Genomic DNA, 144179 nt, shown 5'->3' with positions numbered 1-144179 from the left:
AACACCTTATTATAAAATAGGCTTTGTGTTTTGTGATAGATGATTTTGCTCAACTGCAGGCTAACGTCAGTGTTCTGAGCACGTTTAAGGTAGGCTAGGCTAAGCTATGGTGTTTGGGTAGGTTAGGTGTATTAGATGTGTTTTGGACTTACAAATTTTTTTTTTGGCTGCGCCATGTGGCATGCAGGATCTTAGTTCTTTGACCAGGGATCGAACCTACGCCCCCTGCAGTGGAAGCACGGAGTCCTAACCACTGGGCCAGCAGGGAAGTCCCTGGACTTACAGTATTTTTAACTTTAAATGAATTTTTCAAGATGTAACCCCATCATAAAATGAGAAAGATCTGTACATTTTCTGGTATGTGTAAGAAAGAAGTACTCTATTTGATTTGCTCCAATTTTATATTTTTTTAAGTATGAAAATCCTTATCCTAATATAGTAATAGCCAGTACAGTGCCTACTTCTTTGCCACCCACTTAGTTTCCAAGCACTGCACTTGACACTTCATATTTACTCTATTCAATCCCCCACAATGATGATGGTAATAACAAGGAGGGATTTATTCAATACCTATAAGTACTTTATGTGAATCTTTTATCAGTACTCTGAAGTGACCATTACTGTAATGCCCACTGTAACTACTATTATGAGGGAACTGAGTCTCAGAGAGGTTAAGTAACTTGTTCAGTGTCACACAGCTATTAAGTAGAGGAGTCAAGGTTAAAGCCCAGGTCTGTCTGAACTCAAAGCCTTGGCTTTTCCCACTATTTTATAATCATATAATACACTGGGGAAAAAAGTCCAATTTCATGTTTTATGTCCTAGCACCTCACATAAGACTTGTATAATCTTGTGTTTGTTAACTTCTTTGAGTGTCAGTTGTTTTCTTTTTTAAAATAGAGTAGAATATTGAATCAAATGAGATCATGTGTGTAAAGCACAGAACTCTAAAGTATTGTACAACTATAAAGGAAATGGACAATGCAGAAAATAGAGACTGTGCTTAACACAATGTATGACACATATTAGGTGCTTAATATGTGTTGGAAGGAAGGAAGAAAGGGCGTGAAGGAGAAAGAGTGGAAAGAGGCAAATATTAAGCAACTTGGGCGTTGATATAAGACAGAACTGAATCGTATGTGGTGGTCACTTGCTGGCTCAGTGACCTTAGCTAATCAGAATATTGTTTTCTCATGTGCAAGATCTTATTTTATGATGATTAGGGAGAATATATGTAAAGTATGTAGCATGGTATCTAGCATGCACTAAGAGCTCATTAAATAATGATAATAGACTAACTTGTTGGATATGGCCTACTGATATAAAAATTGTCCTGTTATTCCAGCCTGTTAGGTGGTGGTGGTTGGTTTATGAATATGATGTGATTTGTCATAGCCAGTATTATATTTTATTAGTAATAGTGGTATTAGTATTATTCATTCAAAATTCAAGTCCCTACTCTGTATGAGCACTGTATTAGGTATTGGTGATTCAAAGACAATAAAACAAGTCATTGAGGCTAAAATGCTTAGAGATGATTATTAGTATTCCTAGAAGAAGAAATAGAATCTGGAAAGAAGCATACCAGAACACCAAACTTACTTGCCAAATATATAAACTTAACTTCTGTAAAATTATACTAAGATCTTATTGGCTGAATCTCTTCTTTCTCTCTCCTTCTGATCCTATGATCCAAAGGTAAATCCACCACTCTTTACCATGGCCTCTGTCATTCACTTCTTGCTTTCAACCTCTCTGAGTGGATTAATTAAATAATATTCTTCCATATGCCATTGGTGATGTTTGATTACAAAAGGAAAAAACAGAAAGAAAAGTTTTGTGCCTGGGACAAATTTCCAAGTATGCCTTGGACTTTGGTGATCTTACAGGCCTACACCATTGCATTTCACTTGGCTGGGAACCAAAATTCTAGGGTTCTAAGGCTTAACTAAAACACAATTTTGAGCAGTGTGATTATATAGACAATTTACTCTTTGGCCTTGCTGAAGCCCAGTAATGCTATATTTTTCCTTTATTATATTACAGGAACTATGCTAAGTGCATTACTTTTGTTACTATATTTAATCTTCAAAATAACCCCATATGATAGGTATGGTTACTCTAGTAGGTCTGCATCTTTATTCCTGCCCTGCCCCTAGGTTCTTCATGACCATTTTTTTTCTTTTTCTAGATTCCATATATATGTGTTAGCATACGGTATTTATTTTTCTCTTTCTGACTTACTCCACTCTGTATGACAGACTCTAGATCCATCCACCTCACTACAAATAACTCAATTTCATTTCTTTTTATGGCTGAGTAATATTCCGTTGTATATATGTGCCACATCTTATTTATCTATTCATCTGTTGATGGACACTTAGGTTGCTTCCATGTCTTAAGCCAGGCCTAATCTTATAAGCCAAAACACTGAGGATTAAGAAAGTCAGTGGACCATACTAAGACAAAAGCCCATACAGAGAAGGAAGGGAGAGGATATATCATGGAGAAAGACAGAGATATCAGAGAATCAGATAGTCACTGGCTGTATTATATATGAGAACTATATTTGAACAGAAAGCTATACCAGAAGAGCTTACCTATGTAGTAATCTGTGTGCACTGCTTTCTCTAAATCAATTAATAAAAGGGATAAATTCAGGGAAATAGTTTCTTTTGTCTTTTAGCATCCAACTTGAGTATCTCATGAAGTTTAGTGCTTAGAACAATACATTACATGTAGTAGGAGCTCAGATAGTTCTTGATTTGCCCACTGATTCAATCAACCATAACTCTTCACTTTAACATACAGACTTCTTTTGAGTACACTATGTAGTGCTAGTCCTTTATAGTGCCTTTTTAAATTATTCTTTATTTTATATATTTTTTTATTCAGCAGGTTCTTATTAGTCATCGATTTTATACACATCACTGTATACATGTCAGTCCCAATCTCCCAGTTCATCACTACACCACCACTACCCCCCGCCACTCTCCCCGCTTGGTGTCCATACGTTTGTTCTGTACCTCTGTGTCTCTATTTCTGCCTTGAACATCAGTTCATCTGTACCATTTTTCTAGGTTCCACATATATGTGTTAATACACGATATTTGTTTTTCTCTTTCTGACTTACTTCACTCTGTATGACAGTCTCTAGATCCATCCACGTCTCTACAAATGCCCCAATTTCTTTCCATTTTATAGCTGAGTAATATTCCATGGTATATATGTACGACATCTTCTTTACCCATTCGTCTGTCATTGGGCATTTAGGTTGCTTCAATGACCTGGCTATTGTAAATAGTGCTGCAATGAACATTGTGGTGCATGTGTTTTTTGAATTATGGTTTTCTCTGGGTATATGCCCAGTAGCAGGATTGCTGGGACATATGGTAATTCTATTTTTAGTTTTTTAAGGAACCTCCATACTGTTCTCCATAGTGGCTGTATCAATTTACATTCCCACCAACAGTGCAAGAGGGTTCCCTTTTCTCTACACCCTCTCCAGCATTTGTTGTTTGTAGATTTTCTGATGATGCCCATTCTACCTGGTGTTAGGTGATACCTCATGGTAGTTTTGATTTGCATTCCTCTAATAATTAGTGATGTTGAGCAGCTTTTCATGTGCTTCTTGGCCATCAGTATGTCTTCTTTGGAAAAATGTCTATTTAGGTCTTCTACCCATTTTTGGATTGGGTTGTTTGTTTTTTGGATATTGAGCTGCATGAGCTGTTTATATATTTTGGAGATTAATCCTTTGTCCGTTGATTCATTTGCAAATATTTTCTCCCATTCTGAGGGTTGTCTTTTTGTCTTGTTTGTAATTTCTTTTGCTGTGCAAAAGCTTTTAAGTTTCATTAGGTCCCATTTGTTTATTTTTGTTTTTATTTCCATTACTCTAGGAGGTGGATACAAAAATATCTTGCTTTGATTTATGTCATAGAGTGTTCTGCCTATGTTTTCCTCTAAGACTTTTATACTGTCCGGTCTTACATTTAGGTTTCTAATCCATTTTGAGTTTATTTTTGTGTATGGTGTTAAGGAGTGCTCTAATTGCATTCTTTTACATGTAGCTGTCCAGTTTTCCCAGTACCACTTATTGAAGAGACAGTCTTTTCTCCATTGTATATTCTTGCCTCCTTTATCAAAGATAAGGTGACCATATGTGCGTGGGTTTATCTCTGGGCTTTCTATCCTGTTACATTGATCTATGTTTCTGTTTTTGTGCCAGTACCATATTGTCTGTAGCTTTGTAGTATAGTTTGATTGATTACTGTAGCTTTGTAGTATAGTCTGAAATCAGGGCTTCTGATTCCTCCAGATCCATGTTTTTCCTTCACGACTGCTTTGGCTATTTGGGGTCTTTTGTGTCTCTATACAAATTTTAAGATTTTTTGTTCTAGTTCTGTAAAAATGCCCATTGGTAATTTGATAGGGATTGCTTTGAATCTATAGATTGCTTTGGGTAGTATAGTCATTTTCACAATATTGATTCTTCCTATCCAAAAACATGGTATATCTCTCCATCTGTTTCTATCATCTTTGATTTCTTTTATCAGTATCTTATAATTTTCTGCATACAGATCTTATTTCTCGTTAGGTATGTTTATTCCTAGGTATTTTATTCTTTTTGTTGCCGTGGTAAATGGGAGTGTTTCCTTAATTTCTCTTTCAGATTTTTCATCATTAGTGTATAGGAATGCAAGAGATTTCTGTGCATTAATTTTGTATCCTGCAACTTTACCACATTCATTGATTAGCTCTAGTAGTTTTCTGGTGGCATCTTTAGGATTCTCTATGTGTAGCATCATGTCATCTGCAAACAGTGACAGTTTTACTTCTACTTCTCCAATTTGTATTCCTTTAATTTCTTTTTCTTCTCTGATTGCTGTGGTTAAAACTTCCAAAACTATGTTGAATAATAGTGGCGAGAGTGGACATCCTTGTCTTCTTCATGTCTTAGAGGAAATGCTGTCAGTTTTTCACCATTGAGAATGATGTTTGCTGTGGGTTTGTCGTATATGGCCTTTATTATGTTGAGGTAGATTCCCTCCATGCCCACTTTCTGGAGAGTTTTTATCATAAATGGGTGTTGGATTTTGTCAAAAGCTTTTTCTGCATTTACTGAGATGATCATATGGTTTTTATTCTTCAATTTGTTAACATGGTGTATCACACTGATTAACTTGTGTATATTGAAGAATCCTTGCATTCCTGGGATAAACCCCACTTGATCATGGTGTATGATCCTTTTAATATGTTGTTGGATTCTGTTTGCTAGTATTTTGTTGAGGATTTTTGCATCTATATTCATCAGTGATATTGGTCTGTAATTTTCTTTTTTTGTAGTATCTTTGTTTGGTTTTGGTATCAGGGTGATGGTGGCCTCATAGGATGAGTTTGGGAGTGTTCTTTCTTCTGCACTTTTTTGGAAGAGTTTGAGAAGGATGGGTGTTAGCTCTTCTCTAAAAGTTTGATACAATTCACCTGTGAAGCCATCTTTTCCTGGACTTTTGTTTGCTGGAAGATTTTTAATCACAGTTTCAATTTAATTACTTGTGATTGGTCTGTTCATATTTTCTATTTCTTCCTGGTTCAATCTTGGAAGGTTATACCTTTTTAAAGAATTTGTCCATTTCTTTCAGGTTGTCCATTTTATTGGCATAGAATTTCTTGTAGTAGTCTCTTACGATGCTTTCTGTTTCTGCAGTGTCCATTGTAATTTCTCCTTTTTCATTTCTAATTTTGTTGATTTGAGTCCTCTCCCTGCTTTCCTTGATGAGTCTGGCTAAAGGTTTATCAATATTGTTTATCTTCTCAAAGAACCAGCTTTTAATTTTATTGATCTTTGCTGTCGTTTTCTTCATTTCTTTTTCATTTATTTCTGACCTGATCTTTATGATTTCTTTCCTTCTACTAACTTTGGGGTTTTTTTTTTCTTCTTTCTCTAGTTCCTTTGGGTGTAAAGTTAGATTTTTTTTTTTGAGATTCGTCTTGTTTCTTGTGCTAAGCTTGTATAGTTATAAACTTCCCTCTTAGAACTGCTTTTGCTACATTCCATAGGTTTTGGATCATCGTGTTTTCATTGTCACTTGTCTCTAGGTATTTTTTGATTTCCTCTTTGATTTCTTCAGTGATCTCTTTGTTATGTAGTAGTGTATTGTTTAGCGTCCATGTGTTTGTGTTTTTTACATTTTTTTCCCTGTAATTGATTTCTAATCTCATAGCATTGTGGTTGGAAAAGATGCTTGATATGATTTCAGTTTTCTTAAATTTACTGAGGCTTGGTTTGTGACCCAAGATGTGATCTATCCTGGAGAACGTTCTGTGTGCACTTCAGAAGAAAGTGTAATCTGCTGTTTTTGGATGGAGTGTCCTCTAAATAGCAATTGAATCTATCTGGTCTATTTTATCATTTAAAGCTTGTGTTTCCTTCTTAATTTTCTGTTTTGATGATCTGTCCATTGGTGTAAGTGAGGTGTTGAAGTCCCTCACTATTATTGTGTTGCTGTCAATTTCCTCTTTTATAACTGCTAGCATTTGCCTTATGTATTGAGGTGCTCCTGTGCCGGGTGCATATATATTTATAATGGTTATATCTTCTTCTTGGATTGATCCCTGGGTCAATATATCGTGTCCTTCCTTGTCTCTTGTAACATTCTTTATTTTAAAGTCTATTTTATCTGATATGAGTATTGCTACTCCAGCTTTCTTTTGATTTCCATTTGCATGGAATATCTTTTTCCATCCCTTCACTTTCAGTCTGTAGGTGTCCCTAAGTCTGAAGTGGGTCTCTTGTAGACAGCATATATACAGGTCTTGTTTTTGTATCCATTCAGCAAGGCTGTGTCTTTTGGTTGGAGCATTTACTCCATTCACGTTTAAGGTAATTATCGATATGTATGTTCCTATGACCATTTTCTTAATTGTTATGGATTTGTTTTTGTAGGTCCTTTTCTTCTCTTGTGTTTCCCACTTAGAGAAGTTCCTTTAGCATTTGTTGTAGACCTGGTTTGGCGGTACTGAATTTTTCTTAGCTTTTCCTTGTCTGTAAATCTTTTGATTTCTCTGTCGAATCTGAATGAGATCCTTGCCGGGTAGAGTAATCTTGGTTTTAGGTTCTTCCCTTTCATCACTTTAAATATATCATGCCACTCCCTTCTAGCCTGTAGAGTTTCTGCTGATAAATCAGCTGTTAACCTTATGGGAATTCCCTTGTATGTTATTTGTCGTTTTTCCCTTGTTGCTTTCAATAGTTTTTCTTTGTCTTTAATTTTTGTCAGTTTGATTACTATGTGTTTCGGCGTGTTTCTCCTTAGGATTATCCTGTCTAGGACTCTCCGCACTTCCTGGGCTGGGGTGGCTATTTCCTTTCCCATGTTAGGGAAGTTTTCGACTATAATCTCTTCGAATATTTTCTTGGGTCCTTTCTTTCTTCTCGTTCTGGGACCCCTGTAATGCAAATGTTGTTGCATTTAATGTTGTCCCAGAGGTCTCTTAGGCTGTCGTAATTTCTTTTCTTCTTTTTTCTTTATTGTGCTCTACGGCATTGAATTCCACCATTCTGTCTTCCAGGTCACTTATCCATTCTTCTGCCTCAGTTATTCTGCTGTTGATTCCTTCTAGTGTATTTTCATTTCAGTTATTGTATTGTTCATCTCTATTTGTTTGTTCTTTAATTCTTCTAGGTGTTTCTTTTTTAGTTCTTCTATGTCTTTGTTAAACATTTCTTGCATCTTCTCAATCTTTGCCTCCATTCTTTTTCTGAGGTCCTGGATCACCTTCACTATCATTATTCTGAATTCTTTTTCTGGAAGGTTGCCTATCTCCACTTCATTTAGTTGTTTTTCTGGGGTTTTATCTTGTTCCTTCATCTGGTACATAGTCCTCTGCCTTTTTCATTTTGTCTATCTTTCTGTGAATGTCATGCCTTTTTTTTCTGAAACAGTTTTCCTCAATGTGTGTGTGTGTGTGTGTGTGTGTGTGTATTACATATGAATCCACTCATACGGGCACTGATCTAGGTCTTGGAGATACAGCTATGCACAACCTAATAAAAAACCTTGTTTTTTGTGGGAGAATCATACAATAAATAAATAATTAAAACATGTGGCATGTTAAATGGCAATAAATACTTTAAAGAAACATAAAGCAGGAAAGGAGTTGAGAGTGCTGATATTTTGTTTTTTATTTTTATAAGCAGTATGTATTTATTTATTTCAAATGGAAAGCATAATTACCACAACAGCACTTATGAATTTGTTATAATTTCCCTTTCACTAAAGGGTTTCATCTTAGGGCTAGAATATCAGACAATACATCATTTACAGTCACTGTTCTGTTTGTGTGTACTGAATTCTAATACTGGGCATTTGAATATGCATTGTCTGAGATGAAGTCTAGTTTGGTGGGTAGGGGTAGGATGGCATGCACAGGCAAGGCAGAGTTGTTGAAGGATCTCTCAATACAGAGGTATCAGACTTCAGTGAGAGTAGAGACAAAAGACAGATTAACCAGGACATTCATACTTGAGGAAACGGGACAGGGGTGCAGCATTTGGAAGAGAGTCTGATTGGGATGCAGAAGGAAGATATGAAATAATGATGTGAATGAATAAATTTCCTTCTCAATTCCCAGCTTATAAATTAGCAATAAAGGAACTTTGGGAGGTGCGAGGGGGGCTTGTACAGTGGCGTTCATCTTGTCTCTCTTGTTCTTTTGCCCCACGCTTTCTGAGTCACAAAAACCACATTCTTAGTTGCTCTCTGTCTTTGACTCAGTCCTGTAGTGGAAACAACTATTTACATCCCACCAATAACAATTCTCGGAAGAACACAGAGAAGCATTCTGATGGGATGGTCAGAAGGAGATTGAGAGGTTCATGTATAAGCCACTGCATTTTTATTGTTTTATGTTCATTGATCTTGTTAATGAAATACTGGGATATGAGGACATGATCTGCATTTTGACTATTCCCCAGAGGGCAGAGAAAGGACATTTGGCAGCCCAGTTTCCTTGGAGCTGACTAACTGGAGGATTTTCGGACGAAGAGAAATAACATCGGGCCTTCCAATGATTTGGGTAATAACACACTTGTTGACTACCTGAATATTTGGCCACAGGTATGGCCTCTACCACACCCAGGGAAGTTTGGCTAGGATCCAGTCTCCACCCCAGCACAATGGAAGCCACATCCAAGCTCACACTGATTGCATCAGGCTATACTGTTTATTTCCCATTGCAATAAGCACATGCAATTAGTCAACAACCTCTTTCCCAACTACAGTTCCTTTGGGTCCACAACTTTCCCTAGAAAGAGAATACTCCTGGTGTTTTCCTCCACAGTCAACAGCAATAAGGATCTATTGGGGCTTCCCTGGCAGTGCAACCGTCAAGAATCTGCCTGCCAGTGCAGGGGACACAGGCCTGATCCCCGGTCTGGAAAGACTCCACACGCTGCAGAGCAACCAAGCCCATGCTCCACAACTACCGAGCCTGCACTCCAGAGCCCACAGGCCACAACCACCGAGCCCTTGTGTCGCAACTACTGAAGCCTGCGTGCCCTAGAGCCCGTGCTCTGCAACAAGAGAAGCCACCACAATGAGAAGCCAGCGCACTACAATGAAGAGTAGCCCCCACTCGCCACAACCAGAGAAAGCCAGTACACAGCAACGAAGACCCCATGCAGCCAAAAATAAATAAATAAATAAAAAGTTTTAAAAAAAGGATCTTTCAAACTGAACGGTAAAGTGAAAGAGAGTTATATCAGATAGGCACAGAAAACTGACTACAAGAACAGCTACAGCTTTGGTTCTTTTTTCACCAGTGTGTATCACAGCATTGTTTTCAGGAACAGTACACCCACCTCTCTTTGTAGATATTTTTTTTTACAACTATATACATTCTTTTTATTTTTATTTTTATTTTTTTTATTTTTATTTTTATTTTTTTTTTTTGGCGGTACGCGGGCCTCTCACTGTTGTGGCCTCTCCCGTCGCGGAGCACAGGCTCCGGACGCGCAGGCTCAGCGGCCATGGCTCACGGGCCCAGCCGCTCCGCGGCACGCGGGATCTTCCCGGACTGGGGCACGAACCCGCGTCCTCTGCATCGGCAGGCGGACTCTCAACCACTGCCCCACCAGGGAAGCCCTCTTTTTATTTTTTTTTAACAATTTCTTTCTTTCTGTTTTTTGGCTGTGTTGGGTTTTGGTCGCTGCACACGGGCCTCAGTAGCTGTGGTGCGGGGGCTCAGTATCTGTGGCTCATGCGCTCCAGAGTGCAGGCCTGTCAGCCTCAGTGCACTGACCCAGCCGCTCTGCAGCATGTGGGATCCTCCTGGACAAGGGACCGAACCTGTACCTCCCTCAGTGGCAGGCAGACTCCCAATCACTGCGCTACCAGGGAAGTCCCACATTCTTTTTTTTAATTTTTACATTTTAATTTTTATTTTTTTAACACCTTTATTGGAATATAATTGCTTTACAATGGTGTGTTAGTTTCTGCTTTATAACAAAGTGAATCAGCTATACATATACATCTATCCCCATATCTCCTCCCTCTTGCGTCTCCCTCCTACCCTCCATATCCCACCCCTCTAGGTGGTCACAAAGCACTGAGCTGATCTCCCTGTGCTATATGGCTGTTTTCCACTAGCTATCTATTTTACATTTGGTAGTATATATAAATCCATGCCACTCTCTTACTTCGTCCCAGCTTACCCTTCCCCCTCCCTATGTTGTCAAGTCCATTCTCCACGTTGGCGTGTTTATTCCTGTCCTGCCCATAGGTTCTTCAGAACCATCCTTTTTTTTTTTTTTTTAGATTCCATATATAAGTGTTATCATACGGTATTTGCTTTACTCTTTCTAACTTATTTCACTCTGTATAACAGACTCTAGGTCCATGCACCTCACTACAAATAACTCAGTTTTGTTACTATTTATGGCTGTGTAACATTCCATTGTATATATTTGCCACATCTTCTTTATTCATTCATCTGTCGATGGGCACTTAGGCTGCTTCCATGTCCTGGCTATTGTAAATAGAGCTGCAATGAACATTGTGGTACATGTGTCTTTTTGAATTATGGTTTTCTCAGGGTATATGCCCAGTAGTGGGATTGCTGGGTCTTATGGTAGTTGTATTTTTAGTTTTCTAAGGAACCTCCATAGTGTTCTCCATAGTGGCTGTATCAATTTACAATCCTACCAACAGTGCAAAAGGGTTCCCTTTTCTCCACACCCACTCCAGCATTTATTGTTGGTAGATTTTTGGATGATGGACATTCTGACTGGTGTGAGGAGATACTTCACTGTAGTTTTGATTTGCATTTCTCTAATGATTAGTGATGTTGAACATTCTTAAATGAGTTTGTTGGCAATCTGTATGTCTTCTTTAGAGAAATGTCTATTTAGGTCTTCTGCCCATTTTTGGGTTGGATTGTTTGTTTTCTTAATATTGAGCTGCCTGAGCTGCTTGTAAATTTCAGAGATTAGTCCTTTGTCAGTTGCTTCATTTGCAAATGTTTCCTCCCATTCTGAGGGTTGTCTTTTCATTTTCTTTATGTTTTCCTTTGCTGTGCAAAAGCTTTTAAGTTTCATTAGGTCCCATTTGTTTATTTTTCTTTCCATTTCTCTAGGAGGTGGGTCAAAAAGGATCTTGCTGTGATTTATGTCATAGAGTTTTCTGCTTGTGTTTTCCTCTAAGAGTTTTATAGTGTCTGGCCTTACATTTAGGTCTTTAATCCATTTTGAGTTTATTTTTGTGTATGATGTTAGGGAGTGTTCTAATTTCATTCTTTTACATGTAGCTGTGCACTTTCCCAGCACCACTTATTGAAGAGGATGTCTTTTCGCCATTGTATATTTTTGCCTCCTTTATCAAAAATAAAGTGACCATATGTGCTTGGGTTTATCTCTGGGCTTTCTATCCTGTTCTGTGGATCTATATTTCTGTTTTTGTGCCAGTACCATACTGTCTTGATCACTGTAGCTTTGTAGTATAGTCTGAAGTCAGGGAGCCTGTTTCCTCCAGTTCCGTTTTTCTTTCTCAGGGTTGCTTTGGCTATTTGGGTCTTTTATGTTTCCATAAAAATTGTGAAATTTTTTGTTCTAGTTCTGTGGAAAATGCCGTTGGTAGTTGCATAGGGATTGTATTCAATCTGTAGATTGCTTTGGGTAATATAGTCATTTTCATAATGTTGATTCTTCCAGTCCAGCAACATGGTATATCTCTCCATCTGTTTGTATCATCTTTAATTTCTTTCAACAGTGTCTTATAATTTTCTGCATACAGGTCTTTTGTCTCCTTAGGTAGGTTTATTCCTAGGTATTTTATTCTTTTTGTTGCAATGGTAAATGGGAGTGTTTCCTTATTTTCTCTTTCATATTTTTCATCAGTAGTGTATAGGAATGCCAGAGATTTCTGTGCATTAATTTTGTATCCTGGTACTTTACTAAATGCATTGATTAGCTGTAGTAGTTTTTTGATAGAGTCTTTAGCATTCTCTATGTAAGGTATCATGTCATCTGCAAACAGTGACAGTTTTACTTCTTCTTTTCCAATTTGGATTCCTTTTATTTCTTTTTCTTCTCTGATTGCTGTGGCTAAACTTCCAAAAATATGTTGAATAATAGTGGTGAGAGTGGGCAGCCTTGTCTTGATCCTGACCGTAGTGGAAGTGATTTCAGTTTTTCACCATTGAGAACAATGTTCGCTCTGGGTTTGTTATATATGGCCTTTTTTATGTTGAGGTAAATTCCCTCTGTGCCTACTTTCTGCAGAGATTTTATCATAAATGTGTGTTGAAAGCTTTATCTGCATCTATTGAGATGGTCATATGCTTTTTATCCTTCAATTTTTTTAATATAGTTTATCACATTGATTGATTTGTGTATATTGAAGAAGCCTTGCATTCCTGGGATAAATCCCACTTGATCATGGTGTAGGATCCTTTTAATGTGCTGTTGGATTCTGTTTGGTAGTATTTTGTTGTGGATTTTTGCATCTATGTTCATCAGTGATATTGGCCTGTAGTTTTCTTTCTTTGGACATCTTTTTCTCGTTTTGGTATTAGGGTTATGGTGGCCTTGTAGAATAAGTTTGGAAGTGTTCCTCCTCCTGCTCTGTTTTGGAAGAGTTTGAGAAGAATAGGTGTTAGGTCTTCTCTAAATGTTTGATAGAATTCACCTGTGAAGCTGCCTGGTCCATGGTTTTTGTTTGTTGGAAGACTTTTATATCACAGTCTCAATTTCAGTGCTTGTGATTAGTCTGTTTATATTTTCTATTTCTTCCAGGTTCAGTCTCAGAATGTTGTGCTTTTCTAAGAATTTGTCCATTTCTTCCAGGTTGTCCATTTTATTGGTATAGAGTTGCTTGTAGTAATCTCTCACGATTCTTTGTATTTTTGCAGTGTCAGTTGTTACTTCTCCTTTTTCATTTCTAATTATATTGATTTGAGTCTTCTCCCTTTTTTTCTTGATGAGTCTAGCTAATGGTTTATCAATTTTGTTTATCTTCTCAAAGAACCAGCTTTTAGTTTAATCGATCTTTGCTATTGTTTCCTTCATTTCTTTTCATTTATTTCTGATCTGATCTTTATGATTTCTTTCCTTCTGCTAGCTTTGGTTTTTTTTCTTTCTTTCTCTAATTGCTTAAGTGTAAGGTTAGGTTATTTATTTGAGATGTTTCTTGTTTCTTGAGGTAGGATTGTATTGCTATAAACTTCCCTCTTAGAACTGCTTTTGCTGTATTCCATAGGTTTTGGGTTGCTGTGTTTCATTGTCATTTGTTTCTAGGTAGCTTCTGATTTCCTCTTTGATTTCTTCAGTGATCTCTTGATTATGTAGTTTATTGATTAACCTCCATGTGTTTGTATTTTTTACAGATTTTTTTCCTGTTATTGATATCTAGTCTCATAGCATTGTGGTCAAAAGGATACCTGATACGATTCAATTTTCTTGAATTTACCAAGGCTTGATTTGTGACCCAAGATATGATCTATCCTGGAGAATGTTCCATGAGCACTTGAGAAGAAAGTGTATTCTGTTTTCTTTAGATGGAATATCGTACAAGTATCAATTAAGTCCATCTTGTTTAATGTATCATTTAAAGCTTGTTTTTCCTTATTTATTTTCATTTTGGATGGTCTGTCCATTGGTGAAAGTGGGGTGTTAAAGTCCCCTACTATGATTGTGTTACTGTCGATTTCCCCTTTTATGGCTGTTAGCATTTGCCTTATGTATTCAGGTGCTCCTATGTTGGGTGCATAAATATTTACAATTATTATATCTTCTTCTTGGATTGATTCCTTGATCATTATGTAGTGTCCTTCTTTATCACTTGTAATAATCTTTATTTTAAAGTCTGTTTTGTCTGATATGAGAATTGTTACTGCAGCTTTCTTTTGATTTCCATTTGCATGGAATATCATTTTCCATCCCCTCACTTTCAGTTTGTATGTGTCCCTATGTCTGAAGTGGGTCTCTTGTAGACAGCATATATATGTGTTCTGCTTTTGTATCCATTCAGCCAGTCTATGTGTTGGTTGGAGCATTTAATCCATTTACATTTAAGGTAATTATCAATATGTACATTCCTATTCCCATTTTCTTAATTGTTTTGGGTTTGTTATTGTAGGTCTTTTTTTTGTCTTGTGTTTCTTGCCTAGAGAAGTTCCTTTAGCATTTGTTGTAAAGCTGGTTTGTGGGTGCTGAATTCTCTTAGCTTTTGCTTGTCTGTAAATGTTTTAATTTCTCTGTCAAATCTGAATGAGATCCTTGCTGGGTAAAGTAATCTTGGTTGTAGGTTTTTCTCTTTCATCTCTTTAAATATGTCCTACCACTCCCTTCTGGCTTGCAGATTTTCTGCTAAAAGATTAGCTGTTAACCTTATGGGGATTCCCTTGTATGTTATTTGTTGGTTTTACCTTGCTGCTTTTAAGATTTTTTCTTTGTGTTTAATTTTTGATAGTTTGATTAATATGTGTCTTGTCGTGTTTCTCCTTGGATTTGTCCTGTATGAGACTCTCTGTGCTTCCTGGGCTTGACTGAGTATTTCCTTTCCCATATTAGGGAAATTTTCAACTGTAATCACTTCAAATACTTCCCAGTCCCTTTCTTTTTCTCTTCTTCTTCTGAGCCCCCTACATTTCAAACGTTGGTACATTTAATGTTATCCCACAAGTCTCTGAGTCTGTCCTCAATTCTTTTCATTCTTTTTCTTTATTCTGCTCTGAGGTAGTTATTTCCACTATTTTATTTTCCAGGTCACTTATCCGTCCTTCTGCCTCAGTTATTCTGCTCTTGATTCTTTCTAGAGAATGTTTAATTTCATTTGTTTCATCATTGTTTGTTTGCTCTTTAGTTCTCCTAGGTCCTTGCTGAACATTTCTTGTATTTTCTCCATTCTATTTCCAAGATTTTGGATCATATTTACTATTATTACTGTGAATTCTTTTTCAGGTAGACTGCCTATTTCCTCTTCGTTTTTTTGGTCTGGTGGGTTTTTACTTTGCTCCTTCATCTGCTGTGTGTTTCTCTGTTCTCCATTTTGCTTCACTTACTGTGTTTGGGGTCACCTTTTCACAAGCTGCAGGTTTGTAGTTTCCGTTTTCTTTTGTGTCTGCCTCCAGTGACTAACATTGGTTCAGTGGGTTGTGTAGGCTTCCTATTAGAGGGGACTAGTCCCTGTGTTCTGGTGGATGAGGCTGGATCTTGTGTTTCTGCTGGGCAGGACTGTGTCCTGTGGTGCCCCACCCAACCTGTTTTGGGGTTTCTTTGACATTATTGTGATCTTAGACAGCGTCTCTGCTAATGGGTGGGGTTGTGTTCCTGTCTTGCTAGTTGTTTGGCATAGGGTGTCCAGCACTGTAGCTTGCTGTTCATTGAGTATAGCTGGGTCTTAGGGTTGAGATGGAGATCTCTGGGAGAGCTTTTGCCATTTGATATTATGTGGAGCCACGAGGTCTCTGGTGGACCAATGTCCTGAACTCGGCTCTCCCACCTCAGAGCCTCAGGCCTGACCCTGGTCCCGAGCAGCAAAACCCTGTTAGCCACACTGCTCAGAAGAAAAGGGAGAAAAAAACAAAGAAAGGAAGGAAGGAAGGAAGGAAGAAAAAAAATAAATTTATTAATATAAAAATAAAAAATAATTATTAAAAATAAAAAATTCAAAAGTAATTTTAAAAAAGAAAAAAGAGAAAAGCCAAACCAATAAACAAATCCCCCAATGATAACAAGGGCTAAAAACTGTATTAAAAAAAAAGAAAAACAAAAGGAAAGAAAAAACTAGACAGAATCCTAGGATAAATGGTAAAAGCAAAGCTATACAGACAAAATCACACAAAGAAGCATATGCACTCAGAAAAAGAGAAAAAGGAAAAAAAAATATATCTTTGCTACCAAAGTCCACCACCTCAATTTTGGGATGATTTGTTGTCTATTCAGGTATTCCAGAGATTCAGGATACATCAAGTTGATTGTGGAGATTTAATCTGCTTCTCTTGAGGCTGCTGGGAGAGATTTCCCTTTCTCTTGTTTGCACAGTTCCTGGGGTTCATCTTTGGATTTGGCCACCCCCCTCTGCGTGTAGGTCACCTGAGGGCATCTGTTCTTCGCTCAGACAGGACGGGGTTAAAGTAGCAGGTGATTAGGGGGCTCTGGGTCACCCAGGCCTGGGGGAGGGAGGGATACGGAATGCGTGGTGAGCCTGTGGCGGCAGAGGCTGCCGTGACATTGCAACAACCTGAGGTACTGTGTGTTCTCCCGGGAAAGTTATCCCTGGATCACGGGACCCTGACAGTGGCGGGCTGCACAGGCTCCTGGGAGGGAAGTGTGGAGAGTGACCTGTGCTTAGACACAGGCTTCTTGGTGGCTGCAGCAGCAGCCTTAGCGTCTCATGCCCGTCTCTGGCGTCTGCGCTGATAGCCGCGGCTTGCGCCCATCTCTGGATCTCGCTTAGGTGATGCTCTGTATCCCCTCTCGTCGTGCACCCTGTAACAATGATCTCTTGCCTCTTAGGCAGGTCCAGAGTTTTTTCCGGACTCCCTCCCGGCTAGCTGTGGCATACTAGCCCCTTCAGGCTGTGTTCACGCCACCAACCCCAGTCCTCTCCCTGCGATCCGACCTCCGAAGCCTGAGCCTCAGCTCCCAGCCCCCACCCACCCCGGCGGGTGAGCAGACAAGCCTCTCAGGCTGGTGAGTGCTGGTCGACACTGATCCTCTGTGGGGAAATCTCTCCGCTTTGCCCTCCGCACCCCTGTTGGTGCGCTCTCCTCCGTGGCTCCAAAGCTTCGGCCCACCACCCCCTGTCTCCTCCGGTGACGGGCCTTCCTAGTGTGTGGAAACTTTCCCTCCTTCACAGCTCCCTCCCACGGGTGCAGGTCCTGTCCCTATTCTTTTGTCTCTGTTTTTTCTTTTTTCTTTTGCCCTACCCATGTACGTGGGGAGTTTCTTGCCTTTTGGGAAGTCTGAGTTCTTCTGCCAGCGTTCAGTAGGTGTTCTGTAGGAGTTGTTCCACATGTAGATGTATTTCTGATGTATTTGTGGGGAGAAAGGTGATCTCCACATCTTACTCTTCTGCCATCTTGATGGTCTCTTGAGAGCATTGATATTTTAAATGCAGTAATCAAAATAAGCCTCAATAAGGTGAATGTTAAGAAAATATTTGAAATTTGAGAGCTAGATAAGCAACTATCTGGAGGAAGAATATAACAGTCTGAGGAAGCAGAAAGTTATTGGCAATGAGAGGAGATGAAATAGTATTTTAAAACCATGCAAAGTTTATGTGATGACCTAGGGATTGAGTGGAAAAAAGAGGCCCCAGGACTGAGGCTCAGGTCACACCAAATTTTAAAGCCCTAGATCTATTAGACGCATTCTCTGTCTCCTTCTCTCTGAGTACTCTCATACACATTCAAGAATGAGGACTAGTGTACCCAACTGTATTGCCTCCATTCTCCTGGTCTTTAAGGGTTAAACACAGCATATTGTAAGTACAGCTCTATCTCACTAACCTTAGTTGTGTGCTGTGCTGTGTGCATTGTTTACTGCAGCCTTTGTCCCCTTTGTTTGGGGTTCTTGACAAGAGTTCTGATGAAAAAGGTTTAAAGTAATAGTATCAGGAATGGCCCAAGGGAGAAATTACTAAGCTGGTTGTTAACATCCAATTTTTATGATGGCTAAAGATACCTTCAAACAAATGGTGGAGAAAAATAGGTAAAAATAAGAAAGAACACAAAGATTTGGGAAGCCCTTTGACATTGCAAAATGCATCACAAGCTACTGAAACTTAGAAAGACTAACTAAAATGATCTGAAGTGTAGCAACCATGGAGCAACTATGACCAGAGACATTTCATGACTTCAGGAGATATGAAGAGAATAAAAGAGTGGTCATTAATATAATATTCTTGGGCATTTCTCCATAAGGACTGTGCTGAAAAGGCTTTGGCTAATTGAGTTAGTGCTTCCATTTCCAGCAATGCAGAATGCAGGGCATGTGCACATGTGCACGTGCACATACACACACACGTACGTGTTCTTCTTTCTATTGGTTGGCTATAAATCAATGCTTTCAATAGAAATGTTCCTTGTCTTTGAAGGACATCTTATTTTCCGGTCCAAGACCATTATGTCTTTTGGGGTGGAATTTGCTTGAAATTCTTCTTGAAGAGAGAGTCTTAAAGTCTATCTATTCCAAAACCACTGTTTTACAGATGAGGAAACTGAGGTCTAAAGAGGAGCAATAACTTGTATAAGGTCACTACATCAAATGAGTGACAGATGTGTTAATTTAACTTGGGTATCCAGACTTCTGTATGTGGAAAATTAGATATAAGCAAATACACAGCAAATAAGCTTGTAAGACATTTTCTCCTTCACCCTTAAACTCATAACATGCTTTTATGTTGTAGAATATTCAAGTGTGTATTTTAGACAAAGAATCATGCAACATGCCTAGAATTTTTATTTAACTTCACCAGAGTAAACATTAGTATACACTTGGAGGAAAGAAACCATGTCTTACTCATCTTTCTATACTTCTGTGACACTTAAAATTTTTCATATATTGTGAGTAACCACTGAAAGTTGACTGAGTGAAAGGGATCACTTCTTGAAACATTATACTTCTTGAAACATTATACAAAAGTGAATCACAACATATGAATCTTATGGTTTGCTTTCCGTTAAGTAAAAACTGCTACCATTTATCCATTGCCAGGTTCTGTGCTAAAAGATTCACATGCATATTTCAATTTATCTTTACAACAACCCATGAGATAGGTATTATTATTCTTCTCATTTTATAGATAAGGAAACTGAAGTCCAAGTAGGATTATGCAATTTGCCAAGGTCATATGGCTAGCAAGGTTCAAGGAGCAGGGACTGGAACCTGGACTTGACTGATTCTACACTGTACTGCCTCATAATCAAAAAAAGAAAAGTAAAAATAAAAATAGTAATGAGAGTCACACTGAACAGAAAACACAAGATTGAAAAGTATTTTGTCTTGTACCAAATCTACATGGGACACAAGGAGAATGGGATTTTCTATATAGTTTACTGGGACTTGTTTTCCAACATTTTTCGATGCTTCTGGATTTTAGAAATGAGCACAATTATTTGGGCTGAAGATAAAAGGAAGCATAGAAGTCTAACACAAACAATGATTCCACCAGCAATTATAAAAATGAACAGAATAAATCTGTTGGCACACTAATGGCAGTAAACAAAATCCTGGGGAATGATTTCAATGAAACATATGACAGAAAGTATCTGAACAAAGCAAAGCATGCCTCCAAAGACTGTACTAAGTCAGTGTCTTGGTTTATATGCTGTGCTATATAGCAGTATATTTTTACTACTGAATTTCTCTTCATGAGATGTACTTCCATAGAGCTACTGTTATTAATGACCACTATAAGAACGTACAATGTGTTTAACATTTAGTCCTCATAGAAAGCATGGAAGAATGTATTAGAACCTCCATTTTGCAGAACAATAAGAGTCATAAAACTCTTATCAGTCCAAAAAGACATTGAACATGCAGACTGTACATTTGTGGCAGTTTCCAAGAATTTCAGAGAAAAGTGGGGAAAGAATGATTGTAAAATTAACACCAGAGACTTAGGCTAGGTTTATTTTTTCCACCTTGTTTGTAATCATGTCTTATCTGATCATTTTAGCAAATATTTCTATAATCAGTGTAATTCTAAAAATGGAGTTTGGGGTTCTAATCAGTTAAACTACTTTGGAAATTGCATCTCCACAGTTTAGTAGAAATTTAGCCACTCATCTTTCCAGAATTTTCTATCAGTAATTGTAGAAAACTGTACTTTTCTAAAATGTCCATTACTTTCATATGCTATTCCTATATTAAAAGTGAGGGATTAACATGACCTTAAAAAGTCTTCTAGGAGCAGAAGGTGGGTACAAAGACACATCTGTCTCTTTGGTCTATCAAAGGAGGCCGTGGCACCACATCTTGGGGAAACGGCTTCCTTGGGGAACACTACACAGGTGAATAATAATGCAGAGCTTTGTAACTGTCAGTGAAAGTAGCATTTGTATGAATAAAAGAAAATTTGATTTCTTTAGTGTGTCACCCACATGGAATTCAAAATGATCAAACACATACTTCTCACCCACTCAATACTGTATTACTTTTCTACCCTCCACACCCCCCAAGAAAACGAACACAGCAGGCAACACTACCTGGTATTAAACCCTGTCTAAAAGCTTATAAAATCTCAACTGCAAAATACAAGTACTTCCTGTAGTATTCTTACTGCCAATCTGAAAAAAATACTTGAAAAATACAGTATCACCTAAATCAAATAACACAGAGATGTTAGTGTACTGTTCTGCTCTGTCTAAACAATCTCATTCATAACTCAAGAAAAAAAATCTGCTAGAATGGTTTAAAATCTCTCTCTCCCTCTTGCTCCCATTCTCTTTCCTGTTTTTGAGGAGCTCAATTTTGTAATCATTGATTAGTGTCGCAAGTCAATTATCTTTGTTGGGAATTTAGTGACAAAAAAAGTCCTCATGAATTTTAAGTGGAGTTTTACCAGCACACACACTATTTTACACTCAGATTGTAACAGAAAAAAAGCTATGTTTTAGAAATATGAGGCCCTAGATTGTGATTCTGGCTCTGCAGATTGAAGTCCTATTGTCCTGTACCACTCTTCCTGATTCTCAATTTCCTCATCTGTAGAATCAAGAAAATGTTTTACTTGCCTATATTCCTAGAGTTTTGTGAATATCATTTGAAATTCAGGATGTAATAATGTATTTAAAGCTGTCAAGTAAAATACCAGGATAAGGAATTATCGTTTCATTGAAATAGAGGAAAACAATTATTAAATAGTGAAAGTTGTACATTCTAAATAATTTTAAAGTAATGCAATTTGATTACTTTCAAGTGTAGGAAGTAATTCATACATGGTTTGCACCTTACTGACTGATGTGATGACTAGTTAAGAATGATTTATAATTAACATTTCCTTTTAAAGGGAAATATTTAAGATCACTGAAACATTTCTTCTTTTGAATAGTCTAAAATTGAGCTATCCAGCGTTTGCTACATGTGGCTATTTATATTAAAATTAATAAAACTTAAAATTCAGTTCCTCATTTGCACTAAATGCCTCTCTAGTGCTCAACAGCCACATGTTGCTAGTGTCTACTACATTTTACAGTACAAACATAGAACATTTCCCTTGTCACAGAAAATTCTACTGGACAGGGCTACCATACACAGAGAAGGTTAACATTTGGGTTGGAACTTGAAAAATGCATAAGAGTTTACCGGTCAAAGAAACACATATACATGTGTGAGTGTAACGTGTGTGTGTGTATGTATTTAGAGAAGGGGATTCTACTGGATAGTGCTAGTCTAAATAGTCTTAGTACCCCCAAAACCTTGTTTATACTTTTATTTAGCAAAACCTTTATTTATGGATACCACAATGTTCAAATCTAACCCAGCTCTAGTCCAGTTATCATGCTTTAAAGAGAATGGTGTACTAAATATCAGTACTAAGCTTTAATGATGACACAGATGGTAAATTTTACATTTTTTACTCCTGCAAAATATGTAAGTTTAAACTGAAAGTAAATCACAGCTCGTCAGAGTTGTATAGAACATTAGTGACCACTAGTTCAAAAGCCCCATTTTGCATAAGAGGAAGCTAAGACTCAAAAAAGAAAAAGGTTTTGCCAACAAAGTTTGGATTTTAAATGACAAGCATTGTTTGATATTATTAATAAGAGTGGAAATGGAAATACTTGAGTTTCTTTCCTGATTTTGACATTAATTAGTAAAATCCTCTCTATTCTTATGATTCTCCCCATAGAAATCAAACATTTTATTATTAGCTACACCATAAGTATATTGTATATAGTTTGTGGATGATACAGCCTCTAGACTTTTTATTAAAGGGATAATTTTTACTACTCTCTGGTTATTCAAATAGGCTGAAAATTTTGACAGGAGGTAGTGAAATTGAATAGCAATTTACAAATTTACCCATTTCATCTTTATTGGAAAATTCAGAGTGATTGAGATAGAAAAACTTGAGAAATCTATCTATATCCTATTTATACAAGTAGATAAGTATTGATTCTTCAAGATTAAGATAAAAATCCAATCTTCAAAATTATTATACCTTTATTTGTTATTGGAGGTCTGTGATGTATTAGGCACAATGCTAGGCTCTAGCTACCCTTACCTAGAGTATAATTGGATTGTAGTCTAATGGGCAAACAGATATATAGAAAGATCAGTGAAATGGTTAGCAAGCAACGTATATTTGTTAGCCAAACACCATGTGTAAGGCACTGTAATATAATGTGATAACTGTGCTACTGGAGGAACTGACAAGTTTCAGTGGAAATGTAGAGGAAAGATCACCTAAATAAGTACTTTTCTGTGCTCCTGTAATGCTATTTATGACTTTATTATGTCAATTATATTTTTATATTCTTCACTTTCCAGTGGTTATTTGTTTATGCAGTTATCTCCTCTAATAACTCATAAGCAATTGAATAACAAGGACATTGTTTTGGACCAACAAACCTAGTATCTTGTAATGCACATAGCAGGTACTTCATAAAAAATATTATCTGAATACTGTTAAATATAGAGTAATAATAAAGTTCAATGCACCTTTGATGGTAAATGGACTTTTTCTTGGTTTGTGTTGATTTCTGAAACTAAAACATCTTGAAAATTTTAGAGTTCAACATTTTTGTTGCTATTATTTTTTCATATATGTAAAAAGTAACATTTTCAACAGTCCATTGGAATATTTGATTAAAGCTACCTTCGGTTTTAAGTACATTACTTCTCTCAGAAAGAATGATGACCCTGTAAATAGATTTTAGGCTTCTTGAAGTAAGACTGTTACCCAACCATATGTTTCTCTTTCTTTCTTGTCAATAGGGATCTGGTTGCCATGGCAACTGAGTTATGTAGAATGTTACAGAGCAAAATTTGTTGACAGTTTCCAGTCAGATTACTGCCCAGCCAGGCTCTTAGGAGAAAAGAGTGCATATTCTATTTTGATAGTTAAAAAAATGCACTCCTTGATCTAAGTTAAACATATCCCTACCCAAGATGTCCTTGACATAGCAATCTATTTATATTGTGGGGGGGGGGGCATTTAAAAAATAAATTTGCTTATCTCTGAAAAAGGTGATTTGTCTGCCTAACTGATACAGTATAACATGCAAAGCATTATTTATGGTGAAGAACCTCAAGAGAGTGTCTTTTGAACATTTTTCTCATTCAAACAAGTACCTCATGTAGGAGTAGTGTTGTGAATAAGAAGGAGAGCAGCAGGGGCAGTTGCTCATAATTATGATTCTCTCCTTACTTTTATACATGCAGTAGGCCCTCCATATTTGTGGATGTGGAAACTGTGGATATGGAGGGTCAACTGTGAAACTTGAGTATCCGTGGATTTTATCTGCAGTGGGTCCTGGAACCAATCCCCCATGGATACCCAAGGATCACTGTACTTTAAAAAATGATTAAAATGTAGGAAACGTCAGGTTATTTCCTTCATTTGATGTTTCCTATATTTTATTTCTGACTAAAATTAAATGTATTGCTCCATGGATGAAGAAAGAGAAAGAGAGAAAATTCTAGATTCATCTCAACTACCCTTTAAAGTTTCTTTCTGCAGACTAGGAATGGGCCAGAAGATCACCTGAGTTGTGTTTAGTGATACCTGCCTGTGTATTTCAAAAACTAACAGTCCAGCTAGGACTTATTTGCCCTCAAAGGCATAGAAGAATATAAGCTGAGAGGACAGCCCCAATCTAAGCTACTTTATCACATAAGCAACTTTGCAGTCCAGGTTATGAAACAGATAGGCCCAGATAAAGAAGATGAAATGCAGGGATAAGTCTGCAAAAGCTCTAAACAGAAATTCAGGCAGAGCCAACTGATAAAAGAAAACAGTGGCACTAGTAGTTCCTGATACCAATTAAGACTCTTCCTTCACTAGCTGGCTGGGCCCCAGAAACACCCAGTGAGAACACCACAAACAGGAAAATTATCAGTCATTTGAAACAATGTTGGATGCAGTCCCACACAACCCTTTCTAAATGAATATGTATTAACCTACCCAATCTCTCCACTAAATCCCATCAACTTCATCTAGCCCTACCTCTCTGTGATGATGTATTTGAAAGGTTTCAGGAAGAAACTCTTCAGCAAAATTTCTTAAAGTTGGGGTCAAGGAGTCCTTGAACTTGGATTAGAAAAATTGTATTTTATTTTCACTAACCTCTCATTGAAATTTATTGATAGCATTTCCTCAAGTTACGAATGTTGGCAACTATCCAAAGTGATATTACCAGAACCTCAACTTTGTCACCAATATAAATCAAAAATATTGTATAACATTGCAGTTTTTGTCTGTATCAGTATAATCATTATGTTCATCATTACTTTGAAGTTGTGGTAGTTATTGGACTCACTAGTAGGTATTTTATTTAATGCCTTAATAATGAAGTGAATATATTGTCATAAAACATGTTTGTTTTTAAATATTTTCATAACTACATTTTAAAATAGTTGGTTTTCTTTGTATTTTACTTTATTCATTTTAAAATATTATTCTGTGAAGGGATCTATTGGCTTCACCAAGCTGCAAAAGAAATGAATGGCATGACAAGAGGTTAAGGATCCCTCCTATAGAGGAAGAGGAAGAAACCATAAAACTGTTTTCATCGCAGGTTAAATATTCATCGCTAAAAATAGGAGAATTACTTTACTCTTAAAATAAGCTAAAATTTCCTTAGTGTTTTTAAAACTTGTCTGAGGAAAAGAAACACTTAAAGCCCTTCTTAAAAATACGAATTCCTGGGCCCTTCACTAGATTTACTGAATCAGAGGGAGGGACTTGGTAATTTGTACTGTAACAAGTGCAAATCTGTGCTTTTACTTAGGAAGAATTGGGGAAAAATTAAATTAGAGGAATCATTAATGACTGAGTGTGAGAATTCAGTGAGAGGTTAACAACTAGTAAAGTGGATTTGAAACCAGAATAACAAACATGGCTCTGCTAGGCAAGGAATTTCTGACAGACTTAGATAAGTGGATCTCAAAGTGTGGTTTCCAGACCAGCAGCAGTAGCATCACCTGGAAATTTGTTAGACATAAACATTATTGAGACCCACCTCAGGCTCCCTCTCTCACTACAGGATCACAGGAGATGAATAACCAAGATCCACCTAAGTGACATCTTCTGGTGGTGGGGCCTAGCAATTTGTGTTTTAAAAATCCCACCATGTCATCCTGACTCAAGCTCATATTTGAGAACCCGTGTATTAATGATGACTTTGTGCCATATTAAAGGGTTTGAACTTTCTGAGGAGAAGGACACCAGCAAATGGCAAAATAGGTGATTCCCAACTTTACTCTTCCTCACAGAAATAGTAACTAGCAACTATTCATAGACAGAACATCTTTTCGAAGATCCCAGAATATAGGAGTGAGGCTGAAGCACCACCCTGGACCACAAACACGGAGAAAAACCACATTAGAAGGATAAGAGGAATGGTTTCACTTTGACCATATCATCTCTCCCCTAAACCAGTGCAGTGCTGAACTGAGGGGTCTGCATTGGGCCTATAGTTTCTCCAGTGGGAAAAGGAGAATCTAAGGTGGACATCCAGCTTCCTCAAAGTTCTGGAATGCTTCTGGAGATACCCACTTAGGTATTGCCTCATAAAGATCACTGGGGGAATCACCTAGAGATGGAGAAGGGCAGTGGGACTCACAGTGATGAGAATGGATTATGGCAGAGAGAGTTCCTGCTGGTGACAGCACCCACATGGAGATCTCAACTAGCAGTTCTGCTCACCTACAGAACTGGGCTGATGGTCCCATCTAGCTAGGGATCTCATTCAGCAGTTCTGCCCAGTTTGGGTCCCTAGCTGGGGAACCATCTCAGCCTTGTAGCCCATTCTAAAACTCTGCCTGGACAGGGAAGCAAGTCACTGGCCCCCGCCAACCGCTGAGCATAGACTCCACCACCACCAAGCCATGAAGCCCAGAGGTGTGGTTCAGCTGCAGAGCACATCACATGGCCCACCTGGGTAGGGAAGCAAGTCATATGCTGACCCATTTGAGAAAGCCTAGATTTGGAGACTGATTCTTCAGAGTTTCAGATACCAATGCAAGTATACAAGTCACATGAAGAATCAGGTAAACATGATACCACCAAAGGAAACAGTAAAGCTTGAATGATGGACCCTAAAGAAATGGAGATTTATGAATTGACAAAGAATTCAGAATAATCCTCTTAAAGAAATTCAGTGACCTACAAGGAAATACAGACAGACAACTAGATAAAACAATGCATGAACAAAATGAGAAATTCAACAAAGATATAGAAACCATTAAAAAGGCAAACAAATTCTAGAGCTTAAGAATACCTTGACTGCACTGAAGAATTCAGTAGAGCGCTTCAACAACAATTGTGATCAAGCAGAAGAAAGAGTAAGTGAAATCAAAGACAGGTCATTTGAAATTACCCAGTTAGAGGGGCAAAAATAAAAAAGAATGAAAGAGAGTGAAGACAGCCTACATAAATTATTGGGATATCATTAAAAAAACAATTTACACATTATTGGAGTCTCAGAAGAAAAAGAGAGGAAGAAAGAGCCAGAAAGCTTACTTAAAGAAATAACAGCTGAGAACAGCTCCCAAATCTGGGGAGATATTTGGACATCCAAGTTCATGAAGTTCATAGGTCCACAAAAAGTTTCAACTCAAGAAGTTCTTCTCCAAGTCACATTATAATAAAACTGTCTAAAATCAATGAGAGAATGACACTTTTAAAAGCAGCAAGAGAAGAAAAATCCTCACAAAGGAATCCCCCAAAAGACTATCAGTGGATTTCTCAGCAGAAATTTTGTAGGCCAGAAGAGAGTAGGATGATATACTCAAAGTGCTGAAAGAAAAAAAAAGCTACCAACCAAAAATATTTTATATGGAAAAAATTTTCCTTTGTAAATAAAGGAGAAATATAGACTTTCCCAGGCAAATAAAAGATGAGGGAGTTCATCACCACTAGACCCACCTTACAAAAAATACTGAAAGATGTTCTTGAAGCTAAAATGAAAGACACTCTTTGGTAACATGGAAACATATGAAAATATAACACATGCTGGTAAAGGTAAGTATAGAGTAAAATTCAGAATACACCATTATTGTAATATGGTGGTGTGATGATCACTTACCTGGGGTATAAAGGCTAAAGGACAAATGTATTAAAATAGTATAACTAAATGAATTTGTTAATGGGTACACTATATAAAAAGTATGAATTAGGATATCAAAATCAAAATGTGGAAGGAGAAGTAAAAGTGTAGAGTATTTGTATGCAATTGAAGTTAAGCTGTTATCAGCTTAAAGTAGACTGTTATAACTATAAGATATATTATGTAGGCATCATGGTAATCACAAAGCAAAAGCCTACAGTAGATACACAAAAGATAAATAGAAGGAAATCAAAGCATACCACTATGGAAATCATTAGTTCACCAAAGAAGACAGCAAGGCAGCAAGGAAGAAACAAAAGACCTACAAAACAGCCTGAAAACAATAAGATGGCATCAGTAAGTCCTTACTTATCAATAATTACTTAACCTGTAAATGGTTTAACTATCTAGTCAAAAGACATAGAGTTGCTGAATGGATAAAAAATAATGAGACCCAACTCTACACTATTTACAAGAGACTCACTTTAGCTTTAAGAACACTCATATGATCAAAGTGAAGGGATGGAAGGAAATATTCCACACAAATGGAACCAAAAGAGAGCAAGGATTGCTATACTTATATTTGGCAAAATAGACTTTAAGTCAAAAGCTGTAACAAGAGGAAAGAAAGGTCATAGTATATTGACAAAGGGGTCAATTTATCAAAAGAATACAATTGTAAATATATACGCACCCAACATCAGAGTACCAAGATATGTTACACAGATACTTGCAGATCTGAAGTGAGAAATAGACAACAATACAATAATAGTAGTGCACTTCAATACCCAACTTTGAACAATGGATAGATCATGCAGACAGAAAATCAATAAAGAAACAGCAGACTTGAACTATATTTTAGACCAACTGGACATTATCAGAACATTCTATCCAACAGCAGCAGCATATACATTTTCAAGGGCACACAGAACATTCTTCAGTATAGAACCTATGTTAGGCCACAAAACAGCTCATAGCAAATTTAAGAAGATTTAAATAATAGTATCTTTTCTGACCACAATGGTGTGAAACTAGATATCAATAACAGGAGCAAAATGAGACAATTCATACATATGTGGAAATTAAATAACACACTACTGAACAACCAATGGGTCAAAGGAGAAATCAAAGGGGAATTTTTTAAAATCTTAAAACAAATGAAAACAGAAATACAACATACCAAAATGCATGTGATACAACAAAAGCTGTTCTAAGAGGGAAGATTATAGTGATAAATTCATACATAAAATTAAAAAGATTTCAAATAAAATATAATTTTATACCTCAAAGCACTAGACAAAGAACACACAAAACCCAAGTTACCAGAAGGAAGGAAATAACAAAGATAAGAGCAGTAATAAATGAAATAGAGACCAGAACAATAATAAAACACATCAATGAAACCGAGTTTCTTTTTAAAAAAAATAAATGAAATTGAGAAAAAGTTAATAAACACAAAAAAGAGGACTCAAACTAGTAAAAATATAAATTAAATTGGAGACATTATTAACTGATACCTCAGAAATACAGAGGCTCATAAGAGACTACTAAGATCAATTATTTGCTAACAAATTGGAAACCTAGAAGAAATGGACAAATTCCTAGAATCCTCTAACCTACCAAGGTTTAATCATAAAGAAATAGAAAATCTGAACAGACCAATAACGAATTAGGGGATTGAATCAATAATCAAAAACTTCCCAACAGAGAAAACCACGGGACCAAATGGCTTCACAGCTGAATTCCACCCAAGATATAAATAAGAATTAACATCAGTCCTTCTCAATCTTTTCTTTAAAAAGTTGAAGAGAAGGGAACACTCCCAAACTCATTTTATGAGGCTAGTATTACCCTGATACCAAAGCCAGATACAGATACTACAAAACAAAACAAAACAAAAAAACAACTACAAGCCAATATCTCTGATGAATATGGATTCAAAAATTCTTAGCAAAACAGTAGTACACCAAATTCAATAGCACATTAAAAGGATCATACAGCATGATCAATTTGGATTTATCCCTGAAAGGCAAGGATGGTTAAACACACTAATCAATAAATGTGATACATTAGGAAAATGAAGACTACCAATCTTATGGTCATCACAATAGATGCAGGCAAAGCATTTGACAAAATAAAGTATCCTTTCTGGATAAAATATGCTCAACAAATTGGGTATAGAAGGAATACACCCCTACACAATAGGCCGTGTATGACACGTCCAAAGCTAACATCGTACTCAATAATGAAAGATTAAAGGTTTTCCTTTAAGATTGGGAACAAGGATAGGGTGCCCTCTCTCACTATTCCTAGTCAACATAGTACTGGAGGTCCTAACCAGAGCAATTAGGCAAGAAAAAGAAATAAAGACATCTACATAGGAAAGTAAGAAGTAAAATTGTCTTTGTTTGCAGATGACATGATCTTATATATAGAAAATCCTAAAGACTCTTCCAAAAAGCTGTCAGAACTAATAAATGAATTCTGTAAAGTTGCAAGATACAAAATCAACATACAAATCAGTTGCATTTCTACACATTAACATTGAACTATCTGAAAACTAAAGAACTCAATCCCACTTAGCATCAAGATCAATAAAAATCTTAGAAACAAATTTAACCAAGGAGTTGAAAGATCCATACACTGAGAACTATGAAACATTGATTAAATAAAATGAAGAAGACACAAATAAATTGAAAGACCTCATGTTCATGGTTGGGAAGAATTAATATTTTTTAAATGTTAATACTACCCAAAGCCACCTATAGATTCAGTGCAATCCCTATCATGATTCCAATGTCATTTTCCACAGAAATGGGAAAACAATCCTAAAATCCATGTGTAATCACAAAAGTTCATGAATGGCCAAAACAATTCTGAGAAAGAAGAACAAAGGTGGAAGCATCACATTCCCTGATTTCAAACTACATTACAAAGTTATTATAATAAAAACAATATGTCACTGGCATAAAAGCAAACACATAGAGCAATGGAACAGAATCAAGAGTGCAGAAATAAACCCAAGCATATACTGTCAACTAATTGACAGGTGAGCCAAGAATACTTATGGGAAAAAGGATTATCTTTAATAAATTATATTGTGAAAACTGGATAGCCACATGCAAATGAATAAAATTAGATCCCTATCTTACACCACTCACAAAAATTAAACTGAAATGGATTAAAGACCTATTAGACCTGATCCTGTAAAACTCCTATAAGAAAACATAGGGGAAAAGCCTACATCAAACTAAAAAGTTTCTATACAGTAAAAGAAACAATCCAACAAAAAGGCAACCTAAAGAATGGAAGAAAATATTTGCATACTATATATCTGATAATGGGTTAATATGCAAAATATGTAAGGAACTCAGACAACTCAATAGCAAAAAAGCATTCATTAAAAAGTAGACAAATGGGAATATATGTATACATGTGGCTGATTCATTTTGCTGTATAGCAGAAACTAACACAACATTGTAAAGCAACTATACCCCAATAAAAAAATAAAGAACAAAAAAATTTTAAAAAGGGAACAAATGATCTGAATAGACATTTTTCCAAAGAAGACATACAAATGGCATTAAAAGAAGTTCCAATCACTACTCACAGTGGAAATGTAAATTTAAACTATAATAGGATATCACTTCACACCTGTTAGCATGGCTGTTATCAAAACAATAAAAGATAGCAAGTGTTGGTGAGAATGTGAAGAAAGGGGAACCTTGTGCACTGTTGGTGGGAATGTAAATTGGTGCAGCCACTATGGAAAACAGTATGGAGTTTCATCAAAAATTAAAAAATAGAATTACCATGCAATCCAGCAATCTCACTTCTGGGCATATACCCAAAAGACTTGAAATCAGAATCCTATCCACTCATTTCTGAAACTTAAGGCAGTAAGAACTTGACCATAGAATGTTTACTAGGGGTATTGTGATAATTATTCACAATACAGTATATATAAATCAAACCACCACGCTGTACACATTAAACTTATACAGTGATGTCAATTATTTCTCAATAAAACTGGAAAAAAGAATAATGTATCAAATGGCTGTAAAAATTTTTAAATATTAAGTAGTATGCAGAAATACTTTATTCAATATTTTTGGTTTAGCTCAGTCAAAATCACTAAATTTTATGTATATGCAGTAGGTCAGGCAAGATCCTACACAACCATCATTCCAACTTTGTTTTGATACACCTGGTCTAATAAAAGGACATTAGCATGTTGTTGGGTGTATTAAAAATTTCAGTGTTTTGTTTTAAGTTGTGCATCATAGGGTGTCTGTGAATTTTCATGTGCCTGACCACTGCTAATACTTTTCATTTATTGAAGGCATGAGATGCCTTACAAATGTAGGCTCTGCCCCATACATTAACAGAAAGGGAAGAATAATTTTTAAAACAATGGTTGGTATTAAAAATTGACAATTTTTATTTCAAGTATGAGAAACTTGAAATGGTTAAAATGGTTTTCCTCCTTTAGAAAATAAATATAAACCACAAAAATTGGTATAAACTGTAACCCTTATAGTTTTTTTCAAACAGTAGTTTGTGTCATTTATTTTACAGTGAATAATACAGTTGTTTTGACCCATTTTAATATTGAGACACTGATTCAGCTGTCAACACCTTAAATCAATCAGAAATTTGTTCTTATCACCAAGAGGAAATAAAAGTCCAAGTAAAAACACAAACAAGAACTTTAAAAAAAACCCTCTGGGGACTAAGACGTCCTTTTCCAAATACTGAGGATCCAGTCTTTCTAGTTCATATAAAATATAAATGAACTTTACATAGAATATACATTTCCAGGTCTGAATTACTTCTTGGTACACATCATTTATGTCTTTCAAAATGAAGCTAGTTATTTTGGAGATTAGGTATAATCCATTAAAAGTATATTTGTCATTATGCTTAAAAACAGGAATAAATATAAGTAAATAACTGATCCAATAAAGGAACATAATTAGTTCTAATCTAATAGCGCAAACAAGAAGTGATCATTAATTGTCTTCAGTATCTGCTATGTCAAATTTATACCAATATTTATCAGTTTTCAAATTACTAACAAACTGTATAAAGCCTGTCTAAAATACTTTTGAATCATTACTAGCAAGTGACCATTGCTTCTACATTTTCTTTTTCTTTTTTAAGTTTCAAACCTCAATATTTGCTTCTTCATTTTCTTATATAAGAAATTGGTGCTTTGTAAAGAACTCTACTGTATTGATTTCAGATTAGGGGATGTGAACTGCTTACATTGTGTTCTGCTGTCAGGTTTTAACAGACATATCATTTTGTACTATATCATGTGTCACAGATCACAGATGTACTTAAAATAAATCAAGCTGTTCTATGTCACTATAATATGCACACCCAAATCCAGCAAATGATCAATAAGGAAGACTGACTGCATTGATTGAAAGTAAAGCGTAACTAGACCTTGTAAATCATACAATATGACATTTAAAATTTAGATAGCATTTATTATTTTCCACTTCAAGACTATTTAGGTGATCTGTCTACCTGAAATCTGTGAGTACTACGTAGACATTAAATTCATTTGGAAGACTTAATTCTCTATTGACAGTTCCATATTTACAACTGTAGTGGTTTTCAGTTTATTAATATTTTAGTTAGTCACATTTTGACACTAGTCAATCTGAATTCTCCTGAGTATTCCATGTGATAATTACTTGCATTTATATAGCACTTTATGTTTCTCAAAACACTTTCAAGTACATTATCCCATTTGATCATCTCAACATCTTGTAATGTAGGGTAGTGTCATAATTATTTATATAAGAAGAAACTGAGACCCCTATTGTTCACACAACTGGGATCAGAATCCTGGACTCTTGACTCCTGGTTTAGTGCTCTCTTCTTCACTAGGCACTGCCTTCCTTTATTGGTTTCTAAAACACTTTATCTTCTTACATATGTAGCTCATTTTATGTAAAGTTATACAACTTTATTTATACTTACTAGAGTTATACAAGTCAATTATATATATCTTAAGTCTGTATCTTATATCAGCTGTATGTATATGCCTCCAACCATTTATACAGGGCCTGATGTTTTACTATCCCCTGCATACAGTAAGTACTGCAAAAACTTTTCATTGCCTTGGAAATCTCTATTTTCCTACTAATAATGACTAACATGGAATAAAGGTCCTAAATGTCCTAATATTAGGCTTAGCCTCAGTGCCAGATGTTTCAGCTTATCATTTGTCCTAATTCTAGATATTTAAACCACAGTGTTAACTATGTACCCTGATTTATCAGTAAGAATTAGTGGACTGCTATGTCTATAAAAAATAACATATTTTTAATACAAGTTTCAACAATAAGGGTATATTTACTACCTTCAAATCCCTAAGTATAATATTATTTAGTCATGTAGCATAGAACTAATAACACAAGGGGAATAGCTGGCATCTTATAATTGTAGATATGAAATGCATGTGCCTTTTGCAGCACAATGACAAGTAAAATATTGATTTATATTTATTATCCGAATGGTATAGATACCATAATAAAATATGGTATGGTATAGATAGCATGGTAAAATAGTTATGATTTGTCACCCCATAGCATTATTCTTCTTAGCATTGCTAAGTGCCTTGATGTAAAAGTGTGTTTCAAAAGTAGCAGTAGTGATGCAACTTAGAATATTCTTAAGTGCTGAATTCATTAATTTTTCTCTACTGAGAGCATTAAGACATCTCTGTAAGATTGAGTGACTATAACTGAGTACACACATCTGGTAGTGACGTTTTCTCTGCCCTTGAGGAAATAAGTAGTATGTATAGGGCAATGTGTAAATTTGTTAATTATTTTGAAGTAAGTATCTTTGTGGATGTGTATAAATAACAAGTATTGCACTAATGGAGACTACTGTCCACTAACAGTGGCATCAGGATGTAATATTGACCATAGGAGCCCCCCAGGCATTTCAGTATTCTTGAACTAACCAATGTGATTACCCATGGAGCTATTGAAACTCTCTGGAAACTTATTTCTAGGTTTCATTCCAAACTTTTCTGGAGGGGTAAGTGAGCTTAGACAGCTGAGTGAGAGCTTTGCACTGCAAGGAAGAGGGGTTATTTTCAAATGTTCTCCCAGGAGGCCAGTATTGAAGCTGAGATCTCAGAATATGATGTGTTTGCAATTATGCTGATAGAAACTCAAATGCCAGATGTGCCCCAATAATCTACAACACAGAGTTAATAATATTCCAGGGAAGCCACGAAGCACAAAGATGTCATATTATCCACTTGCAGTGTTAACAAGCTCCCAAGCAATGTTCAATACAATGTGATTCGGAGTGACATCTAACATTCTACAAATATTGAAACTTCTGAATTTGTGGAGTTGCCCTATTCTAGAGAACTGAGTTGCTAGCACCGATTAGACAACTAGGACTGATAGAAATAGCGATTCAAGTAACAATGCAAATAACGGGCTGAGCCCATGGGGGAAATGCAGACACACCTGCACCTCTGCAAAGTATTTGCTCTGTGAGAGCCGGAAATTGCCTTTTGTGACAGAAAACTCCATGGTGCTTGCTCAGCTTCATTGTTGAGGCTTCTGCCTTGGCAGAGGAGAAGTGGGATGCTGGGTCTGATGAGTTTTGGGATTTAGTACACACCAAAAGAACAAAACTGTTTCATTTGGTTCAGGCAGCTTTTACTATTCAGCATCTTGTAAACATTGAATCTGTAATAAGACCAAATGGAACGATTACTGCCATCCTAGAAATTCTCCTTTCTTCTTCCCCATCAACTCCCACCAGGGTCCACTTTGAGGGGAGGATTTCCTAAAATTATTAGACATGGCGTGTGGGATGCTGAGGGGAAGCATTTCTGTCCCAGTGACCTGTTTAAATCAAATATCTTGTAGCCACACTGCTAATAAATAATTCTGTTCCATTATTGTATACTCAACACTATTTTAGGTACTATAGGGGATATAAAGTGTGAGAGAAATGGATCTGTCCTTTAGTAAGAGGAAGCTCACTGGAAACCAACATAGATCCATATGGTAAGAATTCTAGAGGTCTATTTGAGATTATTTTCACGGTTAAGGTGGGTATCAGTTATACATGCTTTAATCATATGAGATAATTTCTTAAGATAAATCTCTTTCTATTTCTGTCTCTTTCTGTCTGTATATTTATATGTAGAGGTGCGTGTGTGTGTGTTATGGAGTATCTGGTATTGATTTTCTAATCTGATTAGATTTTAAGGCACTAGTGATTATTTTCACTGGTGAAGAGGACATTGGACACTGATAGTGCAAAATATCACCAATCTTAATCAAATACTTATAAAAAGTAGAGTTCTGGGTGACCATGTATTTGATACCTTAAAACATTTTTGTCAGACTAAAGAGTATGATGAGACTGGCTTGTTGCTGCTGACTGCATTGGAGGAAGTGAGGGGGAAAAAAGGGTGAGCTCAGGGCTTCTGTTCTCAGTTCAAGTTGTACATAAATTACCTGAAATTTTCTATGACTTCCTTTAAATAAATACTTATCTCCTATAGTGGCAAGTCTGTGATTGCTGAAAACCAAATCCAGACTCTCATCCTGTTAGTGGGTGAATGGCATGCTATGTATTCCCAAACGTATAAGGTCTCTTCTGTTAAAGTAGGGACATTAATTTGGAATGACTGGAATCATGAAAATTGGAATAGGAGCCTATGGGCAGATTCCAATGAAAGGAGGATATTGAACCTCCAAATTCTGATGAGTTGTCTTGGCCAGTTCTTCTACCCCTGTCTGAGAAGTTTAACCCTGGTTTGCCTAAGGAATTTGTAATGGCCTCCCCTGAGGTAGTTACCTTGTAAGATACTAAAGATTCTCTTCAGGACCTATCCCAAATGCCCTTCTTTGCTTCTAGATCTATAACTAGACACAAGTCCCAGCAGACCCTGAAGGGTGAGGTATGAGGTGTGACCCATGAGGAGGTACACTATACTCCAAAAGAAGGGCATTATTTTTCCAGTTAATCCAGACAGAAATCTGGAGAACATGTGTGGGAATGGATATTAAGGATATGGGATAATGGTGGTGTAACATAAAGTTGGATCAGGCTGAGTTTTTTAATATTGGCCCACTAAGAAGGATATATTCAATGTTGCAGCTCAAGGGGATAAAGGTCACTAACAATTCTATTGGTCGGATGGCTGCAAAATGCATCAAAAGGTGCCTACACTAAATGAAATTGAAATGTCAGAGCTTCCTTGATATACTGTAGAGGAAGATATCCAAAGGCTCAGCGACAATGGAATGTTAAAGTGGATTTATTATGTAAAATCTGCTTACCCACCCCAGGAGGGTCCAGCAGACACACCTTTTGCCACAAGCGCAAAATAAATTTGTGAGGGAACCTCAGAATTATTGAAGACCTCTGTGGTTGCTCTTTCTCTTCCACAGAAATTACAGTGGAAACATCTGCCACTAAACTGGGATCTTTCAATGCAATGGGGATAATTGGATTCTGGGGTGGCAGGGGGCCAAGTGGCATCACATAATTGTCAAAAGCAAAGTTGGCATGGTTACTGTAGTTGATAGTAGAGTCAAAGCAGTAATTGAATAGTCTGACCTGTGGTTGGCTAGTTGATCATGATGTTTATAGAAGAGAACTAGATAGGCAGTCTACTAAGTTCTTTCTTGATCTATATAAGCAGAAAATTTATACATCAAGTGAATAGGAGTCTAACATGAATCGTCAAAACAGAGATTCATAGTTCCTCAATCAATTCTGAGACTTGAGCCAGTGAACAGACATAGAACCCCTTGAATGAAGGGGATGCTGGGTCCTCTTGAAAGAAGACCCCAGTACACTACCAAAAAAGTTATATTTAATTTTTCTCCCAGCTTCCCCAAAAGGGACTTACAGCCATTTACCAGGGTGACTGTGCACTGAGAAAAAGAAAATAATCTGACTTTTAAGGGATTAATGTACACTGGCTCTGAACTGATACTAATTCCAGGAGACTCAAAATGTCTTTATGGTCCACCAGTCAAATTAAGAGTTTATACAGGTCAGGTACTCAGTGGAGCATCAACTCAAGTCCGTCACACATTGGGCCCAGTGGGTCGCAAAACTGATTGTTTGGTTCCCCAGTTCTAGAATGCATAAAGGAATAAAAATACTCAGCAACTAGCAGAGTATCCATTATTAGTTTCCTGACATGTAGAGTGAGGGTTATTATGGTAGGAGAGGCCAAATGGAAGACACTAGAGCTTTCTCTACCTAGGAAAATGGAAAACAAAAGCAGTACCACATTCCAGGAGGGATGGCAGAGATCTCTGCCACCATCAAAGACTTGAAGGATGCCGGGATGGAGATTCTCACCACATCCCATTCAACTCACCTATTTGGCCTGTGCAGAAAATGGGTGGATCTTGGAGAACGACAGTGGATTATCATACGTTTACTCAGGTGGTGACTCCAATTGCAGTTGCTGTACCAGATGTGATTTTATTGTTCGAGCAAATTAACACATACTTTGGCACCTGATATGTAGCTACTGAATTGATCTGGTAAATGCTTTTTCTTTCTACACCTGTTGTTCATAAAGGCCACCAGAAGCAATTGGCTTTCAACTGACAAGGCCAGTAATATACTTCCATTGTTCTGCTTCAGGAGTGTATCAACTCTCCAGCTCAGTGTCATCACAGAAATGAAGGAGACTTGATCTCCTTTCCCTTCCACAAGACATTACAACTAAAAAAGAGGCATAACTCCTAGTGGGTCTCTTTGGATATTTGAGGCAACCTATTCCTCATTGGGGTGGCTCATTTATCAAGTTCCATGAAATCTCATAGCTTTCAGTGGGGCCAAGAACAATAGCAGGCTTTCCAACAGGTCCAGGCTGTCTGGGATAAACTACTCTGCCACTTGGGCTGTATGATCCAGAAGATCCAGTGGTGCTTGAAGTGGCAGTGGAGAACATGCTCCGTTGTCAGTGAATCATTGAGTAGATTCTTAGGATTTGGGAGCAAAGTCCTGTCATCTTCTGTGGATAACTACCCTTTCTTTGAGAAACAACTTTCGGCTTGCTACTGGGTCTTTGTAGAGACTGAATGGTTGGCCATGGGCCACCAAGTTATCATGCTATCTGAGTTGCCCATCATGAACTAGGTGTTGTATGAGCCACTAAGCCAGCAGCACTCCATCATCAAATGGAAGTGAAATATACAAGCTCAGGATTGAACAGGATGTGAAGGCACAATTAATTGTATAACAAAGTGACCCTAATGCATATGGCCCCTTCTCCTGCTATATTTCCTTCTTTCACCCAGCCTGTACCTATGTCCTCATGGAGAGTTCCCTATAATTAGTTGTCTAAGTAAGAGAAAACTCAGGCCTGATTTACAGATGGTTTTTTATGACATGAAGGCACCATCTGAAAGTAGACAGATAAGCAGTACAGCACCTTTCTGAGACATCCCTGAAGGACATTGGTGAAGGGAAATCCTCCCAGTGGGCAGAACTTTGAGATGTGCACCTTGTTTTTAATTTTCAAGGAAGGATAAATTGCCAGAAGCATGAGTATATACCAGTTTATGAGCTATGGACAATGGTTTGCCTGGATGGTTAGGGACTTGAAGAAACATGATTGGAAAATTGGTAACAAGGAGGTGTAGGGTAGTGATATGTGGATAGACTTCTGTGAATGTGCAAAACAACAATAATAACAACATGAAGATATTTGTGTTCCATGTGAGTGCTGCTAATGAGTGACTTCAGCAGAAGAGGATTTTAATAATCAGGTGGGTAGGATGACACATTCTAAGGATAGCAGTCAGACTCTTTCCTCAGCTTCCCTTGTCATTACCTAATGAGCCTATAACAATGGTCATAATGGCAGGGGTGGAGGTTAGCATGGGCTCACAACATGTACTTCAACTCACCAAGGTCGACCGACCTGAGTACAGCCACTGCTGAGTGCCCAATTTGCCAGTGGTAGAGGCCAACACTGAGTCTCCAATGTGGACCCTTCAGGGTGATCAGACAGATGTCTGATGGCAGGTTGATTACATTGGGCCACCTCTATCATGGAAGAGGAATTGCCTGATCCTCACTGGAATAGACACTCTGTATAAGTTCTTTAAGATTATATTTAAGAAATTAAAATCAGCAAGTAAAATACCATTTACAGAATGAATAAAAGGATTTTTTAAAAATATTAGAATTAGGTGATTTTATAGGGATATCACCTTTCTCCAGGAATTTATCATTTGATACAGAGCTATGTAGGAATACTGAGAATCATAAAAGATAATAGATTAGTGGATCATTATCTGTCTTACAAAAATTAGTATAGAGTGTATTTAAAGAGCCAACTTGCTCATTACAATAACAGCATAATCCATTTTATAAAAGTGTAGCATATTGTATTTTTATTGTACTGAGAAATTATCCCCCATCCCATCTTCCCAGTGACTTTCTGCCTGAGATAACTGACAACTGATATTAACAGCCTAGTTCTTTTGCCCTTGTTTATAAAACTATATATATATATATATATATATATATATACACACACACACAAAAGCAACTTTCTAATTTCACTTAATATATCTTGTTGATATCTACAGGTCAATAGGTACAGTTCTGTTACTTTTTCTAATGTTTTAATGTGCATATACACACTCATTTATGCAATTTTATATGAATGGCATTATACTGTTCTCTGATAGGTTTTGGGGTGTAATCATTTTCCTATTTTACTTGCCTCTCCCAGGTTGCTTACCTCCAAACTCCAACCATGGTACAGCTATCACTTTAGGCTGTTTGTAGAAAGATGATTTGCAAGCATTGAAACAGATGGGTAGTATTTGTTCCCTGATTGCTTTACCTGTCACTAAAAAACTGCACGTTTGTGGAAATGAACTCTTTTTTTTTTTTTGCGGTACGCGGGCCTCTCACTGTTGTGGCCTCTTCTGTTGTGGAGCACAGGCTCCGGACATGCAGGCTCAGCGGCCATGGCTCACGGGCCCAGCCGCTCCGCGGCATGTGGGATCCTCCTGGACCGGGGCACAAACCCGTGTCCCCCGCATCGGCAGGCGGACTCTCAACCACTGTGCCACCAGGGAAGCCCGAAAATGAACTCTTGAGTTAACATCTTAGTGGCTACATATGTATTAACATGTAACACAAAAGTAAGCCTTAACATCTTAATGAGTACATATATGTGCAATGGCTTTGTTCTTGTTAGATTTCCATCTTGCTTTTCCTATTCAATAACAACTTGTGGAAATTGTTCCATCTCAAATGGTATAGCTCTAATTCATTATCTTAATTGTTACATAACATTATAAGTATGACTGCTTCATAATTTATTTAACTAATAACATAAATAAATATAAGCATTCCCTTTTCTTCTTATTCTTTATAAACAATACTGTAGCAAACATATATGTACATATATTATTTCATATTGGTGTTTTTATCATGATAGGACAACTTCTCAGTAGTGGGGCTGTGACCTTGAAAGATATGTATATTTTAAAATTTAATAGTTTTATTAAATAACTTTTCCAAAGGGTTCTGATAATTCAAATTCAAAGCCTGCATTTTATGAAAGCAGTCTTTCCCTCCATATCTGTCCCATCATAAAAGGACTTTTTTTCTTTTTTTTTGCAAATAAAAAATAATGCATGAAAGGTAATATTACATTGTTGTATGTATTTCACTATTAGTGATTTTAGCATCTTCTCAAGTGTGTTGGTCATTTGAATTTTCTCTTCTAAATTGCCTTTTCATACTCTTTGTGCATTTTTTTCCCACGGGGATACTTATTTTCTCTTGACAAATTCCTTAGAGCATCAGTATTAGCATCACCTATGTGTTGGTTGGAAATGCCCGATCTCCAATCTACTGTATTAGAATCTGCATTTTAATAAGATCCCCAAGTAATGCTCCTTAAATTTTGAGAAGCATTGGTGTAGATATTGCACCTTTTCTTGTCATCTACTTTCTTATTTCCAAATTTAGTTTTTATGTATTCATTTGTTTAATGCATTTTTACCTTAGAAAAGTTATTAATTTTTCATAAATTGAAATGCTTATTTTGTTTTCCTTTTATGGATTTTAGGTTTCTTATCTTGGTGAAGGACTTCTCTGTCCCTAGATTATATGTTTAGCCTCATACATATCTTAATTTTTTCATTTATTTCCCATTGCCTTTAATACCTGTTTTTGTTTTGATGTATTGGGGAATAGGGTTTTAATTTATATTCTTACAAATTACTAGCCAGTTGTGCTTATGCCACATATTAAATAAACCATTCTTTCACCACTCAATTGAACTACTATTGTATATTATATTAAGTCCTTGTATGTCCTAGGATCTGTTTCTGAATTCTTTGCTCTTTTCCACTGATGCATTTCTCTATTCCTATATCAATACCATATTTATTTGATTAAAATAGATTTATAGAATATTCTCATCTAGTAAGGCAAGTGACTGCTCACTAATCTTTTTATTTTTCTTGGTTATTGTTGTCATTTACTCTTCCAAATGAACCTTAAATTCTTTTTGTTTTTAAAAATAAGAAAACTTACTATAACTCTGGGATTGTAATTGGAATTGCATTAAACATATGTATTCATTTTAGTATCATTTGCATTTTTATGGTATAAAGTCTTTACATACAATAGCATGATATCTCTTCTATTATCCCAACTGAGTCTTGATATAGAACATTATTTTCTAATTAATATAATTTGTATCCAAACACTATGGCTCTATCAATTATTAGCTAGTGGCCATAGTATAAAACAATAATGAACAAATGCATAGGGCAAGAGAGGCAATAGGGTATATTGAACAGAACGTAGGCTTTGGAATTTGAACCAATTTTGAATCTCTTGAGCTTATGCTAATTATTTAACATATCAGAGCTTCAGATCCCTCATCTAAACAAGTGGATAATAATTGTTATCATTGTGAAGATTAGTTTATTGTACCCAGAAAAGGACCAAATACATAATAAGCACATAACAAATATTAGTTACAAAATTCCCTTTGTGGTGTAATCTTGCAGTTTGGCCATCTTCTGTTGATTTGAGTAATGCTCTATTCATTAATTTTTGATACCTTGAAGCATTTCTGCTGAGTCTAGGACCCTATTAAAAAATACAATGAAAAGTACTTTTATAATTAAGGATTTCTAAATACATTTTCATTACCCATGGGGACGATTTATGTTAATCAAGTAGAACTTTTTGTACAAAATACACTGATGATCATGGCATTAATTTGCTATTTCTCTCTGCTGCTTTCAGATAAAGGATGTTCTTTTACCTGAAATATACAAACACTAAAAAGGGCCTATTGAAGAGTGTAGATTAGATAGAGCTGATCTTTTCATTGTTATTTTCTGTATCTCATTTATTTACTTAATAAATATTTACTGAATACCTACTATGTACCAGGCATGTGATAGGCACTGGGGATAAAAAGGTAAACATGAATGATAAGCATGAATGAGTGCTCCTTGCTCTCATGGAGATTATAGTATAACATGGAAGACAGATGAAAAGATAATTAACTATAAATTGTTAAACTAAAATCATGTATTATAAATAAATGATATAAATTAAGAAAACCTATAGAAGCATTTAAGCAGGAGGGAAGGAATGTTAAAATTGAAACCTTAAGAATAGATAGGTATTAATCAAGTAAATAAGGAATGAGACATTTTAGGGAGAGAAAACAGTGTGTATGAAGGCCTTAGGCTATGAGAAGCATGACAGATTTCAAAAACTGAGCAGGCCAGTGAAGGTGGAGAATAGAGCAAGGAGAAGTTTGGAGAGAGAGGAATAGGTTAGGGTTTATGATCTTATCCAAAGAACAATGGTAAGTTACTGCTGGACTTTCAGCAAGAGAGTAATGTAATCAAATCTGTTTTTCTTTAAAAAATTACTCTGAAGAGTGGAAAATGTAGAAGGGTAGAAGTAGATATAGAAAGACCAAAATAAGTTGATCATCTAGTAGTATTGCGAGTGCTGAAAGTTCAAGAAAAATATATGAGGTAAATGTTCAAATGAAAGAAATTCTATTAATTAACCTGATTTTTCTGTGGATTAGGAAGGCATCGCTGTTATGTGATTAGCAATGGAACACACTGGTAGTTTTCAGGATACCAGTGTTTTATGGGATCATACTTTGAGAACTTGTAGCACAGAGGCTGCAAGTAAATATAAGTATGTAATTTTTGGCTTTTCTGAATGCACTCCGTGTGTTCTTAAATGATCATTCATAAATGAAACCTGTTTTATTTTCATGATTTACAGATTAATGTTCAGAGTAATAGCTTATATATTGAAATACCCTGAGATGATTGGAAAGACTTCATTATCAGACAGACCTGTGTTTGAATCTTGGCACTTTTACTTCATAGCTGAGTTACACAATCTCACTGAGCCTTGGTTTCCTTAGCTGTAAAAATAAAGAATTGCCTTTTTCGGTGCTGATTTTACAGGTCCTTACTGAGATCTAATTTAATTACTGTGTGTATGGTGCTGAGAACACTACAATTACTCAGTGAATAGTAATTGCTAGTGATAGAAAAAATTATAAGAGATAGTTGTTACTTTTATTTTATTAATTGTCACACTGGTTAAAAGGATGTTCTTCTTGTCATGCATCACAAGAAAGGGCACTAGAGAGAAAGAATCCTTGACGGTACTAAAGTGAACACAGAGTGCCTCAAGAAGCTTTCATCAGAACTGAGCCATTAGAACATCAGACAAGGAAAAACTGCTCCCAACCTATGACACAGAGAAATTCTTCACTCACAAAGTAGAAAAGTTAGCATTATAAGAATAGAGATGTGAAGAGAAATGTTCAAAGAGAAAAGCAATGGCTGAACTGCTCAAAATCAGTCCATTTACAGACAAAAAAAGAATAAAAGGGGTATTTCTTGTTATTCATGTACACTTGCAGAGTGATTTTAGCTATTTTGATTTATTTCATAAGCATTTATAATATTGCATACTGCATGCAATGATCATTTTTATTGGTTACTTACACAGAGAAAACCTATCAGATATAGAATTATTATTTATTCCCTTTATTTAGATGAGTAAAGTGAGTAACAAAGTTAAGGAATGTTCTTAAAATGATGCAATTTTTTGATGACAGCTCTTTGTCCAGTAAACCTGAATCTCAGTCTAAATTTTAATTCTCAGTTCACTAAATGTTGTCAAAACATGAACCACATAAAACATAGAGGGTGACCCTAATAAAACCTTGAATGCAGTATCCAGTGGTTCCTCAAGTATTGCCAACTGTCATCACTTAAAACCAAGTATAGTAAAGCTGAATTCTCACACAACTTATTAAACTAGCCAAAAAAAAGAGAAAGGAAAAGAAAATGGTTTGAAAATTAAAATATATAGGGTACATTAATGCATACATTCCTTGTTCATTGAATAGTTATTACATTCCTGTCCTATATTGAGTGTTTAGTATTCAAAGGGAAGGGCAGTAGGGAATTAATGTTCTTGAGGGATTAAGATTTTACATTTTCCTCATCTCACCTCACACCCCTCCCCAAACATATTTACCATTGCCAAGTTTTATCTGTTCAATGTCTAAAATATATCCAAATCCATTTGGTCTTTCTCCAAATCCACCAGTAACTCCTAAGCCCAAAGCATCATTCTCTTTCTCCTTTGATTTAAATTGCTGCAGCAGCCTCCCAAGTGGCATCCCTGTTTTCATCATTGCTCTACTTCAATCTATTCTCTACACAGAAATCACAGTGACCTTTCATAAAACACAAGACTTTGGGTTTTTTTTTAATTGTTATCAAGACTTTACTTTTTAGAGCACTTTAAGATATACAGCAAAATTTAGGAGAAAGTACAGAGATTTCTCTTATATCCCTGGCTTCCATACATACACAGCCTGCCCCGTTATCAACATCACTCACCAGAATGCTGCATTTGTTAGAATTGATAAACTTACGCTGACAAACATCCTCATCACCAAAAGTTCATAGTTTGCATTACAGTTCACTCCTGGTGGTGTACTTTCTAAGGGATTGGACAAATGTGTAATGACATGTGTCCATAATTACGGTATCATACAGAGTATTTTCATTGCCCTAAAAATCACCTGTGTGTTACCTATTCGTTCTTCCCCTCACCCTCAACCCTTGGCATTCACTGAACTTTTTACTGTCTCCCTAGTTTTGGCTTTTCCAGAATGTCATATAGTTGGAATCACACATTATGTAGATTTTTCAAATTAGCTTCTTTCAGCTAACAATATACTTTTATGTTTCCTTCATGTCTTTTCATGGCTTGATAGCTCATTTCTTTTAGGCACTGGGTAATATTTCATTGTTTGGATGTGTCCAAGTTTGTTTATCCATTCACCCTACTGAAGAATATCTTGGTGGCTTCCAAGTTTTGACAATTATGAATAAAGCTGCTGTAAACATCCATGTGCAAGTTGTTGTGGGGACCTAAGTTTTCAACTCCTTTGGGTAAATACCAAGGAGCATGATTGCTAGACCGTATGGTAAGTGTATGATTAGTTTTGTAAGAAACGACCAACCTGTCTTCCAAAGTAGCTGTACCATTTTGCATTCCCACCAGCAATGACTGAGAGTTGTTGTTGCTATATATTCCCCTCAACATTTGATGTTGTCAGTGTTCCAGATTTTGGCCATTCTAATAGGTGTGTAATGGTATTGCACTGTTGTTTTAATTTTCATTTCCTTGAAGGCATATAATGTGGAGCATCTTTTCATATGCTTATTTGCCATCTGTATACCGTCTTTGATGAGGTATCTGTTAAGGTCTTTGGCCCATTTTTAAATTGGGTTATTTGGTTTTTTTATTATTGAGTTTTAAGGAGCTTGTTAAAAAATATTTTGGCTAATAGTCCTTTATCAGATGTGTCTTTTGCAAATACAGTTGACCCTTGAACAACACAGAGGTTAGGGGCAGCAAACCTCCATGCAGTTGAAAATCCACATATAATTTAGAGTTGATTCAACCAGTTGTAAGTCCTGCAGTACTGTGTATTTACTGTCACAAAATATCTGCCTATATGTGGGCCCGTGCATCTCAAACCTGCACTGTTCAAGGTTAAGCTGTATTTGTTGCCAGTCTGTGGCTTGTCTTCTCATTTTCTTGACATTGTCATTTGCAGAGCAGAAGTTTTAAATTTTAATGAAGTCCAGCTTATCAGTTATTTCTTTCATGGAGAGTGCCTTTCGTGTTGTATCTACAAAGTCATCAACAAACCCAAGGTCATCTAGGTTTTCTCCTGTGTTATCTTCTAGGAGTTTTATAGTTTTGTGTTTTACATTTATGTCTGTGATCCACTTTGAGTTAATTTTTGTGAAAGGTGTAAGACCTTTGTCTAGATTCATTTTTTGCATATGGACATCCAGTTGTTTCATCACCATTTGTTGAAAAGACTATCTTTGCTCCATTGTAGTTTCTTTGCACCTTTGTCAAAGATGAGTTGACAATTTTTATCGCTTAACCCAACCCGAAAGGCCCTGCATGATCTGGTCTCTCCAGCTCATGCTTTCTCCTAGATTGCTCCTTTCCATTGTTTAGATCTCATTCAGTTATCACCTCCTCTGAATGACCTTCTTGGAGCATTCATTCTAAGATAAATTTCCCATCTCTGCTATTTAGTTACTATCTTACATTACACTGTTTTGATTTCTCCATAACACTTGTCACCTACTATATTTTCTTGTATATTTGTTTACTTATTTATTATCTATAGTCTACTCCCTCCATCTATTCACTAGAACATACGTTTTGCAAATGTAAGGATATCACTTATTCCTGTTCTCTGCCATATTTACAGCTCCCAGAACAATGACTCGATGTAGTAGGTGTTCAGTAAATATTTTAGAAATATCTTTCTCAATATGAATAATATTGAATCAAATTTTGGTCCAGAAAATGGCAAGCTTTATTTATCTAATTTTTTTTTAATGGGGCAAGTCTTTCTCTAATATTTTCTGTTAGTTTATGTGTTATTGCTAATGCATAATTGCTTCAGATGTTGGCCATATTCAAGGGCCTGTGCCAGATGCATCTATACCTGATATTTATTTTTAACAAACCCAAATACACCTGATCTCATTTATTTTTCACAATTTTTCACACACACACACACACACACACACACACACACACATGCACACATGCACGCCCATATGCACACAAATCCCTTACAATGTGTGTTCCCCAAATCAGATCCCTCTAGTTAGCTGAAACAGAATTAAGCATGCTGGAAACCCTGAATCATTTCATCCTCTCCTTCATCTTGCCTCTGACAAAATATAAGTTGTCACTGTTGCTTGCTCCAACCCCATGCCAGGGGAAACAGTTTTTCCTCACCAAGAAATTAACAGGTGCACAGTCCATGCTGTGGTGTGCCATTTTGGTCTAGGTGCTTGGACAGGCAATATAATTAACTTGCAGAATTATCTAAGGAATTGGATTTTCTCAGTGAAGCCGATCAAAGCTTTCACAGGATACTCACAGAGCAGAGGCTATGGGGACATTTCAGCAGATGATTCTTTAAATAAAGTTTGGCAGACAGAAGGCTTAGTTCTCTGCATCACCTCTTTACATCTGGTCTATTATTATGTTATTCTCTTTCATATTTCATTTGGCTTTCCCTATGGGTATGTGCTTTATGCCCACTTTCTTACAATTTACGATTCCTTCTATAAAACTTTTATGTTCATGAAACTTTCCCGAGTCTTTAATTTTAATAATACTTAAGGTTAGCAATACTGAGATTAACTCTTCTGTACTGTCACCCTGGCCACGGTTTAATAAGTGTAATAGATGAACTGATTTTGTTGTTTTGCCTGTCCTAATCATTCTGTTTCTCTAAGACTTGGTGATGAGACCTCTATGGAGAATTTCTCCCCAGGCTTACTCATTCTCTCTCATCATATTTAGTCATCTATAAGGCATTATATGTAAGATGTACAGACATTTCCTTTTCTCATTATTGATATTAAGTTCCCATAGGATAATTATTTAATAGTAAATATGACAAATATGTATAAAATTTTCTGTTTTATTGTGCTCCTTGACTTTGGTCTTTAATGTGGTTACTTACCCTTTTGATTCTTATTGGTATCATGATTTCTTGAAATATATACACACCCAAGGTGTAAATTCATCACTTCTTCCAAGTTGCTGAGGGGTAGGGGCCATTTTTAGTCACGTTTGGTTTCTCAATAGCTAGCTCAGTGTGTGCCACAAAGTAAGTGATTTATGAATGTTGCTGAAGGGAGCTGAGCTGAAATGAACTGACAGCTTCCAAGTTAAATGGTTATATATCCTCATTGTCTTCATTTAACCTAACAGTTGTTTCTCTTATCACTAAATGTAGGTATGTAGTACTAGCTGTCATTTCAAGATGCTTTGTACAGTAATTTCCTAGGGATGGTGCTTGTAGTGAGGTGGTGAGTATATCTGAGGAAGTGTATATCTGGGGAAAAAATATTTTATAAATTTCAAAGAGTCCAGGGGGCATCTTTTTAAACCTAGTATTCACTTCCCATCTCTCCTGTATTTCCTCTGCTTCAGGCACCTTCTGATGAATAGAATTATTTTATTTTCTCACTGCAATTTCTCCTAGCAATATCAAATTTGTTTTTGAAAAACAAATGAAGAAACAATGCCCAGCTAAATCCAGTTTCTGAATCTTCACCAACTATCTCTTAAGCAACAGTTATGGTGCTTAAAATAGATGTTGTTGAGAATTATTAAGAGTGTACAATACATGATTTCTGCCCTTAAACAGTTAAAACAGAAATGACCAAGGTGTATATTTAATCAATTATAATGGCCAATTGGATAAGTATATCTTGGATGTATATATTGCTTCATATGTTCCAAAGTGTTTTCATAATAATTGCCTCATTTGAACTCATAAAAATTCTGGGAGAAAAATTGGGAAGATATTATTATATACTCCAGTCTTTAGATGAAGAAACTGAAACACGGATAGGTTTAATGGCATACTCAGAGTCACACGGCAACCTTCTATCAGGAATAGTACCCTGGAACTCATATACCTGAATTATGAATCAGTCTACTTCTATTATACCACACTAAGTTTAGTAATTTGTCAAAATGTTTCCCATTTTATGTCAGAAAGTATATATATTCTTTAAAAATTTGACTAGTTTCTTTACATGGATGTAATTTGACAGCGCTATAGCACCAATTGTTCATTTGAGAAATTAGTATCTTTGGTTGTAATAGCACATAATATATTTGAGAGACAATGGAAAAGGAATTTTGTGGTGAATATCAATACATCTAACAATCTCTCGGAATACAACACTATGAATTACTTAAAACCTTATAATATCTATTTTTTACGTATTTAATAACCAGTCAACAAAACTTTATAGTTTAATGTAACAAGACGGTAGAAGAGCATTCATTATATCTAAAAAAATAAAATGTTATTTAGAAGACAAATCTAAATTTGAAGTTAGGGAATAATCTTAATATATGTGTATTAACATAAATCAGGATTCTAGACTGGTATCTCTGAACTTTCAGAGACTTCTTTAAACATTGACCTTTATTTTTTCTTAACATGAAGACTGAAAGATCACAAGTAAGGCTGATGAAAAAGAGAATGAATAACCTGAACATAGTAGTAAATGAAGTAGAAGTCATTGGATTCAAACTTCAGAAAAATCAAATAACCTCACAAAGATTTGTGTGTAATTATGTGCCTGTGTTCAGTGTTTGTGTGTATGTAAATTTTAATTTCACTAATACTTGAAGTATAACACTTTGACCCAGAAAGAAAAAATACACATGATTATTGTCTCATCCTTATGAGAGTAAAACAATTGAATTCATATATTTTTCAGATGCAGATAGTAGGATTTATAGCATCATCTGTGGCTATGGAAAGCAAATTTTTCTAGAGTTCTCATTATTTATAGCATTATTTATTTATAGCATCATCTGTCGCTATGGAAAGCAACTCTTTCTAGAGTTCTCATTATTTATTTCTACAAAAGCATCATTATATCCCATAAAAACTAAACAAGAATTTGTTGTACTAATATCATTTTCTTATGGATTGAGGAAATCTCCCTTAATACTTTGCTCAAAATCAATGTAATAAGTTTACTTTAGGAGCTTTTTAGGCCCTTAATATCCCTAGACTTTGATTCTAAACAGAGGAAATGATGGAATCATGTTGCTGAATTTACATATTCTTATTTGTAAGAAAAACCCAGTTGATACTTTTTATATCACTGATTTGGGGAAAATAATAACATATGTATTGTAAATCAATAAGTTTCTTTAAGCTTTGATTTATAGGGTTTTTAATGGAAGAAAATTTATTTTGACCTGTAATATTATTTGTATGTGCTTAAGATGAAAGCAGCTCCTTGAGAACTTAGGCTTGCACTTTATATTTGTTTTGAATATTTCAGTGCTTCATAAATACTGCTGGATCACAGCAGAAATTCTTTAAAAAAACACATTGAATAGAACTGAATATACACAAATATATAAAAACCAGCTGAGTTAAAATGGGGATTGATTATGTTCTCTGGGTTTATCTAAGTTTAGTGAAACATCTGCTGTATATTTTCAGGTTGACTTATTTATAATGTGTATCATCATCTTTGGTGTAAGACTTAAAAGTCTCTTTTCTCAATTCATTAACTTTAATCTGAAAAGGTGCATTTTTAACCACATGACTCAAACCACTTTGTAAACACTGATGGCCACATGTACTCTCGGCAAAAGGGACTACAATAATAAAGGTAATAGCTAACCTTTATGAAGTACTCACTATATGCCAAGTACCGTAAAACCCTAAAAATTTTCTGAATAGTTTGGAATTCCAATCTACATAACAACCTATGAAATAGGTATTGTTATTATCATCTCTAGTATGCAAACAAGGAAAGTGAGGCCTAGTGAGAATAAGTAATTTTTCCAAAATCACTCAGCTAATAAGTAGAGGAGCAAGAATGAAAACCCAATCATTTTGATCTAAGAGGCAGTCTTTTAACCACCACACTTAATGCTCTTACTTAGGCCCCTAGGCTACTCCAATCAAAATATACAATAATTATAAAGGGGAAAATAGAATAAAGTAATGGAAGGAGTGGGTTTCAACCTGTTTCGGTAGTTCAAAGGCTTACATAGTATAGAGCAGGATTTGATGCTATATGGGTGTCCCAGATATCACTTTCATGATGGAATTCTCCTGTATGAAAATCTTAAAATTTCCTGTAGAATTAAGTCCCAAATCTCAGCCAGGCTTTCAAAGTTGACTGTTGTCTTAGTGCATTCAGCGCTGCTGTAACAAAATACCACAGGCTGAATAGCTTATAAACAATGGAAATTTAGTTCCCATAGTTCTGGGGGCTGGAAGTCCCAGACGAAGTTTATAGTATGGTTTCATTCATTCTCTGGTGAGGGCCCTCTTCCTGGTTCACAGCAAGTGTCTTCTGTCTATGTCCTCACTAAGTGGAAGAGAATGGGGATCTCTTTGGAATGTCTTTAGTAAGACACTAATCCCATTGATGAGGGTTCAATCCTTATGACTTAAACACCTCCCCAAAGTCCAATCTACTAATACTATCACATCAGGCATTAAGATTTCAACATACGAATTTGCAGGGGACAGGGCGGACACAGTTTCAGACCACAGAAACTATATTCTAGCTCATTTACTCTATCTATTGGTCTAATGTGTAAGAATTCATGGTTCTAGTCAATATACTCATTTTTTCCTCACAGATTTTAAATTCTATACCTTTTCTCATGCCATTCTTGCCCTACTTAAGATGTTGTCCCCAAGAAAAATCCCAGCAGTCTATCAACACTCTTCACCATCTCTTCAAGGTGCAATGATCTCTCTCCTTTGAAATAATCTACCAGTGCTCTTGGAAGAATGTATTGATATTTACTTATTGTCTTATACTTTTATGTAAACATTCTTCTCTAAAGGTAAGTTTTATCTCCTTAATAATGTTAACTTAGAGATAGGGATAAGATTTTGCTTCTTGTATATTTCTTGTATACTTCTTGTGTATTTCTCTAGCATCACTGTGTAGTGTTACACATTCAGCAGGTGTTCAATAAATAAATATTGCATTAGGGGCTTCCCTGGTGGCGCAGTGGTTGAGAGTCCGCCTGCCAATGCTGGGGACACGGGTTCGTGCCCCAGTCTGGGAAGATCCCACATGCCGTGGAGCGGCTGGGCCCATGAGCCATGGCCGCTGAGCCTGCGCATCCGGAGCCTGTGCTCCACAACGGGAGAGGCCACAACAGTGAGAGGCCCGCGTATCGCAAAAAATAAATAAATAAATAAAAAGATTGCATTAGACTGAATTACCAGGTTGTATTAAGAGGCTCTATCTTCACCCTCAAATAAATATACCACCCACTCAAACCAGTGAAGTATGAATACTTGGTAGATTTAATAATGATAGGTAATAATGTTTGTATAATTGCTAACTGGTAATTGATGCTTAATAATTGTATTTTCAAACTTAATTGAACTGATGGCAATAGTGACAATTTTATTAACTTCACTGTGTTTCTCTTGCATTGATAGTTCTGAGAAGACCAATATTATTCAATAACTTGGCCTCTCTGTGGTTTTAAAAATTATGTTTACCTTATAGAAAGTTATTCTGTTTCAGTCTTAGAATCAAACGAAAAACTCATAACAAAAAATGCATTTGAAATATTTGGAAAAAATAAGGGCCCCATGTCAAAAGGCCAATTATTAATTTGACTTCTGTCAACGATCCCTATTCTGACACTACCTTAATTTCTCTTATTTAGTAACTCTTTACCTATTTTGTCTTTGGAATAAGCTAATTTGAAACTCTGCTACCTGCTTCATGAAGATATTTGCATAAAAGTAGAAAAAATAGACTGGAAGAAGGAGGGGAATGAGGTTAAAGAGTCCATTTTTATTATACTTTTGGATCCAGTTGTCTTTTTTTCAGTATTAAAAGGTTTATTTGTATGTTGAAATAACTAAAAATTCAACTAGGAATTGTTAAAACAGACGTTATTTCTGCCTCTTTTATTTATTATATTCAGCATCTGTCAGGAGACATGGCCTGTGAGATATGTATCTTTTTTCTGTATTCATTTGTCGACCCTGGGGTAGCCAAAAGAAAAAAAAAACAGATGGAAATTATCATAAATCCTCTCTGTCAGCCAATCATATTCTATTCAACAACTACTCTTGTACAATAAGAGGGAAACCAGAGAGAAATCAGAGTCGACAAAAAAATACGGAAAGCGTAGGAGCTATTCTCAATTAGCAGGAGAGGTTAATATATTATGTGCGTTGTGCTACTTTTACTTTTAGGTCTGTCAAAGGGATCTTGTATAAATTGGGAAATATAAATGTTAGAATTAGTAGTTTCATGTTACAGATGGAATAGACTGGAATAGCTATGGACTATACCAAAAGTCACATAACTAGTTAATGATAAAGTCAAGACAGTACTAAATATTTAAACTCCCAACCTAGCGTCCATGTCCATCTGACCATGGCACCATCACATGGGCTGAAGTATCTGACAGACAAATTCATTGACGGCTTTTTCTTTTTTTATGTGAAAATAGTTCAATCCTAAATCCACAAAACAACCCATGCAGTTGCTATATTGGAATCTTCCTCTTTAATCAGGAATACTTTGTGCTTTCCCCAGTGGACATAAGTAAACTTCATGTAACCCATGTCCTGTTGTGATGTGCTGGGAACCCAGTCTCTACACCATTTCCTCGTCTTCCTGTGTATACAAAAAGACTGTTTCCCAGCTCTCTTGAATGTAGGTAGTGGTATGTGACTAGGTCTGGCCAATGGAATGTGGACAGTGATAGAAGTCAATTGCAGACTGTACCGCAAAAAATGCATATGATCTTTCATGATCTCTTTCTTTCTCTCTCTCCCTCTCCCCAACACACATACACACACCCCTTCTCACTTCATCAACTGGCTGAATGTACATTATCTGGTTCATAGCATTCTGAGGAGCCCAACTGGGATGGCAAAACCACTAAATAGAAGGAGCCTGAATCCCTGAGTCACTGCCTGGGGGATAGCTGTACAAAAGAAATGTTCGTCCAGAACATCGGCTTTTGCATGAGTCACTGAAATTTTGGCACAGTTTTTTCTTTCTTTCTTTTTCTTTTCTTTAAACAGTGAGCACTAATTACCTAATAATGCAAGCTTTTTTTCCCTCAGTCCCTATGATGGAGGAGATATGCATTAGAAACATAGAATTAGATGGCCACTGCTTACTGGAAAACACTCTTGTCTACAAGAGAAATGTCACCCTTTTCCAATGCCAATTGCCATCAGACAGTGACTGTGGCAGGGTGAATATTGAATTATGCACAATGCCCTTTTCTTTATGCCTTCTAATCATACCTAAGTGTTTCCTCAAGAAAACACGTTTTCACTCTAGTTAGAATTATGATTTCCTGCAGCTGTGGGTACTACTCTTATATTTACTCTTGTTTTGACACCATAGCCTATAAGAGTGAATTCTAATTGGAGAATTTTAATAACTGTGGAATAGGCCAGAGAAGTGCCCCAGGAGTAATAGTGTGATTGTAATGTAATTATAAATACCTACTGCATTTGCACATGCTGTAAGCTCTATCCAAAGGGCCCCAATCCTTAATTCTGCCTGGCAGCTCTCCACATATCCCTCAGCAGTTTGCGCAGACAGTAGCCATGCCTGGAAATCTGTGCATTATCACTAAAAATTTCCATTTCAAGGTATGCAGCAGAAATGGAGCTTTTGGTTGCAGAAAATACTCTTTTTCTGATTTTATACATGAAATGACTCACATTTGAAAAGCAAAAAACACTTGCATGTGTGGAGAACTTACTGCCAAACCTCTGATTTCCTGGCAAAATTTCCCGGCCATGCCCACTACTAAATTTTTGCACATAAAGAGCTCAAGATGATTTGAACTTGATTTATTTAAGCTCTAAATGTTGAAGATTATATGAAAATATTTATCATGTACACTCTCATTAATTCACTGATCTTTTAAAATATGTTTTTAAACAAAATTGTCCCCAAACCATAAAGATATGAGTCCAAGTAATGTTGCAGTTTATTAGCAATCCTTTATTTTTTGCAGTTTATCTTTAATATTTATTTTATATTGGAGTTTAGTTGATTTACAATGTTGTGTTAGTTTCAGGTTTACAGCAAAGTGATTCAGTTATACATATACATGCATCCACTCTTTTTCAGATTCTTTTCCCATATAGGTCATTACAGAATATTGAGTAGAGTTCCCTGTGCTATACAGTAGGTCCTTGTTGGTTATCTATTTTATATATAGTAGTGTGTATATGTTAACACCAAACTCCTAATTTATCTCTCGCTTACCCACCTTTCCCCTTTGGTAACTACAAGTTTCATTTTGAAGTCTGTGAGTTTGTTTCTGTTTTGTAAGTAAGTTCATTTGTATCATTTTTTAAGATTCCATATATAAGTGATATCATATGATGTTTGTCTTTCTCTGACTTATTTTACTTAATATGGTAATCTCTAGGTCCACCTATGTTGCTGCAAATGGCATTATTTCATTCTTTCGAATGGCTGAGTAATATTCCATTGTATATATGTACCACTTCTGCTTTATCCATTCCTCTGTCGATGGACATTTCGGTTGCTTCCCTGTCTTGGCTATTGTAAATAGTGCTGCAATGAACAAATAGGGTGCATGTATCTTTTCAAATTATGGTTTTGCCAGATATATGCCCAAAAGTGGAATTGCTGGATCATATGTTAGTTCTATTTTTGATTCTAAGGAACCTCCATACTGTTCTCCATAGTGGTTGTACCGATTTATATTCCCACCAACAGTGTACGAGGGTTCCCTTTTCTCTACACCCTCTCCAGCATTTATTGTTTGTAGACTTTTTTTTTTTTTTTTTTTTTTTTTTGTGGTACGCGGGCTTCTCACTGTTGTGGCCTCTCCCGTTGCGGAGCACAGGCTCCGGACGTGCAGGCTCAGTGGCCATGGCTCACGGGCCTAGCTGCTCCATGGCATGTGGGATCTTCCCGGACGGGGCCATGAACCCGTGTCCCCTGCACCGGCAGGCGGACTCTCAACCACTGTGCCACCAGGGAAGCCCCTGTTTGTAGACTTTTTGATGATGGACATTCTGAATGGTGTGAGGTGATACCTCATTGTAGTTTTGATTTGCAATTCTCTAATAATTAGTGACGTTGAGCATCTTTTCATCTGCCTGCTGGCCATCTGTATGTCTTTTTTGGAGAAATGTCTATTTAGATCTTCTGCCCATTTTTTGATAGGGTTGTTTGTTTTTTTGATATTGAGTTGCATGAGCTGTTTGTATATTTTCAAGATGAATCCCTTGTTGGTTGCTTCATTTGCAAATATTTTATCCCATTCTGTGGGTTGTCTTTTCATTTTATCTATGGTTTCCTTTGCTGTGCAAAACCTTTTAAGCTTAATTAGGTCCCATTTGTTAATTTTTGTTTTTATTTTCATTACTCTAGGAGGTGGATCCCAAAAGATATTGCTGCAATTTATGTCAAAGAGTGTTCTATGTTTTCCTCTAAGAATTTTATTGTATCCAGTCTTACATTTAGGTCTTTAATCCATTTTGAGTTTATTTTTGTGTATGGTGTTAGAGAATGTTCTAATTTCATTCTTTTACATGTAGCTGTCCAGTTTTTCCAGCACCACTTATTAGAGAGACTGTCTTTCCTCCATTCTATATTCTTGCCTCCTTTGTTGTAGATTAATTGACCATGGGTGCATGGGTTTATTTCTGGGACTTCTATCCTGTTCCATTGATCTATATTTCTGTTTTTGCACCAGTACCATACTGTTTTGATAACTGTAGCTTTGTAGAATAGTCTGAAGTAAGGGAGCCTGATTCCTCTAGCTCTGTTTTGTTTTTCTTCTCAAAATTGCTTTGGCTGTTTGGGGTCTTCGTATTTCCATACAAATTTTAAGATTATTTTTGTCCTAAACATGTGAAAATTGCCATTGGTAATTTGGTAGGGACTGCATTGAACATGTACTTTGCCTTGGGTAGTATAGTCATTTTGATGATATTGATTCTTCCAATCCAAGAATGTGGTTTATACCTTTCCATCTGTTTCTGTCATCGTTGATGTCTTTCATCAGAGTCTCTTACCGTTTTTGGAGTACAGGTCTTTTGCCTCCTTAGGTAAGTTTATTCTTGGTACTTTATTGTTTTTGATGTGATGGTAAATATGATTGTTTCCTTAATTTCTCTTTCTGATCTTTTGTTTTTAATGTATTGAAATGCAAGATATTTATATGTATTAATTTTGTATCCTGCAACTTTACAGAACTCATTGATGAGCTCTAGTATTTTTCTGGTAGCATCTTTAGGATTTTCTATGTATAGTATCATGTCATCTGCAAACAGTGACAGTTTTACTTCTTCTTTGCCAATTTGGATTCCTCTTATTTCTTTTTCTTCTCTGACTGCTGTGACTAGGGCTTCCAAAACTATGTTGAATAAAAGTTTTGAGAGTGGGCATCCTTGTCTTGTTCCTGATCTTAGAGGAAATGTTTTCAACTTTTTACTGTTGAGTATGATATTAGCTGTGGATTTGTCATATATGAACTTTATTATGTTGAGGTATGTTCCCTCTATGCCCACTTTCTGGAGAGTTTTTATCATAAATGGGTGTTGAATTTTGTCAAAAGCTTTTACTGCATCTACTGAGATATTCATATCATTTTTATTCTTCAATTTGTTAATGTGGTGTTATCACACTGATTGATTTATGGATATTTAAAAATCCTTGAATCCCTGAGATAAATCCCACTTGATCATGGTGTATGATCCTTTTAATGTATTTTTGGATTCAGTTTGCTAGTATTTTGTTGAGGATATTTGTATCTATGTTCATCAGTGATATTGGCCTATAATTTTTTTTGTGTGTGGTATCTTTGTCTGGTTTTGGTATCAGGGTGATGGTGGCCTGATCTTGGAAGTGTTCCTTCCTCTGCAATTTTTTGGAATAGTTTCAGAAAGATAGGTGTTAACCTATCCTAAATGTTCGATATAATTCACCTGTGAAACCATCTCATCTTGGACTTTTGTTAAGTGAAAGTTTTTTAATCACAGTTTCCATTTCAGTACTTGTGACTGGTTAGTATTTTCTAGTTCTTCCTGGTTCAGTCTCAGAAGATTGTATCTTTCTAAGAATTTGTCAGTTTCTTCTAGATTGTCCATTTTATTGGCATATAGTTGCTTGTAGTAGCCTCTTATGCTCCTTTGTAATTCTGTGATGTCTGTTGTCACTTCTCCTTTTTCATTTCCTATTTTATTGATTTGAGTCATCTCCCTTTTTTTCTTGATGAATCTGGCTAAACGTTTCTCAGTTTTGTTTATCTTGTCAAAGAACCAGCTTTTAGTTTCATTGATCTTTTCTATTGTTTTTTATTTTGCCTCTGTTTCATTTATTTCTGGTTTGATATTTATGATTTCTTTCCTTCTACTAACTTTGGGGTTTGTTTGATATTCTTTCTCTAGTTGCTTTAGGTGTAAGATTAGGTTGTTTATTTGTGATTTTTCTTATTTGCTGAGGTAAGATTGTATTGCTATAAAATTCCCCCTTAGGACTGTTTTGCTGCATCCCATAGGTTTTGGATCATAGTGTTTTCATTTTCATTTGTCTCTAGGTATTTTTGATTTCCTCTTTGATTTCTTCAGTGATCCATTGGTTGTTTAGTGACATATTGTTTAGTCTCCATATATTTCTGTTTTTTAGTTTTTTTCTTGTAGTTGATTTCTCATCTCATAGCATAGTGGTCAGAAAAGATGTTTGATATGATTTCAATTTTTCTAAATTTACCAGTGCTTGCTTTGTGTCACAGCATTTGATCCATCTTGGAGAATGTTCCATGTGCACTTGAAAAGAATGTGTATTGTGCTGCTTTCAGATGTAATGTTCTATAAATGTCAATTAAGTCCATCTGCTCTAATGTGTCATTTAAGACTTCTATTTTCTTACTGATTTTCTGTGTGGATGATCTGTCCATTGATGTAATAGGGTGTTAAAGTCCCCCCTATTATTGTGTTATTATCGATCTCTCCTTTTATGGCTATTAGCATTTGCCTTATATATTGAGGTGCTCCTATGTTGGGTGCATGTATATTTACAATGGTTATATCTTCTTCTTGGATTGATCCCTTAATTATTATGTAGTGCCCTTCTTTGTCTCGTGTAGCAGTCTTTATTTTAAAGTCTATTTTATCTGATATGTATATTGCTATTCCAGCTTTCTTTTGATTTCCATTTGCTTGGAATAACTTTTTCCATCCCCTCACTTGCCATCTGTACATGTCCCTAGATCTGAAATGGGTCTCTTGTAGACAGCATGTATATGGATCTTGTTTTTGTACCCATTTAGCCAGTCTGTCTTTTGGTTGGAGCATTTAATCTATTTACAGTTAAAGTAATTATTGATATGTATGTCCTTATTGCCACTTTGTTAATTGTTTAGCATTTGTTTTTGTAGGTCTTTTTTCTTCCCTTTCTGTTTTGTTCTCTTCTCTTGCATTTCAATGACTATCTTTAGTGTTGTGTTTGGATTGCTTTTTCTTTTTGTTTGCGTATCTATTGTAGCTTTTTGGTTTGTGGTTACCATGAGGTTTTGGTAAATTGCTGGTCTTCTAATTTTAAATGCATTTCCAGTATGTTGCATTTATACTCTCCTCATGGTTGCTGGTTTTGATATCATATTTGTGTGTGGATGATTTCCTACGTTTACTGTATGTTTGCCTTTACCAGTAAGCTTTCCCTTTGTAATTTTCTTGTTTCTCGTTGTGGCCTTTTCCACCTAGAGATGTTCCTTTAGCATTTGTTTTAAAGCTGCTTTGGTGGTGCTGAATTCTCTTACCTTTTGCTTGTCTTTAAAGTTTTTGATTTCTCCATTGAATCTGAATAAGAGCCTTGCTGGGTAGAGTATTCTTGGTCGTAGATTTTTCCCTTTGATCACTAAATATATCATGCCCCTCTTTTCTGGTCTGCAGAGTTTCTGTTGAAAAATCAGCTGATAACCTTATTGGGATTCCCTTGTATGTTATTTGTTGTTTTTCCCTTGTTGCTTTTAATATTTTCCCTTTGTCTTTAATTTTTGTCAATTTGATTAATATGTGTTTCAGCATGTTCCTCCTTGGGTTTATCCTGTATGGGATTCTGTGTACTTCCTGGACTTGAGTGATTGTTTCCTTTCCCATTTTAGGGAAATTTTTGGCTATCATCTCTTCAAATATTTTCTCAGGTTCTCTCTCTCTCTCTCTTTTCCTTCTGGAATCCCCTATAATGTGAATGTCAGTGCATTTAATGTTGTCCCAGAGGTCTCTTAGACTGTCCTCATTTCTTTTCATTCTTTTTTCTTTATTCTGTTCCACAGCAGGGATTTCCACCCATCTGTCTTCCAGCTCACTTGTTTGTTCTTCTGCCTCATTTATTCTTATATTGATTCCATCTACTGTAGTTTTCATTTCAGTTATTGTATTGTTCATCTCTGTTTATTTGTTCTTTAAATCTTCTAGCTATTTGTTAAACATTTCTTGTATCTTCTTGGTCTGTGCCTCCATTCTTTTTTCCAAGATCTTGGATCATCTTTACTATTATTGCTCTAAATTCTTTTTCAGGCAAATTTCCTACCTCCACTTCACTTAGTTGTTCTTCTGGGGTTTTATCTTGTTCCTTCATTTGGAACATATTCCTTTATCTTCTCATTTTGTCTTACTTTCTGTGTTTGTAGTCTCCAGTCCACAGACTTCAGGATTGTAGTTCCTATTCTGTCTGGTATCTGCCCTCTGGTGGGTTAGTTTGTTCCAGGGGATTGTGCAGGCTTCCTGATGGGAGGGGATGATGCCTGCCCACTGGTGGGTGGAGCTGGGTCTTGTCCCTCTGCTGGGCATGGCCATGTCACATGGCATGTTTAGAAGGGGCTGTAGGCTCAGGATGACATTAGGCAGCCTGTCTGCTTATGGGTGCTTCCGTGTTCCCACCTTGTTGGTTGTTTTGGCCATCCCAGCCCTAGAGCCTGCATGCTGTTGGGTGAGGCTGGGTCTCAGTGCCAAAATGATGACCTCCAGGAGAGCTCACGCCAATGAATATTCCCTGGAGCCTCTGCCACCAGTGTCCTCGCCCCCACAGTGAACCACAGCCAACCCCCACCTCTCCAGGAGACCCTCCAAGACCCAGAGGTAGGTCTAGCAGAGGCTCCTATGGAGTCACTGCTTTGCCCTGGGTGCCAATGAACATGAAAACTTGTGTTTGCCCTCCAAGAGTGGAGTCTCTGTTTCCCCCAGTTCTGTGGATCTCCTGCACTCAAGCCCTGCTGGCCTTCAAAGCCAAATGCTCTGGGGGCTCCTTCTCCTGATGCCCAACCCCCAGGCAGGGGAGCCTGACATGGGGCTCAGAACTCTCACTCCATGGGAGAACCTCTGTGATATAATTAGTTTCCAGTTTGTGGGTCACCCACCTGCTGAGTATGGAATTTGATTATATCATGAAAGCGCCCCTCCTACCACCTCATTGTGGCTTCTTCTTTGTCTTTGGATATAGAATATCTTTTTCAGTAGGTTACAGTCTTTTTTGTCAATGGTTGTTCAGCAGTTGTGTTTTTTGTTTTTGTGAAAGAGGAGAGAGCTCAAGTCCTTCTACTCTGCCATCATGTTTCCTTCCCCAGCCCAGTCATCTTTTAAATCTATGTAGGGAATACCACTAATTCACCAGTCTTTGATTTGGAGGAGTTGTCTTAGAACCATATGGACTGACATTTAATGATCAGCTGCTTCCACCTGAGCCTTCTAGTAATCTGTTCAATTCCATTACATTCAGTTCACTCACAGTGGTTTGACATCTGGTCCAGTTCCTTCTGTACCCTCTTTGTTGCCTTTCCCTAGGATAGTTGTGTTGGTATTGATCTCTGACTACATATTCTCTCTATTGATTTCAACTACACAGTACTTTTCACTCATCCTTTTTCTATTCATCCCTTTTGACCTAATTCATGCCCCTCTTTCATGCTTGGAGTCTATTGTAATATCCCCCTTTGCCTCCAGTTTCTACTTGTTCTAAACCATTATACTCCTATCACAGTAAGCTTCCTAAATTTCAAAATTGACCGTGCCATTCACTTTCTCTAAACCTGTTTCCTTTGGATAATATCTAAATTCCTCACGATGGTATTCAAAATCTCCATCATCTGTTTCAACCTACTTCTTCAGCCTGTATTCTGATCATCCTCTCCTCTACTCCAGGTAGTTTGGACAGTGCTTGTTTGGCTCTTTGCTTTTACTCATGCTGTCCTATCTCCCTGGAATGTCCTTCTCTGCTCAGTCTCTGACAAAGTCATATCCATCTTTCAAAGACCAATCCCAAAGATATATCCTCCTTTAAGACTTCCTCCTTGTAGTTAATTGCTTTATTCTCTTGCTTCTTACTGTACTTTGTCTGGATTTCTATTATATTACTATTCAAATTCTGCTTTCTAGTAATTACTTATCAACTATATATTTGTTGCCTATATCTCTGTTTCCTCTTCTAGATTTTGAATCACTTGCATGAAATAACCATTTTATATTCTGTCAGTATATTCTAAAATATCAGATGTTCAATATATACACATTTTTAATTGAATTTACCCATTGCCCTGTATTACTCTGTTTTTATGTGAAACCCCAAGGCTAAACTGCTATAAGGCATGCATGAAATAGAACAGTTATAACGAGTCCTTGGCCAAATTCTCCTCATACCTGAACACTGTTGTACTTGTTAACCCTGGTGCATATTCAACAAGCACAAATTTATTTTTAACTGAGCTTCTAGTCATCAAGGGCCAGGGTGACAGATCATTCACTGTTGTGTACAACACTTCTGGCACACAATCAAGAGAAAGGAAGCAATTTTTTTGGCTCTTATCTCTTGTAAACATGTCATTCACAACTGAAATTTCAGTAAAATGAGACAAACAAGCATGTCTGAAACCAATGACAACTAGGAAGTTTTTTCATCAAGGCACCTGAGAAGTTCATGGAAAAGACACAGAGTGTTAAGAATAGGAGACCCAGAGACTGAATATGGTCAGAAATAGCTGCCTTGGCTTTATTCTATCAAAAAGTCTTTACTAAATAGATTCACAAAATTTAATGTTCCAACTTCGTTCATGGTGTTCATGATATTTTCTTTTTCAAATCTAAATAATGTATTGCATAAAACATTAGGTTTCTACAAAGAACATGTTAATTTGAGGGGAAGAAAACTAACTTGAAAAGTGAAGAGTTCAGTAGTTTTTTTAAAAAAGGGCAGAGACAGTTACAATCAATCAATTGAACATTTATTTAGCTGCCTCTCAGAACATAATACTGTTTTAGGTACTAGGGAGTTATCAATCATTTAATCAATCAATTAATTTAATTAATAATGTACAACTAAACACTGAACTAGGAGTCAGATTATCTGGATGTGACTTGGGAAAGTCATTGCATCTCTCTGGCTCTGGTTTAATTCTCTGTAAAATTTGAGTATGTGTACTTTCTAAGGTGTCTTCTAGCTCTTTGTCTCAATTGTACTAATGACTATATATACACAGAAACACATATGTAAATAATTCTTAAAATAATGTTTAGTTATTCAAGGACAAAATCTATTTCTTTTTTTTAGATTACATATTGTTTTCAATCTCTTTCAGAAACTTGAAGCCTGGCTCATAGTCACCTACATTAAAATGCAAAATATAGTACAGATTACTTTTCAGGGTAAAAGAAAGCCTGAGGAACTCGCTGTTGGAGATGTGTCTATGAAACCATCTCAGCAGGATCACCATATGTTTAAGCACTATAATCAATAAGTCCCAACAATGAACATAGCCCTTCCAATCAAGTTTTAGGATCTCCTTTTAACTATGAAAGTACAGCCGATAATTAACAAATCATTGCAGGAAACAACCTAATAATTAAAATTGAAAACAAAAATAAACATTATCAATATTATTCTTAGAAAGGCAGGAGAATATATATACGGATATAATCTCATTTTTGTTTCTCAGATTAAATAACTAACTTCTATATTATATATTAGAATAAATATATGCATTTAATATATATTTAGTCATATATATTTAATATATATTTAATTTTGTATATATATAGAGAGAGAGAGAGGGGGAAAGAGAAAGAAGAATAAAGTTGAACTAATTCTTCACAATTTAGATAAGAAGGGAGGAAGGAAGGAAAGATTAGAATGCTAACAAAGAAAATAAAAGGAAAAATAAGGAAATAATTTAAGAACATTTGAAGATCTTAAGAACATGAGTTTTTAGTCTGAATTGGCTCATAGAACACCCATTACAATGAATGATAACATAACCAAACCAAGACAAATATTACTACATTTTAATAATAAAGAGATGATCCTTCAAGTTTCCAGAAAAGGAACCACATTGTGGTCACATTCAAAAGGTCACAAATCACAGTGGTATCGGACTTCTCAACAGCAGTACTGAAAACTAGAAGACCAAGGAGGATAGCTTTTAAAATCCTAAGGGAAAGTGATTTATAGTATAAAATTCAATACCCAATCATACTATCAATTGGGAGTGACATTAGAATAAAAACGTTCCGAGACATGAAAACAAGTTAACAAACAACATCTCTTGCACCTTTTCCAGGAAACAATTTCATCCAGCAAGTCCACTTGTGGAAATATATCCAAAGGAAACAAAAACATTAACTCAAAAAGATATCTGCACCCCCATGTTCATAGCAGAATTATTTACAATAGCCAAAACATGGAAACAACCTAAGTGTCCATTTGTGGACAAATGGATATTGAAGTTGTTATATATACACACACACACACACACACACACACACACACACACACACACTCACACACACACACACACACAATGGAATATTATTAAGCCATAAAAAATGGGAAATCCTGCCATTTGAGACAACATGGATGGACCTTGAAGGCATTAGGCTAAGTGACATAAGTCTGACAGAAAAAGACAAATACAATATGATCTCACTTATATGTGGAATCCAAAACAATAACAACAATGACAACAACAAAAACTCATGTTTCTGATCAGAATTGTGGTTGCCAGAGGCAGAGGGTGAGGGAGGGGGAATTGGAGGCATGTGGTCAAAAGGCACAAACTTTTGGCTGTAAGATAAATAAGTACTGGAGATGTACAATATGACTCTAGTTAACACTGCTGCATGATATATAGGAAAGTTGTTAAAAGAGTATATCCTAAGAGTTCTCATCGCAGGAAGAAATTCTGTTTTTCTTCTTTCTTTTTATTCTATCTATATGAGGTGATGGATGTTAGCTAAACCTATTGTAATCATTTCACAAAATATGTAAATCAAACCATTACTGCTGTATAGCTTAAATTTACACAGAGATATATGTCAATTATTTCTCAATAAAACTGAAAAAGAAAGGTAAAAACAACAGCAACAATTTGATAGCATACTCCAGAAAATGAGTATGTTAACTAAGATATGGAATGCAAGGGCAGGGGAATCAAAGTGAAGTTTGAGATGAATTTCCAGGATGATGGCAAAGGGAACTCCATAAAAGCTATGTTGTAGTCCAGATTGTAGCATAGGACAGTAGGCTCCAGGAGGGATGCCTTCCAGATTTAGGAGAAGGAGAAGGAGAAAGAGAAGGAGAAGGAGGAGGAGGGGCAAGAAGAAAAGGGAGAGAGGAGGAGGGAGAGGAAGGAAGGAAGAAAGGAAGGAAGGAAGCAAGGAGGGAAGGAAGGAAAGAGGAAAGAACAAATCAGATTATTTGCTATGTCTGAATGTACTGGAAAGAGATTTGCATTGTTAGAAGAAAGTGTAGTTATGGACTATGTATAGGTTCAGAGATAATCAAGGACATAAAAAACAAGAGGTCATTTTTAATTCCAGGAAAAATAAAACATTGTCATAATAATGTACAGAATGAATGATTCTGTAATGAAAAATACTGATATGTGTAATGGAAGCAGAGAAGGAGAGTTTGTGTGTTTTTTAGAGGTAGAGAAGTTAAAACTAAATCCTCATCTTCCATAATAGAGTATCCACAAGTAATATAAAGATAATAGAAATGAATTCTAGTAGTATGAACATGTTATTTAGTATTGTGGAAATCATAGCTAAGAATTGAAAACCTGAATCTCATGAAGAGGGATCAATTATGAGGAGGGACAGGGAAGGGGACTGCACAATTTCTTTTCCATTATAACCATGTGGAACAATTTGACTTTTTAAACTCTGTGAGTTTATAATTTTGATAAAAAATGAAATAAACTTTAAAGCAAAACTGCAGATTGTACAATTTCATCTAAAAGTTATTCTATTTATTCATTTTCTGAGTGGTTGTGGATAACTCATTTTGTTATTTTTATTCCCTGTGTGGCTTTTCCTTTTGTTTTTGTTTTGTTTGTTTTTAAGCACTAGGCACTCCATTAACAAAATAAATTTGTAGATATGTTTCCCATAGTGAACTTGGCCCATAAAAATATAGTGTGTATTATCAAATTCATTAATAAGAATCATGTTTATAATTATATAATCAATGAAAAACCTCTCTCAGATCCACTACTTCATTGTTATGATCTTATTTCAGGCCTTCATCATCTCTTGCAGACATAATCACAATATGCCCTGAGTGGTCTTCTTGCTCTTATAATTTGCAAGTTTATAGTCTTCTTTTTGAAAGTAGACATGTACACATGGAATAATAGTTTTGCAGATCACAGTGTTTCATTGGGATTTCATGAGCACAGACCCACTTTACTGAATATATTCCCAGGGTGACAGGTTTCAACTAGGTACAGAGAATTAATTAACCTAACTAATGATTATTAGTTCATAATAGAACAGCAAATGGAGCCCTAATTAATGAGTGAGCTAATAGCTGCTCCCAATTTCCAGTCATTAGTCCCAAGTCCTTTTTAATCAGTTATATATGGCTTGGTATAATCATAGGATGTAATAGTAATACTGGAAATATCGGCAGTAGATACTCTACATAATTGTATTTCATTCCCTGCCCACATAAAACATTATTTTAAGCACCAAATTTGTGTGCCTTGTACTACATACTCTTCAAAGAGGTTTTTATAATGACACTACTTTTATTTTTGTTTAAATTCTTTTTAATGTTTCTTTTTTAAAAAAAAAGATTAAAAAGTTAAAATCAAATTACTAAGGCTCACTCCAGCTCACCACTGCCAGCATATTCATACACACAAACACACACATACATGTGTGTTTTAGAAATCTTTCTGACCTGGGGAAAGAAAAATGTTTTATTTTTTCCCTTTCTCTAAAACTTAATTTTTCCTAAAATATCATTTCCAAATTGAGTGATTTGTTTTATTGTCTCTCAACTTTTAAATGTTTTTCTAAAATTTATCTCTTTAGATAGATACCTCATTACGTGATATATCATATCTGATTACATCAGTCACATTGCATTAGACTGTGTCCATGATGAACACAATGTGACTGAAATCAACATTTTGTCTAATCAGAGTCTGTTTAAAGATTATGTCACTCTGTGTAGCCTGTCCTAATGACCAAATTTATATCTATTTTATGAAGAAGCATTTTTCAGCTTGGTTTTGTTCTCAGTCTACTGAGTGGTGACATAGCACTATGTAAAAATAGGGTTACAAACCCTTTTGTAAGTACTCTCCTAAATGCAAGCTCCCTAGAACCAGGCCTAATGAAAACTGCAATTTGTTCAGTTGACTCCAAGAAACACATCTCTGAAATATATTTCTATTCTTTAAAGGACATAGTAACCTTGTAAAATGCACAGAAAACTGATATTTGGGAAAATTCTGAAAGGCCAGACTTCCATATCCTTCCAAAGTAAGACATTTTATCACTGAGATCACTTCACAGTTACATTGCTTTGTTTGTCAAACATATCTCTGGGATGGTTCTTTCAGTTTGTAATTGTATGAAGTTTCAGAGCCACCCACTTAATGTCATATGGGGATTTTATAATTTATATGTGACATGTGTGGTTTTATACAGAAGATTTTTATCACTGAGTTGATAAAATCTCAGTCAAAAACAAATTCCTCTTCTTGTTTAGCCTATGCATAATTAGATTTGATATTTACTATATTTTTAAAGCTTTTGGAAATATTTAATATAGTATACAGATATCTATTATTATCTTCCTGGAGCTCTTGGAGTGTCAGGACCCTAGGTTTAGAATACAGTGCCTCACTTCTTTCCCTTAGTCTACTGAGATAACTTCTGAATAATGCTTTCATATCATTGGTATTTTAAATATGCCTATGTTTTAATCCATTCCTGTATGGAAGGGAGGTAACCTCTGGCCATGATTTTATACTTTGAGTACTCAATATCTATAAATGTAATAAATATCCTATGTGTCCAAGAAAGTAATTGGCTCACCCTAGAATCAAGGAGTGGAAAGCTATACTCTCTCCATAGAGATAGGATAGGGAGGGAGTCAATACTTAAGAACAATGATCTAATATAATACAAGTGATAATTACTGTGGTGCATTAAATGACCAAAGTGTTCTAATTTTTCCATAAGTAAAAGCTGATCACGTTGCCACTACCTAGAAAGAGATGGCTTATTTAGCTAATATGTAAGGTAAGGTATTTTGGATAATTGTTTTTTTCCTATTCAGTTTTGTTAGTTTCTTCGAGAGTACATTTTAAATTCAGATTACATAGCTTTCTATCATTCATTCATTGACCCATTCATCAAATATTTGCCTATCACCTCACATATACAAGACACATGGATAAAAGAAACTAACATATATTGAATCCCTACTTATGACCAGCACTGTGCTAAATACCAACAAACAAGAATTACTGCCTTCATTTTATAAACAAAGAAACTGTTGTACTGGAGTTAAGTAACATGTATAAGGTCTTTCAACTAATATGTATAGGACAAAACACAAATAAGACATTACACCTGCTTTCAAGGAGCTTGCAGTCTAATGGGAAGGTTAGACAGTTCCCTAAATAATTAGAATGTGAAGCAGATGCATCTCATGCCATTACAAACATAGGAATATTGTTAGGTACCAAGTCAGCAAAGGTTACTAGATAGCATTGAACTTAGCAGCATGTTTGTTTCTTTTAGTAAGCAGGGTAGTATTTTTTGTGGTGATGATTTTTCAGTTATTTTTCCCAATACAAGGCTTATAGGGGAATATAGACTTTTGGCTTTATTCAAAATACAAAGCTTTAGCATGAAAATGAAATCTAATTTTTTATTATTTGTTGACAGAGCCATAAATAATTTCTTTTAAGTGAGTCTCGCCCTCCCTCCACCACTGTATTTGTAATTCTCAAAGTTGATTACCTTTTTATGAGAAAATAAAAGTTATACACAAGAAGAAGAATATTTCTTTATCTTCCTTTTCTATATCTACTGAAACCCTGGATAATCAGTCATTCTCTCCATTTCATATCTAATCACAGAAAATTACTTCCTTCAGTAGATTCAGGCTGGACCATGGGAATCAAACATTACCTCATAATTCTACTTCTGATTTTTATTGAAACAACTTTTCTCTTCATTAATAAGAGAAGTTAACTTTTTAAAGGGGTGTTTTGTAAGCTAGTGGGGTTTTTTGGACAAAAGAGGGGTGGGATTAAAAAAAGCTTTCAAGGGCAGGAGTCATTGAAATTTAGGGCTATGCACATTACTTTTTCATTTCATATTGAAACAATTCATTAGGAATTCACAGTGAAGTAGAATACAATAAGATATTACCATCACTCCCTGCTCCTCAAGCTTTAGGGTTAAAATGATAAAACTGACTCCTTTTACAAAATGTCTTTTGGCAAGTTACGACCAAGTGAGAAACAATAAGCCCTCAGGAAAAGTTTTCTACTATTCATTTTTGTCAAGTGAAGAGAGAACACAAAAACAAGTGACAGTGATTATAAGCAAATTCTGAGAATACTACTCTGACTACATCGGGGTGATTAAATATCACCCTTGGCTAACTTGGATTTTCATGAAATTTTGCAATGGCTTAGATCCCTGGCATACAAAATAATGTGTGTGTATATTCTATTGGCGGAAACGTTGAGACAAAATGTGGATTATAAGCAAGCCAAGTTGCTAGAGAGCATTCCATTCAACAATCTTAAATAGTAATAGATCAAGCATATAAGGGCCTGAAACAGAGAAGCAGTAGGGTGCCAGGGACCTACCACTGACCTGAGCATTGGGAGCCTTGAGTCCTGACTCTGCTCTGAAGGAATTAAACTTGATTATCATTAAGATATTTTCAAGATACGTGATTCTGTGGTTCTAATATTAGGAAATACCAATAGTATTAAATACACATAAAAAATCTGGATGATTTAGAATAATTGGTTAGGAATGAGTCAAGTCCTATTTAAGCACTTATGTGCTGTGTAAAGGAAAACAAGTTTCTTAACTCTTCTGAGTCACAATTTCCTTAGTTGTAAGAGGGGGATAACAATAGCTGCCTCAAAGGGTTTTGTGTGGTTCCAGTGAGATAGTGTATGTTAAGCACCCAGTACAGACCCTGACCCAGAAGAAGCATTAAAAAATAAAAGGAATTTCTTTATCTACCTTAGTGCTTATAAAGTCTGAATTATGTATCCCTATGTAAAATGGCTTTACTTATATAACTATTGCACATACACTACTACCCTAGAGTTAGGTATTCACTAAATATTTGATGAAATAGTCAATAAGTATTAAAGCAGTTAGCTACTCTCTGTCTCCAACAATTTCTAGCCAGATTTTGGCAGTAGATTAACTTGCACTTGAATGTCACTCTGCCACTTACTAGCTGGCTATATGACCTTGGACAAGCTACATAACTTCTTGGGTTTCAGTTTTTCTCATATGGGAAATGAAATTATTAAATATCATCTACCTTATAGGATTTTTATGCAGATTAAATGGCAAAATGTAAATAAAGCATCTAGTGCAATGCATAGTCATATAAAGCACACAACAAATCAGTTATTATTACCACTGGTCTCCAACTAGGAGAGCTAAATTATGCTGGTAGAAAAATAATAAATAAATAATAATAAATAATGTTGGGTCAGACATCAGTTAAAATCTATGACAAACAGTATATTTAAAATTAAAAGATCTCTGAATCCTTAAATTTAATTGAATGGAAAAATAATGTGTAAATAGGATATATTAACACATTCCGTTAGAAGGTACACATTTTTAATAGTTATATAAACTGCATAAACACTAACACATCTATGTTATATTAAAAATAAAACTTTAGTTTTTTAATTAAATTATTTAATTTGATATTAAAAATAATAGACAACTGGTAGGTGACAGTGTTAATTATATATATGTATGTATATATATATAATATACACGTATAAAATTGAAAAGTAAAAAAGAGAAATGAAAAACATGAATTAAAAGTTCACCCCTGAAAATAGACATCATTTCTAAATGCATTTAAGTGCCCTGATAAAAATCAACCTTCAGGGTGAAAAAGGAAATGAAAGCATTTTTACTTCATCTTAGTCTTATCAATGAAAGTCATCATTTTTTGTTGTTCTAATGCATTTAGCTAACAACAGAAAAAAAAGGGAATTCTCCACAATGCTACTTCAATATATTCCTTGATTCCAATTAATTTGTGTCACCTGTATTTCTACCCTTAACAAAACTCTCTCCCCTTGGGACCTTTGACCTAGAAGTCATTTTGAAAACAGAACTGTTTTCTCTAAACTCTTAATGTGAGGAGAAAGTACTGTTGGCCATCTCTGGATTTTTCTCTCTTCTGAGGAAAAAATAAAGTTGCTATATATTGAAAAAACCTGTATGTAGAGACTTAATGAAAAACTTATTTTCTCATAGGGTAAGAATTAGAGAGATAATGACCAGAAACAAGTTGTGAACAAAGCGAAGGGAAGCTGAAAGTTGGCCTGATTATGGTATAACCTGGACAATGGCATGGCTTAGTTCTCAAAAGATAACGGGAAATTTAAATTATAAGCTGTCAAAGAAGAGTAGATAAGCCTATACTGATGTTGATAATAAAAACAAGGCCACCATAATGGTAAACTAGATCAGTGATAATTTAGAGAGGTTGTAATAACTGTGAAATTAATTAATATAATTCATTACATTAGCATATTTGTAAGAAAAATCAACAGACTCTCTAGATAAAAATCATTTGTTAAAATTCAACATCCTTGTATGACAAAAAAAACTTAGAAAACAGAATAATTTGTTAACAAGTAAAATATCTACAAAATGAAGAACAAACATAATACTTAAAGTTGAAGTAGTAAAAACATAATTTACTTGTTTAAGTCTATGTTAACAGTTATTGTGCACTGAATATATCCTACAGTTTACTGGCTTCAGTGTCTAGAGAAGGATGCTCATTATCACCTTTTTTTTTTAACATTGCACTGGAGATCCTAGTCAGTAATGTAAGTCAAGAAAATAAATTAAAGTTATAGGGACTGGAAAGGATAATATGATCTGTAGATAGACTACTCATAGTAATTTATAGATAAATCATAGAATTAAGTACAAAGTTCAGCAAAGTGGCTAGATATAAAAATCTCTATATGAAATCAAATTGGGTTTCTATATACCAAAAACTAGCAAGAAAAAATGTAATTTTAAAAAGATATTTACAAGTACACCAAAATATAAATTATACTTATTAGAAAATCTACCTTTATGAAGAAATTATAAAACTTTATTGAAAGTGACTAAAGAATATTTAAATAAATTACGATATTATGGAATGAGTTATGTCCCCTCTCCAAATTCCTATGTTGAATCCCTAACCCCCCAATGTAACTGTATTTAAAGATAGGGAAATTAAAGAGATAATTAAAGTTAAATGAGGTCATAAGGGTGAGGCCCTGATACCATAGGACTGGTGTCCTTGTAAGAAGAAGAAGAGATCCCAAAGATCTATCTTTCTCTCTTATTTCTCTCTTTCTCCATGCATCCACACAGAGGAAAGGCCATGTGAAGACACAGCAAAAAGCTGGCTGCCTGCAAGCCAGGAAGAGAGGCCTCATCAAAAAGCAATCCTGATGGCACCTTGATCTTAGACTTCCAGCCTCCAGAACTGTGAGAAAATAAGCAACCCAGCCTGTGGCATTTTGTTACAGCAGCGTGGGCCGACTGATACAGGTGAGATATAACATGTTTATGGATCAGAAGACTGAAAAACTTTACGATAAAAAATCTCCTCAAAATGATCCATAGATTTATTCTTTCCTTCAATATTCAACTCAAATGTTATTGAGTCCTTGCTATGCACTAAGCCCTATTTTAGGCACATGGAATAAAATAGTGAACAAAATATCAGAATCACTGCCTTGATGATGCTTCTTACATATTAGTTCCTAGAGTGCAGAGTCAATTATTTCAGGACACAGAATCTAAATTTTGAAAACTTCTAGATTCAAAGCAATTCCAATAAAAAATATCACCAGGTTATTTTGGTGCAACTTAACAATCTGATTTTAAGATTTATATTCAAGTACAGATGTCCAAAAATATCCAGAATGCATAAAGAACAAAAACATGGTAGGAAGATTTGCCTAGCCAGGTATCAAACATTAATTTAAAACTATATCAAGTCAGTTTATTAAGTCAGTGCTGAACTTAGACAAACTGATGAACCGAACAGAATGGGAAATCCAGGAATAGAACCATATGTAAATGGATATTTGATGTATAATGAGCTGGCAAGATTAGATAGACTTTTCAATAATGTTGTTATGACAATTGCTTGACCGTATGTTTCTAAAAAATGAATTTGGACCTGTGTTTCAAACTATGCATTTTAAAAATTGATTTTAGGTAGATAAAAGATTTAAATGTGAAAAAGCAATACTATAAGCTATTAGAAAACATATAGAAGAATAACCCCATTGACTCAGGTAAGAGAAAACATAGAAGATACAAAAGTTGTAAAACTTAAAAATTAAATCATTTAAATATGATTTTATCATATTAAAATGAACAACTTCTATTCATTAAAATACACCACAAAGAGAGAGAAAGACATGCCTTAAACTGGAGAATATACTGAAAAGACATTTAACTGGCAAAGAACTTGTATTCATATCATATAAAAACTCCTCACAGGAAACAAGAAAAAGTTGACAGGCTGATACAAAAATTTATGTGGAAATGACAAGAACCCAAAATAGCCAAAACATTCTGGAAGAAAAGTTTAGTCAAAGGACTTATTTTACTAAGTATGCAGACATATTATTAAGAAGCAGTTAAGGTGGTATGGATTTGATGCAAGGATAGACAAGTAGATGTCAGAAATAGTTTATATAGAAAAATAGAGATAGACTGATAGGTAGAGGCATCACTATAGATCAATGAGGAAGACAGCATCTTTAATAAATAATTCTGGCTCAACTGCACATTAATATGAAAAGGAAATAAAAGTTGGTCCCTACCTACACCATGCACAATAATCCCAGGTAGTATGTAGATAAAATGATGAAAGGCAAAAAATGAAAGGCAAAAAATAAGTCTCTTAGAAGATGATACATACAAACATCTGCAGAACCTTCATTAGGCAAAGATATTTTTAGGAAGAACACAAGAACCACGAACCTAAAGGAAAATATGTTTGAATCAAACTTAAATTAAAATTTCATAAAAAGTCACGTTCATAAAAAGTCACCAATAAGAGAATGAAAAGACAAAATCAAAACTGAGAGAAGGGTGATATTTGTAACGTGTATCACCAAAAAGGGGAATGTATCTAATATATATTAAGAGCACCCATAAATTGATATGAAAAGGACAAACAACCTTATGAAAAAATGGACAAGAGACTTGAGCAGGCACTTCCCAAGAGAGGAGAACTGAATGGCAAATACACATCCTAAAAGATGTTCTAGCTCAATAGGAAGTGGGAAATGCAAATTCAAACCAGAAGAAGGTGTCATTTCATATCCGTCAAGGTGGCAAAAATGTCAGACCTAACATTATCAAGGTGGTTGCTGAGGATGTGGAATAAATCTATACATTTATACACTACTGATTGGAGTATAAATTGGTACAGATCGTTGGAAAATAATATTACACAATAATTTTGAATATGTGTATAGCATTGGATTCAGCAATTCTAATCCTAGGCATATACCCTAGAAAATGTCTTACCCCTGTCCACCAGGAGATCCGTATAAGAACATTTGTATGAGCATTGTTTCTGTGGGCAGAAAAAATAAACCAGAAACAGATCAAATGCCTGTCAACAGAAAAGGTTTAAATAAGTTGTGGTATATTAATATAATAGACTGCAGCTCCACATTAACATGAATTATCTCACTAACATAATGTTAAGCAAAACAGAAATAATGTTTAAGTCATAGAAAATTCCTACAGCATCATTCCTTTATATAAATTTCAAAAACAAAACAAAACCAAAGAATTGTTTAAGGAAAAATGTGAAAAATCTGTAAAGAAAAGTAGGGTGACAGTACATACAAAATTTAGGATTCTGAATCTCTCTGAGAGGGCAAGAAAGGGCATGGGTTGCTTCAATGACACAGGCAGCATCAATATTAATGCAGGTTTTTGTTGTTTCCTTTAAACTGAATGGTAGGAATATGGGTGCTAAGTGCATGCATGACTTTTATTCACCTTAAATTCCATTCAACATTTAATAAAAACAATGAAAACAAACAGAGCTATCAGTGATCCTTTTTGTATAAATATAAACATAGATATATGTATATATATACATATGTACATGTACATATATAGATTTATTGTTAAGAGGGAAACAAACCTTCTATTTTTCATTGTGCTATTATGCTCAAATTTAAAATTTTCTAAATAGGCATATGCATTACTATTATTTTTTATTCCATAAGATTATTTGGTGGTCAAATTATAGGCCATTAAATAAAAAAGCTTGTTCTTTTCTAAAGAAAGAAAAACAACCAAATATGTGTTATTAAAAAGAAACAAAAAATAGGAATCAAACCAACCACAGTTGCCTAAGGAGCAGAAAGCCTATGTGCAGTCCAAAAGCCTCAGCATTTCCTATCATTGAGCCATAAACTACTCAAAGGTACACAGTGGATCATTAGTAGTTCTTTGACTCTCTTAGATACTGTAGACACTTCTCCTATTGCTTTGCACTAGAGCTGAATCTCAATATCTTCCTCTAAAATGTGATAGAAAGGCACAAGGGATTAAGAGTGAGCAGGACGAAGAATTCCAATAGCAGCCTGGCTAAGTCTTAACCTTTTGAACAGGTCTTTAGCTACCCGAGTGAAAAATCATCAGCATGGAAGGGCAACCAGTGACCTAGATGCTGTTGTCTATGAAAGGTTATTCGGGACCTGTGCCTTCTGGCTCAGAGCTGTCAAAGCCCTGCCAATGTGTGGCCAGTGGAGAGCACTTTGGAGGATGAGGGCAGAATACAGTGCAAACAGCCTTGTCAGCCAGATACAAATGTGCCAAATAGTGAGAAGACAGCTTAGCATATTATTGTGTGTTACTTCCAGGATCCCTTGAGAGGCTAAAGCCTAGCCAGACTATTGGTCATGAGCCCTGGGGACTGCTACTGCAAAACTGTCACCGAATTTAAAAGGAATGTAAAGTCAGCTTATTTGACTGATGTTGGGAGTAAGAAGGGGATTGGATAATCGAATGTTTTAGCTTCATGGGTTTCTTACTGGGCTCTGACTTGAGCAGAGAAGGGGTACATACACTTAGGTAAATATAACCAGAGTGAACAAACATCCACATTATTATTAAGAGATATCATTAAGATATTAATATCATTAATGATATTAAGACATTTCTTAATATCATTATTAAGAAATAAAGTAGAATATTTACTACCACAGGAGTGGTAAGTGGTATTACCATCATGTAGACGTGACTTTATTCTCTGAGCTTATATTCATAGCCTCATCTGATTTTTTGTTTCTTGTTCATTGGCCTGGAGTTACATTACTTTTAGTTGTGCTTCAAAGTATCCTTGACAGTATTTTAGTACTGGTGATGATCACACTGATGTAGTGTAATGCCTTCTCTCTGAATGACATCTCGAGCCCCTAGCACAGTACAGAGGTAGTAGTGCAATCCTGCTTTGGAAAGCACCATGGTGGATTGGAGCAAAGAGAAATGGGGGCGGTCAGATTGTTTGTTTTTTGCTGACTAAAAACAGCATTTCATGTTGATGATAGGGTCAAATATATTAATCTTTAGTTGTTAGTACTTAGAACTCTGATACAAAAATAAAGCTATGCTAGCCTTCTAAACATGTATATTCTTCTAAAAGCTAACAATAACTCACCCCTGTTAATATAATTCCAACTCAGTAGTGATTTTTTTGAATTATAAATGCAAAAAGAATATAGTGGCTCTGTTTCAATAAGGTGAGGAATTTCATGTTGGACACTGAGCAAACGGAGTTAGTATGAAGTCCTGAAAAATATTGAAGTGGAAGGAAAGGAAGCATGGGTCCTAGTCTGTTGGCAGCAGATTACCAGACAACACCAATAAACTGCAAGGCCTATACAGTTGTCCCCAAAGTTGTTAACAACTTTTAGCACAAGTTTTTTTTTTTTGCATTTTGGTTCGTTTCTTTTTCTTCCTTCTGTATAATGAGTTCCAATTTTGTGACAAAATTTCAAGTGGAAATAGAATGAATTTTACACTGAACTATGTTGGTCTGTAAAGCAATAGGTATTCGTATTACAGAACTATAAATGATATCCTATACCAGAGAGAACCAAGAAGCTTGAACTCATGTGCCAACCTTAGTGATGAATCATGGCTGTCTGCAGATCTGTGTTGAAAGATTCTGACGTGAAGTCTAAGCTCAACACGGAAGAGTGCCATGATAGATTAGTAAAGTTCAAGGGGGCAAAAATGACAGGAACGTTGGCAAATGTGTATTCATTTGCTATTATCATATCATTCTTTTCCTGATGTGCATGTGCATTTTTCTTCCTTGCTGTCATTTAAGTCTAGCCTAGTTGACAAAATATGAGTAAATGGTCTTTACAGTAGTAGGGACAGAAACTACTATGATTTTGTTGGTGGCAAAAAGCAGTTAAATAATAGCGGTTTGTCAGTTTAAAGAGTTCGCGACAGATAAATTGGATATATTTGTATTACATAGTTATACAATCTTGAATCCTTAGGCTCATTCTTTTTACTATTGTTCTTTTAAGTGATCTTGTAAATATTGACAGAAATATCCATAGGAAAGTAACAAAAAGTGAGTGTGATTAACAAGATATAGTCCATGAGTTCTGTATAAATGACAATGGACAATACTGAAAACAAGATACCACTCTTTTCTCCTCTCCCCCCATCCGCCACTGCATATATTTTCATTTTAAAAGATTAGACTCTTCCTAAATTGACGTTCTTATTTTTACATTTCTCTACATGTTTTCATAATGTCATATTAAATCCTATTTTAAAAACAGCTAAGAAAATAACAGTCAGCTGTGGAACTGTAGAATGAAAATTAGAACTGAAGTTAGAAAACCTGGTTTAAATGTGGTTTTCTAATTTACCAGCTGTGTCACTTTGGGAAAGTTGCATAACTTCTTTGATTACAAATTTCTGTAAAATTGTAAAGTTGTTATGAAGATATGTGACAATGTGATATAGTCTGTGAAACATTTCGGATAGTGCCTGACCCATACTAGGCACTCGAATGTTTGGGTTTTTTTTAATATTTCTTTTATTTATTTATTTTTGGCTGGGTTGGGTCTTTGTTGCTGCACACAGCCTTTCTCTAGTTGTGGCAAGCAGGGGCTACTCTTTGTTGCTGTGCGCAGGCTTCTCATTGCACTGGCTTCTGTTGTTGTGGAGCACAGGCTCTAGGCAAGCGGGCTTCAGTAGTTGCAGCATGTGGGCTCAGTAGCTGTGGCTCGAGGGCTCTAGAGCGCAGGCTCAGTAGTTGTGGTGCACCGGCTTAGTTGCTCCGCGGCATGTGGGATATTCCCAGACCAGGGCTCGAACCCATTTCCCCTGCATTAGCAGGTGGATTCTTAACCACTGTGCCACCAGGGAAGTCCTCGAATGGTTTTATTTTTAATTTAGATAAAGTGCCTTTTTTCTCAGAAATGCTCCTGCGTAAAATATTTGTTTGTAGTTGATAAATTTCACAGCACTCATTGTGAGTCAAATTATCAGAAATCAAAGTTGATAGAAACAAGAAATATATATCATTTTCAAATTTCTAATTTAAGCAAGCTAGTTAATAAAGTAACAAAATAAATAGAATAAAATTGTACCCACAAAAATGCATACTGATAAACACATGCCTGAAACAGAAGTAGAATATTTATTTATTCTCTAGTCTGTGTTAAAATTAAATACAAAATGGAGACCAGACTTGAGAGTTCCCTGAGCAGACAAAACCATTTAAGCCACATAAACAAAATTAAACCTAGCTTATTTCATGAACATAAGCAAAACTTAGGTTATTTCTTGCAAATGCCTCAGACAATCATAAAAGAAAGTTAAGTCATCTTCCTAAAACTGGTAGGAGATAATCACTTTTAACCAATACCCTGCCATCCAGAAATACCTGTTGTAGTAACCAATCATTGTAAAGGTTAACAGCTTCCTTATTTTCAATTTTTAAGCCATCCTGTAACTTCATGCCCCTGAGCTTCATCAGTCTTTAATTTTGAAAGCTCTCAGTTTATGAACTGTTCTTATATGCACAATAAACTCTTATTAAATACTACTTACTGACTTGGTGGTTTTAATTTTGCTATTTCTGTATTTTGACATCTAGTAGAAACACCTTAGCTTTAGCTTGATATGGCTTATTTGAACATGGATACTTGAAGTCCAAACTAAAATCATGCAGGAAAATGACATCAGCAAAATGGCAGAATAGGAAGTTCCATGCTCTTACTCCCTCACAGAAACATCAATACATAGCAGGAACTGTCAGAACCAACATTTTCAATACTCTGGAAAATAGTCAAAGGTTTATAGCTGCCAAGAAAACACTGAAGTTTTTAAAAAGGCAATTTGAAAATGGTAAGAAAGTTTTGTGGCATTTTTACTTCCCTGGCCTCACCCCAACCTTGTGTGCCAGCAGTTTTAAAGCAGTGGAAGTTTTAAAGCAGTGCCAGCCTGTGTCCCACTATGGGACCCTTGTCCCTAGTTCTAGAAGAAGCAGATCAGATATGATTTGCAAATTATTGCGTATGTCTATTCTAACAGGTCCAAGGGCTTCCTGAAGGAATGATGTGGGGCACTCATCTCTATTTCACCTAATTTGGAACACAGGCTAGAAAAGTGGCAGACATTGCTGAAAAATGCTGCAAGGTGAACTCACAAATTAAAGATGTCTGAGACAAAAGATAACTGGTCAAAAGGTATAATAGACATACAAGGGGCTCAGAGTAAAAGCTTGTAGAGATTCTTTGGGAAACTAGGAAAATCAAAACCAGTTGTGTATACGAAAGAATTTCAAAAGCCACGTACTTGTCAAGGGCAAAATGCATACTCAAAAAATAGCAGAATAGACCCTCAGCTTTCACTTCAGACTAATTCCTACACGTGATGAAAGACTGGCTAAGTGTTGAAGGCATCACCCAGCAAGAGAAATCTGCAAACACTAGGAAAGGTGCTTGTCTTTTATTTTTGTTTCTTTTCTTTCCTTTTTTTTTTTAGATCTTGGGATTCAAGGAAATTTCTGTCAAAGCATTAGTTGAACTTGAGCAAAAAGAATAGAGACTTCAGTTATCACACATGAAAAGGAATACAGACTTTGCAAAAGAGTTTGGAAAAGTAGCTAAACAAATGACTACTTCAGCCTGCAACAACAACAGCAACAAAAACAAACCCTGCAGAATGGAGAGAATATGATTTCCACAGTTAAAACATTATAATATTTAAATGTTTAGTTTTTGACAAAGAAATCACAAGGCATACAAAGAACAGAAAAGTATGGCCCATTAAAAGTAGCAAAATAAATTGATAAAAATCATCCCTAAGGAAGATCAGACGTCACACTTACCATAAAAACATTTTAAAACAACTGTCTTAAATATGCTCAAAGACCTAAAGAAAAACATAACCCCAAAAAACTAAAGCAAATTGATGTATGAACAAAATTAAAATATCAATAAAGAGAATTTATAAAAAGGGATCAAACTGAAATTCTGGAGGTGAAAAGTACAATAACTGAAATTAAAAATTCAATGGAGGAATTCAACAACAGATTTGAGCAGGCAGAAGAAAAACCCAGCAAAATTGAAGACAGGATAATTGGAATTACTGAGTTTGTGGAGCAGAAAGAATAAAGACTGAAGTAAACAGAACTTAAGTAAAATAAATAAAGTACTGTAAAATGAAGCAAGTAAAGTGAATGAACAACAATAAATAGAACCTGTGGAACAACAACATACATGCTAAATGGATGCACAGCATACACATCATGGGAGTTCCCAAAGGAGATATAGTTCCACGTCTTTCTATTTTATAGAAATATATACATATTTCAAGGTTAAAAAAAGGAAATTCTACTGTATGCTACAACATGGATGAACCTTGAGGACATTATATTAAGTGAAATAAGCCAGTAATAGAAGGATGAGTATGACATGATTACAATTAAATGAGGTATGTAAATTATTCAGACTCAAAGAAGTAGAAGGGAGAATGGCAGTTGTCAGGGACTAGGGCAGGGAACATATTGGGAGTTTCCGCTTAATGGCTGTAGACTTTCAGTCACACAAGATTAAGATGTTCCAGAGATATGCAGTAAACCAATGCACATATAGTTAACAATATTGTACTATGCACTTAAAATTTTATTAATTTTTTTCCATTTTTTTGTTGAAGTATAGTTGATTTAAAATGTTGTGTTAATTTCTGCTTAAATGAGGTTTTTTTTACCACAAAAAATAACAAGTGTTGGTGAAGATGGGGAGAAACTGAAACCCTTGTATATTTCTAGTAGGACTATAAAATGGTACAGCAGCTATAGAAAGCAATTTGGAAGTACCTCAAATAGCTGTTCATAAAATTACCATATGACTCTGTAATACTCCAAGGTATATACCCAAAAGTAGTGAAAGCACGGTCTCAAAGAGATACTTGTATACCAGTGACGCAGCGTTATTGACAGTAGCAAAAAGTTGTAAACAACCTGTGTCCATCAACAGACGAACGGGTAAAAATATGGCTACATACATGCAATGGGATATTATTTAGCCATAAAAAGGAATGAAATTTTGATACATGCCACAACATTGATAAATTTTGAAAACATTATGCTAATTAAAATTAGCTAGACACAAAAAGACAAGTATTTTATGAACCTACTTATATGCAGTATCTCAAATACTGGGGGCTGGAGGCAGGGTGGAATAGGGAGTTATTGTTTAATTGTTATATGGTTTCTGTTTGGGGTGCTGAAAAATTTTTGAAATAGTGGTGATGGTAGCACAACATTGTGAATGTAATTAATGCTACTTATTTGTACACTTACAATGGTTAAAATGGCAAATTTTGTTACATTCTTCCATAATTAAAATATTAATGTAATATATAAAACAACTGAACTCTACAGCTTAATGGGTATATTGTATAGTATGTAAATTAGATCTCAAAAAAGCTGATAAGAAATTTTGCAGTCACTAAAATTTCTTCATTATTATCTGAATGTGTTTGTGTGTGTATATGTATGTGATGGTAGTGGTGGTAGGGATGTAGGGTTAAAATCTTCATATAAGCAGCATGCATGCATGTCTAATTGTAGAGAAGTAAATCATCATATACTTTTAAACTATCTTAAAAATCATTCTTAATAAGTATTCCTTTATTTTATGAATAAATAAGAGCTTGTGAAGTAAAATCACAATAAGATATTCTTCAATGTAATTCAATAACTATCTTCTTATTTGTTGAATTTGAAAAGCTCTTCTTAATGAACACCACTAGCAATAATTATACATCACATATTGTTGTAGTTAAGCAACTTCCTCTTCAGAAAATTCATGAAATCTCACCTTGTGAGATTGGAGTGATCTTAAGCATCATCCAATTCAACTTTTACTTAGCACAGAAAGGGCTGAATTTGTGTCAGCATTAACTTTTGTCTAATCCTTTTTATCTCAAGTTTATTTAAAGCACCTTTCAAAAGTATAAAATTTAAAACTATTAAATAGTTTAATTAATTTATTAAATACTATTAAATACTAAATACTATTATATGCTAATTTATTAAATACTATTAATTTATTAAATACTATTCTTCTGTAGTGTGTAGCAAAACCAGATAGGAATATCTCTTAGGATTTATCTTATACTGCTTTGAGTTGTACAATACTGATGGTGGTAATTAGCTGAGATCTACTCAGTCTTCATTTCTTTCCATGATAATACTTGCAAGGATATTTTATTTAGAACTTCCTAAATACAGCAACTTATTCATTTAGGATAAATGAGTGAGTGAAAATGTGACTATGTGTACCCCTAAACCAAGCACTGTTTTGTAAGCTCAATGAGAGCAGGGATTCTAATTGCTTCAAGTTGAGATATTCAAACAAGTCTTTAAATAAAATTTATTGCAAAGCAAACTTATTTCCTGAAATATTTCTGCTGTCAGTTAATAATTACTTATTTTATTTGCATGGTTCTATGGTTTTCTAACCTACTCTGATGGTTCTGTGTATGTTCACTGCATTCTGGCAATGAAGTGAGTGTGTGTGTGGTGGGGGTGGTGGTGCATGTGTTTGTGTGTGTGTGTTGTGTTCAAGGTGGGTGTTGTTATCTGTTTTATTAGGTGAGAAGATAATGTAAATTTATTTAAATTTAAAGAGTTTATTTCATTGATCAGAGTCATGGACATCATTGACAAGAGCAGCTCGTGTTTCTATTAACAGTTTTATTTCTCCTATCACAGAGGCCCTTGTTAATGAAAATGTGTTCAGTGGACCAGTCATCTTCTGAAACTCATTAAAAATGCAGAATCTTGGGCCCCAATCCAGACCTACTGAATCAGAATTTGCCTGTAATGAGATCCTCAGGTAATTCATATGCCCATTAAAGTACCAAGAAGTATTGACATAAGCATATAGACTTTTATTAATTCACTTTGGTTTGACCAAACAACCTAACACTTAATAGTTTAAAGAAACAACTCATTTGTTTACTCATGATTGTGTGGGTAGTTAATTTCGGCTTGGTACACCTGGGACTTTTTTCTCTGTTGTGTAAATTACATTTCCTAATGTATTTGTAGTTAAACTCAACCATGTGGTGTTCATTATCAAGAAGCCTAGCCCAGGTTCTTTCACATGGTGATAATTGCAGTGTTCCCAAGAGCATTGGGAACAGCAGTTTCCAAGCCTTGGCTTGTGTCATGTCTGGTAATGTCCTATTAATCAAATTAAGTCATATGACCGAACTCAGATCTTAAATCTAATGGATTCAAGTCATAGGCTCCAGCTCTTGATGAGAGGAGCTGCAAAGTCTCACTGTCGAGGAGGGGAGTGGTGGCAGGGATGTGAAGAATCTGTGATCATTTTGCCATCTACTGCAAGTACAAAATACCCAAACCCTCCTATTTCCTAGTGAACATAAAAATAACCCACTATTGCTTTATTCTCTACCAAGTAAGTAGACCTAATTCAGGAAACTGAGGCAAATGGACTCAGGCTACATTTAATCATTCATTCATTCACTGATTAAAATCTTCATGGCCTCTTCCTTCTCATAGGCAAAGTAAAAGTAGCTGATCTCAGATGGTATAATAATTGCATATTGTTAGTTGACAAAGTTAATTTATAGATTAGAGATTTAATGATCTAGTAAACATATATTATTGTAGATACGCAGGCCACATCTCTGATACAGTATCTCACATTAGATAGTAATTTAAATTACTTGTAATAATATATAGACAGAGTGTATATCCCTGTGTGCACATATGTGTGCATGTGTATTTGTAATTTGCATGAATCTAAGGATGCTGAGACAAAATCTGAAGAAGTCGCAAATTGTGATGGTACACTTCAGCAGGAAAGACTTTAAAGACGGCTCAAGATCTAAAGATAAACAACTTTTTAAAAGATTTATACAGTTTCTAAAGGTTGCTTTCTATTCACAGTTATTACAAAATATTGGCTCTATTCCCCATGTTGTATAATACATCCTTGAGCCTGTCTTCCACCCAATAGTTTGTACCTCCCACTCCCCAACCCCTATACTGCCCTTCTCCCCTCTCCCCACTGATAACCACTAGTTTGTTCTCTATATCTGTCTGCTTTTTTCTTATATTCACTAGTTTGTTTTATTTTTTAGATTCAACATATAAGTGATATCATACAGTATTTCTTTTTTTATTTCTTTATCTAAAGATAAAGAACTAACATTACTAACATCTAAAAGTACAGTAAAACCTTAATTAACCATGATCAAATAAACTTCAGTTCCTTATTATAATTATGCTATTCTGGCTATATTGTATTTCTGCCTAAAAGGCAAATATTTTAAAAATCTATACACACATGCGCATACTTCTACACAAATAACGAGCATAATATCTGGCACACTGAAGTATCCAATAATTGTTAATGAATGAACACATACCTTACATTTTAATAGACTTTCATATAGATTTTTGTATACTTGTCTAAATTAAACTTTATAATAAACCTACAAGCTAGATGCAAGTATATTTTTTTCAAATTAGACAAACAAACGAAAGTACATCTAGAGAGGTCTGAGGATCTGAATACACTCAGTTCAGCCTCTTATACCATCTCTACCTACAGGCCTGCAAATAGTGCAGGCATTGAAAATATTGAGAGGGAAAAACCATAAGTTCTTCAATCATCAAAAAATATCCCAATCTGTTGCCTATATGATATGGCAAATGCAGCAAAGTGGGCAAACATATTGGAAATAGTCTTCAATGAAAGGTTTTTTGGAGTTAAGATTCTTTCCCTAAGAAAAATTGAATAGCCAGAATACTCCAATAGATGAACATTTTGGTTAATAGTAGTTTTATTGTAGTTCACTAAAATTCTCTATTATTCTATATTATGCCAAAACAATAATCTCACTTATGAAAATATTCAAAATAGCTGACCACATAGGTCAAAAGTGGGTTCTAGGGCTTCCCTGGTGGCGCAGTGGTTGAGAGTCCGCCTGCCGATGCAGGGGACACGGGTACGTGCCCCGGTCCGGGAACATCCCACAGCGGCTGGGCCCGTGAGCCATGGCCGCTGAGCCTGCGCGTCTGGAGCCTGTGCTCCGTGACCGGAGAGGCCACAACAGTGAGAGGCCCGCGTACCGCAAAAAAAAAAAAAAAAGTGAGTTCTAAATTCATGTGATTTTTCACTTTTCAACTAGCTTTTTTTTAGCATCGTAAAGAAATGTTTGTCTCCTCACTTCTGCTACCTGACATAAGGAGCTTCCCTCGATGAGTCATTATCATAGTTGCTAGTCATTATTTATCCATGTTATACAATAAAATAATGAGAAAAATTAGAGTGAACAATATGTTGTCATAACATAATGCATTGAGTTTGTGAAGTGGGAAAATTGTTTATGAATAATATTCACACCTATAGATTTTTACGTGTTTTAAAACATCTTAAAAAATAATACACAAGTATAATATTAAAAACATTCACATCTCCCTTGGTTCTTTCTATTTTGAAGGACCCAATACTTACGGTAAAGGAGAGACCAGATACATGAGACGATGAGCAGCAAATAGTAAGTATCTAAGGGGTGTGGGCTAGGAAAACTTCCTCTATGGTAAATGCCCGCTTTCACGCAAAAGAACGGAACATTCACCGTAAGGTTGCTCTGAAGATAAGTTATAATTGTGCAGATATTTTAGTGAATTGCTTAGTGGTCATTGTTTTCTGAATTAACGTCACAGTCATCTACCTGCTTTCTCTTTAGTGTTTTTTATATATCTGAAATCATAAAGACATTTACAGAGATTTGCAGCATGTTTTAAAAATGAATGATAATGTTGGGTTGTGATATTATCATTTATAGTAAGAAATATATATTTGGTCCCCATCAGAGTTTCTGGCACAGAACTCCTAAAAACCCCTTGGAATTTCCTAAGTTTTGAGAGAAGCAAAGGTGTCTTTTATTGTGTTAATGAGGCGTCTTTGTGACTGTACCTACTGTTGGGGGCTGGTTGCCAGGGAACCAATCCTGTTGTTAGAGGGTTAGAATTTTCAGCCCCAGCCCCTGACCTCTGGGGAGGCAGAGGGGCTGAAGGTTAAATCAGTTGCCAGTGGCCAATGATTTAATCAATCATACCCACATAAAACCCCAAAAAGACAGGGTTCAGAGAGCTTCCGGGCTGGTGAACACGTGGAGGTGCAGGGAGAGTGGTGCACCTGGAAGAGGGCATGGAAGCCCTGTGCCTATCCCCCATACCTTGCCTTATGCATCTCTTCCATCTGGCTGTTTCTGAGTTACACCTTTTTATAATAAACTGGTGTTCTAGTAAATGAAAAGTTTCTCTAATTTCTGTGAGTTGCTCTAGCAAATTAATTGAACCTGAGGAGGGGGTCGTGGGAACCTCTGATTTATAGCCAGTGGGTCAGAAGTACAGGTAACAACCTGAACTTGCAAAGGGCATCTGAAATCCAAGGAGGGGGTCATTGGAACTTCTAGTCTATAGCCAGTTTGTCAGAAGCACAGGTGATATCCTGGGCTTGCAATTGGTTCCTGAAGTGGGGAGAAGCAGTCTTGTAGGACTGAACCCTTAACCTGTAGAATCTGACGCCATCTCCAGGTAGATGTGTCTGAATTGAGTTAGACTGTAGGACGCTCCGCTGGTGATGGGGCATTGCTTGTGGTAGGTGTGGGTAACCCTCCTCCTACTTTGAATTTGGGCCTAGGAATTCAAATATGGGTCAATAGATATCTAAGATATATATATATATATATGTATATATATATAGTATTCTGTTAGTAACTTCAACTGTTTTGCTAGAAATGTATGAATATTCTCAGGATAATTATGTATTTGTACTTTGAAATTGTTTATTTGTATACATTAGAGAGAAGTCAGTCTGAGTGAATTCATTCGATGGGTGTTTATTAAGAACCTATTATGTGCTAGGAACTGTTCTAGTTGCTGGATATAGAGCAGTGAACAAAAGAGGCAAATATCACTACCAATGTGAGGCATATTAAGAGGACAATTAAAATTAATAATTTCATAACATATTTATATAAATATAGTTTGAGAATTTCTCAAGTATATAATTTCAAAGAAACTAAAAGGTTAACAATTGGGGTTCCTTGACAAAACATATTTTAACAAAAATATAATTTGGAATTACATTATTGATGGTCTGTGTTAAAGTTTATTAGATAAATGCAGTATCTTAAATGTTCTAATGTCAGACTGCCTTAGGGATTCAGTAGAAGGAGGCTAGGTTTGGATTAGTGAGAAAATGTTTAAGTAACTTGTCCAAGATCTCAAAACTATTAAATGACAGAGCCAGATTTTTAACCTACTACATTATCGAGTCATTCTACTTTGCTTTTTATTTATCTGACCTGATTCTCTAAATCACTCAGTGATACTCTCTCATTGGTCTCCATCCATCACATGGCCCACTTCCAGAAGGTTCTGCTCACATTCTCTCTTTGTGATAGATGTACCTAGATCTAGGGGATCCAGCTCTCGGTGACCTCAGTCATCTCTAATTATTCCTAAGAACAGACTGTCAGAGAGGCCCCAGCTATCCCCACTCAGACTTCTCCCTTTCATTCAGACAAAATTTCCTTACTGAAATATGGCAAAAATCTCCCAGTAAATGCTCAGCAAGTAATGCTAGTTTCTGATTGGTATTATTCACCAATAACGTGGGGCTGATCCTAGAGAGAATTGTTAAATAATAACCACAACATTTCTTGAGTAATCCCTTGTGTCAGGTATTATGCTAAGCACTTTTCCAAAATTATGACATTTATTTCCCATCATGTATTTGCGAGTTAAGTACTATTAATTTGTCTTTTTTGAGAAACTAGGAGACTGAGTTCAGATAGATTAAGTAACTTACCAAAGGCCACACAAATAGTGAATGATGGAGCCAGGAGGTAATGGTAACAACTGAATGTAATGCAGTGGAAGAAAAAACAGAGAAAGCTGAACTGAAATATATGTCCAAAAGAAAAAGTGCTATTATAGTTTAAATGCTTAATTTGAGCACATTTAATATGAAATATTGCCACGAAACCTCTACAGATGGGAGTGGGAGTGGACGTAGGATAGCTAGATACAGTGGAGTTTTTATTTTTCCTAATAAGTTTAGTACATCAATCCAAAAGAAAAATTATACACAATACTAAAGTAAGCATATTTTGAACAATAACTATGTATTGTGTTGACAGGGAGATGTAAACCATTGGTATTACCATCCACTAAAAGGATTTGCAATTAGAAGTAGAGCACAACTGTTTGCATTTTATCAAAAATGTTAATATTTGGAGTTATACTGCTGATATTATTCTTTGGATTTTAATAATAAGGTGAATGTTGATTATGCCAATACTATAGTTTTTTGTTTAAGTATCACGGGCATGCACCTCTCAGGCCTCACACTTCCGTAATATTGAGTAATAATAAATAATAAATAAATTTTAATGCACAGTTAAATGCATTATCTCATTTAATTGTGACAATCACTTTATATATTTTTTTATAGATAGATAGCTAGACAGATAGATACATAGATACATACGTCTGTGCCTTTTCCAAAGCTGGAATATGGGGATTATTTATATTTATATATAAGTTATATATAAATACAAATATATAGAATTCTCATATTCCAGCTTTGGAAAAGGTATCAAAGTCAGCTTGTCCAAGATTATACACTTAGTAAGGATGGAGCTGGGAATGATAAAGTATATCTTCTATGCATTCTGCAGCTCTACTTTGTTTGCTCAAAGTAGAGATCCAACACGGGGAGAAGTTCCAGAGGGCCTATATCTCTAATATTCTTTGCACATGTAATATGCACTTATTGCCTGAGTTCAGACCCTCATCATTTTTTTGTCTGGAATATTGCTAGAGGCTTCTAAGTGGTCTCTATGTAATATCTCCCATTTCTTCTAGCTCTAGTCTAGTCTCCATAGTGGAAAATAACACTTTCTTACTTAAAACTCTTCAATTTTACCCCAGTACCTATGAATTAAAACTCAAATTTTTATTGTGATAAATGAAACATTTCTTAATCTGACCACTATCTAGATTCACAATCTCCTCATCCACCATTCACTCAAATATTGTCTTTTCCACTAACCATTTCTAATAACACACTATACTGTCTTGCAACTTGGTGCTTTAGACTGGAATGTCCTTAGCCCTTTTGTCCACTGGGGAAAAAAAAAACCAACAACTCCTACTATTTTTTAAAACTCAAGCATTACTTTTTCTTGGAAGGCTTTCATGAACTTTACTCTCACCCCCAGGCAAAGTAGTTGCTGCTTCTTATAAAGCACTCTTTACTCACTTAGCTTATTCATAGTATTCAAAGTGATTGCATACATCCTTTTCTTTTTCCTTACTGTGATTTGCTAAGGATAGTGGGCTAAATTTTATTAATTTCTTTGCACTCAAAACATTTCAGAGTGCATGACATGTAGCAGGCACCAGATAAATATTTATTAAATAAAAGAGTAAAAGAAAGAATGATGGATAGAAGGATGAATACTCAAAATATTAATGGGTTGAGATTTCACTCACAATTAAAATATCTTTTTGTAAATGAAACAGATTCTTCAAATGATCATGCACTTGAATTAGTTAAGTTCAAAATAATAAGATTTTTGAGTTTTTTTCCCTAACTTACTATGAAATATACCTTCCCTTTTTTTCTTTTTTCTTTTTTTTACAAATATATGATATTTCATAAGGACTAAAAGGTCACTGAATAAATACTAATGGACTGTATCTTTTCTTCATTTATTTTGTCTTTGAATTGAGGTAAGATTTATGCTTAAAATATGTGATGTTATCTTTATTTTAATAAAATGTTTACCATCTCCATAAGAAATAATGAGTTATAAGTTATTGTGTAAATCTTCACAGTGGCTACATTGCCATTTGGCCTGGGCTTCTTACTTCACAGTGCGCTAGGTGAAATGATCACAGTATAACGTGCAACCTATTGTGACTCTTTGGCTTAATGAGAAATTAAATGTAGAGCATGGTTCCAAGACTCACTCCTAAAGCAGATATAAATTTATGCAGTTCATTCATTGACAGTTGAACTTTTTTTCACATGCAAAATAACTTTTTTTTTTCTTTTTTTTGCGGTACGCGGGCCTCTCACCGCTTCGGCCCCTTCCGCCGCAGAGCACAGGCCCCGGATGCTCAGGCCCAGCGGCCATGGCCCACGGGCCTAGCTGCCCCGTGGCATGCAGGATCCTCCCGGACCGGGCCACGAACCCGTGCCCCCCGCACCGGCAGGCAGACCCCCAACCACTGCCCCACCAGGGAAGCCCACGAAAGAACTTTTTAATGGCTATAGTTATCTAAACCTCCCTTTTATTTGAGGAAATTAATCATTGAAAATATAAAATACTGTCTTCAGTTTTTATCCAGAGACAACTGCAGCTATCTGTAGACACTGTAGCCAATGGAAATGACACTAATGAAAAAATGCACTTTATAGTAAATTTTCAATATTTTTTCATCCTATTCCTATTTTGGGGGACTCAAAAATAGAATGATTTTTCCTACTAAATCAGTTTATACTGAGCCACTATTTTGTTTTGTTTTTCCTTTTCTTCCCTACTTCCCAAATGAAATGAATCCAGTAAAATTTCTTACTGTGGATAAGTCACTTCACATACAAACACTGTCAAAAGCATCAGCACAGCCATGTGGATAACAATGTTACCTGATAGTTGATTTAAAAGTGAAATCCCACAGTTAAATACAGAAATTCAAAATTGGCCCAATTTTATACATGCCTCCACCCACTCGGACCTGAAAGACTTAGAATAAGGAAGGATGTTTAACATAGGCTATCAATCATAAGGGTATTAATTTGGAGACAATTTGTCCACATGCTTTGTCACAAGTAATTTGCTTTCAATGATAAATAAAATATCACATTGTGTAAAAATTTATTTTTTCAGTGATTTTAATTCAACAAGAAAAAAATTTAGTTAAGTAAGACATTCAGAAAAGTACAAAAATCTCAAGTTTACAACTCCATGTAACCCCCATGTAAAACCATGTATCCACTACTAAGTAAAAGAAACAATATTGCCAGTGTTCTGGAAGCCCCATTTAGGTCCTTCCTAAGTACTCTCCCCACCTTTTATCCCAAAGGGAACCATTATCCTCACTACTAATAAAATAGACTTTTCTGTGATTTGAGCTTTATATAAATACATAAACTATATATTCTGTTATGTCTGGCTTCTTACACTCAGTGTAATGATTTGAGGTTTATTTATGTTGTCATGTATGGTAGTACTTCATGCAATTTCATTACTAATAGTATACTCTGTGGTTATACTGACATTTATTTATCCATTATATTGTTGACAAACATCCGTTTCCGGTTTGGGGCTGTTATGATTAGTGCTGAGTTGAAGCATCTTGACATTGTTATTTTTTTGGCAAAAATGTGAACTCATTTCTGTCAGATATATCTGTAGGGGTGGAATTGCTGCATCAGAGGGTATGCATATCTCCAACTTTGGCATACAATGCTGAAGACTCTTACAAATTGTTGTAACAATGTAAACTCTGATCTTTTTCTGTTCTAGTATCCCATCCAGAGTAAGACATTTTATATAGTCATCATGTTTCTTTAGGCTCTTCTTATTGGTGACAGTTTCTGTCTCTTCTTTCCTTCTAGGAATTCAATCATCATACAAAAATTACACGTTTTCAGCATTTTCCTCCCTTTTATCTCTCCAGGTTTGTGTCTGGATATTTTCTTTGGATCTATTTTTTGGTTTACTAATTCTCTCCTCAACAGAGTCTAATCTGTTCAACCTATCGCATCTTTTACTTGAGTTATTTCACTTCATATTTGTATAATTTATTTAGCACATATTTGTAGTTTTCAGTTCTATCTTAAAATTCTCAATCTTGTCTTCTATTTGATTGTCCTATTGTTTATAATTATTTTAATTCCATATATAAAAATTCCATTATTTGGATAACCCATGGATTTATTATTATTTTGTAGTATGTCTCTTGGTTTTTGATCACAGAGTATAACTACTTATGTGCCTGGCAATTTCTGATTGGGTTTAATATATCATGTTTCAAAAATTATAGAGATAATCTGAGACTCTGAATGATATTGATAAATATCTGTCTCCTTAGAGGAATTATTTACTTATTTATTAATACTTCTGACAGGGGACTAGTTAGAACAACGAGTGAACCCTTATCAATTTAACTCAATGAGGACTGATATGATTCAAAAATGGAGTTTAGTCTCTGTGAGGATTGATCTATTTCTAGTTCTTTCTTCCTCTTTGGATATAGTTCCTCAGATTCCTTGGTCAAGGTGCTTACTCCTTGAAAGGCCCTGATCATCAATATTAATAACCCTATTAATAATAGGGTCAGTGAGTGTATTGAAGGAGTTGCTCAGCTTTGTGTTTCAGTAGAACTTTCAGAATTAGCAGATACATCTGGAAAAAAGTTGCCATAAATGCTTAGTTTATATGTGTGGGCTTTCCTCCTCTCCCACATTCGAGTTGAGCTGAACTGAAATGTCCACATACTAGTTATTTCACAAAAATTATTTTTCAGTATTCTCTTCATCATTGTTTTGGTTCTCATTAAGGGTATTGTCCCCAAATTAGAAACATTCTATTGCTAGAAGCAGTATACTGCTTTACTGAAAAAAAGTAGAGTCGATTAATGTTTATTCTCAAATTATGCCTTTCTCACTGACAATCAACATTTTGTCTGATGTAAGAAAAGTTTAGAGTTTTGGAAAGTATAAAGGGAATTGAGTATAAGCTTGAGTATGCCCAATGGAAGTGTGAAAATCATGGAAATGACATTTTTCTTCTTTGCAGAAGGAAAATGGTTGAAGCCATTTGCTATGGAATGTGTAGTTTAGTTGTATTTTGTGTTCTTCTATCAGTTTCCAAATTTTGTGAGCCATTAAATTCTATCTCCTGAATATTTGCCTTACTCCTTTAAGGCAGCCATTTACTAGTTTTTCCCTCCACTGTCTATTGGAAAGCCTGTTTGTTTGGTATCTTTACCTATCACTAATGTTATCTTCTTCATCATCATCAAAAATGGTATTGGACTTCTACTATATATAGGGCTCCATATGCAGTCTCAATTAATTGTTATTCTATGTTGTGGCAGAAAATCTGAATCCACAGTAAAAGTAGCGGTAAATACTTTTACAAATGGAAGAGCGGAAGAAAAGAACTGATATTTATGGAATAGGAGTTATGTGCCAAGAACATTACATGAATGTTTTATGAACCTAAGAAGCAGATAGATATTTGAATATTTGGGGTCTCCTTAGCAGTTCAGCTTCAAGGTTTATGTTTCCTTTACTTCTCCAAGTTGTATCCTCAGGTGGAAACATTTAATAGCATAACACAAATTTCTGAGGGCTAAGTTGTCTAATTCTCCCATCATCTCTTGATGTGTACACTACTAATCTTCTCATTTGACAGTTGAGAAAATTAAGACACAGGGTATTTATTTAATTTGCCTGAGGTCACACAACTTGTTAGCTGTGGAACTGAGATTCCAATCCAGATCTGGTTAATTTCAAAGTCTGTGCTTTTAATCAATACAGGACAGGTCTCAGCAAGCTCATTTCTTGCATATGTTAAAAGCCTCCAAACATATTTTAAATAGTCAGCGTTTGAATATTAGTTAAACATGGCTTCTAAAGAAAAAGTAAGGTTACTCTGAATAAGAAAACCTTAATCGCCATGAAGATGTGTTTTTTTTCTTACAGTTCCTTTCGCACACATTTTACTGTAGAGACACTGAGGGACATGTAATAACCGAGTTATACAAATGCAAACAAGGACCTTTTTTTAACCGAAGGAGCAATAAAGTATGAGCTCATAAAGAGATATATTACTACATTTTTTGGTAAATTAGAATATTTGTGGTAAATTAGTTCTGAAAATGATATAAAAAGTAGCTAACATTTTAGGTTCAAAACAGTATAAAAAGTGAAATTTATATAATTATTATTGTTAAATTTTTAGGAGTGTCTATATTTATACTTAAGTAAAAGTAAAGATATAAGGAAAAATTATGTTTCATTTAGACGTTGGCTTTGTAAAGACATTATTTATGATACTGTTACACAGATAACAAAAACAGTTGGCTCAGAATCATTTCTTTCTCCACGAAATCATATGTGGGTTGAATATAGGTGCTCAAAGTAAATGCACTGCTTTTGTTTGAGTTTCTGAATAGTTGTTATAATTTTCCATGTTAGCTTGAATGTGTAGGCATGAGCTATTTATACAAATTAATACTTTTACGTTTTCATTGCAAATTGGAAATTTTGCAGTCTGCACATTAACAAATCTAAATTGGCCACCCTAAAATAAATGTTTCAAGGTGGTAATTTTTTGACATGAAAATGAGGTTTTGGTGTATTTTTAAAACTAATTAGTACAAAGCCAATTCTAACAATTTCCTTGTAGGAATGCAGAATCAGTTAAACACTGGGGTGCTAGTTAAATTAACAAAATTTAATTTAATTGATGCCATGATGAAGCACAGATAAGAAGTTATAACAGTGATTATTCCAAAACTTCATCCTCTTGACATGGTGCCATTATTACATACAGATCTCTAGGCCCTATTAAGGTAACATATGACTTATTTAAAAGTGGATTGCCAGTGACGTAAGCAAAAATGGGAGAGTAGGGAACTCCAATAGCTCATTGTTCCACAAAAGCAAAAATTAACTTACATAAGCTGCCATAATGCCCTTTAGCAGAACTCTGGAAACTAATCAAAAGTTTATAGCAACCTGAAAAATGCTTAATCAAGAAAAAATCCCAATCACTTGAATCTCATTAGGAGTGTTTTGTGGGATTATTACCTACCCTAACAGTACCCTGCATTCACCAGCTTGGTGATAGCCTTAAAGAACTCAGACCACATCCTGGTTCCTAGTGATGGAGGGAGAGAATGTGATATGCTCCAAGAATTGTGATTATTTGTTTTGATCTATCTGGTAACATCCTGAAGGATCCGCTCAGAGGGCTTGCCTTTATTTCACCTACCTCAGTAAGTTAGCATGGCTGACGTGGCTACCCTGGGGGGGGGGGGCGGGTGTGATTGTTGAAAATATGTAAAGGCAAGTGCAGTAGCCTCTGCCCATGGAGAAAGGGATAAAAATTTGGGTAAACAACAAACAAACTGAAAAGCTTGAGAGTGAAGCCTGGGCAATCAGACACTTCAGGGGACGAGGGCTTTGAAAAGCTCACAGGTATTTCTGGGAAAGACATACACATATCCAGGGATGGTTGCTTGTTCAGAAACTACCTGAGAAGTTCCCAAACCCTCATTCCTAGTAGATTTTCAGGTACTGCTTTAGCGGGAAATGAAGGCAAAGGCCGCATTCTAAACTCAAAGCAAGTAAATTGAAGAAAATAAATATTTGAGTGGGATGAATGAAATAGAGAATAGAAAAACAATACATAAAATCAACAAAAACAGAAGTTGGTTCTTTGAGAAGATCAGTAAAATTGTCAAAATTTTAGGTACACTGGCCAAGAATAAAGGAGGATTCACATTACTAACTTCAGAAATGAAAGTGGGGACATTACTATCAACATGACAGAATAAAAAGGGAGTATAAGAGAATGCTATGAACAATTGTAGATATCCATCCAGTCCAACAAATTAGATAGCCTAGTTGGGTAATTTCCTGGATGACATTTAGGTCATCATTTTAGATGACCTAAAATAGGTCATCTATTTTAAAAAGCCACATCTAACACCATACTCAATGGTGAAAGACGGAACCCTTCACTCCTGAGATCATTAACAAAACAAGGATGTCTGTTCTTGCCACTTCTATTCAACTGTACTGGAAGTTATAGCTAGGGCAATTAGTCAAGGAAAATAAATAAGATATACAAACTTCAAAGAAATAAATGAAATGGTCTCTATTTGTAGATAGCATGAGAATACATATTAAAAATCCTAGGAATCTACAAAAAATATTATAACATAAACAAATTCATCAAAGGAGCAGGATCAACATACACACAAAATACACAAATCAGTTGTATTGCTATACACTGGAAATGAATAATCCAAAAAAATTTCTAAAACCAATCCATTTACAACAGGATGAAAAAGAACAAAACACTTAGGAATAAGTTTAACCAAGTAGGTGCAAATCTCCTATCCTGAAAACTATTGAAAGAAACTCAAAATGATCTAAATAAATAGAAAAATATACCATGTTTACTGATTGAAAGACTTAATATTGTTAAAATAACAATACTCCCTCAAATGATCTACAGATTCAATAAAATATCAAAATCTGAAGTGCATTTTTAGTGAAAGTGGACAAATTGATACTAAAATGTATATGGAATTGCAAGGGAACCTGAGTAGCCTAAACAATCTTGGAAAAGAGAAAAAAAAGGTGGTGGTCTCCCCCATCCTGATTTTAAAACTTAGGACAAAGCTACAGTAATCAAAAGAGTGTATTCCTGGCATAGGGATAGCCATATAGGTCAATGGAATGGAACTGTCCACAAATAAACCTGCATAGCTATCTCTAGTTGATTTTGACAAGGTTGCCCAGACAATTTAATGGGGAAAGAATAGTCTTTTCAAGGAATGGTCTTGCAACAACTAGGTATTCACTTGCAAAAGAATGACCCTTACCTCATACCATTTACAAAAAATAACACAAAATGGACCAAAGAATTACATGTAAGAGCTAAAAGTATAAAACACATAGAAGAAAAAAGGAGTAAATTTTCATATTCTTGGATTTGGCAATGTATACATAGCTATGACACCAAAAACACAAGCAACAGAAGACAAAATAGATAAATTGGACTTCATCAAAATTAAAAACTTTTGTACATACAAGGTTATTATCAAAAAAGTGAAAAGACAATCCACAGAATGTAAGAAAATATTGTAAAACCATATATATAATAAGGGCCTGTATGCAGAATATATAACAAATATGTACAACTCAACAACAAAAACTATCCAACTAAAACATGTGCAAAATAGTGGAATAGAAATTTCTCCAAAGAAGATAAGTAAATGATCAACAATCACATGGAAAATGCTCAACATCCTTAGTCATTAAGGAAATACAAATCAAAACCACTGAGATATTATTTCAAATTTACTAGATTGGTCATCAAAAAGATAACAAGAGTTGGTGAGGATGTGGAGAAATTGGAACACTTTGTGTATTGCTGGTAAGAATGTAAAATGGTAGAGTTGCTCTGGAAAACGCTTTGGCTGCTCATTAAAATTTAAATATACAATTTCCATATGAGTCAGTGCTGTGCTCTCATGTAAATACCTGTGATAACTGAAAACATGTATTCCTAAAACAACTTGTGTTTGGATGTTCATAGCAGCATTTTTCATTATAGTACAAAAGTGAAAACAAGCCAAATGTCCATCAGCTGCTAAGCAAAATGTGGTGTAGCCATACAATAGAATATTATGTAGCCCTAAAAAGGAATGAACATGCTGCAGCATGGATGAACTTCAGAAACATTATGCTAAGTGAAAGAAGCCAGACAGAAAGGACACATACCATGTGATTCCATTTATTTGAAGTGTCCAGAATAGGCAAATCCATAGAGAAAGAAAGCAAATTAGTGGTTGCCGGGGACTGGAGACAGAGAGTGGAGGATGGGGAGTGACTATTTAATGAGTGCAGGGTTTTCTTTCAGGGTGAGGAAATTAGATAGTGGTTATGATGGTACAACATTGTGAATGTACCAAAAGCAATGGAATTGTACACTTTAAAATGGTTTAAATGGTCTAATTTTAAAATAAGAGCCAGCAAGTAGAAAGCATTTCTTCTGGGGTGCTTGATCTCTGATCAGATGACTGAAAAACTCAGTCTGATCTCCAGATTTGTGGGAGACAGACACTTATACTAATTATATAATGCTCTACTGCAAACTGGAGAGAATGGATCATCAAAGTTGACTGTTCACATTTCCTGGGAGCTACTTCTTTGAATGGTAACACCTAGACAGTAGTCTATTAATACAGAATGTTTCTTTTGTTTTTTTTTAAAAATGACTTTTGTGTATCTCTATTCAGATTTTTTAGAGCAGTTTAATTTGAAGTTCACAGCAAAATTGAGGGGAAGGTAGAGATTTTGCATATACCCCCGCTCCAATACATGCATAGCCTCCCCCATTATCAACATCTTCCACCAGAGTGATACTTGTGGTGAATCTACATTGACACATCATAATCACTCAAAGTCCATAGTTTACATTTTGGTCCTAGTGTTGTACATTTTATGGACCTTTTGTTTTTAAAATGAATCAGACCTTTACTGCTGCCAAGACTGGAAGAGAGGACCGTTCTTATTTCAATCAAAGCAACTCTGCTTTTATCTATTTTATAAATTGGGGTTCTATAAAATGTTTCATTTAAAAATTGGGATTGACATATATACACTAATATGTATAAAATGGATAACTAATAAGAACCTGCTGTATAAAAAAATAAAATAACATTCAAAAAACAAAGCAGTATCTAGATACTAAAAAATATCCTGCAAAGTATTCAACTAAAGAGTTCTAAAATTCCTTTCATTTTTGATGTTCTATGTGATTGTTGTGACCTTTAACTGTGGAGTTTGTGACGTCTATGAGATATTCCTGCTCAGAAGCATAACTGCAAGCCTTGCAATAAATTTTGTTTAACAATTCCATATAGTTTGTGTTATGGGTCACATGCTACTCACAAAGCTTTGCAATAATTATTAACTTTAATCATCATAGCAGCACTATGAATCAAAAACTATTTTCATAACAATTTTACTGAAGATAAAAGTGGGGGGAGAGAAATTAAGAAAGTTTCCCAAGGTTGGGATTTGTTCTCCATTTAAGTGCCTTCACAGCTTCACCATGCTGTTTTTCCATACTAAAGAAGCTACCTTTCCATATTAATGAATCTCTGCTAATGCAGCTCATTTTTTGGTAGGCCTTTGAATTACTGTGCTAGGTACTCATCCACACTTTCTTACAGACTTACCTTTGTGACTTCAGGGAGGCATTTTGACAGGGATCACATCTTTCCTGAGAGTTACTCTTTATGGTTTTGTTTTCTCTTCTAATGAAGGCAACCACTCCTATAGGCAAACTAGTGAATACCGCTTATATAACCAATTGGCTGACTAGGGTACAGACCCAGAAATGTGGTGTTGCCAACTCTGTTTTAATAAAACTTGACATTTAACCCTAGAGACCCATAATGGTAGCATTCCAAAGACAACGTCTTTGTTGATGCACACATCTTGTTGAGAATTTTTGCCAAGAATATAATTTCACCATTGTCTGTTTAAGCAACTCTTCTGCTGATATATTTATCCATTCTCCAAAATCTACAAATAAGTATGTTTATTTATAAATTTCATGATCACGTGTTTATGTTCATAATAAAGAAAATTGTTTAGTCAAATACTATCTAGAAAAAGATAGTATCTAGAATGTGATTGTTCACAATATTCTCTAGTAATCTCTTTAGTACTGATGAGCTGGGTGAAATGGAGCATATATGTAAGGCAGGTTTAAGTCTGCTCTGATTCAGAAATAAGGCATAGAACCAAGTGAATGTCTACTGATATCACTAGAGCTAGCTAAGTAATTTCCAAGATGAATAATTGGCATAATTGAGTTCATTTAAAAGGATGGGAAGGACAATAAAACTCCTCTTCAGTGACTGAATATACTTCTATCATTAATTACCTGTAGATTTGTAACCACTTGGCAAACCTCTGTAGTTATAGTACTAAAAGTATGCTGTGGCAAAAACATATCATACAACATTTTTTAAAGATGATATAGGTTTAGAGAACTCAAAGATATAATTTAACTGATTTTGAAAATATTTCAAATTTCAGAAATTAAGACTCATGAGAATAGGTGGAAAGAACTAAGCTTATTTGGGCTGAGGTAGAGGTCTTTTATACAGAGAACACTATATATCTGTCTTCCATTTCCACTGACAGCAGAGCAAAAATAAAAGAGCTAAAACCACAGGATTATGGATTATCTAAAATAAACAATCAGTTGAGGCACTGGAAGTGTTAGTGATGTGAAGTCAATTTCTTTAAGGAGGAATTAAGCACAGTGAATAATAAAGTAAAATAAATTTTAAATATTGAAGGGTAGAATATTATTTTTAACTATAGTGTAAAGGGGGGCTTTACTAAAGTACTGAAACATTTAAGAATCTGAGGATATCTTCTAGTGATAACATGAAATTTGAAATCTGTGGTACTCAGACTTGCAGAGAAACTTACCTTGAAAATGTAAAGGATCCTTGTAGTGAGATTTCTGAGAACAAGAGAGTCTGTGCTATCACTTGGAGCTGCCATATGTAAGGCAAATAGAGACAACACATTTTGCTTCATTGCACTTTGAAGGCACTCAGATAAGCAGGCCATTTTCTCACTGAGACTGAAAACCTCTTCACCACTTGTCATCTTAAATACCCATTTGGTAAGAGAGTAAGATAATGTTTTCACATTTAGTGTTTTCTCAAAATTTACACACAGCCTGGCATTCTGAGAGTCAATGGGAACATTTATTTAATTCATGATGTCTAAATAATTACCTAAGGGAAAAATGTGCTTAGAGTATTTTAATTTAAAAATATGCTAGAGATTTCATGTATTTTGTATATGTGTAGCCTATGAGCCTGTGAGTATTTGCCTGTGCTAGTAGAAGATTGCTAGTTTTTTAAAACAAATACAATTTCTGACTCAATAAAGAAATTATGTATCTATTAGATTTACCATGGATGTAAAAAAAATTAAACCCAAGAGAACAGAACTTACAGTGGTTCATAAGTGCTATTTCCTACTGTTAAGTTAATGTTTTATGACATCATTATGCAACTTTTTCACTCCCATTGGAGAATTGTCCTCTCTTCTCTCTTCTTGAATAAATAGCCTGAAACAATATACTCTGATAACTGTTCTGGCTGAAAATCATATCTGCACCCTGTTGAGAAATATAGTCCAATTTAAATTAGTATTTCCAGTAAATATACAAAAACACTTTCCAAAACATCTTTCAGGGAAGCTACATCACCAAATGATGTATTTTCTAAGTAAGGCAGACCAATTTATTTTCAAGTCATTTTGCCATTCCATTAAACTTTACAGCATATGGCATTTTCTTCAAAAGTAATGGGACAAAGGAAAAGAGACACACTGGAAAGGAAATAGTAACTATTTTCCTTTGTATTATATATTTTGTTCCTTATATTTTGCTTTGATGGTAAAACAGACTTTTCTTTTTACTCTATAAAGGATAAATATGGAGGTACATTTTGGATAATATTGTGAATCTGCATGCAATATTGATTCATTTGATTCAACAGACATAGAACAAATGCTGAAGCAGCAAGATGTTTTATAGTTTATTAATGACAATGATAATTCAACAAACATTTATTGATCTCCTATGGTTGCCAGCCTCTTATTCTTATCATTAGTTATACAGGGATGAAGGAGATAGGCAGGGTCCCTGATCTCATGGAACTTACCTTCTATAAGGACTGGGATGGGGAGGTTAGAGGAAGCTACAAAAATCTGAAAAAAATCAATAAAAAAACTTTTATAGTGAAAATTTTTATGAAGAAAGTGAAATAAGGTAATTTAAAAGAGATATCCTTGGGTGATGATAAAGAGATTTTTGAGAACAGGAGGCTTATCTGAGGATGTGGTATTTGAATTGAACCTTTACGATAAAATGGAACCAACCTCATAAATATGTAGAGCCAGAGTTTTTCAAGTGGAAGAGACTGTAAGTGCAAAGGCCCTGAAGCAGGAGTTAGCTTTGTGCATTCAAGAAACTTAAGAATTCAACAAATGCCATTGGGAAAACTGGATATCTACATGCTGAAAATGAAGTTGGACACTTACCTTACACCATGTATAAAAACGAACTCAAAATGGGTCAAAGAGGACTTCCCTGGTGGCGCAGTGGTTGAGAGTCCGCCTGCCGATGCAGGGGACATGGGTTCGTGCCCCGGTCCGGGAAGATCCCGCATGCCGTGGAGCGGCTGGGCCCGTGAGCCATGGCCGCTGAGCCTGCGCGTCCGGAGCCTGTGCTCCGCAACGGGAGAGGCCACAACAGTGAGAGGCCCGCGTACCACAGAAAAAAAAAAAAATGGGTCAAAGATTTAAATGTAAGCGCTAAAACTATACAAAACTTGGGGAAAAAAGGGGGGAAGAGCTGTATGACATTGGATCTTTTTTTTTCTAATAGTTTTTATTTATACATAGTTATTAAATTTTATCAGTGCTTTTTCTGGTTCTATTACAGTAATTGTATAGTTTTTCTCCTTTAGTCTATTGATATGGTAAGTTATATTGATTGATTTTCTGATGTTGAATCATCTTTGCTTTCCTGGAGGTAAAACTTTCTTAATAGTGTCTTATCATTTTTGTAATATTGATGATGATGAATAGATTGGCCTCATTATATATATATTTATATATTTATAAATTTATTTATTTATTTTTTGCTACGTTGGGTATTCATTGCTGTGCATGGGCTTTCTCTAGCTGCGGCGAGCAGGGGCTGCTCCTCGTTATGGTATGCAGGCTTCTCATTGTGGTGGCTTCTCTTGTTGCAGAGCACGGGATCTAGGCACGCAGGCTTCAGTAGTTGTGGCTCGAGGGCTCTAGAGTGCAGGCTCAGTAGTTGTGGCGCCCGGGCTTAATTGCTCCACTTCATGTGGGATCTTCCCAGATCATTGGCAGGCAGTTTCTTAACCACTGCGCCACTGGAGAAGTCCCTCACTATATATATATATATATATATATATATATATATATATATATGTATATATATATATATATATATATATATATATATATATATATATTTACTTTTAAGAATAGCAGCTTTGGGCTTCCCTGGTGGCGCAGTGGTTGAGAGTCCGCCTGCCGATGCAGGGGACGTGGGTTCGTGCCCCGGTCCAGGAAGGTCCCACATGCCGCGGAGCGGCTGGGCCCGTGAGCCATGACCGATGAGCCTGTGTGTCCGGAGCCTGTGCTCCACAACGGGAGAGGCCACAACAGTGAGAGGCCCGCGTACAGAAAAAAAAACAAAAAACAAAACAAACAAACAAACAAGCAAAAAAAGAATAGCAGCTTTATTGAGATATAATTAACATATAAAGTTCACCCCTTAAAGTATACAATTCAGTGGTTTTTAGTATATTTACAGAGTTATGACATTGGATCTTGCAGTGATTTCTTGGATATGACACCAAAGCACAGGCAGCAAAAGAAAAAACGAGAAAATTGGACTTTATCAAAATCAAAAGCTTTTGTACATTAAAGGATACTAGGAACAGAGGTGAAAAGGCAACCCATGGAATGGGAAAAATATCATATATCTGATCAAGGATTAATGCAAAGAATAAAGAACTCCTACAACTCAACAACAAGAAGCAAACAACCCAAGAAAAAATGGGCCAAAGATTTTTTTTTTTTTTTTTGCGGTACGCGGCCTTCTCACCGCCGTGGCCTCTCCCGTAGCGGAGCACAGGCTCCGCACGCGCAGGCTCAGCGGCCATGGCTCACGGGCCCAGCCGCTCCGCGGCATGTGGGATCCTCCCGGACCGGAGCACGAACCCCGCGTTCCCTGCATCGGCAGGCGGACTCTCAACCACTGCGCCACCAGGGAAGCCCTGAGCCAAAGATTTAAATAGACGTTTTTCCAAAGAAGATATAGAAATGGACAACAAGCACATAAAAAAGACATGATCAGCACCACTAATCACTAAGGAAATGAAAATCAAAGCCACAATGAGATATCACTTCTCATCCACTAGGATGTTTATTATAAAAACTAGTAAATAAAAAGTGTTGGCAAAGATGTGTAGAAATTGGAACCCTTTGTACATTGCTGGTGGGAATATAAAATGGTGTAGCCGCTGTGGAAAACAGGATGGTGCTTCCTCACAAAATTAAAAATGTAATTACTATTTGATCCAGCAATTCCGTTTCTGGGTACATGCCCAAAAGAAATAGAAGCATTTCCTTGAAGATAAAGTTGTTCACCCGCTTTCATAGCAGCATTATTTACAGTAGCTAAAAGGTAGAAAAATTCTAGTATCTATTTTATAGATGAATGGATAAAGAAAATGAGGTATATACATACAATGGCATATTATTCAATTCTAAAAAGAAAGGGAATTCTGACACATGGGACAACATGAAGGAACATTGAAGACATTATCCTAAGTGAAATAAGCCAGTCACAAAAATACAATGCCATATGATTCTAGTTACATGAAGTACCCAGAAAAGTCAAATTCAAGAGACAGGAAGAATGTTAGTTGCCAGGGGCTGGAAGGTAGTAAGAAAATTTTAGCTGGATGACTCCAATATTCTGTGTAAAAAGGTAAATGATATATTTTTGTTTGTAAGTAATTAAGAACAATCTGGAACATCATCATTTGTCAGTTTACCTAAGATCATCTTGCTTATATTTAAATTTGCACATTATAAAATGTTTAAATTAGTGACTTTGTTAATTGTCTTAAAGTGTTTTAAATCTCATAGCATCTTTTTTTCCAACAATTATTCTTCAATTAATTATTTGGATAATATTAAATAACTTAAGGTATATACATTCATAAATAAATTTACCTATTTTTATACACTATGCTTTCCATTTATTCATACAAACATTTTTTGACTACTATAATCAGGATCAGACACATAATAGACACTCCAAAATATTGAACCTGAATCTAAAGTACTAAGAATGTCTTCTCTTGTTTACCTACAAAATATTATCACAAACCTAAGGAAAATGTTGTTTTAGTATGTATTTTAGTTAATATTGAACATGGCAGCCTGAGAATAATACCAAATTCATGAGTAGCATGACTTGTGCTCTGGACAATAATCTGAAGTTACAATCATCTGAATCTAGAGACATTAGTATATCTCCCCTTAGAATTTTATTATCTAAAAACTGAATATATATGTGAATATATATCTGATATATATTCATATATATTGAATACATATATGTGTATATGTGTATATATATATATATATATACATATATATACTAAGTGAACTGATAATTCCCTGTGAGTTTCCACTCAATTTTATAGTCTAGTATAAAACAGTCATGCTGTTTCTCATAAAATTAAACCACATGCTTTTGGTGTTTTCCAGAATACTGTATGACTACAAAATGTTAGTGTTGATGCATAAGACACAGGTAACTTTTAAATAAGCTTTTTGTGAAAAAAAAAGTTTTTCTTGAAAATCAATATGCCTGGCCTAAAGTGGAATTGGTCATTACAACATGTGGAGGTGAAATATTTAATATTTCATTGTTAAAAATACTGAGGTATTATATTTCTGTTAAGTTACTAAAGGAGTGGGAAGGAAGTGGGGTTGGGGGAGGGCGGTGGCACTCAGGAAGGAGATATTCTGATGATGAGATAGAAACAGTTCAGGGGATGAATTTTCAAAATAAAACTTGATTTTGTTTCGAAAATGTCAAGGTGAGGAAAAGCAATAGTTCTGGCCTTTTTAATTACATGAGAATGTCAGTCTGGCATATATTTATAGTTCCTTTCTTTCTCAATACAGATAAAAATATTTTGCTCATTAGGAGTATACAGCACTCTTTGGTTTCCTAGATGTCAGTTTAGAGGTGTATTTTTTCCCATTTTCCAGAGAGAAAATGGCTTTACACTCTCTACGAAATTTTTTCAAATTACAGAGCAAGATGGCAGACTAGGAAGCCCCATACTCTCCTTCTTCCCACAGGGACCCCAACTCAACAGTACACTCAGGAATACACCAGGGCTTCCCTGGTGGCGCAGTGGTTGAGAGTCCACCTGCCGATGCAGGGGACACGGGTTCGTGCCCCGGTCCGGGAAGATCCCACATGCCGCGGAGCGGCTAGGCCTGTGAGCCATGGCCACTGAGCCTGTGCGTCCGGAGCCTGTGCTCTGCAACAGGAGAGGCCACAACAGTGAGAGGCCCGCGTACCACAAAAAAAAAAAAAAAAAAAGAATACACCAAAAAATTCCCTCTGTGAGAAAAGCAGAAACAAGTTAAATGACTTCTGTTCTCCATGCTGCATTAAAACATATAGCAAAATTCATGGTACTCACTTGCCATATTGCTTCCCCCCAGTATGCTATAATTGAAAGGACATTCCCAGCTTCCCCTAGAGTCCTTCTGATAAAGAAGTAAAATGACAAATGTGTAAATATAACTATAACAATTAAAATATGTTTAAGCACTCACATTATAAAGTATGTTAATGGATATACTATATATATATATATACACACACACACAATAAATGATGTTATTTTTTACACCAATAACAAAGTATGTGTGGACAGGGAAAAATACAAGAGGAGAGTTTTTTATGCGATTGTAGTTAAGTTTCTATCAACTTCAAATAGATTATTATAACTATAAGATATTTTATGTAAGCTCCATGGCAACCACAAAGAGTATAACGATAGAAGGTACATTAAAAAAAATGAGAAAGATACCAAAGCATGTCACTTCAAAAAAATAAATGAAATAGAAAGGCATCAGGAGATGGAAAAAGGAACAAAATTTACAAGACAGAAAACAATAAACAGAATGACAAGAGTAAGTCCTATCCTATTAGTAACTACTTTTTAATGCAAATGGATCATTGCAACTAACTAGACTAGATATAATCTTTGAAAGTTCTAAACTAATAAGAACTGGCCTTGATCTGATAAGAGCATAAGAAACAAGACATTTAAAACGTCTTTCATTTAATATAGTCTCAGTTTGTATTTTTAAGATGTCATATTCTTCAGTGGGCACCAACTTTGTTTATATATGTGGATAGATAGATATATTTTATTGGAATATATATGTATTACAGTACAAGATATAAAAATATTTGGGGAAAGGGAAAAGAGGGAGAAATTCATTAATAATCTCTCTGTTATAACAAAATCACTATTGATATTTTCTTCTCGGTATTTTCTAGTTATACATATAATTCAGTTGCATATGCAACTTTATATAATTTTCCACTAAAAATTATGCCATTACAATATAGTCTTCATAGTTAATTTTAATGAAGAGAGCTTTTTTATAGTATAATATTGCCTATATTTTTGTAAACACATTCAAGTTCAGTTTTGAAAGATGTGGAGTATAAATGAATAAGTAAATAAGCAAACACATCACTTAAGAGCTGTACAATATTCCATCATGAATGCAATGCCATTAACTTGATCACTTATCAGTAATTGAGAAAATTAGTTCTTTTTTTCACTTATATAATTTTAAGGAATATTTTGCTGCAAATTATTTTTTCAACATCCTGCACTATCTCCTTTGATTAGGTTTGCACAATTAGAATTTCTGGATGGAAGGACTCGAACATTTCCATGGCTCTTGATGATAGATACTAAAACTTTGATTCCCAAAAGTTCGGAGGCAGCATTTCTTGACAGTACTCCTGTACAAGTAGGCTAATTTTCTGGACACACCAGTAAATGGAAAAGGAGACTTTAGATATTTCAGTAATGCTAAGGCTTTGAATTCCTGAGGTCACTATTTGTTATCCACAATATTGTGCCTGCATAATGAAACCTGATAACCTATTCTGACCCCTTATATCCTCCCATAAACTTTCTCCCCCACTCCTCAATACTTGAATGGTGATGAGGAATTTTGGTGGTAGTGATAGGTTTTCTCCATCCCTTCCTTTATTTCTTCTTTCTTTTGTGTGAGATAAATTTTCTACTAGTATTATATAGGGATGTGTTATGTAAGTGCAAAACAATTATATTTTACTTTTTAAGTCCATCGACCCTATGGCAGAGAATGGTACTCACAGTAACTGAGCCTGTATTTCCTAAACAATAAACACGTGTGGGCTAGGGATATTTGTTATGATGAAATGCAAATAAAAAGAGAGAAATAAGGCCGTATTATTTCAATAATAGAGCTTTCCACCTTTAAAGCCTGCTGGAACTTCTGCAAATGTATAATCTAAATGTTACTAGACTTCCAATGATAGCTGATGCTGTGACCTATGTCTGGTTTGGCTTCATTCCTCATAGTGTCTATGACAGAACCTCTGAAGCCATGGTAGAGCAGAAAACCTATGAAATAATCCGGTTGTCCAGATAGCCCAGGCCTTAAGTCTCTGTCACACACCCTTGGGAATTAAGACAAACCGATTTAATAACCAGTTTCAAACTGGGCAAAAAAAATGATTATACAATGTATAACAAAACCAGTTTATTCACAGCAAAACCGATCATCATTCAATACTACATTTAGATAAAATACTTTAGACTAAAGTGAGTTATCTAGCCTTTAAGTTAGTCATATTTTTTAAAAATCTGTAAATATCTTGTCTTCAAACACTAAGCTAACTGCTTTATACATCTAACTTTCCAGTGTAAACCGGCCTTTACCAAAATGATAGCTCTAGCATATTAGATGAAGTCTGGACTCAGAGATCATTTAGTCTATTCCCCCACATTTTATAGGTAAAAAAATTAGAAGTACCGTATGTTACCTAGGGTATTCAAAATCACGCAGCTGGTAAGTGGAAGAAAAGAGGTAGGAAAACAGGTCTCTCATCTTCCAGTTAAAAGGCCTTTCCATTATCCTCCCACTTCCGCCTCTCCACCCACCACAAGTTTGTTAGTGGCACACTTTCATCCCTTGGCCACTTTCTAATCTCAGCGGGGATTGAGTAGTGATGGATTAATTAGATAAACTAATTCCTACTAATGGATGTATTATTCATTCATCAATTTACATTGTTAGTTGTTAGGCCCCTGAGACACAAAGTAAAATAGGGTCTAAATCTGACTGCCCTAGAGAAACTCAAAGTCTAGTGGGGGAAACGTAATTACAGTAATGTGATAAGTGCTATAATAAAAGTTGTATGAGATCCTGAGGGAGAAGAAAGGAGAAAGCTCCCTAACACCTGTTTTGGATGGAGGGGGCATATGTTGGGGGGAGGGATTCAAAGAGGAACTGATGCTTGGATTGAAGTTAGATTACTTCCAATAATTTATGGATCCAGCATCACACATATTTTGTGCAGGGTGCAGAAATGCAGTTTCTGAGCCCACCATTTTCTAGGCCACAAAAGAGCTTTTTCTTTATTTTTTACCACTTCTCCAAGGGTCCCCTCCATGAATGAAACCAGGCTCACCCCTAACAATTAGGTTGCCTGACCCTGCAACCCTCTTGAATAGTGATGTTATGTTTCCCTCTCATATTCCATATGCCTCTGGAGGTTGGGTGTTTCCCTTGGTCCCTTTGATATTTTGAGACCTAAAGGCGCCAACATCTTGAAAACAGAAAAGTTGAACAACAACAAAAAATTCTGTTCCTTTGAGACACATGCTACCGAGTTCCCCACCTGCTTACTCTGCCCACATTGCGTTTAGTAACGAGTTTATCATATGGTTTACAGTTTTTCTTCCATCTCTATTTCAGACATTATTCATGATGACTTTCAAGTGCCTTAGTTCCTCGATCTCCTTATCTTCAGTGAGTTCTCAATCTTCTTTCGGCAACCCATTCTCCTGGTCATACCCTGGACCTTATCATTCCCTATAATTGCCACCCCCACCATCACTGCTTTCTGACCAAAATTTCACTTTCATGGCCCACAATCCGGTGATCCCTCTACTCTATCCCATTCCATCAGACCTCTTTTTAATTCACTCTCCTCCATATCCAGCTTTGATTCCACGGTTCATAATTTTAGTAACACTCTTTACCAAAACTCTAAACTCACTTGCCTTCTGTCTTTCATTGACACCAGTTGACAGAGTACTAAACTGGATGAGCCTTGACACTTACATTTTATATACCTGAATCTCAGTATCACTGCTTGAGAGATCTACCAAAGGGAAGATAGATATCTGTAAATTTATGATCACCACCCTTCCTTTCACAGCCAAACTTCCCAAAGGGGGAAAATGCCTTTGTTTCCTCAATTCCCACCTATTTTTTATTTGTCCGATCTGGATTCGACCAAACATATTTTGCTTAATATCACCAACGACTTCTAGATCACTAAGTAAATAGACATTTCTTGGTTCTCAAATGTTGCTTGACCTCTCAGCAACATTTGATACTGTTGCACATTCATTGTTTCTTGAAACATTCTCTTCTTTGACTTACAAGACACAGTGCTCTCTTGGTTTTCTTCTTACTTATATGGCTGTTCCATCTCTATCTGTTTTTCACTCATCCCTGGCTACCTGGATCTTAGTAAGTGGTGTTCCTCAACGCTTGATTTTTTGCCCTCTTCTCTTCTCATGCTTTACTCTCTTCTAAAATAATCTCATCTGTGCCCTAAGACTTTAATGGTTACAAATGAATATCTCAATCTTAGCCTTTTTCTTTGAGTGCCAGACAGTGTATCCAACTGTCTCCTTAGTACGTCCTCTTGTCATCTCAAACTCAACATAATATAAAACCGAATTAATGATGTCCACCATCTGAAGATATCCATTACCCTTCGCAATATTCCCTATCTGGTGAATGGCGTGTCCAGCCATTCAGTAACATCAAGCCAGAAAACTGACAGTCTTTCTTGACCCTTTCTTCTCCTTTAGCCTCAGTATTTCATCAGTTACGAAGTCCTGGGAATTTTTCTACACCTCTAGAATGTGCTCACTAAGACTTGGAGAATTTGCCTCTTTTATGTCTCTTTAATCTGTCATCTTAGCTCAAGCTACCATTCTCTCTTTCCTAGATTATTTATATAGCTTCTTAACTGATACACTTGATTACACCTTGTTCTAATTCTGGAAATGTTATGGAGTTAAAACCAGCATGATTTAGTGATTGGATGCAGAGATGGAGGAAAGAGGAGTCCCAGATGATGTCCACGTTTTTTATTTGAATGACTGGATAGGTGATGTCTCTAGTCATTGAGATGGAGAATACAGGAAGAGGATGAGTTTTGGACTTCAAAATAATCTGTGTGTTGGTGGTGGTTGAAGACATAGGGTTAGATGAGACCACCTAGAGAGTGTAATAGAAGTGGAAGGAAAACCAAAGCTTGGGAAGTAGGACTACTATTTTCAGTCACATATTTTTCTAAACTTTCAATAACACTTTAAGGAGCAAAAACAATGCTAGAGATTTCCATCATTAGGTATTCTTGTGACATATAGATTCTTCAACAGATGAGTTTTTTTGTTAGATGACTTAGATAAGTGCTAGTTTAATGTCTGTCTTTTCTAGTTAACCACAAACTGTAGAAGGACAGTGCCATGACTAGGAAAAAAATTCCAACAATGTGACCGCTTTTACTTAAAAATCATAAGTATTAATTTCAAATGAGCCTGACAGTCCTACTGAGTTTTCCTAGTCAATTGTTTTTGCTCACTTTTCTGGATGACTTATCTCACCTCAAATGTCTATCACTTCCTCCAACCCTCTTCCATCTCAGATGATGAAATTATTTGTGATTTTACAGGGAAATTGAGGCAATGAGAAGAGAACCATCCAACAATCCCAACTTTAAATCTTCCAAACTACTTCTATGCCCCATTACAATTTTATCCTGTTATTATGGATGAACTATCCTTGCATCTTGATAAAGACAATCATTGCGTCAGGTACTAGATCTCACCCCTCTCATCTACATGAAGTTTTTCTCTCATTTGTCTTTTCCTACTCCTTAATAAATTGCCCCCCTCCTGCTTAATTGCCAACGGCTTATAAACGTGTCACAATCCCTCCTATCCTGTACACCACTCCAGCTACCACCATGTATGTCTGCTCCTCTTTTGAGAAAATATCTTTGAACAAATTGTCTACATATGTACTCTTACTTTTTCATCCTCCCATTCTCACTCTCATTCACAACACACAGAATAGTTAATAAAACATAAAGAGACAATTTAACAAATATTTACAAAGCAATAACTAATGTAACCACAACCCAGGTAAAAAAGTAGAATCATACAGTACCCCAGAACTACTTCCCTGTCTCCCAATATCTGGTCCTTCCCTATCAAAGCATCACTCCTCCTTAGAGGTATATCACTATCCTGAGTTTTATGAGAATAACTTCTTTGCTGTGCATTATAATCTTACCACATATGTATGCATCCCTAAATAATATGCTTTGCTTTTGCCTGTTTTTAAAATATAAATATAAATGGAAATTCATTGTATTCTTTTTTCTTCTTTTGTTTGATATTTTCTTTGTGAAATTCATCTATGACAACATTGTAGTTTGTTTATTCTCATTGCTGTATAGTGTTCCACTGTATGAATATACCAAAATTAATGTATCTATTTTCTTGTTGATGAACATAGGATTATTCCTATTTTGGGTTTATTACAAAAAAAGCTACTATCAACATTCTTGTACATGTGTCCAGGTACACATGTACATGACTCTCTCTGGAGCGTAATATAATTAGGAATGGACTTGCTATATCATACATATGTGTATCTTAAAACTTGCCAGGTAATGTCAGTTTTCCAAAGTATTTGTACCAAACTGTACTTTCATCAGAACTATACAATAGTTCCCTTTGCTGTGCATTCTTGCCAACATTTAATATTTAATATTCTCAATCTCTTTAATTTCTTTTAGTTTGGCGGCTGAGTTATAATGTTTGATTGTAATTTAAAGTTCATTTATATAATAACTACACAGTTGAACATCTTTTTATGTATTATTGGGGACCATATGTTTGTCTTCTTTTATGAAATACCTGTCCAGATTTCTTGGTAGTCTTGTTCTTATTTGTATTACTTCTTTATATATTCTGGATACTAATCCTTACTGGTTTTACATTTTAAAAATATCTCTACTACTTGGTGGCTTATTTTTCACTCTCATTTAGGAGTTATCTCATTAAATGAACAGAAATTATTAGTTTCAATATAGTTGACTTATTTAATTAGCCAGAATTGATTTTCAGTGTATCATGTGAAGTTGGGGACTAATTTTATTTTTTTCCATATGGATACTCAGTTTTCACAGCACCAATTATTAATAACACTTTTTACTACTGCTCCACAATGCCACACCTGTAATATCTATTATGCGTCATTGGTTTGTTTTTCTTTTATTTGAGGAGGGGCTGTTTTTTGTTTTAACTGTTGAATCTTTAGTGACCGAAATTTTGTGTGATGTTTCATAGACGTTTAATAAATGTTTGTTGAATTAATAAATAAATGAATAAAAGAAGACTATCCACTGGTAAAATTGGAATCATATCAGTGCATATTTATCATAATTCAATTACCCCAGGGGAAATTGACTATAAAAGGTAAATATTATACCTACACCATTATAATATGACTATTGTTTATATACTGAAGAAATAATTGGTATTGATAAATGACTTTCTTAAGGAAACATCAAAGTGTATCATCAATGTTAATTAACCTCATATTATCACAGAACAGAGTATCCTCATTAGGAGATTTAGATACAGACTGGGCATATGTTAGATTCTACATACATGTTGATCAATCCTTAATCAAATTGTTTGGGGAAATTTTGATTCTGGACCTAAAAACAATGAGGCTCATAAAACAAAATTTTAAAGTGATTATTAGATACTTAGAACCTGAAAGTTCATCAAATTTACTCCTTTTATTTTACAGTTGAGGAAAGCAGCCAAGAGGGCAAAACGATTTAAACACAGTATAGCTTTCTTCTTCTCCTCCTCCTCCTTGTCCTCCTCTTCCTCCTTCCCCTCTTCCTCCTCTCCTTTTCTTTCTCCTTTTTCTTTTAATTACTATACTACTACTTGTATAATTTGATTTCTAACAGATTGCCCTTGAAGTCTATAAACTGCTGCATACATATTTTAAAATATATTTCCAAAGCTCCAGATCTACATGGATGTATAACTGGTCTACAACATAGTAATCCTAAAACAATATTTTAAAATTAAAATCTCATTATAAAACATCAACCACAGTGCTCTGTATTTATACTGCAACTTTGTAATGCTATTTTGTTTATCTCATGACCAGTCTATCTCTCCTCTCCTTATAAAATTTTAGTGTGTCATTTGTTAACACTTCTTGCTTGTAGCGTAATCTCTTCCTGGATGCAGTGCTAACTGTATTTTTGGGTTAACTTTGCATTCTAGCTTAATTGGCTCTACTTGAATTTGAAGTGGTGCAGTTTGGAATCTGCTAACAATTTAAAGCTCCTTTTCAAAGGTTTAAAAGGAAGACAAAAAGGAATGAGCTTATCCAAAGTTGGCATTCAGTAACTTCATACTGTATTTAAAAACTTGGCTATGGCATGCTGCAACTAAAAGCCTGCATGCCACAACGAAGAAGCCCGCATGCTGCAACTAAGACCAGGCACAACCAAAATAAATAAATAAATAAATATTGAAGGGGAAAAAAAAACAAAAAAAAAACTTGACTCTGTATAGTGAGGTAGAAAAGTCACTTCATACCTTCTTAAATATGAGAGGAAAGTATAATGGAAAATAGCAGAGAAAAACGTCGTCTCTCTCTTTCTCCATCTTTCTCTCTGTCATCCTCCAATAAAAAAAGCATCACATAGGAATCAAGTATAGAAAGAGTTCATTGATCCCTTACTTCTATTTTTTTTCATGTTTTGTATGCCATTTCAAAATCTGTGGTGTCAGGCACTAAACAGTATCTTCTTGGTCTGCATGCACATATTAATTAACATTGCATAGTGTTTTTAAAAGTTTGTCACAACAAAGCATCTTCTTCAAACCCCACCCCTTTCTTCTCTTCTCAGTGGCATCGTTTGAGATTGTGCTGCTCTCCTTTGTTATCTCCCATTTCTATTCCTTCACTAGTGGAGTCTAAAATATAGAATTTGGATGGTGTAAGGGTCCAATTTCTAGCTGAGTTCAGAAATCCTGCCTAGGAGTGATTTTAGCAAAATGGTGAAATAGGAGTTTTCAGACTTCATCTCCCTACAGAAACATCAATTTTGACAACAACTTATGGGTGATAGTACCTTTGTGGGGGCATAGGAGTTCAGGAGAGAGGTCCCAGAGTTGTGTTGGAGCAAAAAAGTCTGAGAATATATGCACTGAAGGGAGTTACAATAATAGTTTCACTTTACTCACCACATCCCTCCACGAAGGCAGCACAGATCAGTACCAGGGAGACTGTCTCAGCCTGAAGTTTCTCATAAAGGAAAGTGAGAGTGTAGTGAGTGTCTGGTTTCCCCCATCGTTTTGATAAAGGGGTCAATTCATTAAGAAGACATACAAGTGTAAATATATATACACCTAACATGGAACACCTAAATATATAGAAAAGATTAACAAAGCTGAAGGGATAAATGGACATCAATAAAATAATAATAGGGAACTTCAGTGCTCCATTTTCAACAATGGATAGATCATCCAGACATAAAAGGAATAAAAAAACCAGCAGACTTGAACACTATAGGGCAAATGGACCTAAGAGACATACACACAGACTATTCTATCCAATAGCACCAAAATACACATTCTTCTTAAGTACAGATGGAATATTCTCCAGGAAAAATCATATGTTAGGTCAAAAGCAAGCTTTGACAAATTTAAGAAGATTGAAATCATAGCTAGCATATTTTCTGATCACAATGATATGAAACTAAAAATAACAGAAGGAAAACTGAAAAATTCACAAAACCTGGAAATTAAACAACACATGACTAAACAATTAATGTGTCCAGAAGAAATAAAAAGGCAAATAAGACTGTATCCTGAGACAAATGAAAATGAAAACATAACATACCAAAACTTATGGGATGCAACAGAAGCAGTTCTTTTTTCTTTTCTTTTTTGAATTTTCTTTTTTTTATACAGTAGGTTCTTATTAGTTATCTATTTTATATATATTAGTGTATATATGTCAGTCCCAATCTCCCAATTCATCCCACCACCACCCCCACCTCCGCTTTCCCCCCTTGGTGTCCATACATTTGTTCTCTACATCTGTGTCTCTATTTCTGACTTGCACACTGGTTCATCTGTACCATTTTTCTAGATTCCACATATATGTGTTAATATACGATATTTGTTTTTCTCTTTCTGACTTACTTCACTGTGTATGACAGTCTCTAGGTCCGTCCACTTCTCTACAAATGACCCAATTTCATTCCTTTTTATGGCTGAGTAATATTCCATCGTGTATATGTACCACGTCTTCTTTATCAATTCATCTGTCAGTGGGCATTTACGTTGCTTCCGTGATCTGGCTATTGTAAATAGTGCTGCAATGAACATTGGGGTGCATGTGTCTTTTTGAATTATGGCTTTCTCTGGGTATATGCCCAGCAGTGGGATTGCTGGGTCATATGGTAATTCTATTTTTAGTTTTTTAAGGAACCTCCATACTGTTCTCCATAGTGGCTATATCAATTTACATTCCCACCAACAGTGCAAGAGGGTTCCCTTTTCTCCACACCCTCTCCAGCATTTGTTGTTTGTAGATTTTCTGATGATGCCCCTTCTAACCAGTGTGAGGTGATACCTCATTGTAGTTTTGATTTGCACTTCTCTAATAATTAGTGATGTTGAGCAATGTGCCTCTTGTCCATCTGTATGTCTTCTTTGGAGAAATGTCTATTTAGGTCTTCTGCCCATTTTTTGATTGGGTTGCTTGTTTTTTAATATTGAGCTGCATGAGCTGTTTATATATTTTGGAGATTAATCCTTTGTCCGTTGATTCATTTGCAAATAATTTCAACCCTTCTGAGGGTTGTCTTTTTATCTTGTTAATAGTTTCCTTTGCTGTGCAAATGTTTTAAGTTTCATTAGGTCCCATTTGTTGTTGTTTTTTTTTTTAGTTTCCATTACTCTAGGAAGTGGGTCAAAAAAGATCTTGCTGTGATTTATGTCAAAGAGTGTTCTTCCTATGTTTTCCTCTAAGAGTTTTATAGTGTCTGGCCTTACATTTAGGTCTTTAATCCATTTTGAGTTTATTTTTGTGTATAGTGTTAGGGAGTGTTCTAATTTCATTCTTTTACATGTAGCTGTCCAACAAAAGCAGTTCTAAGAGTAAAGTATATAGTAATAAATGCCTACCATAAGAGAAGACAAAAATTTCAAATAAACAACCTAATTTTAAACCTCAGGGAATTAGACAAGAACAAACTAGGCCCAAAGTCAACAGAAGATAGGAAATAAAAAAGATTAGAGCAAAGTAAATGAAATAGAAACTAGAAAGACAATAGAAAAAATCATTGCAAATAAGAGTTGGTTTTTCGAAATGGTAAGCAAAATTGACAAACCTTTATCTAAACTAAACATGAGATAAAAAGAAGAGGACTCAAATGAATGAAATAATAAATGAAAAAGGAGATATTAAAAATGATACCACAGGGGCTTCCCTGGTGGCGCAGTGGTTGAGAGTCCGCCTGCCGATGCAGGGGACGCGGGTTTGTGCTCCAGTCTGGGAGGATCCCACATGCCATGGAGTGGCTGGGCCTGTGAGCCATGGCCGCTGAGCCTGCGCTCCGCAGCGGGAGAGGCCACGGCAGTAAGAGGCCCGCGTACCGCAAAAAAAAAAAAGTGATACCACATAAGTATAAAGGATCATAAGAGGCTACTGTGAACAATTATATTTAAACAAATTGGACGACCTGGAAGAAATGGATAAGTTCCTACAAGCATATGACCTACCGAAACTGAATTACAAAGAAATAGAAAATCTGAACAGATCAATAATAAGGAGATTTACTAAATAAACAAAAACCTACCAACAAAGAAAAGTTCAGGACCAGATGGTTTCACAGCTGGATTCTACCAAATTTTTAAAGAATTAATGCCACTCTTTCTCAAACTCTTCCAAAAGATGAATATGGGGGAACACTCCCAAACTCGTTTTACAAGGCCTGCATTAGCCTCATACCAAAGCCAGATAAGGATACTACAAGAAGATGTAATTACAGGCCAATATTCCTGATGAACATAGACGTAAAAGTCTTCTACAAAATACTAGGAAACAGAATTCAGCAGCACATTAAAAGGAGCATACACCATGATAAATTAGGACGTAATCCTGAGATGCAAGGATGATTCATCATATGCAAATCAATAAGCATGATACTACACACTAACAGAACAATGGAATAGATTCATATAGTCATCTCAATAGAAGCAGAAAAAAATTTTTTTGAGAAAATTCAATGTCCTTTCATGATAAAAACTCGCAACAAATTAGGTATAGAAAGAATGTACATCAACATCATAAAGGCCATATATGACAAGCCCACAGTGAACATCATACTCAACAGTGCAAAGCTGAAAACTTTTCTTGTAAGATTAGGAACAAGACAGGAGGCCCACTTTCAATATTTCTATTCAACATAGTACTGGAAATCTTAGAGCAATTAGACAAGAAAAAGAAAAGGCATCCAAATCTGGAAGAAAGAAGTAAAATTTTCTCTATTTGCAGATGATATGACCTTATATATAGAAAACCCTGAAGATTCCACCAAAAAACTGTTATATCTAATAAACAAATTCAGCAAAGTCACAAAATATAAAATCAACATACAAAAATAAGTAGTGCTTATATACATTAACAATGAATTATCCAAAAAAGAAATTAAAGAAACAGTCCCATTTATAATAGCATAAAAGTTAACAAAATAGTTTGGAATAAATGTAACCAATGTGGTGAAAGATCTGTACACTGAAAACTATAAAGTACTGATGAAAGAAATTGAAGAAGATATTAGCAATTGGAAAGATATCCCATGTTAATGGATTGATAGAATTAATATTGTTAAAATATACATACTACCCAAAGCAATCTACAGATACACTGTAAGTCCCATCAAAATTCCAGTGACAGTTTTCACAGAAATAGAAAAAAACAATCCTAAAGTGTGTATGGAACCACCAAAGACTCTGAATAGCCAAAGCATCTTGAATAAGAAAAATAAAGCTGAAAGCATCACACTTCCTGATTTCAAAACATATTCCAAACTACAGTAATCAAAACAGTATGGTACTGGCATAAAAATAGACAAATAGACCAGTGGAACAGTATAAATATCCCAGAAATAAATCCACACATTTACAGTCTTCAACAAGGGTGTCAAAATCACACAAAGAATAAAGGAGTAGTCTCTTCAATAATAATGTTGGGAAGACTGGATAGTAATGTCTAGAATAATGAAATTGAATGCTTATCTCATACCATATACAAGAGTAAACTCAATATGTATTAAAGACTTAAACAAAAGACCTGAAATTGAAAATTTCTAGAAGGAAACTTAGGAAAAATGCTTCTTGACATTGGCCTGGGCAATGATTTTTTTTATATGATCTCAAAATCACAGACAACAAAAGCAAAAATAGACAAGTGGGATTGCATCAAACTAAAATGCTTCTATACAGCAAAGGAATCAATAAATAGATAAGACAATCTATTGAATGGGAGAAAATATTTTCAAGCAATACCTCTGGTAAGGAGGTAAAACCCAAAATATATAAGGAATTCAAAGAACTCAATAGTAAAGAACAAACAAACCCCCCCAACAACAAAAACCAAACCAAACCAACAATAAAAATAACAAATAAAAACAAAAATATAACAAACCAAAAAACCCCAATAACCTGATTTTTATAATGGGCAAATGACCTGAATAGCCATTCCTCTGAAGAAAACATATAAATGGCCAACAGTTATAGGAAAAGGTGCTCAACATCACTAATCATTAAAGGAGTGCAAATCAAAAAACACAATTTTAAAAATTCTAACTTTTTGAGGTGATGGATGTGTTAACCTTTTCGCATTAATCATTTTGCAATATATGTATATATATATATACACACTTATATATATGTGTGTATATATACATATGTAATCACTAGGTTGCACACCTTAAACTTACACAATGTTATATGTCAATCTTGTATTAATAAATCTGGAAGGAAAAACAAAACAATGAGATATCACCTCATACCTGTTAGAATGGCTGTTATCAAAAAGACAAAAGATAGCAAGGGTTGGCAAGAATGTGGAGAAAGTAAACTCTTGTGCACTGTTGGAGGGAATGTAAATTGGTACAGACATTATGGAAAACAGTATGGAGTTTCTTCAAAAAATTAAAAATAAAACTACCATATGATCCAGGAATCTCACTTCTGGGTATGTATCCAAAGTAAATGAAATCACTATCTCAAAGAGATATCTGCCCTTCCATGTACACTGCAACATTATTCACAATAACTAAGATATGGAGACAATGTAAGTGTTCATTCACAGATGAATGAATAAAATGTGGTGTATTTTTATACACAGAAGACTATTATTCATCCTTAAAAAGAAGGAACTCCTGCCATGAAACACCATGGATGAGCCTGCAGGACATTATGTTATGTGAAATAAGCGAGACACAGAGTGACAAATATGCATGACCCCACTTATGTAGAATCTAAAAAAGTTAAACTCGTAAAAGCAGAGGGTTGAATGGTGATTGGCAGGGGCTGGAATGTGGGGAAATGGGAAGATACTGGTCAAAGTGAATAAAATTTCAGTTATGCAGCCTGAATAATTTCTAGAGATCTAATCTACAGCATGGTGACTATAGTTAACAACACTGTATTATACACTGAATTTGCTAAGAGAGTAGATCTTAAGTGTTCTCACCACACACACAAAAAATGGTAACTGTGTGAGGTGATAGACATGTTAATTAGCTTGATTATGGTAATCACTTCGCAATGTATAACATATCAAAACATCACGTAGTACACCCTAAACATATACAGTTTTTGTTTGTCAATTATACCTCAGTAAGCTAAAAAAAAAGTGTAATCGGAAAAAAAAGGAATCCTGCCCAAAGGACATTTTATCTTTTTAATAATATTGTGGGGCGTACATCTGAACTATGTACAGTTCTTCAAAGGGGAAGAATAGGGGAATTCACAAAATGTGTATATTTTAAGAACTTGTCAAACATCAGTGTGATTAAAATAAGCAACATAAAATTAAAGTAAAACTGGAAAAGAGTCAACCAAGCTTTTCACCAGTTCCCTGACCTTGAGATTCTTATGGAAAAGAAGGGACAATCATGTGTCTAGCATGATACAGCCATTTGTCAGCTTCAAGTGTTGCGATTTGATTAGATGATTCCTGGATATTCTTCACATCTTCTATAGCCTGAAAAGCAATATTTTTGTGAATCTATGAAAAATGGCATAGCATGGCAACATGGGGAGTAGCCTCCATGCTTTGGGAACACTGTCTTAATGTGCTAGAAATTATTTGATACAGATCCAGAGACTGTATAGTCTTCTCTCCTAGGCATGTGGATTGATTTTATGATTCCCTGAAAAAAAAAATGTCAGTTGCTCCATCAAGCAGCACACATTTTCTGTATTTGTTTTATTCATTCATTCACTTACCCATTAAAAATTTATTGTACTTCTACTACATCTATAACATAACAATTACTTGAGGGATATAAAATATGTAAGATAATTCTACTTTTGAGTAAGGTAAGACACTAGTTGGAATTTTGGCTCCCTTTCCCAATCCCAACACCTGAAAGAGACAGGCAATGATAATAAAAATCTCCAGCCACTGCCAGTGGCCCCAGAATCAGACGATTTTAAAGGCTGAATTCTACCAAACATTCAAAAAACATGTAATGTCTATTCCTTCCTTGTACAAATGGTTCCTGAAAATAGAAGAATAAATTAAAATGATGAAAACTGTCCAAAAATATTTTAACAGCTTTACTGAGGTATATTTGGCATATTATTAAGTGTTGAAATGATTTGTGGGTAATAGGAAGCATCATGTACTGCTAGTGAGAATGCAAACCGATGCTCATTCTTGAAAGCATACTTACATTATTTAATTTAAGAATATATCTATCTTAAGGCCTAGAGTGTTATTCCTGTGCTTCTCTCTCAGAAAAACTGTAACCCAGTTCAAAAGAAAACAGGTGTGATAGCTCTTTTAATGAGTTATCTAGCGTGGTAGCTATTCTTTATTAAGCAGAATTCTACTGCCAGTATCACTTAGAGTGCTTTGTTAAAAACATGCATATTAAGAACCAACCTCTGGGCATTATGATTCAGTAGATTTGGGTTAGGGCCCAGACATGCATATTCTGAAAAATCTTAACACGTGGTTCTGACATTTTACCCTTAGTTAAGATCTAGTGATGTGGTGGAATCAGCATATACCTATCTTCCTCCAAGGGTTCAGTTAAAGGATTTCCGGGGTTCACCGTAGATGAAGTGGGGAACTTGAAGTACAAAGAACACAAGAGGTCAGGCAAAGCACTCATCCTCCAGTTTTCCCTTAATCTTCAGATTATCCATTTATCAGAGTCAGAGAAGCCAGGAAATTCATCCCATGAATGCTACTATAATGCTTTCTGAAATAGAGTAAGCATTTATGGATGCTTTGAGAGAGTTTATCTCAAATATATTGAAGACTACTCCACATGAAGTTAGTTTTCTCCCAGGAATTTTTTGTAAAAACAAACAAAAAACCACTTCATAATTCATTGAGTATTTACCTTGGAGATATGGAAAGCCCACAGGACTTTTATTTCTCCCACCAGTATCACATATTCTATGTCCAAAGAATGATCAGAAACTCCAAATCCTTTCCTGTAGGGTCAGTATCAGGATATAGCCTCTGCGTGATAGAGCTCACTAGTTGTTGGCTGAGAGTGCGTAGAAAATGAGAGTACTCTGCACGCTAACTCCCAAATAACCCAGAAAGAAGTATATTAAGTTGATCTTCAGAACTTGCTTGCTGCCTGGTGTGATTTGAGGCACATGCCCCTTGCTTCTCAACCTCTCCCTACCCCCAACCTCTCACGCCGAATGTATCAATCAATTGATAATCTATGTTTTCTTGTTAATGCTTCAAATTGCTCAAGTGTGTCTTGGAGTTGAAGTATAATGAGCCAATCAATCAAAAGCTTAGCAGACTGATTATGATACTTTCATTTTGGAAAGAGAGAAAGGAGTGAAGAAAAGACATGAAAAAGGAGCTGAGAGTGGAGAGTAGATTAAGGGAGAAGGGAGGGGAGAAAGAAGAGTACTTATTCGTTATTGACTTCAAGTATATCTAGAATGGATTCTTCTAGGTCTCCCTTGTGCAAAGACAAATATGTAGTGAGGTAACAGTTGTGGGTTTGACTTCTGTAAATATAAGCAACCCTGCCTCACAGGACTTACGCAGTTTTGTTTAAAGTCAGGAGATTTTACATGAAGTTTATTTGAGGAATTTTTACTGAGGAATTGTTGCATTTTTAAATTCTAACTTCATGACTAATAGCATTTCTTACACGGTACTCTTTAAAGTGCTGTTAAGTGTATCTGGTTAAACAGAATGTTTTCCTCTATGGCTGTGCTGGGTAACAGAAGAGCTTCTCTACTACCCCAACTTTTCCTGTGGGCTCTGTGATGAAGCAAAGTAAATTTGCAAAATAAAAGTGAAATAATACTGAAGAGAAATTGTAGCTAAAAATGAAATCTCTTTTCAGTCAATAGTTCCTCTGTTTAGAGGATTTCCACCCCATACACATTTAGTTTCAGCCTGAGGTGATGAGAGAAAATAACATTTGACACTGTAACAAGAAACCTGTCTGAAAGATTATTTTTATTTGAAAGGTGGAAAATTGTTAATAGGACCTGAACAATGGTGGAAAATTGGTAGGCTATGGCAGTGATAACGTTCTGGTGGCATCCTGTCCTCTGAGCAAGCCAACAGTGTAACTCAATGCTCTCCACATTTCCCTGCTTACTATATTGGAGAAAAGTAGAAGAATAGGCGTTATCCTTTAACAATGGTAGAGGAATGGTGTGGTAATAAGCAGAGAGCTAATTAGAAAAAGTGTAGGCAGTGGAATGCAGTGGGAACTTGAGGTTGAACAGTCCTGGGTTTGAATTCTGGCTTGAGTACTTTCTAATACCATGACTTTTGGCAAGTTAACGTGTCCTGATTTCCTTATCTTTAAAAGTGGAATATTAATATCAGCTTTGCAGAGTTGCTGTAAGACTTAGAAATGACATACGTAAAGGATCTCGTACTATGTATGTGCTCAGTAAATGGTAGTGATTACTGTTACCTTTCCCACACCAAGGAAAGTTTACCTAGAAAGAAATCAAAAACAAACCCATACTGTAGTGAATGGTCTGATAAAGAAACAGCGTTGCCAATGAATTTTCCTACCTGATTTCAAGTTAAACTGCCGTATTATTTTTAAAATTTCAGCTCTCACTGCTCTAGGAAGAAAATTGAGTTTTAAATCATAAGTAACCATAAAACTGATGTATGGCATAGGGCAGTGTTTGAGAACACCATGGATAATCTAATGTGGAATAATTAAAAAATGGAGATACTGTGACTACATTGTATTTTCCTTCTTTTTTTGAGGTGTTATTTTTTTCTGTAGCTGTGCTCAAAGTGAAAATCTAAATGTAACTGTAGACCACATCACATAGGTTTCTTAACAAGCATCTCTTCATAAAGCAATCAGTGATCTCTGGCCAAAAATAAAATAAATTTATAAAGTTTCTCTACAGCAAATAAATACTGTGTATAAATTTAATTTGAAACAGAATAAGCTTGATCAATTTATGAGCATCAGTGTTCCATATTTATAACTATTCTCCATTACCTTGTATTAATATTATGCAAAATAAGGTTTTTTTATGCAGTAAAATACGTTATTAATTTGGATGCTTAATTTATGTGATTAAAGCAATTAAAAACTTATTTATTTCATATATAAATATGATTATTAAAGATAACTCCTAAACTCATACAAAACAAATCATAGATACTTTGAAAATACTCAGGGCAGTAGAGAATGAAAGATAGAGAAAGAGTAGAATACTGGATAGTAGAGGCCTCTTCTCAAAGATTAAAATAAAATGGACAACCTATAAATTTACACAGACCTACTAGAGAATGGACTTGAGGATATGGGGAGGGGGAAGGGTAAGCTGTGACAAAGTGAGAGAGAGGCATGGACATGTATACACTACCAAATGTAAGGTAGATAGCTAGTGGGAAGCAGCCGCATAGCACAGGGAGATCAGCTCGTGATTTGTTACCACTACTGGGCATATACCCTGAGAAGGCCATAATTCAAAAAGAGTCATGTACCAAAATGTTCATTGCAGCTCTATTTACAATAGCCCGGAGATGGAAACAACCTAAGTGTCTATCATCGGATGAATGGATAAAGAAGATGTTGCACATATATACAATGGAATATTACTCAGCCATAAAAAGAAACAAAATTGAGTTATTTGTAGTGAGGTGGATGGACTTAGAGTCTGTCATACAGAGTGAAGTAAGTCAGAAAGAGAAAGATAAATACCATATGCTAACACATATATATGGAATTTAAGAAAAAAAATGTCATGAAGAACCTAGGGGTAAGACAGGAATAAAGACACAGACCTACTAGAGAATGGACTTGAGGATATGGGGAGGGGGAAGTGTAAGCTGTGACAAAGCGAGAGAGAGGCATGGACATATATACACTACCAAACGTAAGGTAGATAGCTAGTGGGAAGCAGCCGCATAGCACAGGAAGATCAGCTCGGATGCTTTGTGACTGCCTGGAGGGGTGGGATAGGGAGGGTGGGATGGAGGGAGACGCAAGAGGGAAGAGATATGGGAACATATGTATATGTATAATTGATTCACTTTGTTATAAAGCAGAAACTAACACACCATTGTAAAGCAATTATACTCCAATAAAGATGTTAAAAAAATGTAAATATGTGAGGTGTTGGATGTATTAATCCCCTCACAATGTATATGAATATCAAATCATCATGAGTACACTTTCAATATCTTACAATTGTATTTGTCACTTATTCTTCAATAAAGCTGAAAAAGAAAAGAAAAACTTAAAATAGCAAATTATTCTGGATAAAATCTGGAATATAGGAAAAATTGATAAGAGCAGATTCAAAAATCCTATTAAGGTCCAGCATTGTAGGTTTAATGTTATCTCTAGTATGTTCGGGCACGTGTTATATGTTCCTGTCACTGGATGAGATAAGAGTCGGGGAAGTTTTTATCTGATGGTTAGAATGGAATCTCCTCAAATCAGGTTAGAAGTTCTATACATTCAGGTGTGGATACATTTGTGGATACCCAGTGCGGACCTGGACTGCCCAGTTCCTGCATCCTACCTGAGAAGAAGGATGAGCTGAGTAAGTACTCTCCTAAGAACTGGGCAGGAAAGGCCTATGAGCTCCTTGCCAATTAGGAGAGTAATTACCTGGAACAGCCTGTGCTAGGTAGATTTCTAGATGAGCCACAAAATTCCTACTCCCGGTATATATGACCCACATAATTACCTTCTCTCGAGTGTGAGTAGAACATGTGAATATGACTGTATATTACTTGCTTGATTAAGAATGAGAGTAAACAAAAGGAAGCTAATACTACATGGCCCTGATGTTTCAGAGGAGGCTTTAAAAGAAGATGAAGTGTCAAAACGGTCTGGTCCTGCTGGTTTTGAAAATGTAACCTCTATGAGCTCTAGAGCTGAAAAGAAATGGAATGTGTCAACCACCATATGAGCTTGGAAAAGGAACCTGAGCCTTAGATAAGACCCAAACTTTGACCAATACCTTGATTTCAGCCTGGTGAGGCCCTGATCAGAGGACCCAGCTATTCAATGGCTAGACTCCTTCCTATTCATGGGAACTGTAAGATAACGGATTTGTATTGCTTAAACCACTAAGTTCATGGTAATTTGCTGTGCAGCAGTAGAAAACTAATACACAGTCTAGTTATGCTTTGTCAAAATAGCCAAGCTCAGTTAAAATAGAAAAATATGTAACTGAGAGAAAATGGCATGTGCAAATATGAAGAAGGAAGTGAAGACAAAAATGGAAAGCAAGTGATCGAAGTGAAGCGGCCAGAGTTGTCAGGAGGAGGACAAATTGAGAAGGAGAGTGAAAGGTAGAGGGGGAACAAAAGACCGGACAAAGGTCTGTATTTGTTCTGGTCTATTCTTATGAAGTGATATGAATAGCTCTTGTTCTGGGATGTGGACTTTAAAATATACTTTTTTAGCCTACTAGATAGATGGATATTTCTTCTATCACTGATTTTCAGAACAATGAGTAAATTCATAGAGTGAATGAAGGACCTAAACATCCTGTGCGAGGGAAAGAGTACTGAAAGGCAGTGGATATATATGAAAAGGGAAAAAATGATGCACAAAGTGATGTGATAGATGCTACAGAAAATTTGAATAAGCTTAGAACAGGTCATCACATTTGTAGCAGGTTCTTGTAATGAAAATAATATATATGTGGATGGATTTTTAATAGTTTATTTTCTAGTAGTTTGCCTATTCCCTAGTCCTTTCATAAGTTCGAGACCCTTTTGCCATAAAACATACCTAACTGCTGTCTACTGCCTACTTATCATGACTTTGAAGCATTGTTTGCCCCAAATTTGCCATTACTGTGCTCTGATTACCCATTGTGATGTCCAGATACTTTATCTTGACCTTTTATTCACTACTAAGTGCATGCCTGTAGCCCAAAATTCTATTACCATATACTCATGGATGCTGTATTTTACCCAGCAGAGTAAAATATCCCTCAGTGACTAATTCTGGGACTGTTTCTCCAGTACCTTCCATGGCTTAGAGGGTACGTATCCATTCACTTATGCTCTGATAGGAAAATTGGCCATACCTGACTAAAAAATGAGGCAGAACATTTTAATCATAGCTCTTTAGATTAATACTATTACCTACATTTGAAATATCTATTACCTACATTTACATATCTATTTACATTTGAAATATCTATTTACAAGGATCATGATCCCAACAGCTTGCTGATTTCAGAATGTAGTGAAAGTATGAACCACAGATAAAAAGCATTAGAATCATTCTTGGATAACTTGTTACAAACACAAGTTCCCAGGTCTCAACCTCATAATGTTTGATCTCTGATAAAGGAAACTGCATTTAAAACAGGATTTTTAGGTGATTCTTGTGTAAGAAAAATGTTGACAGCCACAGGATTAGGAAATGTTAGAGATATAAATCATTTACATTTTGTTTTACATCACTATTGTAACAAATCGTGAAGGAATGTCAGTACTTCGTAATATATTAATTATTTTCCTCTCAATATTTTCATGTCAATTTCAAGTTCACAGTCTAAGAACATATTCTCTCAACAATATTATGTGTTGACATGAAGTAACATGATTGCTGATATCAGATTGGCTTTTATGGGATTGGTTCTTTTCTATGACCAGCGTTTAGAGATAAGCAGTGTCAAAAGATAACTATAAAGATGAGGCAATAAAGAAGGCAAGTAAATAGGATTTATAAGCATACTGAAGGCTGATTCTTCTGGTCAGCCCAGAGGCATGAGATATATGTTACACAGCTGTAGATTCAAAACAAATACCACTCACTGCTAGGACAGAGTTATTAATATATTGCTATATTAGGTTATTATCAGTTCTGGAATTGAATGTACCAAACTTGCAAGTAATTGGTTTTTATTATCAACATCAGGGCTGATCAGAGTATTTTAACTTTTTTTGAGATAAACATGTCTCACTGAATTTTTTTTTTTTTTTTTTTTTTTTTTTGCGGTACGTGGGCCTCTCACTGTTGTGGCCTCTCCGGTTGCAGAGCACAGGCTCCGGACGCGCAGGCTCAGCGGCCATGGCTCACGGGCCTAGCCGCACCGCGGCATGTGGGATCTTCCCGGACCAGGGCACGAACCCGTGTCCCCTGCTTCGGCAGGCAGACTCTCAACCACTGCGCCACTAGGGAAGCCCTCTCACTGAGTTTTAATTCATTATTCAAGTCCAATAATTAAGCTATTACTTATTTTAAAAATAATTAAACAATTTTAAAAACTTTTGAATTGTCTATTCTAAGATCTCCAATGGACAGCAAGTTTCACTTTTATTTGCTTAAGTTAAAACAGAAATGAGTTCGGCTAAGGCTATTTTTGCACCTCAGAAAGAATATTTCCCTAGATAGCACTACTAAACACATAGCTGAAGGTATTTGAGAATTTCAGATGGTTTGAAAGAATACCTCTCTGAAATACTGAAAATATTTGATAAATAGAAATGTGATCTGGGTGAAAATCCCCGTGATCTCTGTATGTTAGATATAATTCCTATCCATAATTGGAATTTTAAAAATATAAAAATAAGATAGTTGATGAATGGTATAAAGAAAAGTATCTCTATGTGACAGTGAGACATATATTTGAGAAATATTGATCTGTTTTTGTAAACACAGCTAGTCAATTTAAATTTAAGATTACAAATTAGCATTTCATTCTAGATTAACCAAAGGTATTGTACATTAGAGAAATAACAACCTATTCCCAAAACTGAGACCATAACTTATTGTACTTAAAATATATTGCATACTGGTAAACTTAATATCTATTTGCTTAATTAACAAACATTTAATTATGCAAAGTATATTATAATTAGAAATGGAATTTATGACCCTCTTTTACCTTAGTCCACATCACAAGACTGCTATATAATTCCATAATATTGTAACTCTCTAGAAAAATTATGGAATAAAAAAAGATAAGTAATATATTATGATCAGAAAATGTTGAAAAGGATGTTCCAGTGAGTTGGAATGACCAAACCATAATTGCTCACAATTTAAATAGAAGATAAATGGACATTATGCTGATCTCATTTGTTGGTGAAAGACTTTCAGTGTTAAAATACTGAATTTCATATATATGTATACAAACACATATATATATATGCTAATTACTACACATATATATCAGCAGTTTTCCTTAAGTGATTAATTACTTATTGGTAATGAATTCTATATAACTTTTATATAAATTTAGTATTGTCATAAACAGAACATATTGGTAGCAAAATAAATAACTCTATATTTAAAATTGAAGGGATTGTCAAATGATATTGGAACGTAAAACATTAGCTTATACTATCTGTAGTGACTTTGAGGTTTGATGTGTAAATTCAATGCCTTCCCTAATTGATTTAGATCATTACTGTAAGTAGTAAATATTACGTTCAAAAGAATATTCCCCATTGGGGAACAGTATCAGGAAGAGTAGTAAAGAATCTGGTACAAATAATTAGATTTGTAACAGGAAGAATCAAGTGTCTTATGCACAGGAAGAATCAGATGTGACCTAAGTATTCACTAGATATGACCCTATGAAACACATGAAGGCAAAGTGTGTGGCTGGAACTTGAAATTAGAAGCTCCCTGTTGATTGTGGAGCAGAGCAACCTGGCCAAAGAAAATGATGGTGAAGCTGAACACGAAAGTGAATTTAAAGCTGATAGTGATGATGTGGCATTCATTGTCCATGTGGTGTAGTGCATGGGTCCCCAACCCCTGGGCCAGTCCGTGGCCTGTTAGGAACTGGGCCGCACAGCAGGAGGTGAGCAGCAGGCCAGCGAGCAAAGCTTCATCTGTATTTACATCCGCACCCCATTGCTCACATTATCGCCTGAGCTCCACCACTTGTCAGATCACCAGCGGCATTAGATTCTCATAGGAGCGTGAACCTCACTGTGAACTGTGCATGCGAGGGACCTAGGTTGTGTGCTCATTATGCGACTCTAATGCCTGATGATTTAAGGTAGAGCTGAGGCGGTAATACTAGCGCTGGGGAGCGACTGCAAATACAGGTTATCATTAGCAGAGAGGTTTGACTGCACAGAGACCATAATAAATCAATTGCTTGCAGACTCATATCAAAACGCTATCAGTGGGCTTCCCTGGTGGCGCAGTGGTTGCGAGTCCGCCTGCCGATGCATGGGACGCGGGTTCGTGCCCCGGTCCGGGAGGATCCCACATGCCGCGGAGCGGCTGTGCCCGTGAGCCACGGCCGCTGAGCCTGCGCAGCAGCCGGAGCCTGTTGCTCCGCAACGGGAGAGGCCACAACAGTGAGAGGCCCGCGTACCGCAAAAAAAAAAAAAAACCAAAAAAAACGCTATCAGTGAGTGGCAAGTGAAAACAAGCTCAGAGATCCCACTGATTCTGCATTATAGTGAGCTGTATAATTATTTCATTATATGTTACAGTATAATAATAATAGAAATAAAGTGTACAATAAGTGTAATGCACTTCAATCATCCTGAAACCATCCCCCCACCCCCCGGTCCATGGAAAAATTTTATTCCATGAAACCAGTCCCTGGTGCCAAAAAGGTTGGGGACCGCTGGTGTAGTGGACGTGGAAGATCTGAACTTGATTTCCATCTTCACCATTTATTAGCACTGTGACCCTGAACCAGTTACAACTCCTTTGCACTTTCTCATGTGTAAAATGTAACTATTAAGACTTACATCACCAGATTGTTCAGATGAGATAATGTGTACAAAAGCACTTCACAAACTATAATTTTTTGTGTCATCTTTAGATTTATATTCCTGACCCTTAAAAGGAAATTGTTTCAATTGCCCCTAAATCAAGTACCTTGCCTAAAAATTAAGGCCTCTACAACAAACTGTGGTAATTAATTCCTGCTATGAACGATAATTTTCCAAATTTTATCAGGTTTAAATAATCTGATATTTCAAAAAGAGTTTAAAACGCTTATGTCTACGTATTATTTTGTGAAATAGACTATTTGTAAAATGTTCTAATTACAATCTGTGAAGTCAAGTTTATCATTAGTTCTTATTGCATTTGTCCAGTTCAGTACTTAGTTTCATGCTGACTGCTTTTTTTGTTAAATTTTAGTCTTTCCATTTTCCACAACAGAGTCTGTAAATCTCCCTTGTTCAAAAATTAATTGCGTGGAATCATAAAGTTCTAGCATTCTAATGTGCATGGATATTCTCATTCCATGGCTCCCTTGGGCAACATTATTGTTTTTCTGTCAGGCATTTAAAATGCATGCTTACTCATGCAGAAATTTGTTAAACGTTCATTGAAGTGGATTTTAATATATAGACTATAGCATCACTTCTTCACTTCTTTGATAAAAAAGTGTGATGAAAACAATGTAACATGAAAACAATAGAATCTACCAGTGATTAGTAAAGATAAAGTAACCCACATTGCAAATGTAATTAAGTTAATGACAGAAACAAAATTATTAAGCTCTAATTTCAAATAAAGTATATAAAAAAGATAATTAGCTGTACTGATACTTTCAGATATCAAGTTTAAACTTGGAAACAAAGATAAAAATAAAATGGGAAAGTAATACAGTTTTCTTTTTTCTTTCTTTTTTCAATCAAGGCAAGCATCTACTAATTTCACCATAGGTCTGAACCATTTTTTATTTTTATAATTTATTTTTAGTCATAGGTCTATTTTAGGTGACTTAAGGAAGGAGGAAAGATAATATGGCATAAAACAGGCAAAGTAATGTTAGTTTTTAATTGCTCTCTTGTTCTTCTGTCTTTAATGTTCTAGATTACCTCATTTGCTTCTCGTTCAACATTTTTTCCAATGTGTAACTCAAGCAAGATATAAGTTAAATGTTCATATAATCAATTATATCCCATCAAATTGGGTATGATCTATGAAATCTTCAGAAATATTTGACAAAAGCAAAATGTTATTGCCACAATTTTTTTTCAGTTTTATTGAGATATAATTGACATATATATTGTATAAGTTTAAGGTATACAGCATAATGACTTGACATACATAGATTATGAAATGATTACCACAAGTTTAGTTAGAATCCATTACCTTATACAGGTACAAAAAATAATTTTTCCTTGTGATGAGAACTTTTAGGATTTACTCTCTTAGCAACTTTAAAATATACTCTACAGCTGTGTTAATTATATTTATCATGTTGTACATTGCATCTCCAGCACTTATTTATATTATAACTGGAAGTTTGTATATTTGATCACCTTCATCTAATTCTCCCATCCCACACCTTCCAACTCTGGTAACCATAAATTTGACCTATTTTTTCTATGAGTAAATTGTCTTTATTTGCAAATGACATGATTTTATAGAGAAAATCCTAAAGACTCCACCAAAAAAACTGTTAGATCTATTCAATGAATTCAGTAAAGTTGTAGGATACAAAATCAACATACAAAAATCAGTAGTGTTTCTATATACTAACAACAAGTTATCTGAAAAACAATAAGGAAAATTATCTCATTTACAATAGCATCGAAACAATAAAGTATATAAGAATAAATTTAACCAAGGAGGCGAAAGTTCTCTACATTGAAAACTATATGAACATTAATGAAATAAATTGAAGAAGACACAAATAAATGGAAAGATATCCTGTGTTCATGGATTGAAAGAATTAATATTGTTAGAATGTCCATATTACCCAAAGCCATCTATAGATTCAATGAAATTCCAATCAAGATTCCCACAGTATTTTTTACAAAAGTAGAAAAAACGATCCTAAAATTTGTGTGGAACCACAAAAGACCCCGAGTAGCCAAAGCAATCATGAGAAAGAAGAACAAAGCTGGAGACATCACACTTTCTGATTGAAGACTATATTAGAAAGCTGTAATAATCAAAACAGTATGGTACTAGCCATAAAAACAGATCTATAGACCAATAGAACAAAATTGAGAGCCTCGATTGTTAACTAATATTTGACAAGGGAACAAAGAATACTCAGTTGGAGAAAACACAGTCTCTTCAATAAGTGGTGCTAAGAAAATCAGATATTCACATGTAAGAGAATGAAACTAGAACCCTAGCTTATACCACTCACAAAAATTAGCCACAAATTTAATAATAATAGTAGTAATAATAATGATAATAATAATAGCAGCTAACATTTATTTTGTGTCAGGCACAGTGTAATATTTTCCTTACACTGATTAATTTCATGAATTCATTCCATTTATTCATTCAGTTCTCAAAACTATGAGGTTGCTATTACTATTTTCTCTATTTACAGAAGATAAAAATTTGATGCTTAGGGACGTTTACTAACTTATACAAGGTATTATACAAGGTAATATGGCTAGAATAAGTGCTGTAGATGGGATTTAAAATTCAGCTCTTTTTAATTACAGGACTAAAGCACTTTAACTAGCAAACTCTAGTATATTATTAAATGGGATAGGACACAGTCTTGTTTATATCATATATCATAACTTTCTCTCAAGGATAGTGAAATAATTGACTGGCTAATGCCTAAGAAGTGCATGAAGTTAAGTAGGTATGTATGAAGTATAAATAACTATTAGAAAGTTCTTCAGGGTAAATGTATTCAAATTACACATGCTCTGAAATCATGTATACCATCCAGTCACCACTACACTTCTGCTATTTTAAAAGAGTTCATGTTGCTACCCAGATGAGAACCGCCTCCTCATTTTTATTGACAGTAGTAAAAGAGTTGACACTAGTTCAAAGTTACACTTCCACTGAGGTCAATGGAGACTAAGGGTAAATTTTTGATTACTAAGTACTATTATACTGGTCTGAAGATTAGGAAGCTACTGCTTCCAAAATTCAATAATTGAGTTAAACATAAGAGATATTTCTATCTTTCATGGGGGCTAATTTGCAAATACTATGTGAAAAATTCTGATATAACAATATAATAAATTGTGGTTCAGAACACTTATATAGCAAAATATTAATTATGAATCTATAATAAAACACCACATAACAAGATATGTATGCATGTGTATTTGTGTTGAGTAAGCATTCGTGCAAAAATCTGAATAAGTATAATATTGAGGGCTATTAATGCATACATTTCATGGGGGTAGTTGGCAGTTCCAGGGAAAATATGTCACTTTCCTCCGACAGGAAAGAGGAGGCTGCTGAATTATGGTTCTAGGAATTAAGGGATATTTGTTGGCAACAGTTATTCAATCCATTATGATTTTAAAATTAGTAATTCCTCTCCCTATTTCCAAAACGAGTTTTTTGTTTCTTTGTTATCAAAAAAAAATTGGAAGAATATTTGCACAAACTGCAATCAGCTGAGTTTACATCCTTAGCATGTATGGAAATCTGGCATATTATAATTCTAAAATTCATCCATTGGAATTTTAATTTGCAATATAATGTCTGTTTCCCTATGAATTATGACGAGGAAATCAGCTCAGATTCTACATTCAGCTGATGTTTTGGCTGATTTCCTGTTTTGTTTTTCTTTTTCTGAATTTTTTTCAGTTGATCTTTCCTAAGAATTCTTTCTAAAACTGGTGTAACTAGGGATCCATAAGTGGGACAGCTGAACAGAGGAGAGATGGCGGGTGTTGTTTAGTGATGTTTGCCCCAGATGAAATAATTACAGTTCACAACTCTGCTTTTTAATGCTAAAGAAAAGAAACTGAGAATTAGTCAGCTGTGCTGTCTTAATTACACAAAAGCATTTGAAATGAACAAGGACTTAGCATGTTGGTCAGCTTTCTAGAAGAACTAAAATGACTGTTTCTCAAAACTTATTATACATCAGAATTATATGGGATACTTGTTGAAAATGAAAATTCCTGTGCCCAGAGCAAAAGTTTCTGATGGAAGAGATGTGGGGTAGGGTCCAGAAGGATGCCTTCCAAATAGGTGATGCTGATGCAGCTGGTCCCCAGACCTCACGTTGCCCTGGACAGACCTTCCTGTATCCTGGGCCTCCCAGGGAATGTGGACTGCTCCTTGGTATTTTCTACCCCAGGGCCTGTGAGGTTTCCAGCAAAAGAGCCCAGGGAATTGCACCCCCATGCTCCCCGAATGAAAGGGGAAGGAGAGTGACAGGGAGAGTGTCAGTTGTTTCTGTCAGAGTGGGACAGCCCAAGGAGCTTGGGCAAGGTGTTGTGGTGCTGAAGATAGGATAGGGTTTTCACAGGCAAAGATAGAGTGGAAGGACCTTCTAGGATGAAGCAACAGTTTGAACAAAGACACAGTTCAGATGTTCACAGTATAGGATTTGGAGTCAGGCCCACTTAGGTTCACACCCCAGCTCTGCCATTTCATAATAGCTGTATCCATGGCCCCGACTGTTTTCCATATCTCTGCTGACCTCCTGTTTTCAAATCTTAGATCATTATGCTTATATTACCCTAAGATACAACATTCTCATAACTGCACATGCTCAATTAAAATTTTATCTATCTTCCCTCAAAGAACTTTACCACTATTTCCTTCTCTGTTATTGTACATGTTTTTGCCTAGAAGGCTAGCCATTTTATTGCACTTTTATCCTAAGATTTTCTTGTGAAATTGTCACCAATCTCCTCTTCAAGCATAGATGCTTTGTGGTTGATTACTTAGTTATTTGTGGCATTTTCAGCTCAGGTTTCCAAATTTAAGTACAAATCTAAGTGTAAATCTTAGATGCTTCCCATCGCTTTTCCTGGATGACCTATCCTGGTTCCCCCCAAACTCTCCTGTATCACAGTTCTAATGTCTCTGTCATCCTGTGCCATAATTTTAGGGAAGATCACAGCTGTTGAAAGCAAATAGATTAAGGGATAGCTCTATAGAACAGACTACATGTGAGCTGAGCCTTAAGAGATGGGCAGAATTTCTGCAGAGACAGAGGGCATTCTAGAAGAGACAATAATATGAACAAAGGCAGAATCTTCAGTGATTCTGATTCAGTAGGTCTGAGGTAGAACCTAGATTCCTTGGAAATCTGTATTTTTTAATGATTGCTCCAGATGATTCTAATGTGGATGGTTTAAAGACAATACTTTGGGCAATAGTACTTGGATTCATTGATACTGTAGCAAAATTTAAAGACAAGGTTCTGCTCTCCAGATTCATGTACACGTGTTATAATACACATAACTACTGGCTTAGTTGTGATGCGTGACTCTTTCCATATGATGGAAGAGGGTGTGGGAAGGGGGTTGGGGGCAATCACAGAACCCTCTACAATATTTACAAAATAGAAAGGTGTAAATATATAGCATTTAATCCAAAGAGAACTCAAAAGGGACGGTCCATGGCTGGAGTTTCAAAGATAATTCTTCTGCCAGTTTAATACAGATGACAGACATATTGCAAAAATAAATGAAAGAGAAAATAAAACAAAATGCCTCTGACTCAAGAGAGCCTTGGCTTATACAGTACAGAAGAAAGAGATCTTAGTATTTCTCAGCAGTTCTTGAATTAAATAAATATGTGCCTTTTACCCTGGAAAATCAGGCTCAGAAAACACTTTCCTGTAGTTTTAAATCCAATTAGGAGAGAAGGCTTTAGGAGGTATAAAGTGAATATGAAAAAGAGAAGCAGAATTCATAGATCTGGTTATTGTCCAGTTTTTAGAGAGAAACAAGATGAAATGCATGCACTAGCAGAGAGGCAGGCCTGGCCTTGGGCTTTGAAAAACAACGGCTAAGATGAAAGTTGCTGCAGAGTACAAGTGGTATGAATTGATGTCAAGATGACTTATCTCCGTCTCTTCTGGTTCATCATGGAGCTTCCTGGGTGATATCCTGTATAAATCAGAAAGGGTAGAGTAAAACAGACACAGAATTGCATACCTAAAAATATCACACAAAGGCAGCCTTATTACTGCACAATCAACACACATTTTCCTCTCCAAAGATAGTTTGTACTTGTTTTCTATTTGGTTTGCACTTGTTGGCATCCTGCTATGTTATTTTCTTCAATTTTTTCTCTTGGACTGCATCTTTCCTCAGCTGGACTGTAAACTTCTCAAGCCCAAGGGTCATGCCTGTGATTTCTTTGGTAGTCCCTCAGATATTCAACACAGCATTCTGTGCACACACTGGGAGCTCAAGATGTGCTTCAAGTCTGTCTCAATACAATAGTGAAAGGCAGCTGTAAACTCTTCTGTGTTTTGTTCAGCTGCCAAAATGTGGGGCCTAAGGCTAAATGGCATGTTTTGTATTAATAAAGTTGTAGCCTTGTCAGCAAGTACATCAAATGAAAACTGCCTCTCCCCATAACAGGATGGTCAGGCAGATTAATTTATGTTTTCCAATTGGCTCCTGACAGTAACTGAAGTATTGTAATTTCTGTCTGTACTAATGTTACTGAATTTATGGGGGCTTTTCACCTTACTATGTTGGTTCATAAAGCTACCTCATCTTAAGAAAATGATTCCTCAGACAAAATGACAGAAAGTTATTTAGGGACTCTCTGATAACCACTTCATCCAAAAAGGGGCTCAGTTTTTTCAGAGCTGAAGGACAGATCCAGAAGTGTGTGCAGGTCTTGTGTAAAATACCCTGATTATCTAAGTTCAGAAGATTTCCATCATAGATTCTGATTGCATATAATCACTGTTGTTCCATATAGCATATGAGTTTGAAAATTTGATGAGACAGATGTATTAAAAGAAAAAACTTTCCTTAAAAGAGGAAAGTTTTTGCATTGATAATACTGTACAAATAAAGGTGCATTGAAAGACTCTTTGAAAGGGGTAATAAGAAAGCCTGTTATCTAAAATCCTAAATATAATTCCCTTCCAGAGGTTTTAATTAAATATATATTTTAAAGACAAATATACACAAACTCAAACTTTGGTAGTAAGAGTAAGAAATAAGACCTAACAAGTGTGCTAACCTGGGTCTGTATGAGTAAAAATTGTTTTGGTGGAATTCTGATCCTGGAAATGTTGCTAAGATAATTGAAATACAGTATTATATAGAGAAATACATAATATCCTTGTGCAGAGAAAGCTTTCCAAGACCCCCTCATCAGTACCAACTGAACTCAGAGTTGGTTAATCCGATGTAGGAATGAATTAGGATCCAGTCACTGTCTTGTCTCTTTATGTCAAATGACAAATCAGGGGAAATGCAACAAAGGATGAATGTACAACTTTAACATCTTAAGCATCGAATTGATTCTTTTTACAGGTCAAAGTAAATTGCAAATCTATGAGCAATCTCTAGGACTACTGAACCCTCACTATCTAATCCTGAGCCTGAAGGTACACATAAAATGGGTTGACATCCTGTTCTCCACGTAATGAGCCTACTTATCAAGAACTTCCCAATGTATTCTCTGGTTTTCTTCATACGTACAAGTCAACATAGGCCATAGGTGAGGAAATACAGTCACTGTACCTATGTTATAAATGTCTTATACTTTCTCATATGGGAATTTTTCTCTAAATATGACAATAAAAATAGCAATAACCACACAGCAGCAGAAACAACATGACAACAGTAATGGCTAATATTTGTCAAGCATTTACTGTGTATTCAAGTTATTATGCCAAGCAATTGGTACGCCTAAATTTAATAATTTCATGTAATACTCTCAAATGCTATTTTGTATCCTATTATTATCACATACCTTTAAAAGCCCCATAGTACATTGTTATTATTATCTCAAAAGTACAGAGGGGAAAGTTCCTAGGCCTAAAACAATCAGCCATTAATGACAGTGCCAGAATATAAGATTGGGCCAGTTCAAACAGGCATTGGCTCAGTGGGCCATGAAGCACCTTACTATTCTGAATTTTGTTGAGTGGAGGAGTATTTGGTAACTCCACTCAGTGACTTGGCATCATGGATATTACCCCAACTACCTTTATGGTGATTGTCCCTTTACCAGTTATGGATATATAGATTGGTGTATTATGTCTCAAATTTATTAAAAATCTCTACAGCATATTTACTATTATTATATCATTATCCTGTACATGGTTGAATTTCACAAAGTGTTCATAAGTTTCCTTTCTGCAAAGAATTTGAAGAAATGAGCAGTCAAGAATAAAGCTCTGCTAATTAGCTCAGGGCCTGTCTGTCTGATGGAGACCATCAACAAGGAAAATGAGAAGCAGTCGATGAAAGGACTTCTGTCTCAACAAGACACAGAAAGGAAATGGCAAGATTTTAACAAACTCAACCTAACAACCAACACTCAAAAACTTCTCTGCATTTCAATGAAATGTGGATTTAGAATACTCTAAATCAGGAATGTTAACAGGACCATTAACTACAAGTCTCTCTCTCTCTCTGCATATATTATATACATATATATATGTTTATAAAGATATATATACCTATATATATACATTTAAACTAACTACTTTGACCAAAGGAAAGAGACAGTTTGAACGATTCAGTTAGCAAAGAGCCATGGAAAATGAACACAAACTCCTCTTGCTCTAATTCAGTGCTGTTAGAAAGCAATGCATAAAGATAAAACTCCATTTGACAGCACAATAGATCATAGAACATCAGGCAAACATGAGCCTACACTTATGTGATGGTAATTCAATGTTAATAACTTTACATTTATATTTACACCAATTTCTTTATAGTTTAAAAATATGCTCAAGAAAAGTGCAGCAAAAATCCAGTACCCCAAGATAGGGGAAAAATTAAACCCCACTATTTTAAAACAAATATAAAACATAAGTTCTAAGACTGAAAAAATGGGAAACAAGATTCTAGACAAAAAAATAAAATGAATGAATAAGTTATACAAGAAAACAAAGCTGAATGAATTATTTTGGTAATGTTGAATGTTTTTGAGATTTTTCAGTAATATTTTGGTAAATATAAATGTATGGCACAAGACTGTATTGGATCCATCTTATTCTAGAAATAACAAATAAACAGAGGGTAAAAATGATGTTTAACCGAAGGAACCAAGGAATGCTTTTTCCAGTTCTGAGGAATACTCTGCTTCACTAAACTTAAAATCATGAATTAGGAGCTACGTTCAATGAAAAATGATGCAAGCACATTCCAAGGATCATCTCTTAGAAGAGTACCAGAGGTATGATACATGTACTTCAAAGGTTGGTTATTTAATACAATATTGTAAATCTACTATACGTCAATAAAAATTTTTGAAAGCCTAGTTGTTTTTATTCATATATAACATTGCATCTTGATTTAGGTAATAAATGGTAAAGAGTAAGGGAAACTACAGGCTCTTCAATACAGAGGCAAAAGCTTATATTGCATGGATTAGTTTGCTATTCCTTTATTCATCCGTGTTCACAATTACTTTTCCTTTTCATCCCTTTCTAAACTGCCACGAACCTTATAAACCTCCACTCAATACTTTAGCTGTCAAGACTGCTGCCAAATTGTGGTGATTTCATTGATTTTTGCTCACAATTCATTTATTCAACAAATACTTATTTAGCAAAATCCATGGGCAAAATATCATGTTAAGTACTGGAGATTTAATAATGAGCAAAGCTAGGCAACATTCTTTACTCACATAGAGCTGACCCTCTACTTGGCAATAAAGGTATTAATTAAAAAGTACATAATGAGATACATATTATAAAATGTAGGCTTTCGTAAACATTCCTTCTCCAGATACAGGTAAAGATTTAAAAAAGCATCAAATGTATTGTGAGTAGAGTATCAAGAAAAAAGCAATCAGAATAGAATAAGAACCACACTCCCCATGCTCATAGGAATTGTATACCACTCCAGTAAATTATATGTTGGTGGCACACTGACCGTGCAGAGCTGCACGTACTGTGGGGAAGAAAGATCAAGAGACCAAGAGGTTTAAGTAGAGTAGCATGATTATAAAGAAAATTCTGTTGGTTTAGAAAACCAAGATCATCCTAGGAATGTATAGGTACCAAAGATTATGGAAAGATAATAGAGCTTAATTAGAGTTGTTATGGACAGAATATATGGAATCATCTCTTCCCCTAAATTTTGGGAGGAATAAAGATTAAAACTCTTTACTGGATAGTATTTATATTAATCACCACTGGTCCATAAACTCAGGTTCTGAAATATACTGTAGAGTAAAATTGCAACGTACTGTGAAAGTGTACAACAAGGGGAACAAAACTAATCTGAGAGTCCAGGGAAGGCTTCCCTGAAGAAGGAATTTTAAACTGAAATATGAAGGTTGACTAGAAACCACAGAAGTGAATGTTAGAATCTGTGAATGGGTGGGTTCTAAGAAGAAATGATGGCATGCATAAGGCCTGGTCTTGAGATAGATCATGGCATATGATCAAAGATTCAAAAATATAGCAGTATGCTTGAGACAAAGACATGTCATGTAGTATCTCCTTGGTCCTATTAAAAACTAAGGTTGTTATGCTAAGATCAATTGCAAACTACAATCTATTCAAGAATAATAAGTAGACACT

This window comes from Delphinus delphis, chromosome X (assembly GCF_949987515.2).
Source record: "Delphinus delphis chromosome X, mDelDel1.2, whole genome shotgun sequence".
Lineage (NCBI taxonomy): Eukaryota > Metazoa > Chordata > Mammalia > Artiodactyla > Delphinidae > Delphinus > Delphinus delphis.
The sequence above is the reverse complement of the archived record's forward strand: the minus strand, read 5'-3'. Positions refer to the sequence as shown.